Consider the following 121,896-nt stretch of genomic DNA (forward strand, 5'->3'; position numbering starts at 1 on the left):
TCTTATAGTTAAATATGATGAACTCAAGAAGTATATTTTGGTGGTATTTCCTTTCAAATTACCATTGACCCTTAAAACTGGGCAAATTTACATGCTGAGGAAACACTACTGAACACTTCATGTATATCAATTTTTATGTTTTATCATTCCATAGTAAGTTATGGTGTAAAAACAGTTTATTTATGTATTTCTTCATCTGTGTCACATTAATTATGTATATGACATATATAACTTAGTGTATTTTCATAGAATGTGACATCATACTTTTGTTTAATACTCGACACGAAGGTTATAATGAGTGTTAAACAGTTTCCTCAGCATGTCAATTTGCCCAGTTTTAAGGATCAGTACTACTTTAATATTCTTAAACTATATATTATCTTTTGAAAATTTTAACTTTTATGGGTTTGTAATCAGTATAGATTGTAAAATTATTAGAAAGATGTATGCTAAGCTATGTTTGTGTCCCAGTGAAGGTCATATGCTTATCACAGTAGTTTCATTCATTATCCTTTATATTTGCAAGCTTTATTACATTGCACTGCACTTTTTAAAAACTTATTTTTCTGAAGTATAACTAATTTCTAAACACAAGATTTTCAATTTATTGAGTATGAAAAGTCTTTCATTTTGATATGTAGTTGATTTATTAGACATTGTCAAATTTTGTACCTTTAAACCATTGTTACGTTTTCTTATAATTATCCAGTTTAATTAATTTGATTTTAACACTCCTATGAAAAGTGGGGCCTAATAGGCCCCAGAGCAACTTGAAAGGTTATTAATATTAGGCTAATAAATTTGTATTTAAATGAAATTGCCATTTCATTTGATGAAATGAATCAAATTTAAATTCATTTTAACTTATGTTCCTTACCAATCATGAATTATTGATGAAATGAATAATTAATTACTACTCCTTTTTTAGTAGTGTCAATTAATAATAATAATTAATTATTAAAAAACACAGTGTTGTTTTTGCAATTTGTCACAGGCTATTGTGACAATAATAGGATCAGTACTACTTTAATATTCTTAAACTATATATTATCTTTTGAAAGTTTTAACTTTTATGGGTTTGTAATCAGTATAGATTGTAAAATTATTACAATACTTTATAATATTGTATATTATAAATATATATTTATATATTAAAATATATAATAATTATATATACACTTATATATAGTGTATATAATTACACTAATGTACTTATATAATTGGTTTTATATTAATTAAAAGATTAATATTTTATCTTATTTAGGTAAGATAAAAGTAAGTTTATGAGAATTGATGGCAATTTCATTTAAATACAAATTTATTAGCCTAATATTAATAACCTTTCAAGTTGCTCTGGGGCCTAATAGGCCCCACTTTTCGTAGGAGTGTTAAAGAACACATTCTTGTTGTTGTTTTTATAGCTTCTATTACCTATAAGGGTTTTGAGATGATTGTCATACCTTGAATTGCAGAATAGTGTCATAACTTTAAAAAATCTTGTCAGATTGATTAAAGCTTTTAAAGTACTGATTTTTAAAAGAAAAAAGTACCTAAACTACCAAATTTTTTGAGAGATTATTATTTATGTACCACACAAATAAAACATCATATTAAGACATTCAATGGTATTCCAAGTTCACATTCTAGTTTTATGGAGTGAAGTTTATCTTCTTTTTTTTTGTGTTAGCATTAGTGTTGAACTTAAGCCAATAATAAAAGAAAAAAAAAAACTTTTAGGTGTGGCTCCTCCATCATTTGTTGCGATTCAAGCTGGAACAACACTGCATCAGTTGACTTCATCACGTGATGCTTTCTCATGGACATCTCTAACTGTGCTAATTGTTTTTGCTCTTTTGTCAATGATACCTGTTCTATTTAAAAAAACATTGAAGGAGAAGTTTGATTGATTATGAGTGAAGTTATGACTGGTCATTATTAAAGATGTTAAAAGTGGTAAGAATTATTTGTAGTGTGTTAGTTTGTTAAATTTCATTTTTAAGAACATTGTAATATTTCTTGTTAACATCTATATTTATTGGGTGACAAGAATTATTTTAACTTGCTTCTAAACAAGAATGTCATATTTAAAATTTTTATTTAAAGTAAAATATTCTCAACTGATACCCTTAAAAGCAAATACATAGAATAATACAACATTACATTGTTATAAAAAAAGCAGTTCCGTAAGTTTACAGATATAAAATATGATCTTAACAACTATAATGGTACAAAAACAAAGAAAATGATATGTAGATCTCCTACCAGTATTAAAAATTGTTCACATGGAAAAGTAATAATTTTCTGCAGCATAACTTATGAATTACCTCTTCTCATTATTTCTCATTTTGTAACAGAAGCTGTGACATAGTTGAAATAAGTGGTATTTGTATGTTTATTTACCAGAATGGTGTTTTACTCTTGAAATTTTATCCATTTTGATAAGCACTATTTCATGAAAGTTTTCCTTATTTTGTTCAAAACATTCCTTCATGCTTCAAATCATGCCTATAAAAATTATGATGATAATGTAATAATGGATGTATGTTTATATTTTTAAAGGTTTCAGTTTTTACTTTTTTTTTGGATATTATTAAACATTTTACTTTAGAAAATATAAGACTTCCCAAGAGAAGAAATTTTACGAGAAATCATTCCTATTATAATATCTGTTATAAAATAAAATCACTTTTAAAATACAATATTGAAGTAAAAACACACTACTTATTTGTACCAACAATTAAAAATATTTGTTTATATTCTGGATTAGAGTAAAGTGAATATCTAATAAAGTATACAACAATTGCTAGCTGATTTGAGAGAGAACATTATATCAGTTAGTCTCTAGTCTTTAGAAATATACATAGCATTAGGTAAGAAATTATGTGCTTGAAGAAGTTTATGAGAAAGTACATGTAAGAATTTACCATCAATTTCATGAAATAAGCCAGTGAACTCTAAAAATTAGTTGGTCAAAGACCTAGTTTATTTGAGAAAGCATTCTGTATAGGCATAAAAAGGAGTGTTGTTTCTTAATAATAACACACCTAAATCCCCTTACTGATAAAGGTTTCACATATTGAAAGTTATGATTAATACATTTGACAATGTCTAGCTTCACATGATTATATATTAGGTAAGCTTAAGATTACATGTACTTATAGAATGTACACTAAAATGTTGAGTATTTTTTTCAAAATGATAGGCCAAGACTTTTTAATTTTTTTCACAATTTTTAAAAATGTTTATTTGGATATTTGGAAGGAGCTATTCCAAATATAATGCTGTTTCAGTAGCATTTAGTTTTCTATTACTTTATTTTTAATTACATGTTAAAGAATCTTCCTTGATTTTTATGTTATTTATCAATAATCCATGAACCTGGAGTATATCATTCTACTATACAAAAATAGCATAGCTAGTTGATTTGATACTTGCACAGTCCTTTACAAAATTGGAGGTCAGATGTGAAGTGTAAAAGCTGTAAACAAAATTATGGTTCTTTGTCTATAGATGAAGAATTGTATAAGTTGTAAATCAGTTATTAGATATTTGCAAGTTTAAAGGTAAACACTTACCTCAGTATATTTTGTAGTTTACTTTTAAGCTTAAAAGTGACAAATAATGTTATTCTATGCATGTTCAGTTTGTTTCAACATTTCATCTTTCAATTTTAAAATTTTAACACATTTATTTCTCTCTTAACTCAACATACAAGTCAAGGGAAACATGTCACGATGTTTTAAAGAGTTATTTTCAAACTTTAAAGAATTTTATTATTGTATATCAGTAAAATTGGCATCACAACATATTTTATAATTAAAATTTTATAATGTTTTGTTCATTTGAAAGAAGGTATTAAAAATGCTAAATATCCTTTTTTGTGTGTCATATAGTATGTTATATTAATACTGGTTTTGTAATTTATTGCTTCTACCATATAATGTCTGTTGTGGTTAGCAAATTAGAAACAAACTTCAAATTTCTATAAATTAGAATACAAAATGAGAACCTTACATCTTTTCAATTAGCCAAGATTTTAATATATCTTACAAACCTATGAGGTTAACCCTTCCCACTAATCCATTCTTTTGACATTTTTTGTCTATTCACACCTACTTGTCTTAAGTACACATCTTTTAATAAACAGAAAAAGTGCATCTCAAACTAAATAAAGCTTTAGTCATTTGTAATTGGCTTGCAGGGAAACTTGTATATGAGAGGAAATTTTGAAGTTTGCTGAGTAAATCATTGCTTTGAACAGAACTTAGATGTTTTAAAATCCACACATATAGCTTAGTTAGAAAGCTAGATAAATTTAAATTGTTTTATCTATAACAGTATAGTAATTTAATTATTTTGTTGGTTTTCTAAAATCAACAAAAATAATTTTTCTTCCTCACCCCTCCATATTTTAGATAATATAGACTTACACTGAGGCTTAGCTTGTATGATGCACAAGTACAAATCATTTTTTAACAACATATGTACTAGAAATCATTGTTTTGCTACATATTTATTTATTGTGCTATGTTTTTTTTTAAAAAAAGATAATAACATATGTACATGCTAATTTCTAAGCACTTAAACACTTTATACACCTATACTTGCAAATGCTGATCACTCTGGGAAGATAATTAACTTAACATCTCAATACCTACCAAATTTAATGGATCAATCTGGACTTTGTACAGAGTCTTGCATAAACATTTTTTTTGCACTTTCATTAATTTAGACAAATCTCTTTGCAACCATTATATTACAAACAAACTGGTAAATCCTATCCTGCTGCATTCTCAGAGCTCAGATATGATCAAATTGTTACTTAAGTCACTAACAGTAAAATAGATGTGAAAAGGCTATAAGTAGAAATGTTTAGGGGAAGCACTTTGGAACTTCATGACCAATATTAAAGAGTGTAGAACAGTACTATGTACTTCATTTCACATTTTTCAGCTTTTAAAGTTTATGATGGCTGTGAGGGTGGTCAAATTGAATATCCCCATATAGCATTAGGAGACAAAAATATAGCATAAAATATAGTTTTTCTGAGAAAAAAATGTTTGATATTTATACAGGAGATCTTAGAGATTAGTAGAATGAAATTTGAATATGTTTAAGTGAAGATTTTATTTTTAATCTTAACATGAAAATCACTTTGCATTCAGAGCAGTTAACATTTTAACTTCATATAAGCATTGGCAAATATTTATTAAAAATACTTGAGAATTTTGGTTTTGCTTTCTACTAAAGATTAGTAATGTGTATTGTTTATTTGTGTATCATGAAGATGCACAAAACATGGTAAAGTTATGAAAACTGAAAGTCAGGTTGGGGTCATAGTCAGTGTATACAATCTATTAAAATAGTTAAAGCTTGAAATATCTAACCTTTTAATTTTTTGTGCATTCAGCATTTAATTTTTTATTTCCTAGACCTTATTACACCTTTCTTTTAGAAAGTCATTGAACTTGGAAATGTTTTATGTTTACTATCAGATTAAGATACTGGGCTGATTGCAGCTGGTATAACTCAAAAACTCAAGTTCTCAGCTCCTCATGTATCCACATGATATCAAGATGCAAAAGCTATTAAAAAGTTTTATTAATATTTTGAAAAACCTAATGGAAAGTAAATGCATAAAAGGACAATATTTCATGCAGTAATATATAAATTATTGTCAAACTTTTAATAAAATAAGACTTAACATTTTTGCATAAAACTTTATACTGTTATTAATAGTAGTGGAAATCAAGTTAGCAAAAAAATCTTACTTCATTTTTTAGACTTATCATATGAATTAAGATTTTCATGTGTTTATTCTGGGTGATAAACACCACAAGAAAGGAAATATGCGATGTATTAACTAGAGTGTTTGACTTCAGTCACAGATTTGTATAAACTACTAGTCTTGTTGTTTTCCTTTTATGTATTTTATTTATTTAGAATATTATTTGTGTATAAGTGTAATAAATAATTGTAAACTTCCAATTATTTAGTTAGTGCTTTCTTCAATAGTATATAAAGCCCATTTTCATGTTTTGATGATGTTGAAGCAGAGGCTGCGTTTACACAGAATTCTACATTTTATGTGCAGGAAATTTTTATAAAATGCCAAAATATAAAAACAATACATTTGTAAAACACAAATGTAATAAGACCAACTAGTTCAAAGTACCAAGTGTTTTTTTTTTAATGTATGTGATCCAATGTGAGAAACTTTTCACTGCTTCAAGAATCCTTTCTTTTTTTAAGGGAAAGAAAAAGCCCCAGTTACATATATCTAAAAAGCATAGTAGTTCTGTTATAAGTATTAGATTAGTCTATAATTATGCTGTGCTCCTCAACTGAGATTTTACACAACGTTGTTGCCACAATACAACTAATGTAATAAAGTCTGATTAGATTTTAGGTTTTTTTGCTACTTGTACTTTATTTAAGCTATATTTATAGAGTAAAGCTGTAATAATTAAAACTTTTATATTACAAAAATGTTAAAATTGTTTTAATTAGACTTACTGTGGTCACACTAGGGTTACACAATCAATTGAATAATACACAAATGCTATGCTATTATAATGGATGTTTCTTCTTTTAAAAATTCTGAAATTCTGGTTATGTTATTAGACACCTTACATTTAAAATGTTGATGTGTATCACATCATCATCATAAAAATAAAACATTAAAGTAGATAGTGTGGAAAAGTTAGCATTGTTAACATTAATACAATAAGAGTATTATCTAAATAAACCTTCTAGTTTTCTTTTTATTCATTCCCTCATGATTTTCAAATTTTGTAAGATGATAATATTGTGATCAAACTTGTGAATTTATAAATTTACATTATTATAATTTCTAGTTTCTTGAAAAAATTTCAAAACTAATAAGTTTTTACTGTAGCTAACTACACATTTCCCTGATGAACAAAATAAATTATGATTGTTTTCCTTGGTAGGTTACAAATATTTGAGTAACTGTGTAGTTATAGATTCGAAACTTAAGGCTCCAGCACTGTCATAACCATTTTACAAAACAATACGAATTGTCTAGAATAACAAGTCTAGAAAAGTGAACAACATATTGTTACAATGGGTGACTTATAAGTGAAAAAATATTGTCTTTTTGTGCAAATGCCTCTCCTAAGGTGGTAAATTGTGATTATAATGTCTTGTGATAAGACATTAGTATAAGGCAGGTTATATTCTTTATTCAGTTCTTAATACTTTTTTTAAGGAAAAGAGCATGTGATAGTATTTCAACTATATTATGTCTGCCATATCCAAGGGATTGTTGCTAAATACTTTCAGCATGAGTTCTCCTGTAAGTATAACATTCCTCCAGCTTTACTTATCACATTCTTTGAATTTGGATTGGGCATCTTTTGGCTTGGTTATGTCTCCTAAGCAGCTTCACATCCATTAAAGCCAGTTTTGGCTAATGTGTATTTTATTGTTCTGGAAATAACACTCATACTTTTTTAAAGCTAAGGCATTAGTTAGTTCTCTTTTTAATGTTCGTGTATCTTAAAAAGACTCTAACCTGAGTTTGTTAACATTACTTTTGAAACGTTTGTCTACTTCAACTGTTTGTGCTCTCAACAGTACTAATTCCATGTACCATTAACAATTTTCCATGCAGCACATACTGAAACATGAAATTTATTTAACTAAGAATAATAAGACTATCTGCTCTTTATACTATTGTCTGATTGCTCAAATGACAATTAATTACATTATAAACTATGAATAGGTGGCTGTTGTCTGGTGCAGTTCCATAGTACAGTAAGATTCCTTTCTAAGCAGATTCATTATAGAATGGGCCTGGCCTGGCCAGGTGGTTAAGGCACTCGACTCATAATCTGAGGGTCGCGGGTTTGAATCCTCGCCACACCAAACATGCTCGCCCTTTCAGCCTTGTGGGCATTATAATGTTATGGTCAATCGCACTATTCATTGGTAAAAGAGTAGCCCAAGAGTTGGCAGTGGATGGTGATGACTAGCTGCTTTCCCTCCAGTCTTACACTGCAAAATGAGGGATGGCTAGTGCAGATAGCCCTCGTGTAGTTTTGCACAAAATTCAAAACAAAGAAACAATCATTATAGAACTTTTGTCTCTTTCAGAGACTTTGTCTTCATGATTCTCTGACCACCACTTTTCATAGTAATGGTAGTAGTGAACTAAATTTTTAGTTAATAAAATACTGCAACAGAACATAGAATGATAACATGCAAAAAGCAGACAATATCTCATAGCTACCACAATTTTTATGGCATTTCTAGGGACACAGTATGAAATGTTAAAATATCGTCCATTTACACAAAATCATTCCCATGGAAAAATCATTTCATTAGGAAGTGATCTACAAATCTTTATGCAGAAAACTGTGTAATACATTATATCATTTGATAGATGAAAACTTTGTTTGTCTGTTGGTGATAAATAATATAATTGTTTATGTGTGAGAACTACATGTATTGAGAAGATGTAACAGGTGGGCATGGCAGGAGAGAGAGGTCAGATTTTCTACTTGATGGCTCTGTAACCAAACAAGATTGAAGGCTAATAAAAAATATTTTCCCTACAATGACAATATAGGGAGCAATTGATGTTAAATTTCATATTTATTGGAGGGTTGTTGAATAAAATAGAGATGATTGGATGCTTTGAGAAGTGATGCCACAATTCTCACACTAGGGAAAATTCAGGAGTTTTTAAAATGTTGCAATACTTGTGTTCTTCATTATAAAGAGTCACATGATGTCTACTGCCTTATACTTTCTGCATCGCCTACCAACTGCCTTCCACCCTGTGGTCCATACCACTCTATGAGTCAACACTGGTTTGATATGGTTCTGTACTTTCTAAGACTGTTTTGTGCTCATTTACTTAAACAATACTGTATTGTAACAATTTATGCTTATCGGTACTTAAATAAAATACTAATACATCATTCACAGATAAGAAACAATGTATTATGTTACATACCTCCATATATGTATTGTTAAAGTGACCCTGTTTAGAGCTGCTTCCTTTAGACCTCTGTTTTCAGGAACCCTTCCTGAGTGCCTCACAAGACATTACTGTATTTGTATTCTGTACTTAACTCTGTTTCCATAATTATTTTCAATACTGTATATAAACTGTGTTTATTTTATTTGTATAAGTGAAAAATACTTTAAAACATCCATCAACATAAGGTGCTACAACACTTACTAGAATATTAGTACCATAAATGCCTACTGGTAACCATTAAACTGTAAACAGTTTGGGGCAAGAATAGTGACCACTCTAGTAAGTAGTTTGTCAAAAAATTTGTAATAGAATTAAATTGATATCTGACCTGAATAAACTAAGGAAAGAAATGGTCAGAAGAAAAAAAAGCTCTGTGTTTCATACACAAGAACAACAGGTACAACTCGTTCAGGAGATGTATTTACAAGGGAGGAGATGAAGAGATTATATAAAATGAAAATTTGATGTAACTTAAACAAGAATCTGGATAAAACTTAAAAGAATCAACAACTACATGTTTATTCATACAGAGTCAATCCTTCTTGAGGGCTAATGACTTTCATTAGCAACGATAAAGATAAGAGAATCTTACACCAAACTATCTCCTCCTACTTTCAACCCCCAAACATATTGCTAAAAAGTTTTTATGCTCAGCAAACCAGTTTATATTACAAATTTTGATTCACTTTTGAACATTTGTGTTGTATGTGACCACCCTCTACCAATAGTATTGTGTTGCGTATATTGGTGCATTTGGGTTCCTCGGATGTTCCTGTTCAATCCTCACTTTTTCGACTGGCATAGCATTGTTTAATTGTATATTATTTCACATGTGATTACTGTTTATGACATTTACTGTTTTGTTGACATTTAAATTTTATAAACAGTTTTCTTTCACTGTGTTTGCATTCAGTTGTTTCACATTTTTTTATTGTTACCAAATTAGAAGGAAACTAAGAATGCATTATGGTTAACAATACTACTGATATTTCTACCCATGTATCGGTTTTGTATCTGCAGAGGAGGTACAGGTTTTAATTAGCAGGGAACTAGATTAATATATATGTTGGTTATTTCTGCCTTTTTTCTACCTGACAGTATTTCTGATGATGAAGAGTGAAAGAGAAAACAATATGGATTTGCATTTTCCAGCACCTTATATTCGTTTGTCACACTCTACAACTCATCATTTTTGCAGCTGGATAACCAGATATGTGGTATATTTCAAGTTTCCCCTATCTCCTCCAGTGTTTCCCCATCCCCATTGGGTAAAATTCCATCTTCTAACTTTATTTTTGTTTTTTTCCATCATATGATATAAGGGTTCAGGTGCAGCGATTTTTGAACCAATTACAGTCAGTTGCTTGCATGCCTCATCTCCTTTACCTATTAGACCTACCTATTCATTGCTGTACCATTGCTTTCAGATCTGTATTTAGATTCTCAGCAACTACGTCTTCTCCTTGATCTTTGGGGCTCAAATTTTGAGGCCAATATTCATTTTAATCAGGCACAGTTCTCAAGGGTTTGCCTTTTTATTTTATTTTACTGCAAGACGCATGTTTCTTCTATACTTTGTTGGATATTTTTTGTTGCTCCTTTGAACTTTTATCTGACGAACTCAGTTCTCTTTGCTCCACTGCAGCTCATTTATTTGCCTCTGCATTTCCCTTAATACCTAGGCATTCTGCTGTTGTTACTAGAGATGCATTACTTGTAGGAGTGTCTCCCTTATTCATTCCTGCAGGATCTTGTCAGGCTCCTTCCTTAATTTGGGGGTCTTCCAGATTCTTTTAAATCCAAGGTTGATGTAGCTAGGTCTGTCTTTGTCTCCTCTGACAACACGATTAACTCAATCTTTTGTTCACTTCCAGAAAGTGTCTATCCTTATTACTCAACCTCCTCCTACTTTGCCCAGACCATTACCTTTCACCTTGTGTTCTTGACAATACCCTCATTTTTCCTACTCCAAGGCTGAGTGACACCAATGTTGTAGGTGGCTGCACAACAGGTTTGGAACAGGTGAGGTCCAGATTATACCACTTTTCTGCAGTGTGGGACATTTGTCGACAGTTTCGAGGGTTCTATAGGTTCTGTCCAGAGATCTCTATCTTCAGTTCTAGTCTCCTATGCTTTACCAATACCCTATTTCCTTCCAACCTCCACAGGATCTTAGGATCTTGCATCTCTCTCAGTCATCAAGATGCTTCACAACCTGCTTTACGAAGAAGCTAATGAATAGATGTACTCCATGGGTGTGTGTTTTTCTTATAGCAGACCCACATTGGGCTATCTGCTGTGTCCATCAAAGGTAATCAAATCCCTGATTTTAGCATTGTAAGTCCATAGACTTACCACTGTCCCAGCATGGGATGTGCTCCATGGAAGATAGTAAACCTATAGTTAGTCTGTCTCAGTTGAATTCCTTTATGGATCCTTTTTGTTTCAATTTATTACTCTGGTAGATGTTTTCCCGGGAGTCTATATAACAAAATTCAATGTGATGGACCCATATCTTAAGTCCTCATTGCTTCCACGTCACCTTGCTTTCTTTGGTTTACCCACGATTGTCAAGTGTTCTTGTTCAAGGCATTAACAAGACTAACATCAGTTCCCTATGTGTATTATAGGTTGATATAAAATTTTGCCAGACATTTTCACTTGTTGGGTTTTCACACTCATCATTATGTGGATGATTGGCTCCTGTTCACTTCTTTCCATTCATAGTCCAGGAGCTGCACTCTTCTGCTCCTATGCAAAGTAGCACAGATGGGGTTCCTGATAAAATTTGAAAATACTTTATTCATTTGAGGTTTCTTCAAGTTCCTTCTCAGTTGAGCCCAGCTTTCTCGTCATCTTTGGGATACGAATACAGCAGTGCACATGGCCCTAACTTCATATTTTTAACATATATTTGGGAATCTGGACTTTTTTGGAAGCTTTCATACCCATGAGTTGGGCTAGCATGTGTTACCTTCAGTAGACACTTCTAGATCAGTAGAACTTCTACATAGATCCCTTGAATCACTCTTTTACCTTTTTTTTCTCGTATCAGAGTCAATTTTGCTTTGTGAGTGGATAGAGACAAAACTACTGCAGAGGTTTTGCTTCCTCCACCTTATCCACGTTTACATCTGTTAAAAGATGGATCTGTAGAGGGTTGGGGCTTATCTTAACTACTGGCAGATTTCTTGTCTCTGTCCAGTCTGAGTTTCTTTTCATTGAGCTATGTCTCACTTCTTGTCCTGTGGATGAAGGGTGGTTAGGGATCACTCCAACAACTCCACAATAGTCACTTATATCAGCAAGCAAGTAGGTATCAAATTCACTTCTTTGTGCTTTCAGACCCTGAATGTTCTTTTCTGAGCCCACAAACAGTGTATTCTGATCTTTGTTTAATATGTTCCTTGTGTTTTGAATTCGTTTTAGATCAATTATCTTAGTTTAACAAAATTCTATCCCCAGGTCTTTCAGTGGGTTTGTTCTCAGTTGGTAACTCTTTATATTGATACCCTTGCCATCCACTGGAAGGACGAACTTCCTTCCCATTCTACAACTGTTGGATCTGGGGTGGACACATTCAATCAAAATTGCTTGCAATCTTATTTGACTCCTTCCTTTATCCAAACCACTCCATGTCTAGTCCTCCTGATGACTTCATTTTGGTTAGCACAACCTTTGTTCTCAGAGCTCCAATCTTTAATTTTGCAACCTCATCTACCCTTAGCTCTGCCATGGTCTCTATTGTGTCAACGTCAGATGAGCATCATTCATCCAGACGTCACTAACTTCCATCTCCATGCAAAGCTTTTGTTAGCTCCTTTGTCTCAGCCTAGAGAATGACTTCGTATATCTTTTCTTTGTAAATCCATGAAACATTCTTCCATATTAATTTACCAAGGCGAAGGTTACCTTCTACTTCGACCTCTTCAGTTTGGCTTCCATCTTTCTCACCATTCCATTCCTCATCTTACCCAATTCGTCAGTTTATATAATGAAGTCTTGTCCTCTTTGATCATGCCTAGCTATCAGGCAGCCTTGTTGAACACCTATTTCTCCAAGTGTTGAAAGGTTTTGTTTTCCCTTATAATTCCATCCCTTTCTGTTTCTTTCATGTCCTGTGTCTTCTGCATTCCTCTGAATTATGTGATTGGGATCTGAGTGTCGTCTTTTATGCTCTTTATCATCCTCCATTTAAACTGTTGTGAGTGTCTACTATATACCATTCCTTTCTCAAGACCCTATTTCCTTCTCCTATTTATTAGTCATATATTTATGCAATAATATTAAAAGAATTATCTAACGTTTCTCTTATGTTATATCCAGATTGTTCCTATCTCCATAAGACCTTGCTGCTCCTGAAAGTTTTTTGGTTTTCATGCCCATTCTTTTACCTTCCATCTCCCACCTGTACTGCCATTCCAATTATGATCAGCTTCTTTATCCAGTTTGCTTCTTGTGGTGTTATGTGGCACAATATTACCCCCTTTTGGTGTTCATATTCTTGAATTTTTATTCCCCAGTACTCTTCTGTTTCGTGTTGTTCATCCCTTGCCATGTTACTGGTTTGGTTCATCAATACATTAGACAGGCTCATTCAGACTTATCCATGGGAGGTTTCTGTCTACACTGTTTCTTCTCATCAAATTCATCATATTACCATGTCTTTGACAACTCATCTTCACTGTCCATTGGAAGAAATCGTTTGAGCCAGAAATGTAGACTACTCCCAGTACATTCATAGTTAATTATTTGCAAGATCTGGCTGTGTCTTTTTTTTTCTCTCAGATGGATATCATCTTTCTCCAGTGGTGGCGATTCCAAACATGTTCATTTGCTTTTGGCTGGGGTAAGTCTTTTTCACAACATTTCATTTATATTTTTCTTTCAGTGACTCTCTTTTATTGTTGCTAATGGGATTCCACTCTTTGGTGAGTGTTTCCTGATTATGTATGCTTTAATTCAGCCCAGCAATGTCTACTTGTGGAGCTCTAGTGCTCACTGTAAAGATGAAGTTTTCTGTATAACCATTAGTGGCTTACCTAAGGGTAATATTTCTTACTATTCGTAGGTTTCAATGGTGGACTATCACTCATGGATTTTCATAAGTAAATGAGAAGGTTTCCTCCCATCCCTGCTGGCATTTTAATTGCATAAATCTGGGATGGTCTGCTTTTCAGAAAAGGAAAGTGTGGACACCCATTGCACTTTCTCCAGAATGGCATTCCTTTAGACTCCACATTGTACTTACCCCTTGTTTCTCCATGTGGAGCATGGGATTCCTCACCAGTTCCTAGTCACTGGAATGATGTATCAAGGAGGTTTCCTACTAAGAGTGAAGTAGGAATTTATAATACAACCACATTTATCCACTCGGTGAAAAGAGGGCAAAACAATGTTTTCTTTTTCCCGTCTTTCCTGAATGCTTATTTTTATGTGGACCTAATATCAGTTGGAGTAGAATTAAAAGATGCATGATCTTTTTCGTAATGCTGGGTTGAGGATGATATACGGTTGTAATTCTGGTTGGAGGAGGTATCTTTTAACTTGGTGTTTCTCCCCCAGTGGGTATTAAGTTTCCTTTGAATTTTCATTTCATAGAGTGGCTCTTCACTTATTATCTGGCCAGGTGGTTAAGGTATTCGACTCGTAATCCGAGGGTCGCGGGTTCGAATCCCCGCCGCACCAAATATGCTCGCCCTTTTAGCCGTTGGAGCGTTATAATGTTACGGTCAATCCCACTGCTCTTTAGTAAAAAAGTTGGCGGTGGGTGCTGATGACTAGCTGCCTTCCCTCTAGCCTTAACACCGCTAAATTAGGGACGGTTAGCGCATGTAGCCCTCATGTAGCTTTGCGCGAAATTCAAAACAAACCAAACCACTTACTGCCTCTGCTGTCCATGAAAGTGGTTTGGTTTTCACGCCATTTTTTTGGATGGTTTGAACTCGCTTCATTTTTTTTCCTTTTTATTACACCTCTCAGAATAAATTAAGGTATTACAAATCCTTTTCTTCTGCCTCATGTGAACAACTTCAAATTCCACTTAGTAAGTGTGCAAAATTTAAGGTTTCTAGGTTCTTTCCTCTTCCAGTTATGGTGGTTACACACAGAGACATACATACATACATGATTTTTAATAGTTATATATGTAGCCTCATAAATTTATTATTCAATCATTCAATTTTGAATACCAAATATTTCCACATGTATAAAATAGAATACCATTATATAGTTTATGTAGCTTTCTAACTAACATAGAAACGGATTAAAATTATTCCCTTGTCTCATGAAGCAGACCCTCAACAACGAGACTTGGAGAAAACGATACTGAGATGCATAGTGCATTCAACATTGTAATAGCTTCCGTTCTCTCGCCAGTTTAAAAATTTCGTCATACCAGTTAATGATTTTCTTGACTACTTTGGGAAATGGGAATTTTAGCTCGAACTACCTCTACTGAGCCAATTTGATTCTACCTTGTGTCTTTAGGTGTAAGATTTCCTCGCAAAGAGAACATGGCATGATGAAATTTATATAACGAGTTGTTTTTAAATATTTAATGATGATTATTTTCCCAGATTTTCGAAAATCCAAAAATGATGAAAAACATTTTGCATATTGAAGGTATTTTGCAACGAAAAGGACGGAGCTCGAGCTCCTGGATCCTCCTCCTTCTATCCATTATGGACAAACACGTGTTCAAAGACGCGACATAGCTCTTGCGCGCAAAACTGATTTTGTAATTTTCCGTGCCACGTGCGGTTATAGTCGTTCAATAATATTCTATTAAAGGAATCATTTTAAATAGTGTATATATCTCAGTAACGCTTTTGATACAATAAATTTATGCCTATCACAAACGACCTGGGCTGCATGTGTATTTTTTTAAGCGATGAACCCATGGTTAATATAGAAATGTATACATTTTTTTTAACACGGTGGGCCTACCTTCACCAGTCAACGCTATAATCCCGCCCTGGTCATCACATCATATTTCTTCAGAAAAAATTTGATCAAATAGATTTTTAAATGAATATTACGTCATTATTACTCTCATATATTTACTGATGATAGTATACGCATAATTCTGAAACCTTCAATTATTAAATATGTTTACAGTTGTCACCTTGACCCTCCTATTTGTTATTACCAACCTATTGGTTTATGCTATCTGACTAGTTAACCCTACAATCCAATTAATCAACCTTTCCACAACCTATACCAATGTAATTTTTTAGCTCCTAAATGTAATTAGTGTAGTATACAAATCAAATTGTAAATGCAAAATACATACCTATTTAAGTGCTTAAAACAATTTGTTCTCTTTATCCAACTTAAGAGTATAATTTGTTGAGCAAATGGGTGTCAACACAACTATAGACGTATGTGTTTACAACAAAATAAAGAAGATTAATCTTGTTGCACTTATCTGCCTAATGACCACACAGAATCAAACTTTCCCTTCCTCTTCTTTACAAATAGTATGAAAGTGACCACAACTTTCTGAAGATTGTATTATGCCATCATTTGACATTCACTCTAGTTCAGTGCTATAAATATTCTTGGTGCTTCAATAAAATCTGTTCACTGGCTTTTTATTAAGTTTTATACCATTTGAAGAACGATAACTGGCAGCTGTCTTATTGATTCGGCTAACGGATGCCTTAAAGACCCATTGTCACTATCCACCAGCAGTTGATTAAGTCTATCCAATCATTACTTTACGTCAATATTCATAGTTAGCTTCGACCATTTCTGCTTTACTCACCGCACTATTAACTATTCCTGCTGGAAGGTGGATATCCATCTTCACATAATTACAAACCTGCTCTAATCAAAGGCCAACAAGCAAAGTAGTAACTGTTTAAGCAAGTGCAAAATAATTTTTGGATGGAAAACAATTTGTTGTTGACACAGCCAATAGATTCAACACTATAATACAATATCTGTATAGCTGAAGGTATGTAAAAATGTAGTCAACTGTGTTTAGGCAATGACAGATAAAATTGGGTGGTTTTATAAGAAAACTGCACCTCATCAATTCCATTGGCAAAGGTATCTGATGTTGCTATTTCAAGACCACTCTTATGATGCCAATGCTTAACCTTTTTATTTTTTTTTAGGCTTATTACTAATTGTTCGGACAAAGTTAGTATTGACTGGCTTGAAACATTAAAACACACTTGTGTTTATGCATAATCACAAGTAAATACCATATGTTACTAAGTGTATTGTTGTTGAAACAAATGCAAGACACTGTAATGCACTTTTATGTTGGTGATCAAACAACTCGCACTCTACTGATTTAAACTAGCCAGGGAAGTTGTTGTTATTTCTTGCTATCAACCTTCCCGTATTTTTTGTGGTATTAGCTGAATAGGGACTCTCAGCTAATCTTGTTCAATAAACTTGTACATAAAACCACACTTTCATTGGTTTGCCAGGTCATAGTTTACAAAATAGGGGTTCCTCAGTTACTTCATTTGTAGCAATAAACAAAAATAGATATGAAGAATAGATAGCTTGAATATTGTTTATGAAAAAGAAGTTGAAACTTTCAGGTTGGTATATTTAACATCTGGGAGTGATTCCAGCTAATGTGAAATATAGTCTGCAGCAGAATAGCAAGTATCTCACAAAATAAACATAAGTTATTCACCGTTACCCAAGATTATGGCACATCAACTGAAAGGTTGAGTAGCAAAGGCATGAAAGTAAAGTGCCTTTTTGGATGATGGAGCATTGAGATTTCCTTATGTTCAAATAGAATAAAAATTCAAAGGACTCAAGGTACAAGCTCTGTATGGGGGAGGAGCAAGATGCACCTGTACTGAGTCCAAGACACAACTAAGGTAAAAAATCAAGCATATTTTTTTAGTAAATTAAGACTCCACAAATTTACAGCAAATAATATTTGTCTTATTTACAAAGTGCTAAAGAATAAAGGTATTCTGTGCTTTTGTGTCCTTAATTTGAAGCTGCTTTACATCTGTAATAAAATTTAATTTACTCTCGAAAATGATTTATAATCTCTCACTTGGATTGAAGTTCACCTTCCATAGGTCTTCACGACTTCCAAGTCTGAATACATGATTGCAGTCATTGTGGGCAACAGGTATAAATAATCCCAAATGCATTACTGCACCATCAATGCTTAGTATTAGCTATCAAAGAGATGCTTATAGTGTGGGTGAAGGAATTTATTTGTTTAAACTAGCAAGAAAAGCTACTGTTATTCTTTGTTCTCAATCCTTCCACGTTTTCTGTAGCTTTTGTTTGTTGTGAAGCAAAATCTGCACAATGAGCTGTCTGTGTTCTACTCACTGTGAGTATCAAAATCTACTTTTCAGCGATGAACCACCAAGGACATTTTTGTGCAATTGGGATGAGTTGAACTGTATTTGTCAATCCTAGGTATGTACAAATGCATCTCAAGTGATTTGCTAAGTCATAATTAAAACTGTATATACGGAGAAATATACATATATTTGGAAAGACCTCACTACTCAGCATACACAATATTTTGAAGGGCAAAAATCCTCAGCATATTCAGTGTTTAATTTTTGTAGGGAACATAGTTTGGTCCCGAATTTTAAAAACTGCAAGTATGTGAGTTTTCATTGATATAAAAATTCCAAGTTGCTGAGATAATCTTTACCATTCCAAGTTAAAAAACATGGTGTAAGGATAATTTTAATTTTTGTTAAAGAATATTTTACAGTTGTGGTAACCGAAATATTTATGAATCTTGTTACTTTGTCTCTGTAAAGTGAAATTATTCAATATGAAAGAAAACATAATTTATCTATTGATAGAAATTAGTTTGATTTCTGTAATTCATCTCTACTTAAATTTGCATACATTACTGAATGTTTTATTAAGATATTATTTTTGAACCACGCAGTTGTAATATACAAATTTTATGTTAATTACTTGTATTTGTGGTACTAAGATTTTTGTATTGCCTCCAAGGAATTAGCTCCGTTCTTGTGAGAGCAATGTTATCATTTCTCTCACGGTTTCAAACCATGAAAATATGAGCTATTGTATGTGTCTTGTTCATGTACGTACAAAAATTGGTCTAAATGTAACTATAAACATGCATTTACTTTCTTATAATCATATATATCGTAGTTTCACATAGTACCCAGTGCATATCATCGCTATGACAATCAAAGCTAGTATCAGTTTATTCTTTCTGTACAGTAAAGCATCTATGAGGTCTTTAGACGCCACATAAGAGAGTTGCACCAACACTAACTTGAACAATGTTAGGAAAATCAAGATAATTATAAAGACAGATAAGCACGAGGAATATTTTTGCTGAAATCATCTATTCAGATCACATGATGTGTTGTTAATTACAAAGTACATTCTTAAGCACGGAGACGAGAAAAATTATAATTATCATTATAAAATAGCAACTACCCGTAACCAGTATGCTTTCTTAACTAACCGGGGCCCGGCATGGCCTAGCGTATTAAGGCGTGCGCTTCGTAATCTGAGGGTCGCGGGTTGCGCCCGACTCGCGCCAAACATGCTCGCCCTCCCAGCCTTGGGGGGCGTTATAATGGTACGGTCAGTCCCACTATTCGTTGGTAAAAGAGTAGCCCAAGAGTTGGCGGTGGGTGGTGATGGCTAGCTGCCTTCCCTCTAGTCTTACACTGCTAAATTAGGGACGGCTAGCACAGATAGCCCTCGAGTAGCTTTGTGCGAAATTCCCAAACAAACAAACAAAAATTTTCCGTAGCGCCATTTTTGAAAAAAGGTGTGATAATGCTGATAAGAATTTGATTATTCAATAATTTAGGGTGGTTTTTCAAACTATGCTCTGCGGAGCCCTTTGGCTCAGTCACAGTTATCTGGGGCTCCGCGAAATTGTAGAATGTTAATATTTTTTCCTAAAACTATAAAATTGAATCAAAATACGCTGTGCAAAAAAAGTAAAATATATCTTTAATATAATACGTTTATGGCATATTGGGCCTTTTAATATTTTATTCTGCCTAACGTCAGATGATTTTTTTATCTTAGGGGAAGTTATCGCGGTGAAAGTGTTAGTATAATCTCAATTAACTTTGACAGTGGCACTACTGGTTGCTAATAGAAATTTAATCATCTCCAGATTGCATATATCATTGGAGGTGCAAGATAGCCTAGTAATTTTCGAATGAAACAACGGTTAACTCTGGGTAGTGATGACAACTGTCTTTTAAAAGCTAGATCTAGATTAGGGGCTAAATCCCGAACGAAATAAAACAATATGAAACATGACTTCATAGCTGAAACTTGTCCAAATTTGAAACATTGTGATGTAATTAGATGCAGTATCAGTCGTTTCAAGTTCAAAGTACGTTTATATGAAGTACAATTATATTTATGACAATTATAATAGGTAATTGTTAGGTTAGGTTAGATTCGTTGTAGTTTAATCAAACTTGGTACCAATGAGATTTATGACGTCATACGCCTGCATGGCGTCATGTTTCATTGCGTTCGAGATTTAGACGCACGTCAGATGTGGCTTAATATTTTATTATTTGGCTTAAAATTTGGTGTGAAAAAACAAAACAAAAAATGTAAAAATAATGGGACACCCTCTTCCTTTAGACAAATATATTATTCTAGCGGCCTAGCCTTCTTCAACAAATCTTTATTTATGATTTCGTTAGGACAACACTGATCTTAGGTCAGCATGTCATTGTACGACGATAAAACCCAAGTGCTTGAACGAGATTTTATTAGGAAGCTAATTTGTGTCCGTGAAAATACTTTTAAACTGTTAAAGATATAAGAATATGTTTTTAGACAAATTAATAATTAGTTATCACCTTTATAATGGATAAGTGGTTGAAATCAGTAATAAATCTGATACGAGTAAAAATCTTCCTAGGCCTAATACGAATTCATCGGCATTATCGTCTTGTGTAACCATTTCAACGCAGGATGATGCAAGAAGTACCGAAACAAGAACAAAAAGAAAATATGATGAAAGTTTTATTGAATACGGTTTTACATGGACAGGTAATGAAGATGGACCTAGCGGATTGCATGTTGAATGTGGAACAGTGATGAAGAAACAGCAGTTTGCATTCAGCAAAGTTAAAACGACATCTAGAAACAAAACACTCCCAATTAAAAAACCAACTTCCGAGTATTTCAAACGTGTTTGCAATTAAATGCAAGGAAAGCTACATTTCGTTCGTTTGTCCATCAGAACAACAAAGGTTCTCTTATTGCTTCATATCGTGTTAGTTACCGTACTGCAAAAGCAGGTGAAGCTCATACAATTGCAGAAGATTTGATAAAACCATGCGCAAAAGATTTGGTAGATTGCACGATTGCCCCTTTTCAATAACTCAATTTCTCGAAAAATCAAGGATATGTCAGCAACTTGCTTAACGTGGTTAATAAGGCGAGTCCAACTTTTTCGCTTCAGATGGTTATGCGATGTTGCTTGTGTTTATTCGCTATATTCACAAAGCTAGTTTTGAAGAAAACATGCTAATTTACAAACCTTTGTCTACTCAAACAACAGGCGAAGAAATATTTAAACTGATCGGTTTATTTATTGAAGAACATGAGATCCAATGGCAGCTTTCCTCAAATATTTGCACTGATGGGGCTGCAGCTATGATTGGAAAATTTTCAAGCGCAAAACCTAGACATCGAGAGTATCCACTGTTGTCTTCATCGTCATGCACTTGCAATGAAAGAATGCCAGAAGACTTAAAAGAGGTATTGGGTTATGTCATAAAAATAGTTAGTTTTATAAAATCAAAACCACTCGATACGAGGATCTTCAGTTTACTCTATGAGAATATGGGAAGTTTGCAAAATAATTTGTTGCTTCGCAATGAAGTCAGATGGCTTTCTCGGGGAACAGTGCTTGCTCAGTTCTACTAACTGCGTAAGGAGATAGGTTTCTTTTTATCTTAATGCCATTTTGAAATTGCATACAAATTAAAGGACAAATGCTAGATACAGAAAGTGGCTTACCTTTCGAACGTATTTACCTATCTAAATGAAGTGAATGCTGCAATGCAGGGTCCAGGGTAACGTATACTTTAAAGCTCAGAGTAAAATGGAAGCGCTTCAATGTAAGCTAAAACATTGGGGTGAATGTATACTTATGGAAGAACTTGATTGCTTCGAAAATCGCAGTGTTTTTGTTGGTTTTTTTTTTACCTACGAATGAAATTTCCTTAAGTGAAGATGCAAAAGTTTCCGTCTTGCAGCACATATCTGATTTGTGTACAGCTGCTGGGGAATACTTCCCTCCTCATTTAGAAAAAGTACTGTGGATTCAAAATCCCTTTGTTGATTCTGCAAATATCAACTCTTTGAAAAAAACAACTTATAGAAATTTCAACTGATTACATCGTATAAACAAAGTTTTAGCAGGAATAAATTACACACTTTTGGGTTCAAATGGTCATGGCATACCCTGAAATAAGTAACAGAGCTTTGAAATTTTTATGCGTTTTCCAACAACATATCTTTGAGTGTCCCCTGCTGGTACATCAGTAAGTATATTGATTTACAACGCTAAAATCAAGGGTTCGATTCCCCTCGGTGGACTCGGCAGATAACCTGATGTGGCTTTGCTATAAGATAAAAACACACACACACAAATACATATCTTTGTGAGCAAACATTTTTATTGTATACAGTTACAAAGACCAAATTCAGAAACAGGGTAAATAGTGAAGATGATTTGAGCTTACAAGTAACAATCATAACTCCAAATACTAAACTACTTTGTGAACAAAAGCAAGCCCATTCGAGTCAGTAATAAATAAATAGGTACAATCTACATCTTCTGATTTTAATTTTGCAAGCAGACATTTTTTAACATGAAGAAGTAATTTTTTTTCTTTAAATAGTGATATGAATAAATTTATATTCTAAAAGTTTGAAGTAAACTTTATCTGGTGCTAGTGGCCGATTGTTTCTATTTTTAGTGTTTTTGTTTGCTTTTATTAAGGCTCCGGAATGTTTTTTTTTCTTTCTAATGCGAAGGTCCGCAGTTTTGAAACGTTTGGGAGCCCCTGATATAGACGACCCATCTTTTCAACTTTTGTCGTCTGTTAATATCATTTTTAATTGTTTTATTGGAATACTTTAAAGTTTACATATATTATAAGCATATTACATAAATACATACAAATATTTTAAAGCATCAAGTCACTAAATACGTTTCAGTGCTAACGAAATTTCCTGTAGTATTTTTTTTCGTTTGCAGACAAATTACGGTGTATCGCTGTATATCAATATCTGCTAGCGAGGTAATGCAGAGAGGTAACATGCGAATTAAAATGCAATGCAAATTGTTGCGACATGTCCTAATATAGAACTTTCATTTGAAGTATTGACTACGTTTTGTTTTTATTTGTAAAATACTTATCTTAAAATGTAAATAAAATTAACAATGAAGATATTTTATTTGTGAAGGAGTCATATCACCAAATTTCCTTTATTTTCTACCGTAATTTTTATTTAATTAGTTTCATACTGAGTTTAGGTAACAAAATTATGGTGTGCAATAAACTGCTGTTGTTATTTTGAATTAAGCCCAAAGCTACACAATGGGCTATCTGTGCTCTGCTCACCACGGATATCGAAACTCGGATTTTAGTATTGTAAGTCCGCAGACATGCCGCTGAGCCACTGGGGGCAATAAACTGCTTTACAAAACATGTGATTGGAATGATATAACTTGACCGTAATATCCCGTGATGACGAGAAAATATATTTATTTAAATACATGTATATTTACCGTAATATGTTTACATTTAGACCTAGTGCTATTTTAGCTTTGTTTCAGTATTAGTTTCTTTTTATTTATGAGAGATGTTAAAATAAGAGTTAAAGCAACTTTGACGATGAAACTGAAAGCGTAAAAGCTCATCAAAATATATTTCTCAGACTGAGCATTAAATTATTAATGTGTTTATAGCACGCATATAAATACATATATTTATGAAAGTTTGTTCATTTTTCTTTTCCTAAGGGCATGGAACGAACTCATATTTAGTCATAAATTTTGTTAACATCGAATTCCAGTAATAATAATATTTACTAACAGCACCAGTATTATATTTATATAAGCAATATTACATTGTCTAACTTTTTAAATTAATGTACCAATTACCGTGTCCTAACAACATTGCCTCCCAGTGGTACAATAGTATGTTTGCAGATTCACCACTCTAAAGAGCGGGTTTCGATACCCGTAGACAGAGTACAGGTAGCCCATTGTGTAGCTTTATGCTTAATTTCTAAAGAACAAACCTAACAATATTACGATTGTGAATATAGGTAAGAAATAGACCACACGATGCATCTTCCCCCATAGGCCACGCCAGTTATTTAAATTACAGTAACTGATTAATTAATGACATTAAATTAATAAATTCAAACACTAACAGTACTGAACTTCTTAATGTGAATATTAATTCTCGGTTTTATTAATAGTAATATGAATGAGTATGGTTGCTGAACTTAATATCAGCATTTTATTTTTTTAGTATTATATCCTTATTTTGTTATTTAGGGTTGTGTACTGTTATGCTTTGTTCTCAGTGGAGTGTAAAAATCATATTTTTAAAAATATATTTACATTAAGTATCTCAGTGGATGTAGCTGTAAATTAACAGCAATAAAGGCTTGAGAGCAACAGTAGGGCTAAATCACGTGTACCTTTAAGCTGAAGTTTTCCTTTTGATATAGGTATTGCTTTAGGTCAGTAATATTTTGCAAATATAACATAACTTGGTAGTTTAAGTTATCTTTCAAAGTTTGTTTTGAAAAAAAATCTTCATAAGAACATGAGAAAAGGTTAAGAATATAAGGTAAATGCTCTAAAGTGCTTTAAATTTTTTAAGCAAAGCTAATACTTTAGTAGGAAAGACGAGGGTATTCTTTCTCTAGTATTAACAATTATTTAATTTTTTTTTTTATCTTTCTTACCTGGTATCAACACCGATGGCCAATTTATATCTTACACCATATTTGTACTTTTGCTATGCTCTATGTATCATTTTAAATTTGCAACCTCAGTAAAGCTCTTTCATGAATTAGTTTGGATCCTATAGTGTTTGTAAGAACCTAAATAATAAAATATTAAGAAGCTGAATGCTATTTTAAAATAATGCAAGCAGCACAGCAAAATTACAAGTCTAATATACAATGTATGTATGTATATATTTAGTGAAATCAAATGAATACATTTAAATGATGTTAAATAAGTAAACAAAATCATGAAGAAGGAGTGCATTAGAAACAGTAAATCCCAACCTCTGATTAATTATAACCATACGTTTTGAGCCAAAATAAAGCATATTAAAATTAAACACAATATGCTGCATTTTTTAAAAAAAAGATCCTTGAGACTGTTAAGAGAATTGATATTATAGTATCATTGCTTTTTGTACTTAATGGTGACAAAAGTAGCACTATGGGACACCAATATAAATTTTAGCAAGGTGAGAATTATATTCAACTAAAAAAGTTATTTTTCAAATAAGCTGGTTGGTCATTAGAATGGGATGCTTTCAGATGTGGTGGATGCAATAAATTTAACTTTTGGTTAATTTGTTATTTTACATTTTTATTTTGTCTCATGGATAGTCATGATTTGTTTTATCTTCTATTTCAGTTTTGGGAATTATACACTCTCAGCTTTGGATTGTCACAACTATGACTTTTCTTGCTATGGCAGCAGAACTCCTGACAACATTTAATGGGTCAGAACCATGATTCTTGTCCCATGAAGTGACAGCTTCAGCTTTTCAGGAGTTGACCATTTTCATGCAACAATCAGAACACCAATGATTGTACTAAAGAGGTTTTCAGTAACCTTTTAGTTTTGGACATGGACAACCTTCCTACCCCTCTTTATTATGCCTCTTGGTCACATGTTGATTCAGGGGACTTGCCCAGACCTTTTTTTCCTTAAGTGGATTTGTTATTCAGGAATGTTATGCTTTACACTTATCTTTCGCTTCCTATGTATCACCCCTTGCTCTTTTCGAATGTTCAGATTCCACTACCTCCTATGTCAGGTTAGGACTTTCCAAGGGTATACAACATATACTGCTCCCTCTGTGCTTCTTGAGTAAGTTTATCTCTTCTATGAAATCCTCACCTCTTCCATGATCTTTTCCCATCACCCATTTGGGTTGAATTTGCCAGTTCACTTGCTTAGCATTTTCTTCCCTTTCACCTGATGGCTGTTGCATTTCTCATGTTTTCTTCTTTCCATTTCTCTGTATGCAAATTTCCATCTACCCTTGTAGAATATCATTAGTGCTGTAACTGTTTATCTGTGGTAGTAAGCACTTTAATTTTTCTTTGGAGGGGCTTTTACTTGCATTTTTGGATCCCACTCTAAGGTGTGCTGCCTAATCAGGTATACTTAGTCTTAAATTTGCACTGAATGACTTGTGAATATGTTAAATGACTGTGACATTGAGACCTCTTTTCCTACCACTGACCTGATGTACAATTTCAAACGCTGCCAGATGTTGGTTGATTGACTCAGTCTAACATATCCTTTATGTATTGATATAAAATGTAGATAGAGAGACAAACTAACAAGTCACAAGGTCATTTTCTGACCTTTGTTGAGATGGGGTGTTCAGCTCATTTGCTTGTTGGTATACCTCACGGTATTTTGCTTCATAAATGTATTCATTCTGGGCTGTACACTAACATGGATAAATCAGATAGGGATCGCTGCCCATATCTGAGCCATTGTATATGACGCTCGCCCTACTGCGAAATTGACGTAAGCACAGAGTCCTACACCATCTTTAGTATGAAATTTTATTTCTTAGTTGTGCAGTGACGTAACTAACGTTTCTGAGGTAACATTTTCACTCTCGGAAAAATTATTTCGGATGTATAAATATATATTTACATTTCTGTGTCACCTTTTTCCTTTCATCTCTACTATCACTTCATTTTACTTGCTTCATCAAAAATGAGCTATATGAGCGTATGCAAGTGTTCATGGTATTACTGTGTGTGGAGATTGTGTCGCCCTCTTATTAGTGGAGAGCTATAGTATTTTGACGATTACGTCATAGACTGGTGTAGTGTTGTTAAACACGTAGGGATGAGAGTTTGTTCAAGGCTTGTAGCATGTGCTGGAATTCTACAGTAGGTTCGAGGGTGGTGGGTGATAGCTGTGAGAGAAAAATGTTAACTTTTCTTGATTCACTGCTACAAGTTGGAAAACAACAAGGCAGATATTTTAATAAGTTCTACCATTATAAATTTAGAACCATGAATAAAAGAACATGTAAGTTTAGTGACATGTAATAAATTTTGTATATTCGATTACGAACTTGGCAAATCTGACGTAGTTATACGTCATATTTGTTGTACTCTTGTTGAATGTCGTGATATATAAAAGATTACTGGATAGTAACCTTCACCTTACTTCCCTACTTCTGTTCGATATCTGTTAACAAATTGGCACCTTACCAGTGAAAGTGGGTTATCTTAGGGTACCCCTTCCCCCACACACCAACTCTTGGCGCCGGATTTACAGATATGTCCGATATCGATTGTATACTTATTAACTCATTCATATAAATATCTCCATCACAAATCCACTCATTAATCGGATCAAGCCTCCAACGCTGTTCAATTTATCCAAAGTCGCCCCCATTACAGACATTACAAGAGCATATCTTCTTTTAACCACGAAGAGGGTGAAAGAGGATTTTTTAATTTTCGAGCACCTTTGGTGATTAATTTCACATCAAAATAACTGCCAGAAAGAAAGGAAAGACTTATCGGTGAGTGAACTTGCGCTGTACCTGAACGAGATAGGTTCATCGGTAAAGCTATTAATATTGAAAATCTGTTGTTGGTAACGCACTAGCTTTAGCGATGTAAATGACGTCACAAATCTGCACATAACCTGTTTTGTATAGTACACACGCTGGCTTAGTATATGGCCTTAGAACAATGCTCTTTGAACTTGAACTACGTTTTGATAAAACTGAGAGCAATCACAATTCTCTGTGTTGATTCAACCTTTCCTTGTAGCGTAATATTATGGTTACATGTATAACTTCAGATAAGTGGTGCTTGTGCAGCACTGACCATTAAAATCGTGTGTACATTTTAGTTGTTTCGCATTTCAGGCTTAAATCATTTTTTGTTTCTGAGCAAAAGTGCATTTACCGCGTTTACCTCTACCTCATGTTTGTGTTTTAGTAAAGTAACGTGAACAATAAATGTATATTTTAATCTGTGAGTCTACATTTGTAAGCTACGCATACACCCAGTAACGCTGTAAATTACAATTTATAATCTTAGTAAGTTGCAGTGCATTAAGTCAGCAAGACCATTTCTTCAGTTTTTGAAGTTGTAATACATTCTTACGAGTTTGTTCATTCTTTACCAGTTTTTATGTTTATTTAAGTTTTGAATTTCACGCAAAGCTACACGAAGGCTATCACCGCTAACCGCCCTTAATTTAGCGGTGTAAGACTAGAGGAAAGCCAGCTAATCATTACAACCCACCGCTAACTCTTGGGCTACTATTTTACCAACGAATAGTGGAATTGACCGTTACATTAGAACGCCCCCACAGCTGAAAGGGTGAGCATGTTTGGTATCGCGGGGATTCGAACCCTCGACTCTTAGATTGCAAGTCGAGTGCCCCAGTGAAAGTATCTGCATGTCATTATCATTCGACTTGTTACAACTTGTGCTGATCATGAGCGTCATAACGAGATTTAAAGTTGCAGTTGTTTTGGTGTTTCGTCCACTACTCAACAAATACTTGGCGTATGTTTAAATTATATAATGATAGAAACCAGTCACGAAACTTAGAATAAAAATAACGCTTGAATATTCAAAGTAAGAGTTGAAGAAGGTTTTTGTACATTTAGAGTTGGACACATCGTTTTACTTGCTGTAGAGTTATTCTGTTTTCAGAACTAAAGTTTTTTTAACTTGTATTTTGTTTTTGTTATGAATCAATAGTTGATACAAACCAGACCAAAATGCGTTTGATTTATAGAGTGTAATAGAGTAATAAAATATCAAATTTATGTATACCAGCCTGTATAATTGTAAATCATGTTCTAGGTAGTTCATAGACAAACTCATTCAACATACCATAAAATCATTTGCTCAATTTAAAATGCCATAAAGGAACACATGGCTTTGCTTTACCAGCGCCAACATTGGCCAGTTTATGAGAGCATATAATTGGTTTAAATGCCGGCTTTATTAATTTGTTGATGTGGTTGATAGATTATATGAGTACATTTCTAATTTAATAATTAATTAGTTAAACTAATTATGCCACTGAAAACGCCTTCGCCTCGTGTCCCCTCGGTGTGGATTTCTGTACGTTTTGAGGGGCCTCACAGAGAAGATTCTATTCTTTTAGGTTACCTTCTCTGGGATCTAAACATGCACCCACGTGTTTGCCGTGCTGGCGACCTGTGAAGGGGAGGAGAGGATCCTGGTGGTTAAGGGGTCCAACCCTAACACATCACTTTGACCTTGAATTACTGTGGACGGGCGGCCTTGGGGTGGCCCCCTTGGGTCAATCAGCTGGTCCACTTGGGCTAAGGTCAACCAAGTACTAGTGTTGGATGTTATCAATAGGTGTTGTAGACATTGTATCTGATGCTGAAATTTGGGTATAGTGATCACAAAACCCTGGCGTTACTGCAGTGTTCTTGTTTGACATTGTAGTGCGTCCCCTTGTAGGGACCCTTGGTGGGTGGAATCAGTGGGCACTGAAATATTCCTTTTTATATTAGGGATCCTCCAAATAAAAACTTAAATAAAATAGTGAAAAAAGAGTCCATAGGTAAACGACCATATCTTAAAGATTCTGAACAGCAATCTTCAACATCTGTAACAACTGTTGTACCTCATTTTCTTATACTCTTTCAGACAAACCATTAGGGCAGATGTCTTCCTTTTTCATTCAGAAGGGACTAGAGGGATTTGCTGGCTCTCCTAAGTCAGTAAAGAAGCTTCGATCTGGTGACATTGGTGGAAACATCCACATCTCAATACAGTGAACTCCTCTTGCATTCAAAGGCGATTGGGGATATACCTATTGAGGTTACGCCTCATGATACTTTGAATTCGTCACGAGGAGTTGTTGTTGAGAGGGATTTAAGGAACATCCCCGAGTCAGAGATCCTTGCTGGTTTCTCTCGCCAAGGAGTTTCTGCAGTGAGGCGTATCTCCACTCGCAAGGATGGAATTATGATGCCAAGCAGTGTCCTCATTCTGACATTTACATCACCACATCCACCTGCACCATCAAGGCAGGTTATCTTAATTGCAGGGTACAGTCATAGGTACCAAACCCTTTCCGATGTTTCCAGTGTCAGCAGTTTGATCGCTTAGAGATGTCATGTTGTGGTTTCTTGATGTGTGCTCCTTGCAGTGACAAAGACCATGATGCCTATGAGTATGAAATGGAATTCTCATTGCATCAATTACAATGGCTCTCACCCGTCCTACTTTTATTCTTGCCCTAAATGGTTGGAAGAAAAAGAGGTGCAGCATTTGAAGATGATTCATCACATTACTTATCCTGAGGCTTGAAAGTTGCTGTCCACCACTTCACCTAGGATTATGCTGCTGCACTTTGTTCCACTACTACATTGGAAGTGCAAACGGATCTCTCTGTGCCTACAAAAGAATCGTTCTAAAACCAAATGAAAAGTCTTTTGACCTCCATGGTTAAAAAAGTTGATGAATCAACTTCAACACTCATCTCTATCCCTTACATACATTCCAGCAAATCCCAAGATCCACTTCCTTTGGTTTTGTGTAAGGTATTTCATTGTATACATCTTCTTCTCCCACCCCAAGATGCAAACCGATCATTCGTACACGTTCTTAGTCCCTGGAATCCTCTTCCAACAGCAAAGACCTGTTTAGTCGACCCAGGGCAGGATCCGTGAAGGTCGATAGACCTCTCTCGAATAAAGACAGTAAAGAAAAAAGACGTGGTCGTAAACAGGAGGGTTCTCCACCCAGTTAACCTACACACAAATAAAAATGGCCACTTTGATACAATGGAACTGTCGAGGTTTACATTCTAATCTGGATGACATCAAAATACTGATTGCTTTCTACCATCCTGTATGTCTTTCCTTACAGAAAACATTTCTGAAACCTTTCAATACAGTCACCTTTCGGTGGTTTTCTTTGCATAGAAATGACAGGTTGTGTGATGGACGAGTGCATGGAGTGATGGCACTGTTGGTTGATCAGCATGTGCTCACACTGTCTTTGCCACTTGACACACCCTTGAAGGCCATAGTCATCTGTGTTTCTCTGGGTTGTACCATCACTGTTTGTTCTATCTACCTTTCGCCTGGAGAGACTTATGATCAATCAGATCTTGATGCTGTCATTGAACAATTGCTGTTTCCCTTTTCAATCCTGGGGGATTTGCTGATATAGATAGGAAAGGTTACTCCGTAGAGCGTATGGTCTCTGATCACAACCTTTCTCTTTTCAATACTGGTTCTTCTACTTATTTTCATGCACCTAGTCAGTTCTTTACTGCTATTGATCTCTCAGTTTGCTCTCCTTCACTATTCTCTCATTTTTCGTGGAAGGTTGACAATAATCCCCGAGGCAGTGATCATTTTCCTATAATTCTGAGAGAGATTGGCCATGGTTGATGCCATCCGACCCGCGGGCCCCAGTGGAAGCTGGGTCAAGCAAACTGGCCATCTTTCACTGCTCTCACAGAACTTGATTCTGCAATCCTCTGCAAGCTATCAATAGAGGGCTGTGTGGCAGCAGTGAGTGACTGTATTATACAAGCAGCTACTTAATGTATTCCTAAAACCTCAACACGTTTCTCACGATATCCTCGTCTGTGGTAAAATCCTGCCTGCTACATGGCATGGAAGGCTAAAAACGGGCCTGGGATACTTTTTGTAAGTGTACCACACTCTCGCGCCACATCGCTTTCCAGCAGGCCCATGCACATGCTCAATCGGTAAAACGTCAAAACCAGAATGAATCTTGGAATAAGTTCACAACCAGAATATCTTCTACCACCAGTTCTAAAGTTATATGGGACAAAATTCGAAAAGTTAGTGGGGAATATAATTCTGTCCCCTCTCGATCTTGCTCTCTGATGGCCAAGAAGTAACTGATACATGGAGTATCACCAATACTCTAGGTGAAAGATTTTGTCGGGTATCTAGCATTTCTGCTTCATCCTCCACCTTCTTAGCCATCGAGATTTGGACAGAGTGATCACCTCTTTCCTTTTGAGCTGATTGTCTCTATGTCTATAATCATCCCTTAACACTAATGGAACTTAAACTGGCCCTTCATCGGTCTGGTAGTACATCGGTTGGACCTGATGATGTACACTATGAAATGCTGCGCCATCTATCTCCTGCTTCATTTTTATGACTAGATCTGGCAGGAGAATGTTTTTCCTGATGCCTGGTGCCAGGCTATTGTCCTGCCTTTTTCCAAGACTGGGAAGGAACCCAAGATTCCTTCACACTACCATCCAACTGCTTTGACGAGCTGTCTGTAAGACTTTAGAGAGGATGGTTAATGCTCGTCTCGTTTGGTTCCTCGAATCAAACAACCTCCTCTCGCTCATCCAGTGTGGGTTCCAACGACAGTGCTCCACCGTGGACTACCTGATTCGACTTGAAACGTTAATCAGAGAAGCCTTTTTCAAATGACATCTTTTATCAATATCCTTTGACTTTGAGAAGGCTTATGATACAACATGAAGGTGTGGTATTTTGCGAGACCTCCATATACACTGCTGACCAAAATCTTAAGGCCAATAAACACAAAGAAAAAATATGCATTTTGCGTTGTTAGACTCAACCACTTATTTGAGTAGAGCTTCGAAAGATGAAAATAAGAAAAGGGAAAATAAAAAAAAACTTTTTACATTTAATAGGGAAAATGTGAATACTATGAAATAGCCTGAATACTAGGTACTCAAACGTTTAAGACCATACCAAAAAGAAGTCCTAAACAGGGTAGAAAATGCCCAACAAGAGGTATCAGTAGTGAGTTGCATGACCATCATTGTGAATAACTTCAAACATTCGCTTTGGCATGGTCGATATAAGCGTTTGCAGAAGACTGGCTGGAATGTTATTCCAAGTGGTGAAGATGGCTTCACGAAGATCATGCACTGTTTGGAATTGATGTCCATTTCTATAGACTTCCCTTGCCATCCACCCCAAACATTTTCAATGGGCTTCAGTTCGGGCGAACACGCTAAATGGTCCAAAAGAATCATGCTATTCGTCACGAAAAAGTCCTTTGTCCTGCGAGCATTGTGGATTCCAGCGTTGTCCTGCTGAAAGATCCAGTCATTTCCACACAAGCGAGGGCCTTCATCCAATAAGAATGCTCTCTTTAACATGCCAATGTAGCCAGCTGCTGTTTGACGCCCCTGTATAACCTGAAGCTCCATTATTCCATGGAAGGAGAAAACAACCCAGATCATGATTGAACCTCCTCCACTGTATCGTGTAGAAAATGTCTCTGGTGGGATATCCTTATCGTGCCAGTGACGTTGGAAGCCATCTGGACTATCCAGGTTAAATGTTTTCTTATCAGAGAACAAAACCTTCACCACTTTTTTACATCCCATGTTTGGTGCTTCTCAGCAAAGTTTAACCAAGCTGTTTCGTGGTGTGGAAGGAGACGTGGCCTTTAAAGACGTTTACGGTTTTTAAAGCCTTTCTCTCGTAGGTGCCGTCTTATTGTTCTTGAGCTGTATTCTGCGTCTGTATGGGCCTTAATCTGGTTTGATGATCAGCTGGTGTCTTGCCAGACAACTCGTCGAATTCTCCTGCTCAACGCTGGCGAAATTTTCTTGGGCTGACCACTTAAAATTCTCATTCCGTATCCCTCAGGGTCTATTAAGAAATTTGCAACAGCAGTTTTATTATGCCCAATCTCATCAGCGATGGCACATTGAGAGAGACCTTGCTTTTCCAGCTCGACAATTCTACCACGTTCAAACTCTGTCAACTTTATAGCCTTTGCCATGTTTTACCCAATGTAACACAGGAGATGTCAGTCGGAGATGTTAACAATGCTAATGCTTGAACACAAATGACTAAATTATGTTACGTGTTTACCGATTAACGCTTCGTTTCAGTATGGTCTTAAACTTTTGACCATCTAGTATTTAGGCCAATTTCATAACTGTTTTGTTTGTTTGTTTTCTGCACAAAGCTACTCGAGGGCTATCTGTGCTAGCCATTCCTAATTTTGCAGTGTAAGACTAGAGGGAAGGCAGCTAGTCATGACCACACACTGCCAACTCTTGGGCTACTCTTTTACTAACGAACAGTGGGATTGACCGTCACATTTTTATGTTCCCACGGCTAAAAGAGCGAGCATGTTTTGTGCGACGGGTATTCGAATCTGCGACCCTCAGATTACGAGTCGAATGCCATAACCCACCTAGCCATGCCTAGCCAGGTTAATTTCATAGTGTTTACATTTTCCTTATTAAATATTAAATTTTTTTTTATTATTTTCCCTTTTCTTATTTTCATCTTTTGAAGCTCTACTCAAATAAGTGGTTGAGTCAAACAACGTAAAATGCGTATTTTTTCTTTATGTTTTGGTCTTAAGATTTTGGACAGCAGTGTATATGGGTTACGTGGCCATTTGCCCATTTTTATTAACAATTTTTAATGGACTAGAGATTCCAAGTTCATGTGGGTTTGATACTTTCCTGTTCTTTTCTACAAAAACTTGGAGTCCTTCAGTGCTGTGTTTTGAGGGTCACATTTTTTTAATATACAGATTAACGCCATCACTGAACAATTCCCTCTTACTGTTGCAAATGGGCTTTATGTCGACGACTTTCACATCTGATGTCAGTCGTCAAATATGTGGTATATTGATGGTAGCTACAGACTGCCCTCAATCGTTTACTGAAGTGGACTACAGCAAATTGCTTTAACTTCTCTCTTTCTAAAGCTATTTGCATGCACTTTTGCCACCAACGGGGTATTTACCCTGATCCTGAACTCCGTATTGGTGAATTTTTGCTGCCTGTTGTCCCTGATACAAAGTTCTTTGGGGCTTATCTTTGAGCGTAAGCTCACCTTTATACCACATATCAAACAGTTACGAGTCAAATGTACAAGAGCACTGAAAGTAGTCTGTGTTCTGTTTTCCACTACTTGGGGAGTGGATCGATGCTCTATGCTAAAGATATATTGTGCCCTTATTCAGTCGAAACTCGACTGTGGATCACTGGTCTATGGCTCTGCCAGGACCTCAGCTTTAAAGATGCTGGACATCTTAAATCATCAAAGATTTTGGCTCTGCATTGGGGCTTTCTGCACTTCCCCAGTTCAGAGCTCATACATAGAGTCTCATGAACCTTCATTGCACCTCTGTCATTTACAGCTGTCTTTATTGTATGCTTCGAAACTTCATTCCTTATCAAATCATTCCACCTGGGGTTGTGTTTTCCTTCCTCGGTGGGCCATACTTTTTCAGAACAGATGATCTGCCATTGCTCCTTTTGACCTTATACCCAGGTGCAGTTGGACGAATTGGGTCTATCCTCAGATAACATTGCTGTATCCTCTGGTCAGCCCATTCCACCATGGCTTCTTACATTCCTCAAATGTTAACTATTTTTAAGTCACTTGAGAAAAGCAGACATTCCTGATTGGAAATATTGTCTGTTATTTGCTGAACATCTTTCGAACCATTCTTCCATTCCTGTTTATACATATGGTGCGAAATCAGGTGACTGTGTGAGCTCTGCTATGGTTTGTTGTGTTTTTGTTTTGGTTGGGCACAGAATCCCCTCTTCAGCTTCTGTGTTCACTGCTGAACTATACGCCATTTCTCTTGCCCTGCATCACATAGAAGCTTAGCACTACTCACACTGCACTATTTATACTGACTCGCTTAGTTCTCTACTGGCCCTGGAATCGCTTCACGTTAGTTCACACCTTGTTCTCGCTGATATTCAAAACCGACTAGACCATTTCTCTTTAACATCTATTTCTATCCAGTTTTTCAGAATACTGGGCCACGTTGGTATTTGCGTGAATGATCTCGCTGAAATCACAGCTAAATCTATCTGCTCTGGCACTCTCACTGCTGTGCCTGTTCCATACATTGTATTCAAGGCTCGGCTCCGTGCCAGTTGGCAGTCGTCTTGGAGTGAGCAATGTGAAAACATGCTTTTCCAAATAAAACTCCATATTGAACTTTGACCGTCGTGCTTCTGTAGGAAGTTGTTCTAACTGGTTTACAAATTGGTCACAGTTTTTGGCTGATCGTTTTCTTTTATCTGGGAATGATGCACAAATGTATTGTCTGTGGAACACTCAGTCCACAGTAAGCCACATTTTACTGTCTTGCTGTCACTATGATTCTCAACGACAGCCCCATTTTAAATGTGTTCTGTCCCAAGGTTTATCCGTAACATTAGATAGTGTTATTGGTGATGGTGACACTGTCCACCTTGGAAATATTTTTAGTTTTTGAAGGCCATTAATTTTTTAATGCTATTTAAGTTTTTTAATTTATATATTAGACCTTTTTAAATATGATTCCCTTTTAAAAATAAAAGTCCATCTAGTTCGATTTGAAATTGGAAAGTGGCCATTACATCAAATAACTCAAAACAAGGACTGGAAAGGCCAAGTTCAGGTGACTAACGCTGGTGTTTGAACTATCAGTTAGTCATCCTAGCGAGTTATAATTACAATTTTGTTGCAAATCTTTTAAAACATTTATTCCTTTTTTCTGAAAATGGCCATAACGTAAAATAATTCAGAACCAGGACTGGAAAGGCCAACTTCAGATAACTGATGGTGGGTTTTGAACTTACCTGTTAGTATTTCTGGCGAGTTGTGATAATTACAATTATGCAACAGAAAGTTCTTTACAATTTGTTACTGCAGTTTTTTCTTACTACTGTAGACTAGATGTAAACATTGGTTTTAATGCTATGTATGCTTTTTAAACTTTGTTTTATCTTAATTTCCTTTTGTGAATTTAACTAAATTAAATTTTTAACTTTTTACTGAATGTTTAGCGCAGATAGCCTAGGTGCTTTGTGACATAAAACACCAAACCAACCAACCGTTCACCCTGTGTGGTGGTGATATTCCCAACATCAACTTAGGATGTGCATATTTGGGTTACATATTTAACAAGGACCTTTGCATGTAGTTGTTCATAGAAGTTTATTACTAGTAGCAGTACATGTGTATCGTCTGAGTATGAGTACTGTTTCAGTACCACCATTAACTGGATGTATTATGATTTTGGTGTCTACTTCTTCTTGATTTAATTCGAGCGTCGGTATTTCTTGAATTTTCTTTCCTTTAGGTTTGTAGCATTTGGCTCTGCATCTAATATATAACGCCTTGTTGTCTAGTAACGTTAGATACAGTGGCTACCTTCATAGACAGAGTAAAAATTCAATTAAGCTTGCTTTGTTTTTGAAGTTATCAAGGAATTTTGTCCATTGACGTACAAGCAGTCCAAAAGATATATTCTTGAAGTACACATTCAATTCTGTGAGCTTTTATCTCCATATTCTTTATGCTATGTTTCTTGTAAACATTGAAGACAATATCAGCTCTCTGAATATGGCTCTCCACAAGAAGAGTGATTTTCAATATGGACGAGGCAGGTTGTCGAGTTGATTTTTGGTCGCCTTTCATTCGTTGGATGAGTGCCATTCAATCTGTTGTTGTTGGAGAAGGCTGAGAAATTACTTCTGCTACAGACACATTTTTCTGCAACTCTTTACCAGAGTGGATTTGTTTGTCTTGCGTGGTTTGGTATACGGTTTTACAAGAGACCTTGATGACAAAGCAATTTCGTGTTCAGCTCCTTTTCTGTTTGAGCGATCAGAAGTTTCTTTTCAAACAGCATTTGGTCAAATTTTAATATCATTTCTCTTCTACTTGTTTTAACTTTCTTGACACTTTTTAACAAGTCAGTAAAAGTTTCCACTTATTTGCTGGTGGGATCATGAAAGGCGACTTTTGATGGATGATTTTTCAGGCATTCTTAATTAAATTTGTCATATGTAGCGAATCTTTTAGCTTGTGCTTTTAGAAAATCATTGACAATGTTTTTTGAGGTAGCTCTTGCAGTTGAGAGAATAAGGTCGCAGTCATTTTCAGAAGGATTTATCCACGTTTCTTGTGTCGATCAGAAATGTAACTGCGGCCTCTTTCTTATTTATTTTTGGGGTTTGCAGTTCTGCATTGTAGATATTTGATTTTACTGAATTTACCATTTCACAGAAATGAAGCAGAAAGCCTAACTGGTATTCAGGTGTGAGGTAATATCAGGAGATAGTACCTTGATTTAAGCTGTACAGTGGTACCTCGGTTCTCGAACTTAATCTGTTCCAGAAGGCTGTTCGAAAACAGAATCAATTTTTCCCATAAGAAATACTGTAAATTAAATAAATCCGTTACATACCTCCGGCCCAGCATGGCCAAGCGTGTTAAGGCGTGCGACTCGTAATCTGAGGGTCGCGGGTTCGCATCCCCGTCGCGCCAAACATGCTCGCCCTTTCAGCCATGGGGACATTATAATGTGACGGTCAATCGTACTATTCGTTGGTAAAAGAGTAGCCCAAGAGTTGGCGGTGGGTGATGATGACTAGCTGCCTTCCCTCTAATCTTACAATACTAAATTAGGGACGGCTAGCACAGATAGCTCTCGAGTAGCTTTGGGCAAAATTTAAAAAAAAAACAACAAAAAACATACATACCTCCAAATTTTACGCATTATGAAGCATTTTAAGTAAAAATATTGCTTATTTATACCTTATAATAATACTTACATGCATAAAGTCAACCATAAAAAAGTAATCACAATAAAAAACAATACATGAAAATTTAACTGTACTTTACCTTGCTGAGGAGAGTTGATGACGTAAGTGAAAGGTGGTGAGGAACGTGGAGAGTAGGAGGGTTATTATTATTTGTAAGGGGAGTCACCTTCCATAAAAACGTCAGGTAACTCTCCTTTTGGGGTTCTTTCTCTTTTCTGTCTCTTTGCACCATACAACCTGCTTGAGACTCACTGGACCTATTTCTCACTAAAAATTTGTCTAATGAGGTTTGTTTCTGCTTGCATTTTAAAATGTTTCTGAAGTAAGACATGGCGTTGTCATTGAAAAGGTTTATGCTACGGTTTGCTACAGCTTTGTCAGGGTGAAATTTTTCCACAAAACTTTGTAACTCTCCCCATTTTCAACACATTTCCTTGATCAGTGAACTAGGAACATTCTCCCTTCTCTCCTCCACATCTGAAGACACTTCCTCAGTTGCCTTCTGTTGCTGCTCCTTCTGAAGGTCTTGGAGTTCTTCCGTGGTGAGCTCAGTGTTGTGGTCTTCCACCAATTCCTTCACATCATCACCACTCACATTCAAGCCCATACACTTGCCTAGTGAGACAATATCTTTGACAACAGGCTCAGTCTCAAAGCCTTCAAAGTCTCTACTTGCTGCTGAGTCTGGCCACAATTTCTTCCAGGCTGAGTTCATGGTTCTTAAAGACACTTCCCTCCAGGCTTTGTCTATGATTTTCAAGCATTGGAGGATATTAAAGTGATTTTTTCCAGAATTCTGTGAGGGTTAACTCTGTGTCAGAAGTCTCTTCAAAGCACCTTTGAAACAGTGCTTTGGTGTAGAGTTTCTTAAAGTTTGATATGACCTGCTGGTCCGTGGGCTGAATGAGAGGAGTCGTCTTAGGGAGCAAGAGCTTCATCGTAATGAAATTGTACTCCTCCACCAACCCGTCCTCCAAGCCTGGTGGGTGAGCAGGTGCATTGTCCATCACAAGAAGGGCCTTGAGTGGCAACTGTTTTTCCGTGAGGTAATTCTTTACACTTGGGGCAAACACTTCATGGACCCACTCCATAAAGAATTGCCTGGTTACTCATGCTTTGCTATTAGCCCTCCACATGATATTTAATTTACTTTTCAGGACATAATTTTTCTTTAAAACCTTCGGGTTCTCTAAATGGTACACAAGCAAAGGCTTAAGTTTTAAGTCCCCACTTGCATTACTACATAACAATAGAGTTAGCCTGTCCTTCATTGGCTTGTGTCCTAGCAGTGACTTCTCCTCCTGGGTAATGTAGGTCCTCTTTAGCATTTTCTTCCAAAAGAGGCCTGTCTCATCACAGTTGAACACTTGTTGGGGAATAAAACCCTCAGGTTTTACATAGTCCTTAAATTCCCTAACAAATTTATCAGCAACGTCTTTGTTAGAACTGGCACCCTCCCCATGTCTCACTTCATTATGTATGCCACTTCTCGTCCTAAATATTTCAAACCACCCCCTACTAGCCTTAAAGGCATCACTTGTATAAGCACTCGTTCCAGGGGTGTTTTTCAGGAGGTCAGCAAGCAACTGCTTTGCTTTCTCACAAATGATGGTCTCAGAAATGCTATCACCAGCTAACTGTTTTTCGTTTACCCAAATCAACAACAGTTTTTCTACCTCTCCCTTGTTTGTGATCTTTGTTTCATAAGCACTGTAACTCCTTTGATGACCTCTTTATTTTTCAGTATGGTGCAGATTGTAGACTTCGCCATACCAAACTGTGTAGCAAGGTCAGACACGCGAACACCACTCTTATACTTCGCTATGAGATCTTTTTTCACCTCTATTGTGGCTCTAACAACTTTTCTTTTTGGTTTGTTGCTTTCATTATTCTTCTTTGACCCAATGGTGGCTTATTTAATCAGAATATTTAGAAAAACAACAACAAAAAATCAAAAAGAAAAACGAGAACGTTCACAGCAGATTTTAGCGGGGGTGTGGACTGAACGACAGGTGCGGATAAAATGTTTTGGGCAAGCTTGGCGTGGGCCGAAAATGGTCGAAGGGTCGTTCGGGTCATCAGTCGGGTTATTTCGGGGTTCGGGTCACGACAGCTTGGTTCGGGAACCGAGTTTATGTTCGACAACCGAGACATTTTTTTCTCAAACAATATGTTCGAAAACCGAATTGTTCGAGAAGGGAGTCGTTCGAGAGCCGAGGTACCATTGTAGTTTAATACACTACCTTGCATTGTGGCAGTTTCCTTTGTAGCTTGATCTACAGCTATTCTTTCCAAAGGTGTTATGAGCTCCTAGTTGGGTAGCGAATCTACCTTACATGAGATGTTCACATATCCTTGGATGTGTAGTAGCCAAGTTTGACATTTCTTGAAGGCCAAAATCTTGAAAATGCTTTCCATTAATATTCAGAATTTTACAAATTGTATGGAAGGTTTCATGTTTGATAATGATGCTTTGGTAGAGAATTGGATGCTGCCAAACAATTTTGGCACTCTTTTTCAAAGAGAGCCTGGTCAAATGCAAGGATTATTTCATTAAGTTGAAACTGGTTCATGATTTCTTTTCCTCTGGTTGAATATTTCAATGCAGTCGCCATTTCTATTGCTTGAGCATTGATGGTAAATAACCAACAATAACCAGGTCCATTTCTCTAACTGGGATTGTAAATTGATAGGATTATGTTTATACAATGATGCTTTGGTACTTCTTTTTTCAAATGTTTGAAGAGACAATTGTTGATGTGGGCCAGTGGCTGTCTGCTGAACAACAATCACATTAACTCAGTGTATGGCCCTTTTATCACTTAAATTTCCACTTAAAAATTAATGTTGTCCCAAGCTACTGTCATAAAAATTATGGATATGTGATTTCAAGAAAGACGACATCCTATGTTCAAAGACGTATGGCTTTGTCGTTTTCTTCTGTTTCTGAATATGAAACCACATGCCATAATTTGTTAATGTTTGAACCACTTCTACTATGCTTGCTAATGCTTTCGCTGCTGCAGATAGAAATATGTGTTTGGTGTTCTGTTTTCACATATAACAGCAAATGATAAGTCTAGAGAAAATGAGTCAACCAAACATTTTGCTTTAGGTTGTATCTTGTCTGGATCTACTTTGCTGGTCAAAAGACAATGCAAAAAATAGTTCAGAAGATGAGGTATTGAAATGCTTGATTTGGTAAGTTTATTGGGTAAATGAGGCCATGCTTATGGTTAGTAGTTATTTTTTATGGACGCTTGAATACTTGAGGTAGCAGCCTAGAGGTTGGCATTATGTCCCGGTAAATTAACTTCTAAGGATTTGAGGTAATGTTGTAGTTTCATATTTTCTTTGGCAAGGTCATAAATAGAGAGACAGTCTGGCATAACCAACAGTTGGCCTTTATTGTTAGAAAGAATTTGGAGATCTTTAAATTCTGCTTCGAGACATCTTTTCATATGTTTTTTTTTTTTGTTTTTTTTTTTAGTTTCTAATACACGTGATTCCATCTGTTGTCCGGTGTGAAATTAGTGCATGTATCAGGTCGGTCACTTCCATGACTCTATGGTTTTGAAGCAAATCTATTCTTATGTTCTCAAATAGATGTACACATATGTTTCTTTCTGCTGCATGGTATTCTGCATCTTCGACAGGATCAACGTATTTTTCGTTTGGCATCTTTGTAGTAGATTCAGTGATAGTGAGCTTCGGTAAACACAATGTCACGAGATACGATCGCTAACACTCTGTACTCTTCTTTCTGTGTGTCTCTTCACGTTGTGTTATATGTGAACACAAATCGTTACATTAAATGAGATGTTCTCTGGATCTTTGTTTTTTATGTACTTTGTTTGTTTTTATAAAAACAGATACAGAGCTTGTCACAAACTCTTGATGTAGATGACCCATCCTGATCACGATGTGTAAACTTTTCCAGTATGATGTTATTGTTGATTTTGTTCGAGTCAGATCCAGGACCCTTTTCATGGTAAATCTGCTTCAGGCATCGTCGGTGGTAAAATATTTCTGGCACTTCCCCTTGTGGCGTTGTTTGTTCAAAGGACAATAAACTTGGTGATCTATCATTTCTGCTGCTTGTAATAACGTCTCCCACGAGGACCAAGTTGTCATATTCGTCTTGGTAATATATTATGCATGAATTAAAATTTCATTGGGCTTATTTAAGCGTCTAGGACATTCGTTACTACCACCACCAGAAATATGTGTGCTACTATCAACACAGTATGATTCTATGATTAATTATATTTCTGTCTACAAGTTCTATCTAATGTCTTCTTAATAATTGAAAATTTAACATTATAATGCAACTTGTTTTTCTATATCATCGAATAATTTTATGTATGGAAAAGAAAACTTTGGATTGGTTAATTATATAGGTTGTTTTATTGTTTGTTTCCTTTTAATTTCGCGCAAAGCTACACGAGGGCTATCTGCGCTAGCCGTCCTTAATTTAGCAGTGTAAGACTAGAGTGAAAGCAGCTAGTCATCACCACTCACCGCCAACTCTTGGGATGCTCTTTTACCTACGAATAATGGGATCGACGGAAACACTATAAAGCCCCTACGGCTGAAAGGGCAAGTATGTTTGATGTGACAGAGATTTGTACCCGCGACCTTCAGTTTGCGAGTTGAGCGCCCTAACCACCTGGCCAGTTTATTTTACGTTGCTGTAAACACGGAATACACAACTGTTCTTGATAGAGATGACGAAAGAATGAAGTTTCAGATTCTGGCGACAGGAGCCCCAAGCTACTAGCACACAGGGGCGATATGCTCCTGTTAGGATGTTACTCTTAAGCCCAGGGTGAGGGGATTCAACAAACCTTCTTGTGGTAACACTTAATATTATATCTTATTTCATCAACTAGTTACTTAATTAAATAGGTTATTTCACGTCGATCTCAGCACGAAATACCAGTACGACTATAGAAAGCGATATACAGAACCAGAAAATCAGACTCTTACTGACATCTTCAGAGAGGGACTGAACCAATTCTAGTTCTGGCCAACACAGAGTAAAATAAAAAAAATGGAATATGTTAAAATATCATCAAGATCCTGATACCAATCGATCATTTGTACATTCAATATCATATTATTGTTTATTATATTATTTATTGTGCTTTACCATGTATATAAAGTAATAAGCAATTCTAAATACGGCTGCTTATTATTATAGCAAAAACATTCTAATATACAGGTATAAAAACAAACAAAATTTCATGCAGACGTTACGTCAGCACCATACAAATATATTAATTATGTTGGGATTGAAATTATATCCCGTCGCGCCAAACATGCTCGCCCTCCCAGCCGTAGGGGCGTTAAAATGTTACAGTCAATCCCACTATTCGTTAGTAAAAGAGTAGCCCAAGAGTTGGCGGTGGGTGGTGATGAGTAGCTGCCTTCCCTCTAGTCTTACACTGCTAAATTAGGGACGGCTAATACAGATAGCCCTCGAGTAGCTTTGTGCGAAATTCAAAACAAACAAACAAACACAAGAAATTATATCCTTTGCTATATTTACTGTTGTATATGTGTTACTAAATATATAGTTCGTCTAATTATTGTATTGTAATGTAATGTAATGTAATTTATTTCGGATGATTTATTTTGTTACGTACGTTACATATTACTATTTCAAGTAGCCGGAAATTTGAATTTAGAAGCTAATTAAATGTTAATGTGTATTAAATATATGATATTTGCAAACAAGAGTGATATACACAATTTTCTTTCTTAATACAAATATATTTTAATAGACAAATAACAATACAATTTATATTTAAGATTATTACAAATAATGATTTATGTACAAAAGTTTTACAAACTTGCAGACAATCCTGAGTCTTATGTCCAGTTTAGAACTGAATGTTTTATCGACGATCAAATTAATTCTGAGTTGATATTTCCACACCTCGCTTTAAACTACTTAGCTCGGTTGGCCTCACACGGGTGACGTTTTACGGAAAGATATGTTTAATGTCGTCGTAGAAATGCTAATGTCCAAAGTGAATTTTCTGAAGTTGAGCGGTTTGTAATGTTCAAAATCTATAATCGTTCCGGGTCAAATTATGTAGTTTTCCCACTAATAGGCGTTAATCACAATTATAGCTTTTGAAGCTTGTAGCACACTGATTGCAGCTGACCAATAATAATAACTGTCTCTCGGCACGTCGGTTTTATGTATCAATAACGCGAGATTCTCGAACTTTCAAAGCTGTTCTAAAACGCGCTAGCATTTTCATTGAACAAATATTGTTCATTTTTAATCTCAAGAATCTTCTACAAATTAACAGAACATGCAGGAATTGATCAACACACAACCAACAGTATACGCCATAGGTATAAAAAATGTACTGAAACAAACGTAGGCACTAAAATAAATGTACAACAGTAAATCTATTACAGTATGAAACACGGTTTCAGTCGATTAAAACAAATTATGGTTGGTATAATACAGCATTGTTCGTTATTTAACATACGAATAACATTTCAAACATCGGTCTGTAAGGTAAAGTACAAATTGATTGGTATTTTGAAAGCTACTGAAACTAGAAACTATGGGCTTTAAAAAATGCAATGATAATTTATCTCCCTGACTGAAACCAAATGACTCAAATTTGACTTCTAGCTGATGGATTAATTAGAGAAACCAAAGTGTTAGCGATAAGTGTTGACCAGCTGCCTTGCCTCTTGTTTACCATATTAAAATTAGGGACAATTAGCTTCATTTGAAACCAAATCAAACTTGATAAACAAACACACATAAGTATCATAATATTATGTGATTATTTTAAATTACGATTAGTCTAGCAAAATGAAATCGTCACTTGAGTATATTTGAGTAAAAAACCATGCCTTCAACATAGGCTGTTCGATGTTATATTCTGCGAAGTGCCCGGAAAGAAATATATTTTTATCAGTAAGATTTATATTTTTCTTTCGTTCGTTGTTTTTACACTCATATTACTCTATAAGAATCAGAATTTTCGCTTTCAGGTACTTCTTAGTATGCAGTAACAACTTCATACTGATGTATTTGTTTTGTTGACTTAAGTGATGCTAAGGTAAGTTTCAACTAACGAAAATAATGTTATGTAAATGAATATGGAAGTTTATCTGTAGCTGACTATCAACTGTTAAAATACTTCCTTGAATGACGTTAACTCTAGTTTTGCGAATAGTGGATGAATATGTGATCACTTTCTAAGGTCTTCTATGTTTTCTTATAATGCTATTAGATTAATTATTTAACTTTTAGTTAGACTGAGGTAGCTTTATGTAAACGTGTATTTAAGATGTATTAGTATCATTTTTTTACAAATTTTAGTAATTTAGGCCTAGCATATGAAATGAATCATTCTATTGTATCATGGCGTAACTTATGCTATTAAATAAAAATAATAGTATATCACTTGAGAATTGTACAGAGAAAAATTCTACTGTTACTATTTTTGTTCCTAAATCTCAGGAGCCTGGCATGGCCTAGCGCGTTAAGGCGTGCGCTTCGTAATCTGAGGATCGCGGGTTCGCGCCCGAGTCGCGCCAAAACATGCTCGCCCTCCCACCCGTTATAATGTGACGGTCAATCCCACTATTCGTTAGTAAAAGAGTAGCCCAAGAGTTGGCGGTGGGTGGTGATGACTAGTTGCCTTCCCTCTAGTCTTACACTGCTAAATTAGGGAGGCTAGCACAGATAGCCCTCGAGTAGCTTTGTGCGAAATTCCAAAAACCTAATCTAAATCTTAATTTAGTTGTAATCTAGGTTACTTCATTTAAATTAATTTTCGATACGTAAATTTACACGTCGAAATTTCGCTATACTAACCGTTTTGTTCAAGTGTGTGTGTTTTCGTATAGCAAAGCCATAAAGGGCTATCTGCTCAGCCCACCGAGGGTAATCGAACCCCTGATTTTAGCGTTGTAAATCCGGAGACATACCGCTGTACTAGCGGCGGGCCGTTTGATTCAAATTTTTATTATATTTGTACGTGCCAGTATGCTTGACCAACCTAACTTCACTATATTATATGCGCAAATTTACCACACGTACATAAAATAACGTAGTTTATCACTTAATAGTGTAACTATGCATCGTATTTCTTTGTATACTTTTAAATCTTTAGTATCGACTAATTGCGCATCATGAGAATAGTACACAATAACAATTCGTGCAAAACACATTGTTATTAATGCCATCACGTCACTACAACATTCATATCTGATTTCTAAACTATTCATTTACTACGACGTTGTTGGTTATAAGGCTTCTGCTAAACAGTCACACACACAGTAGAATAAAATACTGTTATTATTTCTGTTAATCCCACTTAATACTTTCCTTTACGCATATTACCTGGAAAATTAATAATTTTATTACAGTTACGTAACTAGGTTATCATTGTACTAGATGGGTGGGTAGGTTTGGCGTTTTATGGCGCAAAGCAACTAGGCTATCTGCGCCTCGTTATATTAGGCTCAAACATTATTTTTCATACAATAAACGTAAAATTACTGCATGTAATGCTATTAAAATGGAGTAATAATAGTTCTAATTTAAAAAAAGGAAATCATTTTTATGTCTTAAAACAACAAAACTTTGCATTTAAAGAAAATCATGATGTATTTGGAATAGCGTATTGTTTTAATTGCGCGTGTATATGTATACTTAGTACGTGTATTAATAAGTAGCATATATATATATATATATAAACACACTACTGGCCTAAATCTTAAAGCCAATGAACATAAAGAAAAAATATGCATTTTGCGCTGTTAGACTCAAACACTTTTTTGAGTACAGCTTCCAAAGATTAAATTAAGAAAAGGAAAAATAAAAATAAAAAACTTTTTTTTTAGCATTTAATACGTAAAATGTGAACACTATGAAATTAGCCTGAATACTAGGTAGTCAAACGTTTAAGACCATACCAAAAAGAAGTCCTAAACAGGGTAAGAAATGCCCAACAAGAGATCTCGGTAGTTAATTGCACGGCCGTCATTGCAAATAACTGCAAATATTTGCTTTGACATGGTCGATATAAGTGTTTGCAGAAGGCTGGCTGGAATGATATTCCAAGTGGTGAAGATGGCTTCACGAAGATCATGCACTGTTTGGAATTGACGTCCATGTCTATAGACTTCCCTTGCCATCCACCCCCAAACATTTTCAATGGGGTTCAGTTCGGGCGAACACACTGGATGTTCCAAAAGAATCACGTTATTTGCCATGAAAAAGTCCTTTGTCCTGCGGGCATTGTGGATTCCAGCGTTATTCTGCTGAAAGATCTAATCATTTCCATAAAAGCGAGGGCCTTCAGTCAATAAGGATGCTCTCTCCAACATGCCAACGTAGCCAGCTGCTGTTTGACGCCCCTGTATAACCTGAAGCTTCATTGTTCCATGGAAGGAGAAAGCACCCCAGATCATGATTAAACCTCCTCCACTGTATCGTGTAGAAAATGTCTCTGGTGGGATATCCTTATCGTGCCAGTAACGTTGGAAGACATCTGGACCATCCAGGTTAAATCGTTCCTCATCATTGAACGAAACCTTCGTTCACTTTGCTACATCCCATGTTTGGTGCTTCTCAACAAAGTTTAACCGAGCTGTTTTGTGGTGTGGAAGGAGGCGTGGCCATTGAATACGTTTATGGTTTTTGAAGCCTTTTACTCGTAAATGCCGTCTTATTGTTCTTGAGCTGCATTCTTCGTCCGTAAGGACCTTAATCTAGTTCGATGATTGGCTAGTGTCTTGCCGGCCAACCCGTCGAATCCTCCTGCTCAATGCCGGCGAAATTTTCCTGGTCCGACTACTTGAAATTCTCGTTCCGTATCCCTCAGGATCCTTTAAGAAATTTGCAACAGCAGTTTTACTACGCCCAATCTCACCAGCGATGGCACGTTGAGAGAGACCTTGCTTTTGCAGCTCGAAAATTCTGCCACGTTCAAACTCTGTCAACTTTATAGCCTTTGCCATGTTTTTACCCAATGTAACACAGGAGATGTCAGTGGGAGATGTTGACAACGCTAATGCTTGAACACAAATGACGATATTTCGTTACGTGTTTACAGTATGGTCTTAAACTTGTGACCAGCTAGTATTTAGGCTAATTTCATCGTGTTCACATTTTTCCTATTAAATGCTAAAAACCGTTTTTTTTTTATTTTCCCTTTTCTTATTTTCATCTTTCGAAGCTCTATTCAAATAAGTGGTTGATTCTAACAACGTAAAATGCATATTTTGTCTTTATGCTCATTGGCCTTAAGATTTTGGCCAGCAGTGTATATATGCTACATAAATTCGGCTTCATTTACAGAGCTACAAATTGCGTATTTACTTTACAACAATATGTAATGTTGATTTATTTAGTTTCACCACTTACCATCATTTTCTTTTCTAAACATAATATAAATCGCTAGTAGTTAAAATGGTTTATCATTAATATCTCTCCTCCCCTCAAGCAAGATCGTGAAGTTGTTTGAACGTTCAGTTATAAATAACATTCAATTGTATATAAAAAAAATCTTAAAATATTTAATTTAATTTACAATAATGCACTGTGGTATTTGAAATGTAGAACACTGATACTTGGATGTAGTAATGCATTAGGTTCCGAGACTTCATAGTGTTTTAAATATGATAATTCGTTTTTTGTTTTTTGAAAAGGTAGCAACACTTTATTCTGAAACCTGATAATAATACAATATCCTTTTTTTGCAGTATAACACGACCGCATTAGTTGAAATGTAATAGTAGAGAGATGTATTAATGTATTAGTGTTAAAAATACATAACATAATGATATATATTGTATGAAAGTAGCAATGTATCATATATTCAGGTAGTTTTATTCCTATGTGAAGACAAGTTAATTTTCATTTGGAAAGTTGGATTACATTAATTAATGTAAAGTAAGTATGCATGAGGTTGGTGTAGACAGATGGTTTGGAAAAAAAGAAGGTTTATTTTAAATATCAAAGAATGCTATATCTCGTGCTTTATTTATACTTATTTTTAATAGCTTAGTGAAATAATTTAACAAAAACAGACAAGCTTCTATTACCAAATAACAATGTAGTGATCTTATTGTAACGGTCCAGATATATCTACCTATGTACAATCATTTTGACGTAACTACAGTTCTAATATCTCTACAATTACTATTGTTTCCTCTTAAAAAAAGGGGGTCTGGTAAAGTTGCATTACGGGTTTCAAACAGCCTTCTTGTCACCCTACTGTATGAGTTCAAACAGCCTTCTTGTCACCCTACTGTATGAGTTCAAACAGCCTTCTTGTCGCCCTACTGTATGAGTTCAAACAGCCTTCTTGTCACTCTACTGTATGAGTTCAAACAGCCTTCTTGTCGCCCTACTGTATGAGTTCAAACAGCCTTCTTATCGCCCTACTGTATGAGTTCAAACAGCCTTCTTGTCGCCCCACTGTATGAGTTCAAACAGCCTTCTTGTCACTCTACTGTATGAGTTCAAACAGCCTTCTTGTCGCCCTACTGTATGAGTTCAAACAGCCTTCTTGTCACTCTACTGTATGAGTTCAAACAGCCTTCTTGTCGCCCTACTGTATGAGTTCAAACAGCCTTCTTGTCACTCTACTGTATGAGTTCAAACAGCCTTCTTGTCGCCCCTACTGTATGAGTTCAAACAGCCTTCTTGTCACTCTACTGTATGAGTTCAAACAGCCTTCTTGTCGCCCTACTGTATGAGTTCAAACAGCCTTCTTGTCGCCCTACTGTATGGGTTTCAAACAGCCTTCTTGTCGCTCTACTGTATGAGTTCAAACAGCCTTCTTGTCGCCCTACTGTATGAGTTCAAACAGCCTTCTTATCACTCCACTGTATGAGTTCAAACAGCCTTCTTGTCACCCTACTGTATGAGTTCAAACAGCCTTCTTGTCACTCTACTGTATGAGTTCAAACAGCCTTCTTGTCGCCCCACTGTATGAGTTCAAACAGCCTTCTTGTCACTCTACTGTATGAGTTCAAACAGCCTTCTTGTCACTCTACTGTATGAGTTCAAACAGCCTTCTTGTCACCCTACTGTATGAGTTCAAACAGCCTTCTTGTCACTCTACTGTATGAGTTCAAACAGCCTTCTTGTCGCCCTACTGTATGAGTTCAAACAGCCTTCTTGTCACTCTACTGTATGAGTTCAAACAGCCTTCTTGTCACTCTACTGTATGAGTTCAAACAGCCTTCTTGTCGCCCTACTGTATGAGTTCAAACAGCCTTCTTGTCGCCCTACTGTATGAGTTCAAACAGCCTTCTTGTCGCCCTACTGTATGAGTTTTGTTGATACAGCATTTTTTTCTGATTGTTATTCTTCATGAAAGTGTTTTTAGTAACTAGATCGTGAATTTCAACGTCTTTTGGAACCAGGTAATTTTTGTATTGTCATAGTGTAGGCCCGTTATAATGTTTTTATTCCTTTAACAAAAAACAACACGTGTACACGAATTCACGTTTCATATTATACTCACATGTTATGTTAGTAACCAAATGAAGAAAATCATCTGTTATTGTCAACTTCCAAAATTTAATGAGTATGTGAAAAAAATTTGTTTTTCTCCTTGCATCTCTGGAACATTGTTTTAATAAAAAAAATCTGTTTCCGATATTAAATACGAGTTTTGTTTTCTTCTGTATTGTTACTAGGGCAACAGTGACGCTTGTCTTCCTGGAACACGCACGGTTTCGTGGTATTTTAAAGTATATTTTATTTCCTTTCGCATCTTACGAAACATTTGGCGATGTTGTAAGCGAAAATACTGCATGTAGACATTCATTCACATGCTTGTATTTATCTAATTTTTGTTTTGTATTCGTTAAATCATAAGCAACTGTGTTACAAACACAGAACATTTACTGTTGTTACCAGTCTCAACGAATATTGACATGGTGATAAATTTTACTAGAAAATAAGCCTCTTAAAATAAGACCAACCAATGTTCTAAGTCTCTGGAATTCTAGATGTAAATTTATGGCAATAAATGCAACACAAACCACAACATGTGTAAACAAGTTTTTCGCTTTGTGTTATGATAATTTAATTACATTTATTAAGAGTATATATCTAATGCAACTTTCTTTTAGTATTGTTTTAAACATTGTAAAACTTACAATATAGTTTTAAAAAACGTATTCCTGAAATTAAATCTGTTCTAATATTTTGTTGTTATAAATCATAAATTGTAGTGAAACATTAATTTCTTTTATTGATTAAATTTAATCATTCACCATGTTACTTGAACACTTAACTGATTAAAATTGCCGTGTGTACAAGCACAGAAATCTATTTTGCAGCTAAGTAGAGCACCACTGCAAGTGTGTAAGAGCCAGTCTAGTGTAGTGAAGCGATATTACACCATCTTAATATATTTAAAAGTGAACAGTTAACCGTTGTTACTCCTTCTTATATTCTCCAGTTATGATTTTTATTTTTATATATTTAGTTGAGATGATCAACTGAAACGAATGTATATTACTAAATCAACAAAAAGAGTGAAAATGACTATTTTTACGGTTTAAAGCGAGAGAACGAGGCTTATTAATTAATCTAACTGTTCTGATGTTTTTAGCAGTCTTCTTATTTTGTTCTGTAAATAATAACTTGTCAATCTTTCACAGCTGAACGAAAGTTTCTTACAGTACTATACACAAAATGTGTAATGGTTGATGTTTCTATGTGAATAGTTTAATGTTCCAAGATATATCTGGTCAAAGACTAAAAAAAAAGAGAGACTAGCAAATTAAAAAGTTAATGGAGTAACATGTTACAGTAAGAAGTCAAATAAAAAGTATATAAATAATTTATGTAATTTAAATATATTGGTTATACTTCACTTCACTACTGTGCATTTGTGAGAATTGTAAGTTCCTATTTTCATGGTTAATATTCTATAGCAACTATTTAGTGTAAGTTTAAGTACACCTGTGTAGTGTTCGTAGGCGTCTTGTTTTGAGTATCAATAAGTTTATTTAGTTTAGTTTGTGAATGTCTTTAGCACACGTATTGGTATGAAGTCGGAATAGCTGTGTATAGCTGTATAATGTGTTATTTTGTCTATCGTGTTATTGATATCTTTGGATATATATCGTAAATGTTATACAATCTTGTGTTTATTTATATCGTGATATTTTGTCTACCGTAGAGCACAAGTTTGTTAAGTTTTTGAGTTAGATCTTGACATCATGAGGTGCCGAGAAGTAATTTAACCCTAATTTGTTTAACAATGAAGTTGAAAAAAATGAACTCTATTCTTCAGATAATGATGATAAATTTTAATCTCAGCCAAAGTTTCGTCATTGCGGCTTCATCAAGGCTGGTGTCGTACAAGTTACTTACATTTATTCATATATTGGGGAGGATGATATGGATACTTATTTTACTTAGGTAATTAACAGTTAAGTTCTACTAGCCCCAGGTAAGAAGAAAACATACAATTATAACCGTCATTGATAATGGATGCCTGAACCACTTGATAAGCCTTCCAGTGGCACAGTGGTATGTCTGCGGACTTATAACGCTAGAAACCGGGTTTCGATACCCTTGGTAGGCAGAGCACAAATAGCCCATTGTGTAGTTTTGTATTTAACTTTAAACGGACAAACAACAAACAAAACCACTTGATAACAAACAAAGTAAAAAATATAAACCAGGATGATAAGTAGAAAATATACATAGGCATTTCCCCTATGTCAGAGTTCTTATCAAAATATACAAAAGATAAGTAAACAAAGTAAGTTGAGAACACTATTAGCTAGAACGTATTGTATTTAATATACACCAAAGTGTATATGAAAAGCAAAAACACCATTTCCAACATCTTTTGTGAATGTAAATTCCAATATATTTGTGAAACAGTTAGAATACAAGGGCATTATATACATCCAAGAGCCCAATACCGTTTTACCTGTAATAGTCAATCGTGTAGAGAAGAAACCTTCTACATTCACTTAACTAATAGCACACTCGGCCATTCTAGCTTAGAATTCACCATAAGAAAAATATTGAAGTAAATTAGTTTATTAAAGCACACTAGTTTTTTTTATCAAAAAAATGCAGGCTCGAAACCCGGTCGCTTCAATCACAGAAATAGTCTTTCTCAGGATATATTGTAAATGACAAGAGATTACAAGTGAAACTATAATAAAATTTAGTTTATAATTAATAGTTAGTTGTAAATATAAGTATCTAATTAATAATATACTTAGGTCATCATATGGGCTAATAACAGTGACAACGATTAAGTAATAATAGAAAACAGCAATTTTACTTCACCGAACATTTGACCAATGTTACTTTATGTCAAAGCTGAACATTTGACCAATGTTACTTTAAATCAAAGCTGAACATTTGACCAATGCAACTTTATGTCAAAACTGAACATTTGACCAATGCAACTTTATGTCAAAGCTGAACATTTGACCAATGCTACTTTATGTCATAGCTGAACATTTGACCAATGTTACTTTATATCAAAGCTGAACATTTGGCCAATGTTGCTTTATATCAAGGCTGAACATTTGGCCAATGTTGCTTTATGTTAAAGCTGAACATTTGACCAATGTTACTTTATATCAAGGCTACTTCTTGTACTAATAACTCTGATGAAGTCTCAGTGTTGAAACTTGGGTGAAATAAGAAGTTTTATTATTGTCATTATTTGGAGAATAAAGTATTTTTCTAACTTTTCCCCCAAAATTACAATGTTTTTTAGCCACTAGTAATGCAACACAGTTAATATTTTAATACTTCCGACATAAAAAAGGCAAGTTTGTTAACTAGCTCAGTACGTAGGAGCAACTGAGATGAGGATGGTAACATACACACACATATATTGACCTATGAGTAGCATTCTGTTGGTTATAGGTAAAAAAGAAGTGTACTCCAGAAAAGGTGACATCACATAGAATAGATAGTGTCACTTTTTCACGATGACGAAAAAACCCACTTGAAGTAAAAATGTATTGTCAATACGGCTGCAAACTCTCTGTGTTAACCAAGATGATCTAAGAAGGTCAAAATGTTGTTCTGTACTTTATTTCAATTAAAGTTTTAATACCCATACCAGCAGTCTTGAGAATAAAATGCCACTTTTTTATTTGCGATGGACTACTTTGTACTTAATATACTTGAGAAAAAGAAAAAAACTTAGGTTCTAGGCTGAATGTGTGTAACATGAAATGAAGTGTTATAAAAACTACCAGAAATACCTGCCGTAGGGCGGGTATAACTGCTAGTTCCTGCTATATGCTGAGTCCACTGATGTTTCTGGAACTGTCTGACAAGTTCTACGACAATGTATTCGGACTTTACATTCAGTGATGTTCACCATCCATAAAGAAAAATATTTTATAGAAATTTTGGTTTCAAAATGAACAATCATCATAGTAATACATCACAGAGTAAATTTTATTGAAGTATTTCTTTGTAGACGCAATTATCAGTGAATGTGCCGTACCTTTCTGTTGTAACAGTCATGAGATTTTTACTAAAGGAAAAAAAATTCAAGTTTGTTTTTGATTGTTTTTACATTCGAAACTTAATTTTTTGTATTTGTAACTTTTATTGGTTAAATCTGAAACGTGATATTTTTGTGGAAATTTCAATTGTTTTATATATTACACAGCTATAAAAACATTGTCATTATTACCCTCTTATGATTGGTGATAATCGGTGCGGTAGTTTCCGAGATACGAGCTTTGGACATATACATCAGTAGTTTCATTATAATAAGACTTCCCGTTCAATCGTTACTATTTTGCCACGGTTGCAGGAAGCTATATTTGAACAGGGAAAGTGGGGGCATATGTTAACTAATACAGCCAGTGAATAACGAAGATAACGGAACAAAAAACGTTGAGTTTCTGAGCAGCTCCGTTGGGGTTCTGCAATAATAAGCTTTCCTGCGATGCACGTGGAGATACAATTGCTTTACTGTTCTGCGGACGAATCAGTGACAGGATTTTGTAGACTGTCGAGTACAGATGGCGTGACATACTGTGACGTATTCTCTAGATGTTGGTGCATTAGGAGGTCGTGTGGGTAGAAACTCTTAGATAATGTAGTGTACTCGTCAGCTCACTTGTATGGTTTGGCCTTGGTAGACAAATAACACATTTGTGCGAGAGTGCAGCATAGTTTTCTTCTCATCGTCAATATATATATATATGTGCTGATGGTTTTGATTCACTCAAAGGAACCTAAGAAAATATTCTAAGGTGAGAGGCTTTATAGTTCTTACTTTATAATTTAGCTTGCGAAAGGAAGTCCTGTGAAAAAATCAGTAATTCTATGTGCTAATTCTTCCAATAAACATAGTAGATTTTTAGTATGTACATACTGAAATGTAAAGTACACTTTAGGTACTGGTTAAGATTTCTTTTATCAGAAAAATATAACAGAGATCTATAAGATACACGAAGAACGGGTATCAAGCTAATTGAAGCATTTAATGTTTTAAAAATGTTAAACCAGTACTACTTAATCATGTATATTGTATTAAACCCTCGTTGTTGTTATCATTTTCGTTACATATACATAGTTGTTCAGTCTCACAGTTGTTAATATTACCTTGAATGTTATTGCTAATATATAACATCATCCTCGTACGACTGATATAAAGATTCTTTTGTGTAGACGTCTATAATAGCATGTAACGACAATTAAAATTGAGGGATAATTATGAATGATGGATTCAGTAAATAGACCGATGTGGCTTTGCTACAAGAAAAAAACACACACGACTATGAGTAGATATCCTTTTTTTGTAGCTATTTGCGGAAATTCTGAAAAAATAACAAGAAATCTAACGCACATGTTAAACTAAAAACAAAAGTATAACGTATAGGATATACAAGGTAATATAAAAATCATTCAATGTTAACTTGTCGCAAAATCAAAAGAAGTAATAGAAAAATATAAACGTGTATCATTTGCTTAATCAAAACATAAAAGGAAGACATGTTTATTTAGAATTTGCTCTTTGAGAAATCCAGTCAAAATTAATATTGCTCTTCAGTGGCACAGTGGTAAGTCTGCGGACTTACAACGCTCTAAACTAGGTTTCGATACTATACCCGTGGTAGGCAGAGCACAGGTACACCTTTATGTAGCTTTTTGCTTAACTACAAACAAACGAACAAAATATAATATTGCATATAGTTTACTAAAGCTACAAAACTGTGATACAAGACACCCTTTTGTACATGGTGATTCACCTTGGTTTTATAAGCGTATAATACGATGTAGAAAATACCACTATGTTCAACTCCCATTGAAATGTTAATTTTTGTTTATATTATTAATGTTATTTTGGTTATGAAATCTAGTCGTTTCATTATTCGTATTAGGTCAAGATTCACATACAATGTTTAATAGTACTATGCCTACGGTAACTAGGCTGTAATTTAAAATCTCAATTTAATAAAATTAATTTTATTAATTACACAGTTTGTTCATTGCTGTTGTGCGTAAGGCTTATATGTATTTATTGAATATCTGTGTTTTCTTTTTCTTTGATATACATATGCAAAATTTAAAATAAGAAAAACAAAATGATTAAGATTTATGCGAAAGAAAGAAAAATTGAAGGTATCGTCAACCTTCAGTCGAAGTTGACCATGTTTTTCACTCTGTATAACCGTATGAACCAACTGTCTTTGAGCCTATTTTTTGTAGTGAAGGCATAATGCCGTACTCCAACTGTCAATCAACATGGTCTATATTAACACCATAATACTAAACCACGCATTAGTGCTACACGTGTCGCTGCATGAACAAGGTTCTTCATTAAAACTACATCACAAATTATATTTATTGGGGTGAGAATTTTCTTTACTATTTACTTCTCATTGATGAAGGCGACTTACAACATTAGAAATATATATTTTACAAATCTTCTTTGTGTGTATGTGTACGATAAATAATTTTGGATATGACGTTGTAGACAATAACGTCACCTCTAGTGATGTTCTATATGACAGCTGTACATGTTGATAAATCCTCTGAAGCATAGTTTGCATTGTAAAAGACCCTGTCGTGATGTGGTCACGTCCAAACCACGCCATTCCTTCATGCTTGTTTCTCAAATCCATCTAATTTATGTGGAGGGTGGATTCCTAGCTACTGTTTAATGGTCTTGTCACACAAAATTGCATAGGTACTACGTCCAGCGACTTGGACGATTTGTCTTCTTATAGAATAGCATGAGTAGCTGTTTCATTCTCCAGGTACTTAAGATATGTGATAGCTGAATGGATGTGTCGAGGAATAATAATTTATATACATGTAGCTCGTATAACTTTTCCGGACGGAGATTATTTTTTCTTATTTGGCGCATGTGGACGGGTTTTGCCAGTGACCTTTGTGTTAGTAATTTCTAACCTGTTATAAAATGTCACACTTTCAAGATGATTCTAGTATTTAAATTAATACTATTCCTTTGTTTTCTAAGGTCATTAGATATTATTCCTCCAAACGAGCAATTTATCATGGCATTATATTACGTATATAACATTAAAAATGTCAAATGTAATTCAGCTGTCCATTATGCTGAGACTTTGTCAATTGTGAATGACTCGTGACTTGCTGAATTGTCTGTTTCAAATCGTCATAATATAACGTAGTCTAACATATGTATACCAGCTTCGTAAAAACACGTTTACTTGCACAAAGTTATTAGGTTTCGTCCATATAATCCGTAGGGGTAAAACCGAAGTCAGGCAGCTGTAATTTTAGACTATATTTATTGTTCGGAATAAGAACGTGTTGCTAACACAGTTTTAGTTTGAATTTCGCGCAAAGCTACATGACGAATATCTGCGCTAGCCGTCCCTAATTTTGCATTGTAAGACTAACGGGAAGGCAGTTAGTCATCATTACTCACTATCAACTTTTGGGCTACTCTTTTACCAACGAGTAGCGGGATTGATCGTAACGCCCCCATGGCTGAACGGGCGAGCATGTTTGTTGCGACGGGGATTCAAACCCGCGACCCTCAGATTACAAGTCGAGTGCCTTAACCACCTGGCCATGCCGATCCTTACAAATACCTGACAGTTACCTTTTTATATGATCCCTTCGCGTAAACGATTGTTCGTAAGTTTATTTACTTAGTATGTTTGAGATTACACTGTTGACTGTATGTTTTGAACACACTCGTGTATGAATGTAATAGACACCAGGGGCGGTGGTTCGGTTAAATCACCTATACCTCTTGTACCACGTGACATGTTTGGTATTTGTTTAGACATAAATTTTCTTTCAACATAGGTTTCAACTAAAGAGATGTTGAATAAAAAATGTAGTCCAATACGTTTTAATTTTTACTGATAGAAGTAGAGAGATATGAATAATCCTGTGATGTTCAGCCAGTGTTGTATAATTTTATTTGTGTTGTATAAACGAGATTTTATGCGTATTGGTAAAGTTATAATGGTGATCAGTGTAATGCTTGCTTTGTTGTTTTAAAACGCAATCAAACTGTGCAAGGGCCAAGTAGTTTTATTAATTTAAAACATCCTAATCGTGAATCTGTAAAATAAATATGTCAATAAATTAAAATTGTTGATTTAGACCTCGTAATGTTTTTTTTTTTTTTTAACTTGCCTGTATAACTTGCGAGCTAGTATTTCCTTATTCACAAACTGTTTTTCAGAAGTGCTTGGCTACTTTAAATATAAGAGAATGATAATGTTTTTGCTTGCTTGTTTGGTAGTTCATGGTCGGGTTCTCGTCAATATTTGCGATTTATATACAGTTTCATGTTTTATGTGTTAATTTTCGAATTTGGATGGCAGTTACCGTAGTAGATAACCTAGTTTTGGTAGCATGAAATATATTTTCATCTGCATCTGCTTGTCGCTTAGTGGCTTGAAGAGATGGTGTTACAATTAATACTCTCTAGGCGGCACAGCGGTAAGTCTTTGGATTTACAACGCTAAAATCATGGGTTCGATTTCTTTCGATGGACACAGCAGACAGCTCGATGTGACTTTTCTATAAGAAAAACACAAATGTACAATTTCTACTCGATCTCAAAGATAAAATATTTTTTTCAGTGAGATATTTTCGCATAAAATTTAGAGGTAAAATGCAAGAAAAGGAAAAAGAGAAATATAGTGTCATCCTGTTTGATTGATATAGTGGATTAATAGAACTCATCCTTGAATTGGTCCACACCATTCAGTTTTGAACTTTGACATTATTACAGTTAAAGGGGTGTTGTTTACAAGCAGATTTGACGCATCATATTCAGTTAATTTAGGTAGGGAGTAATAAAATTAAAAACTGTTCAGCTGACGTGAAATATATATAAAATACGTACAAAATTATTCAACACCCAAAAACGTTTATTTTCAAACTGCTTATTACATTTTGTTGTCTTTTTTATTTCGCGCAAAGCTACTCGTGGGCTATCTGCGCTAGCCGTCTCTAATTTAGCAGTGTAATACAGGAAGGAAGGCAGCTGGTCATCACCACCCACCGCCAACTCTTGGGCTACTCTTTTACCAACGAATAGTGGGATTGACCATAACATTATAACGCCCCCATGGCTGGAAGGGCGAGCATGTTTGGTGCGACATGGATGTGATTCCGCGACCCTCAGATTGCGAGTCGCACGCCTTAACCCACCTGGCCATGCCGGGCCATCCTTATTACATAATTTACGCGTTGTGTATACTTGAAATTAACAACTTATTAATTAATTTTCAAGAAGTGTTAATAACTAGAAGCTTCTCAAACACCTGAAATAACGTGATTTTTCAATAGTAATTGTCAGTTAAAAAGTCAAAGTTAAAATCGCAGAACATAAGCATTGATTGAATGAAACTTTATAGAATGGACGGCAACTGCCTGTTGTGGAGACATAAGTGTAGAGAACGAATTTCATCAAGAATACTCTACCTAAACAATCTATCAAAGAATAAGCATTGATTAGTTTTTAGAAACTAATTTTATTATCATAGTGGGTAAAGAAAAAAAAGTCAAATTTCTCACCCCAGGATTTTATTGTGTCGTGTATAGATTACGTGATCTGTCTGAGTTTAGTCACATTACTAGACGGCTGTGTTTGCTCAAATATGTCAAGTAGCTGTTGTCCAATAAAAACCCGAGAATAATTGGGCAGATTTTATTCAGTATAAGTTGTGTACATTAAGCAAATGTGTATTCGGGTAGTTAAAGTAAAGGACACAAGCAAATGTTAAAATATTGTTGTCTCCACCACTGCAGTGGGATATGACTTACTAAGTATATGCGGACCTGATAACGTTTTTGTATTGACGTCAAATTCTTATAGGGAATATGTTGTCCTTCCTGTATACTGTGGGACCCTCAGCTAATAGAATATCATACATACATTCCTAACATTTCTTCGTAACACTGGCTCCAGGTTTCTGGTGAGTAGGACCGCGTCTGTGCAACGGGCTTTCCATTGCAAAACCCTTCATGGATAGGTGTCTTTTGTGGAACTTGTCTCCCTCTCCTTTTTAAAGGAACGGGTTAGAAAAGGTGGTTCAAACATTGCCCACCTTATAATGCCTGGTCATCTTACCGCACCTGGCAGCTCATCCAGGTAGCAGTATTTAAAATCTACAAGAAAAGAAATATCGTCTTCGGAGCATGGAATGTCTGATCATTTTTGGACAGAGAAAACAGAGAGAGTGGAGGGAGTGCAACCCTGATTTCCAGAGAACTCCTCCGTTACAATATTGATATTGTGGTATTGAGCGAGAGCAGATTAGTCGAAAAAGGCTCTGTCATCGAACCCAGTGGTTGCTACATAGTCTTTAGCCATAACGGCGCACAAACTATTAGAGGAGGACAAACGAAACTGCCTGTTTATATATATATATGTACAGTATGTATATACACACACACTCAGATACGTTTGTAAGGGTGATGTGATGATGCGAAAATGTTAAAACATGCTCTATCGATTTAGTTTTCAATGTGCATCTAGAATGGGGCATTCTTTATTAGATATACTTTTATGACATCAATAAGTAGGTGCAAATCTTCATCCTAAAACAGTGACTATACACTGTACTATTATGTACACAGTTTGCTTTAGATTTTAAAGAATGGGATTAAAGTTTCCATTTGTTTTTTAAATCTTCCAAGAAAGGTTTGACTACGTAGGTGGTTCTGAACTTTAAAAAATGGCGGATTTTTAATTTCTCAGTATACAAATAAAATTTCATTTATATATTATGTTAGCTTTACTGATAAAGCATGGTAATACGCCATATAAATGGTCGTATCAGAAAGCATCATTTCAGTTTTAAAAACTTCCATTTTTGATTTTTCAAGCAACTTTAATTCCTTCCTTTGTTTGCTCTTTTAAGACGTGAATTAAGTATTAAAACCTGAAAATGTGCCTTATAGACTCATCCAACTAATCTGTTATTTAACACGAAAATGAGATATACAAAACAAAGATCTAGTGTCTTTAAAGAAAATGTTATACATTTCACTTTGTGTATGAAATTCTGACTTTAAGTTTGCACCCTTGGGCGAAACATTATAGCATTTTTCTCTATTGCAGTTGAACCAAACTTTGCTAAACAAATAAATTAAATAATTAGAAACTTCATCGTAAAGCTTCAGAGCAACACGACTGAGTCTCATGATCATTTACTGGACACAGGGTTCTCGGGATACGTGAGGTCCAGTGTGTTCATCTGTATTCTGGTTGGTATTTATGAAAGACCCTTTTTATAGAACCTTTGTGCCTTTGCATGTTGACAAAGTTTATTTTTGCTCATAAGCCACTTATTGTGAATTCCTCTGCTGTTTCTATGCTCGTCTATTATTTTTCTGATACATTTATTTTTACCAGGTTATTAATAATACTGTTTCTCTAATGATGGACATGCGTGGACATCGAATTCTAGATTAAAACTTTTATTGCTCTAATAAAGTTTAAATTATTTTACACTGTACCTAAGATGTTTAATAAATTCTAATAAACGTTTGCCGGTATAACAGATAGTCGAAATGGTCTCTTGTAGTTTAATACCAATTTCAGTATGATGCATATCGGTCATTGTTCACCAACACTGTGTAACTGTTACCGATAAAAGATGTTAACAAGCTCTGTTTATACTTACAATACAATAATTATATGTAAAATTTAGCATGTAAACTATATGTACATTTTACAGTTTGTTTGGAAGTGTTGTGATACGTGAAGTATAATTGGCTGTAGAGTAGTCATCGGGCGTATACATATTTTTTAACAGTTGTAATAATTAGCAGGTATTATTTGTGGTGGTAATTACTATATACACTTAACACTTGTACGGTAGGAGTCCTTTAGTATTCACAAGTAGTATTGCATATTATAAGTACAAGCATACGGTTTTACTTTCCAATTTACTGACGTTTGTCTACAAAGTGTTTTTAGACGTTAGCAAGAAGTTCGAGGCGGCACTAATGGTCTTAACCAGGAATTAATCTTCTAGCACATGAAGATCACCAAGTTTGTGGGTAGATTTTAACAATACTGTATTACGGGTAAGTTTCGATGCACAGTTAGTGTGGTACCAAGTACACATACCAATTAAATACATTACAGTTGTATGATAGAGAAATTCCAAGCGATATAATGTTCTAACTTATAAATTATGGAAAACTATATCACATTTAAAATGTTTGATATTGCTTGGTCAAAGTGCGATTAAGCATGAAAACATTTTCCCTTTTCTAATATAAATATTTATTTTTTTGTTTTTTTTAATATCGTAAGTGTTTTGATTCAGGCGATTCTCTCTATTAATATACTTGACATAGTTCTTTCTGTTAATAACTGTTTTATCAGATTCATTTATTTTCATTTCGTTGACTGAACGCAACTCAAAAATGTATGTGAAAAATCGAACACAGAACAATATTTTAATGTATTTTGGTCCATACACAAGGTATTTGAAAGGCGGTTTCTAATTGAGATCAAAGACCAACAAATATTGTGCTATGGGGATATGCAACTATTTCAAACCAAAAATGTTAATATTTCATCAGAATAATGTAGACTATGTATAAATCGTTCAATACCATAAGAATCTGCCCTATAACTATATAAGCATAAATTTACATCACAAAAATAGCGGGTTCTGGTGAACCCCCTCCTTGCTGTGTACGTCCATGGTATTACTCAACTCAGTTATTTTAAGTAAGTATACTTGGTTTGGTTTGTTTTGAATTTCACGCAAAGCTACACGAGGGCTATCTGCGCTAACCGCCCTTGATTTAGTGATATAAGACCAGAGAAAAGCCAGCTAGTCATCACCACCCACCGCTAACCCTTGGACTACCATTTTACCAACGAATAGTGGAATTGACCGTTACATTAGAACGCCCCCACGACTGAAAGGGCGAGCATGTTTGGTGTGACATGGATTCGAACCCGCGACCCTCAGATTACAAGTCGAGTTCCTTAACACCCTGGCCATGCCGGACCTATTCCATTTGAGTCTAGTTTACTGAGTCAGTATTATAATAAGTAAAAACTATTTTGTTTTACCTGGTTCTTGAGTGGGAATGAAAGTATTATTTCAACGATTTTTATGTAGTCCGATTGGCCTTTACTAAACTACTAATTTGATTACTATCTGAGTTCCTAAAGCCCCTAACGTTTACACCCATTATTTTTACGAAGACCGTGTTATGTAAAACAATGCTTTCATTCGAACCTCAGAATTTACAAGACATTTTCGTACATGTACGTCAGTATGACGACTTCGATCTTTGTACTTGAATATTGTGTATTTTCTTATAGCAAAACCACATTGGGCTATCTCCTGAGCCCAATGAGGGGAATCGAACCCCTGATTTTAGCGTTGCAAATCCGTAGACTTACCGCTGTACTAGCGGGGGGCGACTTGAATATTAAACTTTGTATTTTGAAACAAACTTGATCCAGAACATAAAAACAAAGAACTTTCTCATGCTTCTGCGAGTTAACTGTTCAGCTATTAAACGTTAATCCAGTTATTTATATTTAATGTCTTTTCATATTAAGCCTTCGTAGGATCAAAATTCATCAACATATGTTCCAATACCACTGCTAAGTCTACTATTAAATTCACTTATCTCTCTGTTTAACTGGATTGTTCAAGTCCTTTGCCGAATATAAGATTTGCGGTAAACCCACTAGAAAGTTACTGGTGTCCATATTAGAGATCAGAAATAAATTGTGGGTGTGGCATCGTCTGGCATGATCGAACTACACAGAAAAAAAGAGAATGGGAGTAAAAATGCTAAAATTCCCAGTGTCTTTAAGTGTATAAATCAGACAAGGATAGTTAGCTAGAAAGAAGGAATGACAAGTTCATCAAGATAGATATGTAGATTTCTATAAATGTAGTTTAGAATTTATTTATATAGCTCAGATATAGGATCGAATAGAGAACACAGTCGCTGTGGTTAATTTTGGTATATAAAGAATAAATATTCTTTAAGTATCGCTAGGTAGATCTGGGTAACAAATCTAACAAAGCCCTCAGATGTCATTTCCAATCTTAGAGAAGTCGCTGCGCAAAGTAATTTAGTGTTTGAATGTAAAAAATGCAAAATTCCATTAATACTTGATTCAATATTCTTAAAACATGTGTATGTTCTAGACATTTATATAAAATTTAAGGGAACATATTAAGAAATAATAAAAGTTGGATTTATAAATTTGCTCGTTAAATCTTATCATGGTGTTATAATGATTAAAGCACAATTACAATACACATCAAGAAATAAATTTGTACTCATTTATATGTGTTTATTTATCCGTTTTAACTACTTTTAAATATTCTCTGTCAGTTTAAGATCTATGTTAATCTATTACATAGATCTAGTTAGTAAATGAAAACGCATGAATGAGTACATACACAAACATTTGACTTTCAAATACAGAGATAAACGTCAGGCCTTAACATTGCAGTAGTTACCATAATATATGTAATTAAAATCAAACATCTTTAAATCAATACCATTTCATGCTAGACAGCTTTGTTGTGTTAATTACATAAATTATTATTAACCGCTTAGGAGCCTTAAAATAGTTTGTTTGTTTGTTTTTGGAATTTCGCACAAAGCTACTCGAGGGCTATCTGTGCTGGCCGTCCCTAATTTAGTAGTGTAAGACTAGAGGGAAGGCAGCTAGTCATCACCACCCACCGCCAACTCTTGGGCTACTCTTTTACCAACGAATAGTGGGATTGACCGTCACATTATAACGCCCCCACGGCTGGGAGGGCGAGCATGTTTGGCGCGAGTCGGGCGCGAACCCGCGACTCTCAGATTACGAAATGCACGCCTTAACGCGCTAGGCCATGCCGGGCCCGTCCCTTAAAATAGATTAAATTGTTTAATTATTAATTGGGGCTTGTTAACTTAAGATACTCATGCAGGGATAGGGCTCTAAACATAATTTAAACCCTCATCATCATATGTTAGACCGATAGAACATAAGATAGAAACAAAACACTATATAAGTAATTACTGTAAAAAGAAACAAGAAGTCATCGTATTAAATGTATACACATTTTAGTGAATGAATAGCTGTTGTTTAACTCAGTTTCTTTAATTAAACGTGGCTTTAACTTTCAACAAGTACTATTTAATTGAATAGATAATTTATATGTTTGCTTAGTAAAGTTTTGATGCACAATTGGGGTTAGAGGAGTCACTTTGACATTGTGATCTCCAAAACATAGAAAATATCTTTGTATCTTAATTGGAATCGAACATGATGAGAAGTGGCACAAAACTATAGCATCATTTGAATTTACGAAAAATGGCATTGACAGCAAGAGTGGTCATATGTTGAATCAGTATAAATTTGAGTTACTGCAAAGTTGTTGTTGTTGTTCTAACATAACGTTAAGGGCTACATTAATTTTTCGTGGTTTATTTAGGACTTACAAGTTTATTTTTTGAAATGAGCTATAGTAAATTCTAACGAAATTTATCACATTTTATATTGAAGGGTAATATCTAAATACTTGGCCCGGCATGGCCAAGCGCGTTAAGGCGTGCGACTCGTAATCTGAGAGTCGCGGGTTCGCATCCGCGTCGCGTCAAACATGCTCGCCCTCCCAACCGTGGGGGCGTTATAATGTGACGGTCAATCCCACTATTCCTTGGTAAAAGAGTAGCCCAAGAGTTGGCGGTGGGTGGTGATGACTAGCTGCCTTCCCTCTAGTCTTACACTGCTAAATTAGGGACGGCTAGCACAGATAGCCCTCGAGTCGCTTTGTGCGAAATTCCAAAAACAAAAAACAAATCTAAATACTTTATCAGCACTCTGTTAAATACCATGCTATTAGCTCGATACAATAGTACAAATACAGTAAATGTGTTATCCACATACTTTTTATAAACTAATTGTTGAAATTCTATAGAACATTGTTATAACCATATCTTGTCATGATAACACACAGAGCCAAACTTGGACTCCATCTGTGTGATCATATCGTCGTAAACAGATGTAACATGAGTTGAAAATTGGTTTTAGTTGAAAATAGTTACAGATAGCGCTCGAGTTGCTTTGTGCGAAATTCCAAAACAAAACAAAAAAATTACCGATCAACAAGTATTCGTGGGCTCAAATGCTAAAATATGAGAAGTCGTAAGTACTGTCATATCTATTTTGATCAAAGTTTCTCAAATAGTAAAACACAATAGGCATAGAACAAAGAGAATGCAACTGCAATTGTTACTAAAGACTTAGGTAAAATTATGTGTATGTTGCACATGCGTGTTTTATTTCAGCGATATTTTGTAATGTGATAACTTTAAATAAGCCTTTGTCTTCAATTCTGGATCAATATCATCCAACATCTATTAAATTAGATAACATAGAAATAATAAAAGTATTTTATTAAATTTAATCAAAATTCATGAAATTTTGACATCATTAATAAGGGGCTTAAAAATGAATTTTATTTCCTCATTCTGGTTTTCCTATCTCAGACTGTATGTGTGGCTATTTAATTTTTTCCTTAAGGTGGCATTACTTACTTTCATCTCTGAACACATGTAAGTGTTAGAAATATCCAAGTACCCAAATAAAACACGATGTTAAAACACATGTTCAAACTTTGTTGCTTCTTACTTCAACAAATCACGAGGGGCACAATCTGTAATCACCTCATGGCAGGAAAATGTTAAAGTTTTTCTAAATTTCTAAATTATCTACCAAGACAGGAAGTATTTAGTGTTGGTATTTATTGCTAACTATTGAACGGCGTACAAAGGTTTCGTTTCCAAAGCGACTTCTTTCACAGTGTATCATGCTGGCTAGTGATGTGTAGTTTGACAACTATTTGTCGGCCATCAGATAAATGACCACACCTTGTGAACTCACAAGCTAGATTTTGGGTAACTTTGACCAAGCTTAGACATTTTTATTCTTTTGATAAATAAATACGTCTGACTTATTTTCAGGACTTAATAAACTACAGTATTTATCGTTAACCATTTGAAATTCTAACGTACTAGTAAAATGAAACTTTTGTAGTGTATAACAGATTTACTGTTGTACATTTATTTTAGTGCCTACGCTTCTTTCTGTATAGTTTTCTTTTTTACATGTGACGTACATTTTTGACTGCGTATTGCGCAAGTCCCGCCTGCTTTCGAAATTTGTAGATCAGTCTTGAGTGTAAAAATCAACGATACTTGTGTAACGAAAGCGCACCAGAATATTGTCGAAATTTCTACAAACTTAAGGTGATTCCTACAAAAAGCGGGCCGAGAGACGAAAGAGAATAATATTGTTGGTTAGCTACAGCCAGTGTACTACAGGCCTAGGAAGTTATAATTGTGACTAACGTCTGCCCCCCGCTAGTACAGCGGTATGTCTACGGATTTACAACGCTAAAATCAGGGGCTCGATTCCCCTTGGTGGGTTCAGCAGATAGCCCAGTGTGGCTGTGCTATAAAAACACGGAATAACGCCTATTAATCGGAAAATTATAGAATTTGTCCAGGAACGTGTTATATATTTTGAACGTCTCAAACCGTTGAACTTCTGTGAATAACTTCGGGTGATAGTATTTACACGAGGATATTAAATATCTTCATCGCTAAGAAATGAACTTGTAAACAGTATGAGGCCAATCAAGCCTAGCTAGTTTAAGCGAGGTGCAACAATATCAACTTAGAATTAATTTGCTCGTCGTGGACCTGGTTCGTCGATAAAATATTCAATTTAGACCGGATATAAAACTCAGTATTGTTTGTAAGTTTGTGAACACTTGTGTATATATCATTATTCATTGTAATCACTATTAGTAATAATTGTTATTGAAAATTGTATTGTTTTTATTTTCTTATATTAAAACATATTTTTTGCATTAATCTTGTTGGTAAATACCATAAATTTGATACGTATTAACTTCTATATTCAAATTCTAATTTCCGGTCACTTTAAATAGTAATACGTAATGTATGTAACAAAATAACTAGGAGATTCGTTCGAAATAAATTATAATACGTAACAAGTGATATACAGCATATGTAAACGGTATAATTTTGCTGTCTCAATTTGTTTATCGCTAACACTTCATTTTTGTGCAATTAAAATGTATTGAGATACACTTGTATATGCTGTTTCCGCGCCCTCTCGTTATTGATAAGTGGTAAACTATGTCCCTTTATTCTCGTTGTCACTTGTTATTCTTTTAGACTGAAACTCAGAAACAAAAGAGAAATAGGCACAGATGGTTTTAGTACTTGCAGTACCCTTGTAAGAAGTGAGATGACTTTGTATACGTACCTTTGCTTGATGTGGCTGTGGACTTTAAATCTCCGAGCTATTATATCTCCGCATTGTAATTGGCTGCTTACGGGCGGCCTCTCCCTTCCGCCGGCCAGGGGAGTATAGCAGTCAGCAGAGCAGGAAGAGGGGATAGGGCTTAACGCAACACTACGGGTTTTATGCCCCGTCTGTACTGTGGGGCTTCATGTTTTTCTTCATGTATTTGACATGACTCTAGAGAGCTCGTATTCATTTCTGATAGTTCGTTTGGCTGCAGAGCGCATGGTCAATGTACATGGAGTCCGTGAAATATGTGTATGTTCTAATCTACTGGAAGCTTGAAGCCTTACATGTGAAAATAGTAAACACACTAGTACAAACAGTGCTGGGTGTTCTACAACTTCGTACATACGTGTTTCAGTTAGATGTTCTCTTGTGTATTGTTTAAATATCATTCTTTATGATAGTGTATTGGCAAACTTACTGAACCTAATATCTAATTTATTTCAAGTAGTATTTTAAAATTTATCGAAAATTTAAGAATAAATTCAAGTGATAATTGTTTTTGGAAAAGCCTAATTAAGGTTTGAAGGTACATACTAAGTTTTGTTTTTATAATTTTATTGGGTGTGTATATTGGAGAAACTGTATAGTTTCCTTCTTTCCATTTTAATAATTTATTAATTTGTATGAATGTTTTGTTTATTGTAGTATTGTATAATAATAAAAATGGGCTTCTATTGTAAAACGAAATAAAGTAATATTGAATGAAATTAAACTTTCGTCTGTATAACTGAGCTGTCTATATGTATACTAAAATGAAATTGTAATTATTTTATAAAACAATTTTAGTGTTGTGTAGTAGTTAAATCACGTTTAAATATAAGAATAGAAAAATAAGTTTAAAATTTAGTATTACAGTATTTTATGCCTTGTAAGACGCACTTTTTTTAAAAAATACGTTGAAAAATCTCCATGTGTTTTCCAAGACAAAAAGTGATAGGTTAAAGCAAGAGGTTAGCCTAGAGTGTACTCAAAACGGCCTTTCATACGGATCTTAATCTTAACTATAAGTGTTTTCAATAGCATAAAACATTCAATTAAACTAATACTGTCGATATACCGTGAAGAATATGATGTATTTGACTGTATTTACTTAGTAAGTTGCAAAATGTCAAGGTTGCATCAATGTGTTGGTTGCTGAGTCAAAATATTTTTTCTTAGAATTGTCTTTCCAAAATTAGGGTGCGTCTTCCACAATGTAGCGACTTACAAGGCGTAAAATACGGTATTTCTTGGCACTTGTGTATAGTGTTAAAATAATAAATTTCTTAAAAATAGTACACAAAAACTTCTTAATTAAGGTCAATATATAACAAGTGAAAAGTTGCAACATCATCTTCAGCGGTGAGTTGCAAGAAATAACTGTGCCCTATTTACACGTTTCTTTTTTCATTAAATAGATCATATGATTTATGTACAGGTTTACAATGTGGAAATATTTATACTGTACAGGATGAAACGTAATTTAAAATATCATTTAATGGAGCACAAAGAACATGTAAGAAAAAAAATAGCGATAGTAAGACATGCGAAACAGAACATACAGAGTTGTGGGAAAACTGTAATATTAGCTCAGTCAAAAGATGTTATATCTAATAATCGTCGAGAACTCTTGGAAATTAAGTACCAAATTATAATTCTTAATGACGAGAAACCCACTTGAAATAAAAATGTATCCCAGAACGGCTGGTGTGGGTATTAACACTTTTATTGATAAGCAGAGAACAACGTTGCGACATTCCTAACTTATCTTCAGGTTAACAAAGAACCTTAAGATGAGCTTGTTTGTTTGTTTGTTTTTTAATTTCGTAAAAAGATACTCGAGGGCTAGCTGCGCTAGCCGTTCCTAATTTACCACTGTAAGACTAGAGGGAAAGCAGCTAGTCATTACAACCCACCGCCAACTCTTGGGCTACTCTTTTACCAACGAATAATGGGATTGACCGTCACATTATAGCGCCCCCACGACTGAAAGGGCGAGCATGTTTAGTACGACGGGGATTCGAACCCGCGACCCTCACATTACAAGTCCAGTGCCTTAACCCACCTGGCCATGCCAGGCCAACTGAAGATTAGCTAGGAAGGTCAAAACGTTGTTCTCTGCTTATCAGTAAAAGTGTTACTATCCATACCAGTCGTTCTGAGATAAAAAAATGATAATGTATTATAAAATAGAAATGAAGGTCCTGCAAATATTTATGCAAAGATGTGATGACCTTCTCTAAGATGTTCATGCAGGAATTGTAAACTTGTACAAAGGTCATGTGAGCTATTTAACATTAAAAAAAATTTAAATAAGATACAGTTATGTCTTGTAACTTACTCGTGAAGACAATGTCTAAAGTCAGCTTTTAGTGGTTGTATATTCATCGTAATTAAAATGTTTTAAATTGTGTATCTATTTTAACATTGTATGTTATTTATTATTTTAAGGTTAAAATTGTTTGTACAAGAGTATGATTGTCAGTGTATAATACTCTAAAGAAGTGAAACTGTTAAATGTAATGTTCTAGTTTGTAAAAATAAACATATGAAAAATTGTATTTTCAGTCTGTGAACAGTAGGCATTAATTTTTTTTTAATGTACTGTTTTACCCTTCTTGGATTTATATATAAAACAAGGCTATTTCTTAACTTTAGACCTATTGCAGTAGTTGACTTGTCAAGAGTGCCACATAACTTGAGACTTAATCAGAAAACACCTTTAGTTTTGTGACTTACTAGTCACTTGCTGTGAATCAGAAAGACAATCTGGGATGTTGCTGTTGTATGAAGAACAGGAACTATCATTTTTCTGGAGATATATGTTGTTTTATAGGTTTTGTGGTGTATAAAAGGAATATATTAAAACTTAATTGATTTTTTATTATTGCAATATTTGTGTAGCATATAATTACATGAATTCAAGCTTTCAGTTTGCTTCATTTCATTGAAATCTTCAAAATTATATATTTAAAAATACTGTTGTTTTAAGGAGGAAAAAAGTGAGATTTATTATTTCTGTTTTACAGTGGAGCCTGGGGATGCTTGGAAAAGTACACTTCCTAAAATCACACAAAGATATTGGAAACTCTGTGTATATTGCCTCAAAGAAAAGAAGAATAGATGACCTGATATGGTGAGATTTTAATTTATAAGGTTTTATTAATCATTTTATTAACACTGCTACTTTTACAGTGCTTCATAATTCTTTTATTGTCTATAACCAGAAACTAGACAAATAGTTTAAGTGTAGTGTTGAAATTAATTTTTCTTTATTATTATTGTTTTACTGAAAAATATGCCCCCTTGTGACTCAGTGGTATGTCTGCAGACTTACAATGCTAAAAACCAGGTTTTGATATCTGTGGTGGGCAGAGCACAGATAGCCCATTGTGTAGCTTTGTGCTTAAATTCAAAAACAACAACTACTGAAAAATATAACATTGTAGGTAACTAAATTTGTGTGGTTTTTACACCGCTTTTAGGTCACTTAAGATTTCTCTTGGTTGACCTGTGTGAATGAAATAATTATTTTACTTTATCTATTCCACTTATTTGTTTTTGCTTATAGCTATATAATGTCTTCATTTTGGAGTCTCTTAGGTACAGGTAGTAAGTTTTGATAGATAATTGAGTGTTAAAATTAAATGTACTTGTGAATAAATATTCACAGCATTTTGTTGGATTTTTGATTTTAGTGTTGAGTATGGGAATCCAAATCAAGTTAGTGATGTTACTTCAACAAGTGGACTTTTGGCTGAACCAAATGCAGTTGGAATAAATATTGTAGGTGACCAGAACCTAAGCACTTGTGTAAATTCATGCATTGTGCCTTCCATAAACAACCATTATGGTTTTCGACAGGCTAGCAAGAATGGGGCACTGGATGCATCCCATGAAACACGACAAAACTTTGTCCGTGCATCAGCAATCAAACTGCTGCACACTTCTCAGGTACCAGTCATCACCAAGGATATTAGGTTCTAGGGTAATAAAATATCACCATAGTTACTATATTCTGATGTAACAAGATATTTTGCTATACATATTAGATTCTAGCTAACATTAGTACAATATTATCCAAGCCACTAGTTTGCATTATGATAAAGATCATTATAGTAATTAGGTTTTTATTTCAGTAAAAAGGAAACATTTATGTGAGTAAAATCTAGAATCCAACTGATAGTGAAAAGCTTAAGATGAAGTTGGTGTAATCCCCTCCTAGTTTTAAACATGTTAATTAAGTATGATCTTAAAGGATAATTAACATGTTATTTTTATATAATACTGTCTTCTTATTTGGAATTTTATAATACAAAAGAAACATTAAAACTCTTCATCATATTAAGAATTTTCATTTTTCCTGAAAAGTCTCAAATTGTTCTAAATTATTAGCATAATTTAGCATGCAGATCTATAATTAAGTTGATAGTGTTTCTAACCTTATAAGTATGAACACCAGACACGTTCATTTTGTTACACATTTACAAGTGGAAGTAGGAAGAGCTTCCATCCCATCCTGGATGTGTTCATTTGGAGTATGTCACGTTTTGTTTTCTTTAGGAACCAAAATTAACTTTCAGTGAGATTTTTTAAAATCAACTAAATAATTAGTGCACTTGTGATTATAAAAAGGTTTTGAATTTCTATTTCCTTAATTATTTTTGAAATAATGCAAATGCTGATTAAGTAATTTTAGAATGCATGTATATATAACATTCAAAATAACTTCATAGTGTAACTTAAATGAAAAAGTTTGCTTGAAATTATTTGAAAATGAAACGGTAAAAATAATTCAATTTTTTTATTTTAGTAAGTTTTAAATTTAGAATAACTGAGAAGTTTGTTTTGTTTTTTACAATTTGCAATAAACAGATTAAATAAATATTCTTATTTTAACCATACATATATTCATTACGTTTTTCTTTAGTACATCCATGGATATGTTACATCACATTTGTATGCTCTTTGTTATTGATGCTTAGCAGCGGAGTGGTTTGAAACGTAAGTCAGATGAGCTTGAAGATTTGTCAGGTTTACAACAATGTGTGTTACAGTCCCTTCAAGCCAAACAAATAGAAGACCGAATTACAAATCATCATTGTCAGATGTTTCCTAACACCCATCATAAAAGTGCATCCACTACCGCAGTATCAACAACAACCTCAACAAAGAAATTCACAATAGCAAATACAATTATTGCCACAGCACCTACAATATCAAAAAACAGCTCCTCAACTAGTGAGGGGGATTACCAGCTCGTACAACATGAAGTTTTATATTCAGCCACAAATCAGTATGAAGTGCTGGAGTTTTTGGGAAGAGGAACCTTTGGTCAGGTAAATGAGTTACTTGATTATATAACATAAATATTTCTAGACCACAATGTGAAATAAAACCACTGTGTACTTCTAACATTGTTTAAAATAGGAGACTTATAATATGTTGAAGTTAGCTTATTAATTTTCAGGTGGTTAAGTGCTGGAAGAAAGGGACCAATGAGATTGTGGCCATTAAGATTCTAAAAAATCATCCTTCTTATGCACGCCAAGGTCAGATTGAAGTGAGCATTCTACACAGATTAAGCCAGGAGAATGCAGATGAAGTATGACAATACAATTTTGTTTATAGTTACAACTGTGCAAATATTTTATAGTTCAGTCAGTGAAATTGATGTTTAGGTATATATGTGTAGCACAAGTAATACTTTTTCAGTTTAATGTGTAATTATTTTGCAGTAAACACTGTTAATAATTTATGAGTATAAAGTAACTTGTAGTTTTGTAGGATGCTATAGTTGTAACTTTCCAATATGTTATGTCTTAACTATATTCTATTATGATTTATAAATTATATTTTTAAAATAATGTGACTAACACTTTGCTGGTATGATGCTTCCTGTACTTCACTGTTTGTATAATGTGTAGTACATATTTGCTAATAAAATATACAATACTTATCCAGATGATGTATCTAATACTTCAGCATTATGATATATAATAATATTTTACTGTAATATATTTATTACTTTTATTTTGCAGTATATTTAACACTATTTCATTTACATCTTTGATGATAATTTTTCTGCCATGATGTATTTAATACACTAAACATTTTTATATTTTGATGTCTAGTACTTTTTCTTGCATAATGTATATTTAATTTTTATATGATTTATTTAAGATTTTCAAGAATGATGTGTGTAACATTTCTTTACTTTGATGTGTTTAACTCTATGTGTATACAGCAGTAAGGTGAAAGTGTAGATGCAATGACATTCCTAGAGCTACATTATAAATTTAATTAATATTATCATCATATGTCAATAAAATTAGCATAAAAGCATAGTTGATAGTTCAAATTTTAATGTGATATACATTTTTTAAATTTCAAAGGGGAGTATTTAAAAATATTCATTCTTTATCTCTTTGTGCCATTTGAATTCTCTGTACTCTTGATTCCCTTTTTAAATTGTTTTTTAAAAGAGTGTTCAGCAGGGATATACACCAACTATACATATCAATAAACCATAACTTAAAATAAAAACCTCCCATCTTTATTTTCTGAAATGTCAATAGACTTATTATAGCCCCACAGTAGCTTCTCTCACATCTTCACACTTGTTTACTAATGCTTACTTGTTGATAGTACTTGTTTATAACTAATGGGAAATATATTTTGTGAACATAAACAATGGTTATGATGACTTTTTGTAAATTTAATTTGATAAAAGCACCATTTCACAAACAAATTGTTGTGTGTAAACTACAATTGATTGGTTGATGGGCTCATTAATTACCTTATAACCTGTACAAGCAAAAATAAATAAAAAATTGAGTATGCAGTACCATCATAATTTTTCAACCACTGCATTCTTTTCATTTAGTGTTAATTTTCTTATTTTTCTTTTTTATTGTTTTTGTTTAAGTAATTTTTGAATAACCCTTGATTTCACATGTTAGTCCTCTTCAGAAGATTGCTATTTGGGCATTTTACACAAAACATGATGATTTAAATCATTACAATATTTTGCAGTTGCCTTTTATTCTCAATAAATAGTAAATTTGATAAATTTTATTTTATGAACATAATACAAAAATAAACTAGGGTTTACAAACAGTTCAACTTCATGAAACAGTACTACATCTATTAAAATTAAAAATTACTTTAGTTATCAAGAAAGAACCAAATTGCAACAAGATATCTTTACCAAGGCTAAAGCAATTTTCAGTTCTGTGATTCTTTTGCTTCATACTGTATGTATTCCTGTGTGTCTATATAAATTGTTTGTACATGTTGTTGACAAAAGCTTTTCCAAACATTGCACATTTCTTACTATGTTAAACTTTCAATAAAGTTTTACTTGTCACCTATTATTTACCTTACCTAAAGTTTATGATGTCTTTCAATTGAAGAAAAATTCTGTAGATTTTAAACAAATATAATTTAACACACAAGTACTTTCATAATTCACAGAAAAAGGAACTGAAAGGAACATTTAGAGAAACAATAAAAAATATCTTAAACCTATATATTTACTTTATTGATACATGATAATGTAATTTTTACCTTATCCAGTTGTATTTAAACTTTTTATAGCTGTTTCATTAGTAAGTGATCAAACCATTTGATTTGATAGCATGAAAGGATTTCAACTGAGAGCTAAGGGAGATTTTTAAAAGCTCAGAAATGGATATTATATTTCTCAAAGGGTGATTGGTTTTCAGCAAAAATAATTCTAAATGAATCAACTTCCAGTGAGGTTGTTTTGTTTTAAAGCATCTGTTTATAATGCATATATAAACTTTTTACCACAAATTACACCAAAAGTATGTCATAAAATTACAAAATATCAATTTTAAATATTTTTGAGTTAAAATTGTTTAAATGGAGTAAGAAATGTATAAAACTGCCTTAAACATTTAGATGAAATCCTTTTTCATATACAATAATTTAGAAGTATGTTACTTTATTTGTCCCATACAGTTGTACATGAAAATGCATCATATGTGCAGTGTAGTACAAAACCTTTAATCTGAAAATGTGACTGATTGAGTTTCATGGATTTCTCTATATAAATTTAAATTTGTTAATAAACTATTACTTTTAAAACATCACTAATAAAACATTAAAAAATGACTAGTTTCAACTATAGGCCTTCATCATGAATAAATTAGTTGAGTTTTTTATTTTTGGAAATAAAATTATTTTCAGAACATATGCAAAACTAAATAAAACTGATGTTCATAAAAGTATAAAATGAAATGTCAAATTTAATAGACTAATCAAATAAAAACTATGGTATCTAATATTTCTTTTTGACAATATAAGGCTCTTTTATATATTTTTTGTTAATTTTTGAAAAGCATGTAGAGAGTTTTAGACCCCCTTACAAGATCTTTGTCTACTTAGTGAACATTAGATAAAAAAGTTAGTAATTTTTTTCAAATGTAGGGGGGAGGCCCAGACCACTTACACATGCTCTTGCTTATACAACATTGAAACATTATATCTATTAATTATCTTTAAAAAATGATGGATGGTTTGGAGATTATGGTAATGAAATATAAATTGTAATATGAAAAAGGTATTTGTCTTGTTAACATGAATTTGTAATTTTTTTTCTCCTTTAGTTCAATTTTGTAAGAGCACATGAGTGTTTCACTCATAAGAATCACACTTGTCTTGTGTTTGAAATGTTGGAACAAAATTTGTATGACTTCCTGAAACAGAACAAATTCAGCCCCCTTCCTCTGAAATACATCCGTCCCATCCTACAACAAGTGCTCACTGCTTTATTGAAGCTAAAGGTAAAACCAGAACTAGCCGTTTACTGACTTTCTCACCACAAATATTTACTACATGTTTCAAAGTTATTTTTGGTGAAAAACACTTGCTTGTGTATTTGAAGTAAAATTTTTAACAATGCTCTGAGAGTTAATCTCTAATTTTTAAAAGTTGAAGAAGAACTTTGGTAGTTATTGTTCTATAAAATGAAAATACAGTGAACAATTATATTTTTTGTGAACATATGCTCAACATCTCTTATTTCCTTTTTCCTGTTTCTTAGCAACTTGGGTTAATTCATGCTGACCTGAAACCAGAAAATATCATGTTGGTAGACCCTATACGTCATCCCTTCAAAGTAAAGGTGATTGACTTTGGATCAGCTAGTCATGTTTCCAAGGCTGTGTGCTCTACTTATCTTCAGTCAAGATATTACAGGTGTTATACATAAATACATTATTTTTTATTCATTGTCTTTACTTTTACAGGACATTGAAATACTTTTAGTATTGTGTTTGTGATAAACGTTTTACCTAATGTTCTTACATGGTTCTCTCATATCTTTTATTTATATCAGAATAACTTGTTAATGGGGAGATTGTAGGCCATGTTAAAAAATGTCTGAAAGATATTTAAGCTGTAATAAGCTTAAAAAATGAATGTGTAAATTTTACTCTTCTAAAGAAAATTAATACTTTTTGATAATAAAAATTATGTTTAGTTTCATGAAAATTTTAATATGAATTAAACTTAATTGCTTGAATGATTTTAGAGGTGAATGATTAAAGCTCTCATGTACTTTTGTAAATAGAAGATTGGTAATATCTCACTTTATACCAGTAGGATTTAAATCACTAACTGTTTAAACTCTGTTATTTTAACTGTGTAATTTTTAAAACTTAAAAACATGCTTATACTAGTGTTCTTCTATGACTTTTTTGTACATTCAGAGCTCCTGAAATTATTCTTGGCTTACCATTCAGTGAAGCTATTGATATGTGGTCCCTTGGCTGTGTGATGGCTGAACTTTTCCTGGGGTGGCCCTTGTATCCTGGGTCTTCTGAGTATGATCAGGTAATTTCTTGTTAAATATGTATGTTCAGCATAGTCAAGAATCAACTATTTCTACTAAACATGTTTCTTGTACTAACAAAACTGTTTTGGTGTTGGGTACTGCATTTTGTGCTCAAAATGTATTATCAAAATAATTCACAACTGTATGATTCTTATTACATTTAATTGGTATTATTTATAATATCTGTAAAGTAAAAATATATGTGTTATTTTGTTGCTCTTTTATGAGAGAAAGTAATTGAACTAGATAAGTCAGCCATATTTAGGAAGTAAAATTAAAAGTTGATCCAAATATGTAATTCAGACAAATAGAACATACTGTGAAATATATATATACATATTAGCCAAACATGACATTTTCTTGAATAACATTTCCTGTAAATCTGTTAACTAAACCTGATTATACATAATGTTTCTTCCAGTTGTATTAGTTAGATTATAAAGTACAACAGAACACAATATTGAGAAAAATTTCTACCTGTTGTATAAGTTATACCAGTACAATTGTTAAACGTGACTCACAACAAATGTGGTAATAATTTGTATAAAATCTTTTTGTTCTGTATACTGGTTTCCAATAAGAATATTGTCGGATTTCAACTGCAACTTTGCATCCTACACACTGCTGTTGATGAGGTCTTTAGCTCAATATCAGAGCATGTTCATTTAGTTAGGTTGATAAAACGTGAGCTATGATTAATAGTTTGTGATATTACAACACAGTGAGACGTATGTTCATTTTTGTTAAAGCTGTCTTTACTGGCCTTATTCATTGCAGGTCTTATATACCATAACAATTATTATTGCTTAAAAGTAAATTATATAAATAGCATTTTGACTGAGATTTTGTGCCAGTTCACCAGGCAAATTTTTAATATTGACAGAAGGTCTCATTAACAGAGCAGTACACAAAGTAAACAGCTGAAATCCTAAAATGATATTAAATATTCTTCTTGCTAGAAACCTCTACAGAGCTGAAAAGAGAGATTTGTTAAAGGTTATTATCAGTGATATTGTTATGTAATATCACATGAATTACAAACTTACTGGACATGCTTTGCCAGTAGTGGCATTATATACAGGAATGTAGGAAAAAAAGGTATGTAGGAAAATGCTACTTTTAGAAGTAGAAATAAATGAGTGATAAAGTCATATGGAAGGGGTTTAGAGCATGATATATTGGAAAAACTGTGAATTTTACTGAGAAACATGCATTTTGATATTGTTTAAGACTGGTGTGAGTATGTTGTGTGTGTGTATATATACATATATATAGGTACATTGCTCTCTGGTCTACATGCATAATATACCATAAGCATTCATGAACACAGTGCATATTATTTACATCATAAAACATATTTCCAGTAACATTTATGCCCTATGTACCAGTCAGCCTAGAATAATAATTTTTAAACATCTGTTTTTTGAGATAAAATATATAAACCAAAGTTAAAGACTGCTAACAGAAGTCTTAATTTTATACTTTTGTACCGTGACAAAATATATTGTTGAAGTAAAGCACTGCAAGTAGAAGATATGCTTAATAGCATTTGTGTGTTTGCTTATTTGTTTGCTCTAGATAAGATATATCAGCCAGACCCAAGGACTGCCAGCAGAACATATGTTAAATAGTGCCACAAAAACAACTCGTTTCTTCTATAGAGAAACAGATAGCAACTATCCATTTTGGAGGCTGAAGGTAATGTGGTATAGACATTAATGTGGAGTAGGGAGTAATCTTTTATTCTAATAAAAGATAAAATCATTTCATCAGAAATTATATAACTTTTGTTATAATGATCATATACCTTAAATGATTGAAAGTAATGAGTTACAACTCAGGCACTCATCATTATGTGCATGAGGTGTAATCCACGGTAGCTAATCAATTCTAGCCTAGTGAAAGTATATTGCCATTTCTACTTTTGCATGCATAAAGATAAAAATTTAACTCACAAACATCATCACACCTGAATCAAACATTCCAGTACAATAACCTGTTTCCTTTCAAAAAATGTTTTCTTGACTAGTATTGCCTTCTGTGAGTGCAAGTTTTTAATGCACACTACTAGTCTTTTACCTCCAATTTCTGCATATCCACATGCAAATGATTATGCAGCAGCTCTCCACCAGTAGGGGCACAATACTACTACTATCATAATCAGTGCCCTCTTTACATCTGCAATAGTTAATCAGTCACTTCTCAACTAGCAGTAGTACTGTATATATATATGTGCAATTTTTTTGTGTGCAAATGTGTTGTTTTTCTATTATATTATTGAATTAGTTTTTCTTTACTATTTATGTTACATTTTTCATATTTCAGTATCGTGAAAAGTTACTTTTTCCAACTTTCTTATTTTTTTAGGGGTTTTTTGCTAGTGTATTGTAAATCCTACACTGTAGCAAGTGACACCTTACCAGGTATACTTTTTTGTCCTGAAATTCAGCACTGCCCATCCTGTAATCATGCTTAATGTTAATTATGTTGTAGTGTTTCCTATCATGGACATTACGTACAGTTCCAGATGCTTTCAGGTATTGGTTGTGTGTCTCTTTTTTATTGTTATATACTACTAAACCATTATATTGCAGGTTTAGGTTATGCACACTGTTGAGATGGAGTGTTCCATAGGACTGCTAGTAGCTCTGGCTAATGGTTTTTGCTTCATAAGTATATTCCTCCCAAATTATATGCTCACAGATTGTATGTTAGTTCTGCTATAGGAAAAATCATCTCAGCACCACAGAGCATCAGAGATGGGCAGCAATCTCAGTCGTCTTTACTTTAGTCCATGCTAGAATGCAGTGACATTCTGCAGATGTCACTAGTGTATTGCATTTCCTACCATGAACTTGATGTACATGAGTTCAGATGCCACAGAGTATTCTTGTCTATATATCTGACCAATTATTTTTTCTTACCATGGCATTTCTCTTTCTGGATGTATATTCCCAATGTATATGATTTTGGTTGGAGATGGCCTGGTCACTACTAGTATCACATATATTTGGTGTAATGCTCTTCCTACTACAGACCTGATGTGCAATTTCACAAGGGTTTGACTAAAGCACTCTACCATTTCATGAATATATATATATATTATTGTAGTTTGCTCCTCAGGCTGAGACATTCTTCCTCCATTCCATTCTCCAGATGTACCTTTTGGTGAGTCTGGTGTTGGTTGGAGATGTTTTAGCTAAGTAAGTTTACACACATGTACTGACTTGTATTTCTCATTTTTCCATGGATTAGATAACAAATTCCCACTCATTGCAGATTTTGGACTGGAGATGCACCCTAGGTTTGTGGCACTTTTTTCTACCATGTGCTGGAAGTTGGTTCTCAGAAGATTTGGTATTGGTTATTGCTCTATGTAACAACTGTGTATGGTCAGATATTTTTCTCTTATCCTGGACTAGAAGTATTGTACAAGTTGCTATCAGTTTTTGGACTGGAGTTGTCATTCTGCTGCAGCTTTCTACTTTCCTGTTGTCTGCTGGGTGTCAGTTCCTGGCAGATCTACTGTTAGTTGTGTTGGATGTGCATGAAGTTGGAGACAGATTACCATTTCAAGGTGAAGAGGTAAATGATCCTCTACCTACCACAGATCTCATTAACCATTCCAGGTACTGCCTGGTCTTGGATGAGGTCAAACTACCACTACAGTCTGTTGCACCTTAGCCACCTGACACTCAAGGAGCCCCATTCATCAATCATACATATTCTATAATTCTTTCATGTTTTTCCATTTTTTGTATATGTGACACTGTCATAAAGAGCAAAGTGTATACCTGGATCAGATATGTTGCTATCTCCGACTGAGATGTGATGTTTTTGCTTTTGGTCTTACACCTCCTGGTCTCTCTTTAAGCTCTTTCTAATAGAGGATTTTTTTTTATCATCCCTCTACCAATTCAATGTAGGTTTCTAAAAGGTAAGATATCATGCTGGAAGTTAGCATCTTGACAATTTGATTTTTCTGCCTCTTTGTATTCAAACAATGAAATGTCAAACCAGGCAGAAATTGTCTGGTGTAGACATGTAACTAGTTAATAATTAACAATGTATAATTAGTAACTAACCTAAAGAATGACTCATTTAATGGTGTTACTGGTATAAGAAATAAAACTGTCAACTTGCAGCTTCACTTCCAAAGATGAGTCAACCATATTTAAACAAATTTCACATTTGCCTTGGCTTGTTATGCCAATCCACTAAATTCAGTCATAACTAATGTCTGATATTAATTAAGGTAAGGTGGCTGTATAATAAATTAATTTTTTGTAGTTGTTTACATACAGAGTTTGTGTTTGTAAAACATTTGAATGTTTGATATTATTTACAAAACAAAGATATGATTGGAAACAGCTTTTAAAGTAGTATCATTATAGCAGTTTTATTTATTTTTAATTTATTTTGTAGTTTCAATAACCAGATCAGTTCACATTTGAAAAGAAAATTTAGTGATGGTGGGGTTAGGGAGATATATATATTTGCCAGACTTCAAATTCTAGGTGAATTTTCTTGGATTTTTCTTGGACATATTCATACATCTAAACAATTAAAAGTTATGGATGCATCATATAATGGAAAAGCTAAGTGTGTTGCAAATTACAATATTTTTTCTGGTGATTAAAGTTAAAGTGTATTACATTATTGTTAAGGCTAAGAACATTGTATGTAATGATTAATTCAGGATGATTAAATATGTGTATGTTGCACATTGTAGTAAATTTATGGGCTTTACTTGTGATAATTAAAGCTAAGGATGTTGCACTTAATTAAAACTGTTGCCATTTTACATTACTGTTAAAGTTACAGAAACTGTATGTAGTGATTGATTCATGATGATTAAATATGGGGATGTTACACATTGTACTAAATTTAAGGATTTTACTTGTGATAATTCAAGTTAAGGATATTGCATTTGGTGGTTGAAACTGTAGATGTGTTAATGATTGTTAAAGATAAGGATATTACATGCAGCTCACATTGATTCTAGTAAAAAATTTTGCAAATGATGATATAAATTTTTGGAACTTAACTCTCTAATTTTAATATGATGTGAACCAGCTTTGCAATTATTATTGTTTAGACTGTGAAGTATAGGTTGTAACACATTTATAATTTAGCACATAGCAAAATAAATGTGTTGTAAAACGCGTGTTAAATGAAGAATGTTTTACTAGTGAAACAAGTTGTTCAAATATTTTATTGCATTAGTTATTAAAATAATAAAATATAAATCTTATAGATTCCTGAAGAGCATGAAGCAGAGACAAATATTAAGTCCAAAGAAGCTAGAAAGTACATATTCAACTGTCTTGATGACATGGCACAAGTAAGTAGCATGGGCATCTAATGGTACAGTGATAAAGAGTATCATGTGAACAACAATAAATATAAATGTTTGAAAATGGTATGTAAAAGAATTATTAACTTTTAACCAATACAGTGGAAATCCCTTATAGAATATGCTAAGAGCCAATTATGATTAAGGTTTCATTAGCTAGGTAAGTTTCTTTATCAGCACAAAATCTAATTTATAAATAAATACAAGTTAAATATAAGGATTTTTTTACTATGTAGTGAGATACAGCCAAGAGGATGTTTTTTTGTTTATGTTTGATTTCACTAAACTAAGCATTTTTTTCTGAAGGTAAATGTGCCTACTGACTTAGAAGGTGGAGAATTGCTAGCTGAGAAGGCAGATCGGCAGGAATTTATTGATCTTCTAAAAAGGATGTTAACCTTTGACCAAGAACAAAGGTTTACTCCTGGTGAAGCTCTGAATCATAATTTTGTATCTCTCAACCACCTTATTGATTATGCACATTGTAATAAGTAAGCATCAGTTCAAAAGAATGTTTCAATTTTCCTTAGATACACAAGACAATTAGTTTAAGTTTGTAGTTAAATAATTCCTTTTAAGATCTTGTTGTTTAATAAAAACCACAGTAATGATTTTAGTAGTTGCAGCATTCATTTAGATAGAATAACACAAACTCTTGTAATGTTTCTGTTGGAGCTTTTAGACTTGTTTTTAATCATTCATAAGGAAGCAGTTTAACATATTCTAGTGTTATTGTTAAGTGGGTTTCATTAACATTGATTATAGCATGAAAGCTTCAATTCAAATGATGGAGATGTGTTGCAGAAAAAGACACGTACATGATCAAAATAGGAATCAGGTTTCAGTCATGAACAACATTAGCTCTTCAAATAATGTGGCTCTCACTTTCAACAACCTGCAGAAACAGGTAAGTTATAGGCTTTAAAATTTTGGATCTTCCAGCAAGCTATTTACAAACAGTCAACTGACCTAGACAACCTTGTAAGTTTCTTCCTCTATGATGGTAATTTCAAAATTTATGTCTTTATCAAGAAGTAACCCATAATTTATAAAATCATACCACATTGTTGAGTACAAAATATCTGTTAAATTATGAAACTGTATTTTTTTAATATCTGTGTTTGATTTCTAAAGAAAAAATTTAGTGCATGTTAATTAACACCACACATTTAAAGAAAGTAATAAATAAAACTATAAGATACAGTTCAGGAAGTTGATGAAGAGCTTTGCTGAAGGTAACAGATCTCAATTGTTCATGATTTTGATATAGTATTTTTCAGTTGGAAATTGAATGGGACAATTATCTATGATGTGTAAAGTTATATTTTTATCACTGATATGATGTATCCTGTTAAAACTAATACAACTTACACAAGAAAAAAGAAATACTGAAGACATGGCAAAATGTATTACATTTCTTAAAAATCAGAAACTTTTTTCTTCTGAATTAAAGAAGCTGTTTATAAGGAATTTTTAGTGTCCAGTTAATATACTTCTAAATATCCTTTTTCATGTAGTATTAATTATTAAAAATGAGTAAACGTCACATTCGAATATTTAAGATTTTAATAGGAGATAGCTTTCAGCTCTCTTCCTGAATCATATTCAGGCTGTTAAAAGTCTTTACAGCACCTGTTTTTTTAATGTTGTGTATAAACAACACCTTCTTTAAATGGGATAACATTTTAAAATCCTTTTTTATTTTAATTTCTAACTCAATGATCTTTTTATTTTTTGTAGTACTTAATCAACATGTTCCTTTTAGTACCAGCTTCAGGCTGCTAGTTTTTATCAACCTGTTCACCAGATGGCTCAGCCTCAGAGATTTAATGTTTCTCAGCAGCAATCACAAGCTCGAATTAATGGACCAAGACATCAGTATGCCACTCAAGAAGCAGATCCTTTTCAGCAGTCTCTGTGTGTTTCATCTTTATTGTGCCCTACATATCAAGGTATTGTTGGCATGTAAATTTGTAGGATAATTAGGAACTTATACAGCTTTGTACATACAAGGGTTTAAAATTTAACTCTATCCCTGTCATGTGCATCACACATAATTCACGTAACGTAATTCTAACATGCCTGTGTATCATATATGATACACAACTACATTTACTTGATATGCAGCTGATGCTGGTGAACATGGTAATAGGAGCAGGTTGTTTTGATTCAACGTTTGAGATAAGAAAAAAGCTTTGTAAGGACGTTACATGATGCTCAAAGTGCATGTGAATGATGATAGGTTAAATTACTTTCACTAAAAAGACCCAGGATAAACACAACAACATTTTATTATTAATTTCTTTTATATTTTCATTACCCATTATATTAATTCTCCAATAAATTAACAATTTTATAAAAAAGAAAGTTTTATGGAATATCAACAAAAAATATGACTAAAACAGGGAAAGTATTAAACTTTGAAGTTAAGAATAAAAATATTGAATTATATCAGCTTTTTAAAACTATTTATAAATGTAGAATATATATGATGTATAATTAGTTTTATTATTAGAATGTGAAGTGAACCATCATCGTATGTTTAAGAAAATGTATCATTTTGTGCTGTTATGTTCTTTAATCTAATGTAGTAAATGTTGCTCTCAGAAGTCTAGTTTTCAAATTTAACTATCAATAAGTTAAATAATTTTCCATTTTGTAACTTTTCTTAATAGTCAGATTTTAAGTAAAAGAAAAAGTTAATGTATGTTATTTTTCAGGGTTAAACTCGCCAACCAAGCACATGGTACCACTGGTTGCTCAGGCAGCCCAGGCTTTACTGATTCAACCATCTCTTCTCACACAGGTTGTTAAGTATAGTTTTGTTTTAAAAATAGGTATGCCAGTAATCTTAGAAACGTAATTTATTATTCATAAGAAAAAATGTGATCAATAATATGCAGAAATTTTAATTGTTTAATAATTCTAAAGAATCTTTATTCAGCAAACAAGTTGTAAAAATAAAATAAAATTCTAAAGCTTCATGAATGGCTTTTTTTATACTAAATGACTGGATGATGTTTTGGACAACTATAATAGTTATTTAAATATAAAACAACATAGAAGAACACATGCATTCTTATCTTTTAATATACATATTTATCGACCACTTTTTAATGCTACTCTGGTACCTTAATCATGATATTTTTATATTGTTTTGCAATTTTTAAAATATATCTTATTCTGAAAGGAACCTCAGTTACTACAAATTAGTAATGATGACTGTTATTTTGTACTGTATTCTTAGGTAGGCACCCAGCAGTATGTGCCTTTGTCTGTGGTTGAGCAGAATGGAAGGCAGATGCTTCTAACTGTAAGTTTTACCTGTGTTTTACAGATCATTTTTGAAAATAAATAAGTTAGAAAGAAAGACATGTAAGATTGTAAGTATAGTTTGAACTAGGTTTTTAGATACATGTTTCTGAACTTCTAGGTATGTTAGTTTGTCTGTTGAAAAGTACATGGAAAAGTTATTTCTAGTACAATGTTTTACTTCAGCTATTATACTACAGTGTATAGATCTTTTGATATATTCTGGCTTCTAGTTACTTCTAGCTGTAGACTTTTTTTTTTCTTTCATAGACAGAAAAAGTAAAAATATCACATAGCTTTTAGTTATGAATTTGTGGTCTTATTTTCTTTTAATGCTCACGAAATGAAATAAACCAGAACTTATTTTGCCAGAAATTTGAGTGTTTCTTCAAAGAAGTAAGGGTGTTGTTTATCGAATAAGCTCTAATTAACCAGTCATGTATATATATATATATATATATATATGTAAAAATACAAGTGTTGGTAACTGATGCATTATTTTCTGTAGAATGCTGTGGAATCAAGTTGGCCAGCCAGTCATCAGATGTTTGTTCCATCTTGGCAGCAGATTCCAACACAGCAGGTCATTCAGCAGCAAGTATTGTCTGACTCAGAAGCCTGGAGTCATTCTCTTGTTTTGGAGAGAGCATCATTGTTACCAGAACAAGCTACAGTTATACCTGTGGTAGGGGAACTTTAGATTTTATTTATCATGTCACTGAATGTGTTTGCATTTTATCATTATATTTATTTTTTAATAATAGGTAGGCAAACAATAATAGTAGCATCTCTTTTCTGTGTTGCTATATACTGAAAAAATTGTGTACATGTGTTGGAGATTTCAGGTTTCTGGGTGTGTATTAAATTGTTTTCAAACAGTTCTTCTAAAATAAACATGTAGAAGTGACTAAGTAGAGAGGAAGAGGGTGTCCCATTGCTAATCCATTATTTTGTGTGTAAAATAAATGTTATTTAAGCAGTATTCTGTGAATTAATAAAGTCTTTTGCTATGGAATTGTCTTCTAATTGTTTTTCTAGATATTAAGATATAAAGATTTTATGTCAAGTGATACTGATATATTTTTTTGGTTTAGTTTGAAGTTTTTGATTCTTCTGAAAATGTCTAGAGAGTTTTTGAAAGAAAAAAGTGTTGGTTTCAAATAGAGAGTGTAATCTCTTAATGAAGAGTTTTTCAACATTTTTGTAATGGTAACCTTATGCTAGATACCATAGATCTGTCAGAAATGTTGTCTTTGTGAACTTGATAGGGCAAGCTTTAACTAGATTTTTAATGATTAAAAGAACTTTGTTGGTAGGATCAACTATGAGTATAGTATGTCATTCAATAAGACATTATTGAATCCAGAGTGCTTTAGCTACTCTATAGTGCAATCACCTTTGTTAGTGTTTATTATTTAAATCTTGTGAGAGTTTAACTGTTTAAGGGCAATGGCTTCATTTTTGTTAAGGTTATATTTTAATATTTTGTCCTTATATGATGCAACTCTAGAATATGTGTATAAAGATATAGACTAGGAAAAAAAAGCTGAAAAAAAAGACTGATAGTCTAAAAAACAAAACTCAATAAGTTATCAAGAATTCTAGCTGTTGCATAAATGAGAGTTGTAGCTCTAGAACTGGATATATGCTCATTTAGCTTGTGGAGGTGTGGAAAGAGGATTTAGAGATAAATGTTTAGAGGAAAATAAGAGAAGCTGATTTTAACAACCTGCAAGAAAAAATGTTACAGCTAGAAATTCATTTAAAGAGTGTGATGGGTAGTAATATTAATAAAGAACTATGGGGACCAGTTGACATATTGCTATAAATAATAAACGGTAAAGAATTGGAAAAAAAAAAAAAAAAAACTATAAATGAAAAGATAAAAATAGGAAATTATGCATATTAAAAATGTTTCAAAAAGCTTCTACAAAGATCTAAAAGGTATTTACATTGTATGTTAATGTTATAACTAGTTTGTGATACAGTATAGAAAATAAAATATAAATATTTATTTTCAAAAACTTCATTTAGGAGGTTATGCAAATGAAATGTGAAAACTTGGAGATAAATATTTTTTTTATACTCAAAATGAAAATCACCTTGCATGTGAACTATTCAGAACTTGAATGTAAATAGTTACATTAAACAATGAATTTTTTAGATTAGAAATAATGGAAAAAAATCAGAATTTAATGTTATTTTCCTGAAACTGTGTACTTTTAGGAACATTCACATCAAATTTCAACTTCTAGTTTCATTTTTGTAGAAAACCTGCATGAGAGTTTAATAATCTACTTATAAAACTAGTAGGTATTAATTATAGGGTTGTCCCCCACTGGTACATTGGTAAGTTTACAGATTTACAATGCTAAAATCAGGGGTTTGGTTTCTCTCTGTAGTCTCAACAGATAGCTCAGTGTGACTTTGCTATAAGAAAACACACACACATTATAGGGTTACTTAGAAAGTTTTGTAACATTTGTTTTTTTTGGCATTTTGTTTCAGGAATTGTGGAAGGAACTAAATTTTAGTCTAGAATTTGTAATTCAAGCAATCTCTTTTAATTTTAAATATATTTTGAAAGTTAAATAGCACTTTATTTAATAATCTAAATTTTATAATCTAAAATCATATTAAACTAAATGGAATAAATTAATATACATTTTGTGAGAGGGTGGAAAGAAGAGGGGAAAGCTAAAAGATAATGATGAAACATATTTTGTGGTGTACTGTTTATTCTAACTTTTGTATTTTTTTATTAATCTCTCATATTTCTGTGGACGTACAACTCTAGAAATCAGGTTTTGATACCTGTGATGTGCAGAGCAAATGTAGCTCATTGTGTAGCTTTGTGCTTAACTTCAAACAAATATATTAATCTCTGATTTCTAGTTTCATGATGGGTGTGGTTTCAATTTGGTACTATTGAGAGTTTTGTGTTAACATGTTTTTTTATTGCATTATATTTAATATATGGATGTAGATTCTTATCTTTGTTGTATTTTGTGGGTCAATGAACAATTTATTTCACAAAGGTGAAAAGTAGGTGATGTAAACTGTAATTGAGTGGCTGCAAGTTCATATAATAGTAGAATAACAAGTTCTAACAAAGTTACTTTAAATCTTCTATTTTACTCATTATTCTAAAACATAATTGCTATTGTGTGAAACCTGTTATTTTTCTGGTCTTTTAGCAGGCTACAACACTTACAGCTCCAAGTCTTCAGCCTCCATGGGGAATAGTTGCAACTAATCCAAACTCTGCCAATTGCTATGTTCAACAGCAGGCTATTGTGCCTCATCATGGTGGGAATCGGACAATACAGATGGTTTCATCTAAAAGAGTCGCCAAAACTCGGCAAGTAAACTTATTTTTAACAAAAGAAATACAGATATTTTATTATCAAGGAAAATGTTTAAGATGTTAACTTGTAGCTTTTTTTTAGTAGCTGGTTTGTTAGAAATTAATAAAGAAATAAAACTAAGCTATAAATATGCTAAAAAACTTTCATTAACTGCTTGGAATTTGAGAACAACCATTACACATAACTAAACAGTGGGGCTTGTCAACATCTAACCAAAAAACAATTACCAAAATAAAACCATGAAGAAAAGTAAACCCTTTTTATTGGCTATAAATATGCCTATTAAGTAAGGGAATGTGGTTTTGATATGTTAATTAGATGATAAGAAAAATGGGTGGAACTTCACTGGTGAGTTGAACTTATTTATTCATATCTTAGCAAATTGAGAAGATAGGAATTCTAATTTTATATTCGTACTTATAATTACGTGTAATTTGTTTTTGTATTGCTTGGAATATCTAAAATTTAAATAAAGAAAGAGAGTATAGCTAAAGATCAGAATTTAAAGGAGAGATTTGCCATACAACACAAAAAGTGGCAATTGAGATTTTTTGTATTTTCTGATCTTTAGCTATACTCTCTTTCTTTATTAATATATATATATTAATAAACTTGGCATTAAAATATGATTTATAATTCAAATATTTATATTATTAAAGTTTTAACTTTTAATTTTAATATATATTAATAAAGTTGCTTTATTAAATTTTGAATGTATCTATGTAATATGTCACAACATGCACATTCTCACTATAACATACATGTACATATAGAGTTAAGACATATTACTTTTTTAGAAATAGAAATATTTTCCTCTGAAGTAATAAAAATGTTAATAACATTGATGAACAATAAATGTTTCTAAATGTTGATTTTGAAGATTGTTAAATACCTTTATTAACTAAATTAAGTTAAAAGAGTGATGTATAACAGTATATTTCAACCCAAGGAACTCAATTAAAGATTGGATCATCAGAATATGTTAAAGTGTTATGAACAGATTTTGAGAATAGGTAATAGATTATTTATTTACTTAATGTTTTGTAAGTCATGTATGTACATTTTTCACTAAAGCTATTTACTGGGTCATGATGGCCATCAAAATTTACTAAAGTGTCCTGAGTCAGTAGTGATTCAGAATCACCGATTTATGACATTTTTGTGGCTTATTGGTATTTCACCACAGCAGAACTTGTAATGTATCTTATTTTTCATTATTGAAATATGTCATATTCAAACACTAACGTTTTTCAGTAAATACTATATCATTATATGTGCTAAGTGGTATTCTAAAGTTGACTGAGTACATAGGTAATAACCTTCATGTTTGGGTACCATTTTCTCAAGTGATCCCATCAGTCATGTGCAAAATGGAGGTCTGAATTATCTTTCACCATATTATTTATTTAGCTGGAGTATCTGTTTGTTGGGCACAATTCATGATTAATGAAAGGTTACCTTAGGGCATGAAAGTTGTTTTCCTTATATACAATTGTAAGAAATGCCCATAAAAGCTGCAAAACACAAAATGTAATACTAGCAACTTTGCAAGTATCTTTGTATATATGTATATATATAGAATAATTCTTCTTGTCAGATTTGGTGAAAATTCATTTACAAGTAGTGAAGTAGTGGTAAAAAGTGCAAAAGTGCTCATGAAAATCTCAAAATGTAAAATACAAGCTGAACATTTGTATGTACTTATCTATGGATCCAATGAACCTTTATACCAAATCTGTTGAGGATTTATCCACAAGAGGTGAAGTAGTTGTAAAAATATGTAAAAACATCCATAAAAAACTCCAAAACACAAAACTAAAAATTTGTATGCATTTCTCCATGGACCCATTGACACTCCATACCAAATCTGATGAAGATCCATACACATCTTGCAAAGTATTTACATGTACATACAACAGGTAGTACTATTATATTTATAATAACAGTACATGTATGCATTGATTACATGTTTGGTTTCCATTAAAAACTAATATTTTAGAAGGTAATTTGTGTACAGAACCATGCTAATTATGAAATAATTAATCATGAAAGCCTATATAGACTGAAATATATATAGTTTGTTATTATCATGCTAGATTGTAAACAAAGTTCAGTTAATATTTATATGATACATTAATGAGAGTTAAGAATAGTGGCATATATTATTTTAATTTTAATTAATCAAAATGTATGATAATTCACACATAATATGAAAATATTCTATTATTGTATGAGTTTTTTTCTAAATTACTTTGAAAAATATCTATTTGACCATAGGACTGTAAAAGAGAAGGAAGTGAGTAGCACCCAGTTGTCACCTCTGAAGAAACGAGTTAAGGAAGGAACATCACCAAAGTGGGATACTATTGTCTGTGAAACAGGCACCTACCATTCAAATACAATGGCTTGTAGTGGTGGCACTGATGAACATTGCACAAGTCCACATCTTGGAGGATTTCACTGGTCTCATGAAGTGAAGTCAGGAAGAAATATGTGAGTTTGTGATTTCTATATGATTTTGAACATGTGTATTTATGTGATGCTTATATATATTTAGAAATTTAATGTACTGAATTTATGTAACTTTCAATGTCTTTTTTTTGGAATTCATGTGGAACCTCGTAGCTGTAATATTTGTGTAACTTTAGGGCATTTGCCTTATTCTAAATTTATACAGATTGAAGATTTGTATAGGTTGTTTTAGGTTTATATAATTAGCAAAATTTGTTTAGGTGTGAGTCAGGGATTTCCATCATATATTAAATTTATATAGACTTAGAGTTGTGGTATTTTGTTAAATGTTGATGTTCATTTCTTGGAAATTCCCACCAAATGGCATGTACAGTATTTCACACTTTATATATGTAAAAACGGCTCATTTGGGTTCAGAAATTTTTTTACGCAGAGGAGCAAACAATGTTTCAACCTTCTTTGGTTGTCATCATCAGGTTCACAAAGAAAGAAAGAGGTAACTGCCCGGAAGCTGACCACATGTTTGAAAGGGGTTGTGTAACTGAGTGTTGGAATGTAGAGGGCATGCTTAGATGTTTGAGATGTTAGAGATTTTAATGAGTTACAAGGCATGTTGAATGCAGCACTGTTAAAAATTAGATGTTTGTGATGTCAAAATACGAAGTCAATAATTTTGTATAAATAAGGAACCCAAATTACTAATATTAACAATCTAGAATCTAAAATAAGAACCTCATATCTTTTTATTTTGCTGAAATGTGGTTAATGAATCAAACACGGTGGCCCCGTTCAACTTTTTTTATTGTTTAAAACAGTCCCTTATATACTCTTATTTCAGTGTATGATGTGAATAACCAATCAACAACTTAGAATGTTCTCACAGTGGTTTTTTCAGCCATTGCAATCTTTGATAGAGCTACCACATTTTTGCGATCAAATAATCTTCATGCTCCACTGGTAAATGATAATCAAGTCACTTAATGAGTAGACTACTAGCTAAAAATCTAGTACATTCATTAAAACAATAAATCTTAATTCCATAAGCAGGGTGAAGACAAACAAGAATTTTTGACCCCGATTTGGTTACCTTTTTAAACCAAGGTATCATGTGTATGTACCAAGGAGTTTGACTTGAACACCTAGATACAAATACTAAGCTGTGAAGTAATTGTTGTCATGTGACATCTTTGTTCCATATTGTATACACAATATTTACATGTCTATAAATTACGTTATTGATAAGAAAAAGCTATTCTTCAACATTCCACCCAAAAGTCACAGTTGTATGTTGCATCTCTCAGGGAGTCATTTCTAGGAGATCATTTAAAATAAAATAATTCTGTGAACAGAATAAAATGTTTATTTACAAAAACGTTGTTATTGTGAGGGGTTTTATCTACCAGCAATTTTATTAAAGATTTGCCATTGAATATATTGATTATATTTTTTGACCAGTCTGAGTGTAAAATGATTTTCATGTTACTATTCAAAATACTTTTCTTCATCTCAAGAATCTCAAAAGTAAATGATGTTTTGTCATAAAAAAAAGAAAAAAAGATTAATTTGGAAAACAATTTGTAGCAACCTTATTTAGCTTTAATATTTATAAGTCTTATTTTTCTCTGGTTAATTAATAGTTGCATCATTTTGTGACAAATTAAGTGTTTGGCATTTCTTGCAGGTTTGAAGCCTTACTTTATGTACCAGGAAGTATTTTATATATGAAATGTCATGTATGGTACAATTAACTATTAAGGTTTGAAACTAAATAGAAGTATTATTACATTAAAAGCATACCATTTACCTCTTTTTCATTAGTGAATATCCTTACAAAAAGTTAATAATGTATCAGTACCATTGTTGTAAGTATTATGCTGGCATCTTTTTTTTTTCCAATTATTTTGTCACCACATTTGTTTTGGAATCACTGTCTTGCTGGAAGATGAATCCCTGCCCAACAGGATAAAAATAAGAAAATTATTTTTCCTGTCAGCAGTTAGATTGCTATTAATTTTATATAGATCTTCAACACTACTGTATTATTACTCCAGCAAGCTTTACTGCCAATATTGTACATTGACTGTGATACTTTTTTCCTCTTTACTATCTTACAACCTGCTATTACCAAACAGGTTGAATTTGGATTTATCCATAAAGAGCACTTTTTTCAACTTTTGAACATCTCATTGTGTGAAGTCTGATGCCCATTTTACCCTTTTAGTGTTTTTACTTTCCATAAGCAGAGGTTTGAGCAGATACATATCACAAAGGCGAGTTTCCATTAATATGTTTGTTATTGTCTTGATGGTAATATTCGCATCTGTACTTAACTAGTTCTTGGCAAGATCTATATTGAATTGTCTTGTGTCATGTCATGAGCAAAACTTTATTTCTAGAACATCACTTTTTGAAGAGTTTGGGATTTTTACCTCTATCGCTTCTACCTTTAACTAGTTTAGATTTTCCATGTAGCTTCTACCGAAACATGAAATTTACCATCAGTCTCACATACAGTATCATTCTTTTGCCCAAACTGTGATTTTTACATGTTTTCCAGGTAGTTTTTATGTCTTCCATTTTTGATCATTTGTTACATTTGTATCATATTCAGTTTTGTTTGTTTTGCAATTTTTTGTGTTTTAGTTTATCTACCCCTTTGCCTCATACTTTGTTCTGTTGTTTTGGTCTCTTCCTTCAGTTCCTCTATCCATCTTCATTTCCCTTCCATAATTATCCATCTTATTGGTTTACATTTCAAAGTTGTTTGTGTTTTCTTCTTTTTCTGATCATCTGATGATGAGCTTCTGTTTAAGGCAACTGTTTATAAAGGCTTAGTGTTAGCAAGATATGTGTGGACTGGTTGTACTTCATGCATATCAGTCCTAGAAAATGTATTTTAGTTGGTACATATTGATTTTTATTGCTTAAATTGTCTCAATGTTGATTTTAAATTTTACTAGATGCATATATATCAGCAATACATTTGTTTTTGCTTGTATGCCTTTGTTACTATGAGACACTATGTTGTTGTTGTCTATAGGTTCTAGATTTTCTAGATTCTAAGGCCCATTTTACTACTCAATCAAGTATCATTAGGAAGGTGATAGGTGACATAAGACACCTTTTATGATGCCAGTAGTAACTTGAATTTGCTTAATCGATTGTCCATTATGTAAGGCTTGACATGTTATATCTTCATAAGAGTTCTGAATGATGTTCACGAATTTCTGAGGATCCAGTAGTGGCACAGGCAATGATTGAAATTTAATGATAAACAGTATTACTGTTTGATCTTTACATCATTTCTTCTGTCTGAACTCTGCCTCTTCATGTCATAACATTGAATCTACTACTTTCTTTAGTCTATCAAAGATAATATGGCTAAATTCTTTATTTTGGATGAACAACAAGTGAATGTCCCTTCATTTTTGTATTGAATAAGATTTTATTTTGCAGCTTCAACATATCACCATTGTTCCATTTCTTTGACATTTTGTGTTATTCCAGTATCTTTTGCAAGAGATCTGTGCAAGTGTCTACTAAAACTGATGTCCTTGTAGTTTGTTTTTAGAATTACTTAACTGTTCTCTCAACTTCTGCTCCTCCATGTATTTTTCCTGGTGTCTTTATTATTATGTTTCCTTCATTTTATAAGATTATTAAATTGTTGTTTTTATTTTTTCCATCTCTCTAGTGATGCTGTACAAAGCCTTCACACAATTTTGTGTTACACAGTTCTGTGCATCTAATTCACAGTATTACTATGGGGTTTGTCTGTACCTTTAAAGGAATTATGCTAATGTTGCTTTATAGATTAGTTCTATGACAGCCAGTTAGTGTGAGCTGTTAATATGTAACTTATTGTAATGAAGTAGAGGGGGAGAAATCCCATATTATTTGAATTTTATGCATATTTTATTCACAGTTTCCATAAGATGTGTAAATAATTTTGAAAAAGTTTTAGAGTAAGTAAGGTTCTAATTAAATGCTGAAGGTTGAAGCTGCTAAGTTTAAAAGAAACATATTTATGATGAAGCTAGATACACAAGGTATTGTTAGCATGCAAGCTGAGTGAAACTGGTTGAGTATTGAGCAACACTGATTTATAGTTAGCTGAACATCTGAAAATTAGAAAATTATTTTTCTCTAATTTAATTTATTTGAAAACTTTTTTTGGTGTAGTGTGAAACATGAGATGTGCAGACAGATACACTTAGTTTTGTAAAAATATGAAACTTTTACCACCAGTATAGAAAGGAATAATTAGGTTCAGTATCATGATGATGGGTAGAGGGTTGGCTGTTGTGTGTAGAAATAGAAATGTGAAAATTAAGTTCTTTGGACTTTTTCCAGATTTTTTTAATTTAGCTGAATTTATGAAATGCCCTTTTTCAACTGTGAAGTTAAGGTATTGGTCTAATTTCAGGTTTTCTATTTATGTATAAATAACATATACAAAAAGCTGATGTTGCTCAGTATTTTCTTAATTTCAAATTCTAGGTCAAAAAAAGTGACTTACTTTCCTGACAGAGAAAAGTATCATCAGACCATTGTGATTAGAGATACGCCTAGCCCTGCAGTGAGTGTAGTCATTTTAAGTTCTGATTCAGAAGAAGAAAGAGAAAGCTCTACACGGTGAGCACTGTGGCTTCACATCATCTTAATTTATTTTTATGCACAAGGGCTGTGTAATTGGTTAGAATATCCCTAGTGTTTAGAACAACAATGGAATATAATTGTTTTATTTCTAAACTTTCAGATATGAATTTTGTAGTTTTAAAACAATCAGGATAAACTTACTGTAAGATTAATTATGATTGTTTTATTCATAAACTCATGAAATTATAGCTGATTTCTTCAGACTTTGGGAAATAACTTTCATTAATAGTCATTATAAGATTTGTATGTGCCGCAGAAAGCTTTTAAATTAAATTTCTGTGCATAGAATACTCTTAAAAATTATATTCTGTTTAAGAGTACAAATTGCATTGAGAAATATAAAATATTTTAACTTTTGTTAAACAGCAAGCTGTATATCACATTCTGCTTCATACTTTTTGTAGTTTTATCAGACATATGATTTATTACTTTAATGTTTGTTTACAAGATATAAATTTTTACAGGAACAAATAGGTTTTAGTTATAGCTTTACTAAAGTATACATGTGTTTTTCACATGGTAATAAGCTATATATAAAACTCATTCAGTTCTAGCAACAAGTGCACAGGATGTGACTCAATTATTTAAGACAGATGCTCCATAGATGTCAGTATAGGAGGTGAAGAAGTATTTTGCCATTTATACCTCAGATGCTACAAAATAATTGCATATTGTTAAGTGTTGCACCACTCAACGACTTTTATAGAAGGCTTTGTTTATTGGTTCTAGTATGTCTATTGATAATTTACAATAGTTAGCATTTTGTAATACTTACCGTTAGTAACTGCAAAGCAGATTTAGTAAATATGCCCTGAAAAATAAATGATAGCGCCACAGAATGTCTTTCAAAAAGTTTTGGAATTTTGTTCGTGGTCAAATGTGTGAAACTTACATTATGATGTGCATGATTTGCCAAAGTATTTTTTATTTGACTATTTTAAGTATATGGACATGAAAATATATTTATTTCATTCAAACACTGCAACATTACTTTTATTCACAACTCTTAAGATAAATGTAGTTTATTCAAAGTATTGAAATATAAGGCTTTTATTAATTAATTCACTAAGATATACATAATTTGTTGTAAATTAAGATGTGACTTTGAAGCTTCTTACAATATCCATAGTTTATTCAAAATATTACTTGAATGAAAATTTATATTCAGAAACTCATTAGACTATGCTTGTTTCAGTATTGGGGTACAACTGCTTTATATATACAATTATTAGGATACGTTATATATCATTATTATTTATTCATTTATTATTTATGATAAAGTTTTATCATAACTCAGAAGATTTTGAACCATAGGAGATGGGTTTCTTAGAAGAATTCTCAAGATACTGGTTTTTACTGAGATTGCAAGAATTTCTTTTTATGAAAAGTAGTTTTATGTGTTTAAGTGTAATAATCAGAAAGACAAGCTGCTTTCTGTAGTGTTTCAACTTTCTTTTCATTGAAATAAGTTTTTAGGTCATCTTTTGTACAGCATTTAAATTCCTCAATTAGACATAATTAACTTAAGTTGTCAAAACTGTTGCCAATATGTATAGAATTACACCACCGATCAAAATAAACCACTTTTTTTTCTGTGCAAATACTGTATAAATTTGGCTATCTTGCTTGTGACAACCACAAAACATTTGGTGATAAACCTCTAATATTAACTCATATGCTTTAATGATAGCTGCTGCTTTAACCTTATCATAATTGGTGTAATCTTCTAGAGAGAGAGTTGCATAAGCCCCTTGGGTTTTACCAGTCAAAACACTCTGTAATAATAATGACCACTTTTTGGTGTGCCATTCCATGGTTTGGGCAACATTCTCAAAATGTTGGAAATACTTATCAACTTACTTTCATTAAGTGGTAGTACCTTAGTATGTCAATTGTCAAGGCATTTACTTTCTCTCTCCACTTCAATATGGGCTTTTTCAAGTTCAGTTTGTTTGAGTCTTAACTGGATTTCTAACTATCTCTACTACTCAACTCTGATTGGCTAGTGGAGACACTAGAGTATTCCCCTAACGCTTCCTCAGACAACAAATCATCATCGACTAACATCTCAACAATACTCTTTTCTTAATGACTTTTTCTCATTGATTTTTAACCTCTAATTCTACAGTTTTGGCAATTTCAAGCAATTCAGTTTTATTATATTCTTCTAGTTGTTGGAGGGAGGGTGATTCAAGAAAACCTTGATAATCAGCCATAAACAGCTCTTCTTGGCATGGAAAATATAAATTGAATTAAGATTTTAATTTTAATTTATAACAAATTTTGTCTTTGATTCAGATCTCACACATGAGCCCTCAGTTTATGTTACTTGTGTTAATGTATTACTGTTCTAAATAACCAGAAATTTGGAATAGAATTTAGTATTTAATTAAATTTTAATATGTATTAAGTTTATGTTATTTGCCAACAAGATTGATATACACAATTTCCTTTTTTTAACACAAATATAATATATAAAGAGAAAACAATACAATTTAAAAAAATAATTCCTACTAATAGTTATTACAAGTGATGGTTTATATACACCAGTTTTACAACCTTACATACAACACAGAGTCTTCTATCCAGTCTAGAACTAATATTTTATCAATGATACAAGCCCACATTGAGCAAATTAATTCTGAGTTGATATTTTTGCATATTGCTTAAGCTAACAATACCTTTTTTGACTATCCTCACACTTGTTAGAAGTCTATTCCTTCCAGGAAAGATATTTAATGTCCTCATAGAAACAGTAATATCTAAAATAGTTCAATGAAGTCAAATGGTTTGTAATGTCCAAAATCTACAACATTCCTGGTCCAATTTTGTAGTCTTCTGATTAATAGATGCTAATCACAATTATAGCTTCCTAGAATTCTCTACAAGTTTTGAGAACAGGCACAATACATAGTCAATAAAGAACATCATATGCAAAAACAAATATACAGAAACAAGTGTATAATAAATTAGCTTTTTATTGATGCTATTTATATCTAGTTTAAGTATGAACTTGAGGACTAGTAACAAATACACAAGAAGGGTTAAAAGTTACTGGTTGACAAGAAAATTTGCTATGAAATATTTTTCATGTCTACATGTTTTTCATTCACAGTTGTAAAAACAAATGTTTGCTTCCAAGTACAGTCAAGCAAACTGAGTCAAAGAATGCCACAGACTCAGTATTAAGGACTTCAACTGCTGCCACAACCTGTGCAAGTGTTCTTCCATTAACCCCTAAATCTGAAGGTAGATTATGCAGCATAAAATCCACACCAAGACAAGGTAATATCCTGTAAGCAAAAAATATTATTCGTTGTTGTGTGAATATAATGCTTCATACTGCTATTGGGTTGTAAAGGCAGTCTGTACTAGCATATTAAAATATTTCCACTCTGCTACCATTGCTGTTGTACATAAATAACTACCTATCTCCCAAAATTTGTTTTAACCATTGTTGAAATAACTGTGTAATATCTAAGAGAGTAAATTTTAGTTAAATAAACTTAAAATAACTATTGAATATTTCAGTAAGTAAAATATCACTGAAATGTAAATGATATGATAATATTTTAAAAGAAATAAATTTTGGAGTTTATTAGTATTATATAATTGCACACTTTGTAACAGGCATGTGTTTCAGATTTTAAAAAGAACAAACACTTCCTCAGCTGTTGGTCATGTTACTTGAGGGTTGTCTATAAGAAATAGTACAGAAAGTGTAGATATTTTGTAACTGGACCATGATTTGAAAACTGGTTTGAAAACTGTTAAAAGTCAGAGACTTAATAAAACATTCAGCTTAAAAAACTGTCTTTCATACTTTCTAGTTTCAGGTTAATCCTATCAGCCTTGAGCCAAGGGAGCCAAATTGTCCCTTGGCCTGAGCTCCACAGCAAAAATGCATAAAAACACATGTGTGTCATAGAAACATATTATATGAAATCTACTATACAGAACCCCATATAATTTGAGGATATTATCTGTAATAGGTTTACCTTTAGTCTAGTACCAATACTGGACCTTGTTGTGTCAGTCTTCCAGCATGTTGACCCACATTTGATGCAGAGATATTTCTTGCAGAGGGAGCACCAAATTGAGCTCTTGACCAGTTTGATGGAAGTGTCTTTGTATAGTACTCCAGGGTGGTTTCTTTTATACCTGAGGTGTTTTTTACTGCACACATAACACAAACATGATTTCCAGATGTGCCTGCACTGTTGTCATGAAACTGTAAATCAATCTCTTGTGCAGAAAAAAATATTACCCCAACCTGCAAGAGCATCTGCATCACTTCCACCATCAGCCAATCAACGACCATGCCCCCTGGCATGAGGCTTATCATCATCACTTTCAGATTCTTCATGTAAACTTCATTCATCTTCATCTGATTCATCTAATTTTTGCAATACCTCAGCAGTTGTGGACATTCTATGCCTTTGTCTTTTCTCACTCTAAGTGCTTGGTTCCAGCTATGCTTCATGGTAAAAAATTAGCAAATATCGTTACAAAAACAACGAAATTGATGCTAACAGAGGCTGCCATTTGCAAAATAATATTAATGCTGCACTCTCAACCTACCTTTATTCTGATTGGCTGATTTACTTTTAGTTTGACCTTGTGTAAATGCGGGCATTTCCTAGTTCCCCTATACTGGGAATTCAGCTGATAGTCAAGTCTGAAATTCCCAATAACTGGGAATACAGCCTGAGCAGGTTAATAAGTTATGTTATTATAACTGCTGCCTATACTGGAAATTCAAGATTCTGCTGGCTAAGATGAAATGAGCAAATATTAGGAATTATTATTGTCTTCCTACTGGTTCAAGCTAGGGGTTTATTTTCTGCTGATTCAAGCTGAAAATAAGTTTCCTGTTAGTTCAAGCTGGGAATAGACATTCTGCTGGTTCAAGCTGGAAATAGGCTTTCTACTGGTTCAGGTTGGTATTAGGTTTCCTGCTACTTCCAGCTTAGAATTCACTTATTGCTGGTTACAACAAGAAATAGGCTTCCTATTGGTTATAACTGGGGATTCACTTCCTAGTTGTTTGTTTTGGGAATAGTTTTCCTTTTACTTCCAACTGGAAATAGACTTCCTACTTCCCTGAGCCAGAAATTCACTTCCTACTATTGCCCATAGAGTTACATATTGATTAAGATTGTGTATTGTATGCTAGGTAGAAAATATAGAAGTTAAAAGTTATGCCCTGTATGTTGAATATGCATCGTTTTTCTATTCAAAATTTTATTGAATTTATAAGTTTTAAACAATTTGATTAGTCAAAGAATCTTTCTTATTGAAAGCTTTACTGAACAGTTAAATACAACAAATATCTCAATGTAAGGAAAAGAAACTAATTATATGTTATAGAATGTTTTGATTATTATAATATTCTGCTAACTGATTCATTGTTTCAGAAGCTTTATTTATATCTATAATTTCTTCACATATTTACCAACTTATAAAGTTTTCTGGCTAACTTCAGGTTTTTCTAGCCAGAGTTTTAAACAGTCTCTAAGAGAAAAAAATAGTAGTAAGATATTGTTCGATATTAGTAATGCGATACGTGCATATTCATTACAAATTAAAAGAAGTTTTAATTTTGGCACCAACAATTTTTGCAATTAATCACTTACAAAACTAACTGTATTTAATACTCAAATTAATTTTTGTTGGAATACTAAAATCTACATGCCAAGTTATTATAAACCCCATCAGAAATTACTTTCATCAACCTTATCAACAAATTATATGCTTGACTGGAATGTACATAATATAGAAAGCACAACATTTGCAAACAGTGATATGGTTTGGTAAAAACTTTAAAAACAAAAGGTTAACTTGACTCTTAATATTGTATTGAAAACAAATAAGTGGACATTCTTATATGGTTCATTAAATTCTCTCACATAAATATTTTCTTTCAGTGCTGCCCTCTGGATGAAAACAATTATGCATTCCACAAGTCTTGAATCTCCCATCCATTTGGAATTGACTGATTTCAGTGCATCTCATATGCAAATTATGTGACAATCCTCCACCAATAAGACTGACGTACTCTTTTGGTGCATATGACTCCCTCTATTCTGTTCTACTGAACTGTCATTTCTGTTTGGCAGCACTTGTTGAAGATGTTTTTGATTGGTGCTCGTCACATGATTAGAATCTGTGACTGCTAGTAGTTTATACCATGCCTAGTTTGTTTTCTTCATCTTACCCACATTTCCTTTCTGTGGTATGTATCTACTATTCATCTCCTTTCCAAAGCAATCTATATAAATCCTGAGGGATTTTTGAGGGAAAGCCTCTCCATTATTAGCTCAGTGTTGGCTTGTTTGTTATCTTTGGCTCTCGCTTTACACATGTGATTTCTCCATTGTTCAGATCTCCTGGGTCAAGATGAGGTTTTGTTCCAAGTTTATTTACCGTCCCTTATCTTAGGAATTTACAAAATACCCCTTTTCATTGGCATTATGTTTTCAGTAACATACCTGAAACTTTGGAATTATGTGTGGAGTCTGTGCATCAACACATTACCCTTTTCACTCTGGCTCATTTGTCACAGTTTGAACTGAAACAAGTTCCTATTCCTATTTCCTGTCCTAATCCTTTTCAGTTTGACTTGTTCCTCCATCCAGAGGTTCCTCATCTTGTTGTTGTATTGAATGTACATGAGTACATTTACTTTGATACAGGTGGGTTCTAGTTCAGTTATGTTCACTTGCATGGACGTTTTTTTCCCTTTTAGCAACCTTTTACTACATATCTGTGAGTTATTTGGGTTTTATCAGAGGAAATTGTCCAACAATTCCTCATCCCTCTCCTTTTCCTCAGGTTTTTCCTTCTTTCCTCCTAACTACCAGTTAGCATTTTTCTAACAGGCCATCGAACCCATACATCATCTTTCTGCAGACTTTTATTCCATGTTGTTGTCATCCCCAAGTTAACTGAAGACTGGTGGTCTGTAATCATTTTCTCATTTTGCCCCATTTTATTATGGAATTGTATCTTACCCTCAGGTGAGTTTTTCCTTCAGATTTGTAGATGATCATGGTGGATGTCATGAATACTTACTTTCATATCCCTTTATCTTGTTAATCATGACCCTATTTTCAATTTCTTCACCATAGAGTGGTTTATCAGTTTTTCGTGTTGACTTTTGGGCTCACTTCAGGCCTGTATGTTTTTTGTCAGGTGGTCAAAGCCTTCTCTGTCACTTATATGCTCTTGGGTTGTGCTTTCATCATTACATGGATGAATGGCTACTGTTAGTTTGTTCCAAACAGTAGTCCACCCATCAAATTAATTTGTTTCTCCTGGAAATGGCTCGAGTGGGCTGGTTAATCAAATTGGAAAAAGTTGTTCTGTCATGCTACCCAATATCTTGTCTAGTTCATTGTTGTTTTTCAACATCCATCTCAGTTGGGCCCAGTCTTCTCCTCTCTGACTTCATTTAATGGAGCTTTCTTTCTCCACTCTCTTACTGCTTTTCCTAGTACAGCTCACAAGGTTCTGTTGCTTTTGGGGATGTAGTCCTTCATGACAGCTCTTACCATATTAGGTTGTGTACATATGCAGGCTCTACATAACCAGTGAAATCTTGCATGGGGTCCTTTATCAGCTCTTATTTTATTTTCTCCTACTCTTGTTGATAATCTGAAATTGTGTTTGGGTGAGACTCGCATGTTGGAAGGTGTCCTGCTTCCTTTTTCTCATCCAGATTTACATCTTTTCACAGATGCATCTCTTCTGCAATGGAGCATGGGTCAATCAACATGAAACTTGAGGACATTGGTCTGTGGTTCAGAGATCTTATCAGCATCCTAGAGCTTCTCACTGTATGTCATGCTTTGGTTCAATTTAGTTCCTGTCCTTAGTGTACTCTCTCAAACCCACTAATGCATTTCAAATGTATTTTGCCATTAAAATTTTATAATTTTCCTGTTATTTCATCTATCCTATCTCAAAATTGAATTTGTCAATTTCACCAACCCTGTAACCACCAAAGAAGAAATCAAAATAAATATAAATCATTTTTTTCTTTCTAGAATGACTTTATACTGCAAAATGAAACCACATTCGTTTATCCCAAGTAGCTCTAAGTTCATAACAGTGTAATGCGTTTTGATTGCCCTATGAACTGTGTTTAACTACTTTCCATGCCATTATAAGTTGTAAATCACTTGGGGTTCATGTAGCTCACATTACACACACACTATTAAATTACATTACCCATGAGCTGCTCACTTGCATGCTTTGCAGTACATTTTTTATTATAATTATATATTTTAACTAATTTGATTTTAACTAACCAAAAAGATCCCTATTTTTACATTTATTTAAACTTTTATAATTATACATAAACAATAAACATGAAAAATAAAATAATTCTTTTTTTTTTTTGCTTTCAATTGTCAAAGAGATTTAACCTTACATTTTTTATACTAATGATAGTAATACATTTTATAATTTTTATTTAATTAAATGATGTACCAAACAATATAAACTAATAACATACAAAAAGTAGACAAATTCCCTTACTTCTTAAAATTTTTCTGGCTTTCTAACTATGCATCAAGAGTCATTACAAAGTATCCAAGCTAGTCATTAACTTTCTCACAGGAACAATGTTGGCACTCTGAGTGAAATGGACATTTAAGCATTCAGAATATAATATTATACAATACATCATTTGATAGATGAAAACCTTGACTTTCTACTGGCTACTAGACGTAACAGAGAACTATTAATGAATTACAAAGGAGAGGATGTGACATGTAAATGTGGCAGTTGGAGTCTGGTTTTCTTTTCAATAGCTCTGTAACCAAACATAAACGGAGACTACTAAAAATGTGGTTATTTTGAGCAATGGCAATTTTATATAGAGTGATTTATGTTTAATTTAATACATTTTTGAGGGGTGGTGGATAACATAGGGTCACATTTATCATACTAGGGGAAAATCAAAATTCTTTAATATTGCCTTGTAGATTTAAGAGCTTAAAACTTGTATACTATTAAAATATGAATTATTAGCTAAGATTTTATGCTATTGTAATAAACAAAAAGTAGTTTAAACAATTTTGAATGTAAGAGACTAAAACCTTGCACCATGCACAGTAAAGGATACCTGTAGCTGTGGAGTTGAAAGCTCTGGAGTTTCTTTTTTTTATGTAAAATTACATTATCACATTAACATTTAAATCTACTTGAATATGTAATTAAGTTCAGCTGAAGTTAAGGTTAAACTAAATAGACAGTGTAGTTCCAACAGCATTTGGGTCTTATTTCTGCCAGTATCTCTAAAAACCAGGGCACATAACACAATTATTCACTGTATTATTTTTGTCTTGGTGTTAGATGTTTATATTATGGCTGCAATTTTTTCTTTCTCTCTCTCATGAATTGACACTTTTCATCCAAGGTTTGGATATGCTGTGAATCTTTCTTATGGTGTATTCTCTTTTTTTTTATTTTTAGTTTTTTTATAAATGAATAATATTAATGTATATTGTGTGGTGCTGTATTAATTTACATACATGCCCATTTCATTATACGTATTATTATCATTTTATTTTATTTAACTTATGGACACTAGTTATCCATAATGTGTCAACTATATTCAGTCTAGCTAGCTGTTTATGGGTTTTTTATTCTGGCTACAAATGTCTTGCATGCCCTTCTCTTAGTTCTTTTCATTCAATCACTGATAACTATTACTTTTGGAAAATAAAAACTGTAGTTCATTTATTAATATGTAATATGTCATATGCAATATGTGGGGCAAACATGAATGTGCATAGATCTAAGTAAAATTAATATTGTAAATATGGATGATTTAGAACATTCCAAAATTCATCCTTGTGCTTCAATAGTAATTACAGTTTTAGAAATTGTTAATACAGATATAAATAGATTATAAAATTTAGGCTTAAGGTAAGTAGTTTGTATGATATAATTAAAGAATTGTGAATAAGAAAAACGACATATAAAGTAGTTAATTTTAAATATAAAATTGTTAATGATTGTACAATTTCTAAAATTATACATGATTTTATAATAAAAAAGTTTCTTGGTTCAAATATTAAAAACTTATTTGTTTTAAATATTAATCTCTGTTAAAATATTTGAAACCTATTATTAGTTTTAAATATTAAATTCCAACAGGATGGTTTATATATAATTATAAAGATTTTTTAAGTAATATAGATATTAATAGTGTAAAGAATTTACTATGTATGTGTGACTCATATTCTTTAACAGATTCATTTCATAAAAATGTATTATTACTGGAAATGTGGATATAATTAAAGACAGTTCTCCAAGGAAAACCATAAAAGTGCCAAATACTGAATTGCTACAAAATGTAAAACATTAGATATTTTCAGTTCTATAAATAAAAACATCATGATTATATTTTGAAACTTAATAATTCTATACATAACCCTCCAAATTGGTTTTTATAATATAAATATTAATAACATTAAAGAAAAACTAGGTTTTATTAATTTAACTAAATATGAAATAGATTTCTTATCTTTCCAATTTAAAGCTAAACTCCCTAAAATATAAAAGAAACATTAAAGTACCTTTCAATAATGCAAACTGTAACTTTGGTTTTACATGTAAACATTTTTATGTCTAAATCATAACTAATGAGACAGGTACTACAAAAAATTTTAAATTGCAAAATATGTCTAAAGAAGATTTTATTTACAACTTTTTTAAAGCTATACAAATTTGATGTTAAAATAAATCTGTATACAGAATTACCATATTTATATACAATTCCTAAATTAAATAAATCTGTCATTAAATTTCTAGTTCAGTAAATACTTTACTGAAATAAATTGAAATTTGTTTAAGTAAACTGTTAAATTCCAACAAAATGCAAGTAATAAATAATATTTTCTGAAAACTAAAAATAATGAACCTATCTTAAAAAATTTAGAATGAATTTTAAATAAAACATTATTATTAGTTACAGCTCAAACTTATAATTTTCTTACACTGTTTACATCTATACCACCTAATGATTTGGTAATTAATTTTTATAGAAAGAATATTGAACAACTTAACTAATATTTCTGAGAAATAAATAATTAAACTACCTGTATCATTGAAAAGTAATAAATCACATTTTTACAATAAAAAACTCCTGTAAACATAAACAGTAATTTTAAAATATCATGATAAAATAAAAATTTCTAATTCTAGCTTTAAAGATACAGTTATATTTGTAAAACGACATATTTTGTACAGTGAGTTGTAATATTTCAATTTAGACCCAAATAGAACATTACATCCTCAGTGAATGTTTTGAATCTGAGTTACCTCTCCACATTACGTAGTTATCCTTAATTTCATTGAAACCTGAACTGTTCTTTTGTTTGTAATTTCTGATGTTTTCTATAAAAGATAACCTCACATACACAGTAATCTAAGAATTGAACATTTGTTTTTTTTCGGTGATATTTATTTTCAGAGGGAGATAATTAAGCCTAACAGTCAGAGTATACAAAATGAAGTCCTTCCTTTACAAATGAAGATATGCAAACAAATTGTATAATCTAATCAAAACTTATATAATAAAATAACAACAAAACTACCTTAGGAATATTACCAAGCAAACTTTCTTTTTGAGTTTCACAGTATAAACAAATTTTAATCCTTACCCTTTAAATATTATTAACTCTATGTTTTACTATAGATTGGTAGGTGTGTTATATATAATACAAGATAACTAGAAACATAATAATAAGTGATTAATCTTTCACAGTTTATTAATTTTCATAAATATCTTAATTGTCATAATGACATTTTGAATAGTAGCTGGTTTCAGGTTTGTCTCTAGTGAATTGATTGGATTGGTGTTTTATGGCGCAAAGCAACTAGGCTATCTGCACCATCTTTAGTGAAATATTTTTAACTAAATGTTTCCATTTGCATTATACTCTGCTTTACATTTTCTTTACTCAAAAGTCCATAAAATATTATTTTTATCATATTTCTTGTGGTGGTTTGTATGTTGTTCATTAAATATAATTTTTTTTCCCCTCTGAAGCTCATTTTCCTTTATGTAAAAAAACTGAAGAGAGTGGAAATTATTGCACCAGAAAAAATGTAGTTAGTTGCATTACAGTACCAGACTCTGATTCAGAAGAGAAATACAGCCCAGTTAAACCACTTCCAAATATCACTACAGATATAATGGTGAAAGTAATTAAGCCAGAACCACAAACAGACAAGAGCTGTGCTGTCAAGTAAGTTAGCATGAATTTTTTACAGAGTTATGTTCAAAAGTTAATTAAAATCTATATGGATAAACTTGGCATCAAAATGTAATTAATAAATCAAGTTTGAGAATTTAATAAGTTTTAATTTCTAAATTTTAAAAGGAAATATGTAGGTAAGATTTTCAGTCTCCCCTTTTATGTGTATCACTGATTTTTTTTATATCACCTGTATATGATTTTCTGAATTTAGCATACATTAGTCATTGTAATATAGATATTACTAAAGCATATTCTGATGTTTTAGTCTTCAATCGTCCTTGTTTACAAAGATATAAACTGGAAAGTGAGACTCATTTGTCATTCCCACCTATCACAACTATCTTTTTGTCTAATTGATGATAAATCTCTGATTTTTGCTATTGCATCAATTATAATCAATACAATGGAAAAAATTTAACGTACTGAATGATATAAAATACTACCTGTTCTCAGTAGACATTTTTAGTTATTTCCCCTACAGATATTTAAATTAATATATCTTGATATTCATTTCAGAGATATTAGAGTTTATGCAAGTATGAAAATTTTAAGATAAAAGATATTTTTAATCTTAACACGAAAGTCACTTTTCATTTGGACTAGTCGACATTCTAACTCTCTATATTCTTGGACAAATTTTTAGTAAAAATGCTTAATTAAATATTTTAATATTTTTTTTGTGTACAAAAGACTTGTGACATTTACTAAAACCTTGCCAAATTTTGTGAAGATACACATAGCAATTAAAAGTTACAGCATGGAAATGTTCATGATTACTTGGTGGTTACAAAGTCAAAATGACTGAGCATGTACTGAAAACGTAAAGTTGAGTATATTATAGCTATGTTTGAAGGTTCATTTGCTAACCAAAAATTCAGAGATAGTTCTAAACATTTGAATGTTGATTTGATGGCATTCAAGCAGTCCCAGAGCTATTTTTTTTTATTAGTAACAGAAACCTCTTGGCAATATTTGAGTAGTAAATACACATTAAATGTCACTCACATGAGAAATTCCTATTACTTCAACAAAAGTTGCATTGAAAAAACAAAATATTACTACCAAATTTCATTTGTAGCAGCTCCTTCTGTGCATTGTAGAAGACCATTACAATGTAGCATATACAAAATAGTACTGTGTTCAGATACGTTTGTGAAAAGTTGCATTACATTTATAATGACGAACATTTATCATACCTTTATATGTTCTTGTACATTGAAAGTTGGATCATAGTGACCTTAATATGAATCAACACAACCCAGTAATTAAATGATACTGCTAAGATATTTTAAAAAAAATTGTCATAAATTCATAAACTTAAATAAATATGATCTCATTATATTGTAAAAAAAAGAAAAAAGTATCAAAACTGTAAATCTAAAGATGGAATAAATAGTAAACTGTAAACAATTTATTCTTCCCTCATAGCACACGAGTGTTATTGTTACTCTCCTAAAATTAATTTTTTCCAATAAACATTTTCTTTGCTTCAGTCTACCACCATTGGTCTCACAGAAGAAACAACTTCTTGCAAAGGCCCATTCACAGACTAACAAAGAAGTATATGATCAGTTAGTCTTTCAGTCAAATGTTATCCCTTCCCTTCCAGCAAAACACGAAGTAGTCAGTGCAGAGGAAGAACCTGTAGCAGCGGTTCATCGTGGTCATGAACCATCATCAAGAGCAAGAAGTGTGGTGAATATAGACTGCTCTAGTCAGTATGGGTGTAATAGGGAATCCTTTTCACTTTTTGCTCATGACCAGGTACAAAACTTGGAAAGAGAGAAACTAATTAAATGTTCAACATCACCTGTTGCTGTGAGAGATGGGGTGAGCTGTGTATCTCACTTATCACTATAAGAATTCATAAACTTTCTTATTTGTAAAGTGTTAAAGGTAGGAAATCTATATGCACATATACGTTGTTTTTCCTATAATTTAAAGTTGGTGTAAGCTGTGTTTTTATCCTGGAATTATGAGAGATGGTTAAGGGTTTATGTCATCTTAACTGCCATTATTTGGAGGTTCCATGAAATATATCACACAAGAAGTATTTTATAATACTTGGTAAAACAAATACCATAATTCTTATAAAAAGTTTTCATGTGACACTGTGTGCAAATTATAACTGTAACCCATAAAAATTGTTAGACACAGATGTATGTATGATAATTTTCTAGGTTTTGAAATTTTAATCCAAACTGATAAGTGTTTTCAAGACTTGTTCCTAGTAAAATATCTCATTTAATATATTTCTCAAGAAGAGCATTTTTATTTGCATCAACATATTTTCATAAGTCATGTAAACTCTTTCAGAGAACAATAGTTGCAACAAGTGCTGCCCAATTGGTTAACAGTGTTTTGGGGACTGGACGTACTATAAGACATTTTAACTCTTCAGCACACCTTTCTCCAGTTCAACATGTGGGACAGTCATTTTATCTGACTACTGATTCACAAGCTGATATTTACAGGTTAGTTTCTAAAGTATAGTAATAATAGTTTAATTGGGTAGTAATCCAAAACTATTTTTCACATCTGAGTTACAGGTTGTTGTTTTTTATATAATGATGATTGTGTTTGGTTACTACTTCACACAAAAAATAGTCAATTTGTGTAGACTTTATTAATTCAAAGAAATATGTATAACATAATTGTAAAATTAGTAATTCATGATGAATGTACAAATTGTCAAGAAAAGTGTTTTTAATGTTTATTTTATCCTGGATAAATTAGACATACCAAAAAGGTGAAAAAATTCACTAATCTGACACCCATGACTGCAAAATATTGAGTTCGAACTACTGTGACTTACATACATATTTGTCAAATACTAGTGCAATTCTGCTTGCTTGAAATTCATGTAAGATCAAGCTCTTTATTAAATTATCAAATTGACAAAAATGTTATCTGTTGTTATTATTTTTTCAAGTCACTAAATATCTACTTTCACTAAAATTTTTGTAAGATTGGCTCTCTTGTTCATTAATCTATTGTGAGACTGATAATTAAATACTTGTCACTCATTTATGACTTGTATGATAAATTGTCCAAGTATTTAATTTCATATTTATAACACTTTCTAATGTATAGTAGTTATTTTTAATGTACAGTTTTATTTATATTATATGAAGTAGCTGTGTTTGGGTAAAATGAATGAGACTGCTCATTTAGAATTTAAGCCTTTTTACTCGATACAATGGACAAAAGGTAGATGTTTCTAATATCAGAGTGTGGTGCAATTGTTTTGATTTTGGTGTGTGTGTGTGTATATATATATACTATATAACCTTTCCAGAGATTTTATGTTTTTACATATTCTAAATCAAATAATGTTTTCAATATGTTGACAATATTAGTTTGTCACATGTTACTGGTTAACTTGCCCACAAATTTTACATCTATATCACATGTTATATTTTTAGTTTTTTTAATACTGTGGAAGAAATCATTGCAATGAATATAGATATATGGAGTTGTAATGCATCATTTAGTCATTATGTTGAATAAAATCAGTTCAACTAGTAAAATTTCATTTTGGATCAGGAAATTTCTCATGCTACTAACTTGGTCTAGTATGTCAAAAGTTTTTATGCTTATTGTACTACTTATAGTAAATGTTAGTGGTCTGGTGTGAACAAGTTCTCTTTTTAAGCAGGGAATACTGTCAACCAACAGTGCACATGACCTCCAACCTGACACAACCAGCGTATATCCCATCCATTAATCAGCAGAAATATATTTTTGCTACTGGTACTGGAACATCCTTTCCTTCTGCTGAGCTACCAGCACCTCCTCCAGCTCACTACCATACTAGCAGCAGATCTGTCATGGCTGCCACAGTAGCACATCCTCTGCCTGCCCACATGCGACCAATTAGTACTGCTGCTGCTATACTTCCCAGTTCCTCTGTGTCTCTTACATCTTTCCCTACTGTTGCTCCACAAGTGGCGGCACCACCACCTCCTTATGGTTACAATGTAAATCCATTAAGCTCAGGGAAGTTCCAATATCAACACCTGTACCATGTGTTTGGAGATGTGCATGGTCACAGTGTACCTGAAGTTTGATGATCAATATTCTTTGACCCCATGAATATGAACTCTGAAGGAGAATCATAAACGTGGGGCTGTTCATTGATTTAGTTTGGAATGGAAAGTAAAGGGTAACCATTATTTCAATATTAACAACAAGAATTTATATTCAGGAAATAAAAGTATCAAAGAATAAAACCAGAAGAGTTTCTTTTGTGTATTATGTACTCATATAAACACAAAATTAATGTTATTTTATTGTTTTATAATTATTTTTGACTGGTGGGTACATTATGATTTGTGAGAATGTATCCTATCTTTTACAATTGTTTCAATATGAGTAGCAGAAATTTGGTTGTGTTGAAGAATGAAACTTGAAAGAGTTTTTTTTGTATTAAGTCCTAATGTAAACACAAAAATTAGTGTTATTTTGTTGTTGTTTAATTATTTTAACTAGTGGGTACATTTTGAAATATGATTTGTAGGAAAATATATTTTATTATCATGAAGTATCATTAAAATGTGCTTTAAGTGCTTATTTTGTTTTACTATATTTTTGAAAAACATTGCAAAAGTTATAGAAATATGCACTGTTGTCTCAATTTTAGATTTATAATTTGTTTTGGATCAGTAAAGATTAAAAATATGTTTCTTTTTAACACTGATTTTCCTTTTGTAGCAAATAATAGTTAATAAATGGAAGTAAGTTAAGAAATATTTATTACCTGCACTGTATTCTACACTTAAATATTTAGTTCAAAAACGTTTAGGTGACTAGTGTATTAATGTTAATTCTAAAATGTAGGATGGAAAACATTTTATCAGTTGCTTCTGAATTTTAAAAGATTAAGTAGAATTTATATTAAAAATTATTTTCTTCAAGTACAATTTTAAGTACTTGTAGTATAAATTTTCATTTTGTGGAAGAGAAAACCTTTCAGTTTGTATTTCTGTTGACAGAAATTGAAGTTGAACATAATTACTTTTGGATATTTTTCAACAGCTATGCATTATATATAGTTTTTTGTAGAAAGTTTTCTAAAGAGATTTCAAAACTATTAAAGTGTAGGTGAAAGTCAAATGTTTAAGGCTATTGGTAAAACAATTTTGAGTAAGATATAGAGAAAGGCAAAATTATCTAAGATTATAGAAGTGTACTATCAAACTATAATTTGTATCCAGTGTTGCCTCCAACAGTCTTTCTTTGATACATTAAAGTTGTGATCTGAAGTCACTCTTTGTAAGTGCACAAAAGCTACCTTACCACAAAACATTTTCAAATTGGTTATGAATTTTCCTCCACAGTTTTTGAATGTACATTGTTTTAAAATTTTGTTTTACTTCATATATTTAGTGTGTATATGTGTACTGCTGGTGAAACTTATTTGTACAGATTTTAATTACATTCATATATTTGTGTTATTTTATGATCACTGTATACCTAGTGTATGTATGATTATACATTTCACTTTGTTAATATGCCAGAACTAAAACAATGCTTGGTGTTATTGCATCCCAGAAATTTAGGTTTTAATATGTATGATTGTTTTAATTTCTGGTTATTTGTACAAAGATAGTGTGGTTTCTTTTATTATTGATTTTGTGTCTATAATATTCCTGTGAACTGATATCTTGAAAATATTACTTTACAATTTTCTCAGTTATTGATGGTTTGATTTTCAATGAAAGAATGATTTTGCAAAGATATTTCACAATCCTTTCCAAAGTTCACAGAAAACACTATAATAATAATGATAGAGAAGATATATTAAATGTGTAGCAGGTCATTAACAAAAGTGTAATGAAACATATCAGTTGTTTCCTTAGTCTCTTTATACTGGAATATTTTGTTGTTTGAAGTGAAGGAAATCAGTATTTTATGTATTAGTGACATGAGACAAACTGGTTACATGTGTATAGTTCACAGGTCGAATTTAATGGTATAGCACATTTTATTGCATTTGTCATATTTTCCTGAACATCCTAGTCCATATCCACAAACAAAGGTTTCAGTTACTGCTACTGTTGATGCCTTCCACACACACGTATATATCCTGAAGTACAGTAATCATTCATTTAGAGAATATCACCCATATCAGTTCTTATTTATGTACATATTTATAGGGTATGGTATAACACCTGTATGTGTGTGTGTTTATGGTTATTGTTCAGTATTAGATTACTAAACACTTTGGGGTCATTGCTTAGTAGCCTAATATTTATGTATGTGGTACATACATATACATATATATATATATATATATATATTAGTATCATTGTTTACTAATTAGCTTTCTTGTATAGTAAGCTATAATACTTCCTTCCCATTTTCATTAAATGTATTTTATATTTCTTATGTGTGGTATAAATAATTTGAAATGGTCAGGCAATTTAATAAAACTTTGAGAAATTGTGTGTGTGTGTATATATATATTTAGAAGTTTGGTTTTCCATCAATAAATTCACATTAGTTACTAAAGTTGTTTGAGATTATCTTAAACTTAGACACTGTTTTAGTTTATAACAACATCTCATATTTATGAAACACATTCTATAAATAGCCTAGGTACAAGTACCTAAAGTATGGAAGGTCACTGATAGAATGTCATATTGCACTTGACTTTCAAGGTGATTATTTTTTTTAACAAATAAACACAAAAAGGTACCAGTTTACCACAGCACTCTTGTCTTCATTACCTTTCTCCATACAAACATAACTGACCTATAACAGAGTATCATCCCCTTTCAACCATAATACTAATACACATTCATAAATAAACATAATAGATTGTTAAGAGAGTACTACCTTTCTTTTGTTTTTCTAACTGGTTACATTACCTGTCCGTAAACATATACAGTACAATGTAAAAAGAGTTCTATGTGTCTTCTGTCTTTTATGTGGTTATAAAACACTCAGTAAACAGGTAAACTAATAACATATTTATTACTCTATCTTTGGTTGCATTATCTATTTGATAAACAGATACAATAGATTATTTATCAAGACCATCTCTGTCCTATCTTTCTAGTTAGTTACAGTATCAATCTTTAAACAGATACAGTATTACACTGAATAAGTGCTCCACATCCCACTTTTTCTCCTACTTGGTTGCATTACCACTCAAATACAGCATCTCCATCTTGTCCTTCAGTTGGTCACATTACCACCCATAAACAAATACAGACATCCATCCTGTCCTTCTAGTTATTTACATTATCACCCATAAGCAAATATGGCATCTCCCTCCTGTTCTTCTGGTTGGTTACATTACCACCCATAAACAAGCACAGTAAATTTCTAACTATTTTCTCCATCTGTTCATCAAGCTGAGTATACAATTCCTAAACAAGATATAGCAGATAATTAGAAAAAAAACAGAAATTTTCCCCCTTTTTCTTCTATTTTATCACCTATTTGCCCCACAGTGGCATAGTGATATATTTGTGGACTCGCACTGCTAGAAACTGGGTTTTTATACCTGTTGTGGGCAGAGCACTGATAACTCATTGCATAGCTTTGTGACTAATTCCAAACAGTCAAACACCTATTCATAAATGAATACAGTAAATAAGCAAAATAGTACTTCAATCCTGTTCTGAATATAACTGATAGTTGACTAAAACAAAATCCCTCTCAAGCCTTTCTTAGTGGTTATATTACCATTCCATAAACAGTTAGTTTACAACTAAACAAACATATTTTCATTCTGATACTCATGTTGGTTATGTTTTTCTATAAACAAATGCAGTACATCAACAGAGTATCTTCTTCCTCTGATCTTTCTAGTTGGTTATATTACCTGATCAGAAACATACAGTAGATAACACTTATATCCCTCATCTTCTAGCTGACGATGTTCAAGTTCAATTGATAATTATAACTAACAGAATACTATTTCTGTCTTGATTTACCTGGTTGTGTTACCTTTACAGAAGCCAAGGGTATAATAACTAATGCCACCTCCTTCCTTTCTTTAAATCTGATTATTTATCTTGGCCCATAAAGAAACACAGTAGATTAGATAAATTAAATATCAATACCATCTCAGCCTTTTAATTAATTTCATTAAGAGTCCACATACAAGATCAAGTAACATAACAACATCAAGTCTTTTATTTACTTTATCAATGTTATAGGGGGTAGACAAAAAAAAGTGCCCCTCTTCTGAAAATGTTGTTAATTTGTTATATCTTTATAACAGACAAATATGTAAAACTATTTTTAGGAAGCATTCAACGACATCTGTTCAAATATGATCTCAAATCATAATTTTAACACTGATTTTCATAAAGACTTGAACTTTCCGTGATTTTAGTTACATTTTCTCATAAAAAATGTTGTCTACCTGCTGTAGTTTCTTAGATCTTAATATAGCCTACAGAATAATCAAATAAGTTTCTCTGCAGTTGTAGAATCATTTAAAGATATCTTAGAAATAAGAGAACTGATCTTATGGAATGGCCAGGTCAATCACCTGATATCAATATAATTAAAAATTTATGTGCTGCATTTAACTGATTAAAAAAAAGATTGAAGCCATGAAGTGTGTTCTAAAAAGATAGTTTTACATATTTTCTGTTATTTAATAAAAAATATAATAAAATTTAAATTTTTGAGAGGGCCCACTTGAAGATGGACTACTTAAAATACTCGAAGAAGGACAATAGTCAATTACTCAGAAATATCTGCACAAACTCATTGAAAGCATGCTGCATTGATGTGAAGCAGTACAGAAATCCAAGGAAATGCTGACTAAATATTAACTTGTGAAACTGGTTGTGTTATTTTGAGTTTTATTTTTACATTCAATTATTGAAGAAAAACTTGTTTGATCATTTTCTAGGATTACTGGAATAAGACTTAAAAAATTATAGCAGATGCATAACACTTTTTAAATAAAAAATGTAACTAAAAATCATGAAAAATTCAGGTATTTATGAAACCCAGTGTTACAATTATGATTTGAGATCATATTTAATGGATCTCATCAAGTGTGTTCTAAAAAGATAGTTTTACATATTTTGTTATTTAATAAAAAGATATAATAAAATTTAAATGTTTGAAAGGGCCCACATTTTTGTCCACCCCCTGTATATGTATACATTTCCTCCTTATTAACTGTCAAAGAAACATAAAATACTGGATTATGTTTAAAGGTGAAAGTTTTGAATAATCTGTAGTTGTGTACTTTACATGTGTTCTAAATAAGAAACTCACAGTACAGTGGCTCTGAAAATTGTAAAGGTAAATGGTTAAAAAGGTAATGTGTTAAAAATGTACCAGCAGTTAAATTTTAAGAATGCTTGTAGAATGAGATGTGTTCTAAATTATGATTTTATGTACTAGTACATAGTAGGAACATTTCTTGTAGAAGTAAAAGTTGTATACATTATATGTACTTACGGCATGATATGTAAATTTTGTCTTACTTTATTTAACCTGCTATAGTACCATTTTTGTTGTTAATATTACATTTATAATTTTGCCTTTTGTGGTCTTTGCTCATTGTACTTTTAATTTTTTATTTTTATTTTTAATCATACTTCATTAGTTATTTAGAATCTGGTGAAGACCAGTGTGTTCTTTTCAAACTCAGCATTACAACTTTTGTCTTCCAGCAAGTAGATGAAAGAAGTAAATTAAGACCAATAACATAATAAGAAATGTGTTATAACAAAATAATTTGTAGAAATGTTAAAAAGTTACATACTACAGAAGAGCATTTCACATGATAGGATTAACAGTAAAAGCCTAGAAAAACATTTCTTGGGAAAAACAATGTATAAAGAAGTTAATAGTAAGAGGCCTAGTAAAGATTAACCCCAACAAATAGTTTGAAAAAAGGTAAAAAGTAACAAGCAGTGGTACAGAATTAGGTTTTGCTACTATAGTTGCAACTATAGATTATTTTTTGTTTCTAAAGCTGACTAAGCATTGATACAGCAGTAGTAAGGTAAGGGATTATAGTTACGATTTTTAAAACTATGACAAAATTTATGTAGCATTCTTGAGGCATTGTTTTGTGGATTTAAAGTCCATAATTAAAAATGATACTTTAATGTGAAGGACTTGTTTTTGTTGCTGATGTTATGGTTATAAAATTATACAAAAATGATACTGGGTTTTTAATTGCAGGGGTACAACTCAGAAATGATACAGAATTTGTACAGGATTGAGCTTTTGTTATTGAAACTATTATAAGGAATGATACTACAATGCTGAAGGATTGGGTTAGTTAAAGTGTGGCTAAGATGTTACTGAAGTGGTGAGAGATTATTGTTTTGGTATAAAATTATAAAGAATTAGTAAGAAATTTATTTTGGAATCTGCCACACATTGATATTCACTAACTGATATACATGGTAATATTATGCAAGGTAGTTAAGTAGTATTTTGTTTTGGATGACTGATTTGTTCATTATGATTAGCCTTTATTAACACTAGCCAGTTGTTTATGGTGTGCAAAATGTCAACCCTTTTACTGCAACTGGGATATAAACAGAAATTTATCCAGGTCTATTCTAAATGATACTCTTCATCTAACATGTGAAAACAAAACTTGAAGTGTAAGTCATAACATAATTTTAAAAACTTAGCTGTTTGCTTTAACTTATTCACAAGTATGTATGTAACAGCTCCTTGCATAAACATTGCAGGATTAACTTACTAACTAAGCAAAACTGTACAGCATATCATGTGGAATTTACTGAGGGTTTGGTGAAGATATACAAACACAACCTCATATATGTATATATACATACATATACACATACACATAAAGACAGTAAATCTGTACAACTTTGTAGATATGGTCATTCTGTAAATAGATTGCAATGTAGCCAAGAGTT

General features: G+C 32.9%; 3 protein-coding genes across 12 annotated transcripts in view; 2 read left to right on the forward strand and 1 right to left on the reverse strand.

The window, feature by feature from the left end:
- LOC143253129 (transmembrane protein 41B-like) overlaps window positions 1-3,876 on the forward strand; it is a 12,142-nt gene extending 8,266 nt beyond the window's left edge. The window contains exon 7 of the mRNA XM_076506447.1: window positions 1,738-3,876. Coding sequence (XP_076362562.1) covers window positions 1,738-1,907 — 170 coding nt within the window. The 3' untranslated portion in view covers window positions 1,908-3,876. The remainder of the gene's footprint in view (window positions 1-1,737) is intronic.
- A 51,957-nt stretch (window positions 3,877-55,833) lies between these two features.
- On the forward strand, window positions 55,834-117,526 carry LOC143253130 (homeodomain-interacting protein kinase 2-like). 10 transcript variants are annotated; one of them, XM_076506453.1, is made up of 24 exons: window positions 55,834-56,126; window positions 72,739-72,845; window positions 73,408-73,663; window positions 74,695-75,048; window positions 75,180-75,314; window positions 78,343-78,519; window positions 78,780-78,934; window positions 79,447-79,570; window positions 81,150-81,269; window positions 84,829-84,915; window positions 85,234-85,418; window positions 85,693-85,834; window positions 86,693-86,879; window positions 87,648-87,733; window positions 88,175-88,240; window positions 88,748-88,924; window positions 91,437-91,600; window positions 93,885-94,100; window positions 98,580-98,714; window positions 101,854-102,023; window positions 110,803-111,001; window positions 112,507-112,843; window positions 113,330-113,487; window positions 114,669-117,526. In XM_076506453.1, exons 2-24 carry the CDS (start codon window positions 72,751-72,753, stop codon window positions 115,081-115,083), a joined length of 4,140 nt encoding a protein of 1,379 aa, XP_076362568.1. In that variant the 5' UTR covers window positions 55,834-56,126; window positions 72,739-72,750; the 3' UTR covers window positions 115,084-117,526. The 10 variants fall into 10 exon arrangements, with proteins under 10 accessions (XP_076362568.1, XP_076362569.1, XP_076362572.1 ...); XM_076506454.1 differs by having other exon boundaries at window positions 55,836-56,126; window positions 114,672-117,526; XM_076506451.1 differs by lacking the exon at window positions 55,834-56,126 and adding an exon at window positions 69,584-69,979 and having other exon boundaries at window positions 91,440-91,600.
- Window positions 101,896-103,385, reverse strand: LOC143253132 (uncharacterized). The gene is made up of 2 exons (XM_076506459.1): window positions 102,737-103,385; window positions 101,896-102,031 (listed from the first exon to the last, which is right to left on the reverse strand). The coding sequence occupies exon 1, from the start codon at window positions 103,132-103,134 to the stop codon at window positions 102,739-102,741; it is 396 nt and encodes a 131-aa protein (XP_076362574.1). The 5' UTR covers window positions 103,135-103,385; the 3' UTR covers window positions 101,896-102,031; window positions 102,737-102,738.
- Window positions 117,527-121,896: the final 4,370 nt, after the last annotated feature.

The sequence above is a fragment of the Tachypleus tridentatus genome, chromosome 6, assembly GCF_004210375.1.
Source record: "Tachypleus tridentatus isolate NWPU-2018 chromosome 6, ASM421037v1, whole genome shotgun sequence".
In the NCBI taxonomy this organism is placed as follows: domain Eukaryota; kingdom Metazoa; phylum Arthropoda; class Merostomata; order Xiphosura; family Limulidae; genus Tachypleus; species Tachypleus tridentatus.

Excerpts from the sequence above, each read along its gene's own strand:
- LOC143253130 (XM_076506448.1), top strand. The coding sequence starts at position 69,893 with ATGACTCTAGAGAGCTCGTATTCATTTCTGATAGTTCGTTTGGCTGCA. Across the intron at positions 75,315-78,342 it reads GCCAGGAGAATGCAGATGAA|TTCAATTTTGTAAGAGCACA; the intron begins GTATGACAATAC and ends TTTCTCCTTTAG. Across the intron at positions 86,880-87,647 it reads ATTGTGCCCTACATATCAAG|GGTTAAACTCGCCAACCAAG; the intron begins GTATTGTTGGCA and ends GTTATTTTTCAG.
- LOC143253132 (XM_076506459.1), bottom strand. The coding sequence starts at position 103,134 with ATGAATCAGATGAAGATGAATGAAGTTTACATGAAGAATCTGAAAGTG.